This window comes from Cottoperca gobio, chromosome 17, assembly GCF_900634415.1.
Source record: "Cottoperca gobio chromosome 17, fCotGob3.1, whole genome shotgun sequence".
In the NCBI taxonomy this organism is placed as follows: Eukaryota; Metazoa; Chordata; class Actinopteri; order Perciformes; family Bovichtidae; genus Cottoperca; species Cottoperca gobio.
This window is the reverse complement of record NC_041371.1, coordinates 20,436,581-20,577,707: the sequence shown is the minus strand read 5'-3', so window position 1 is coordinate 20,577,707 and position 141,127 is coordinate 20,436,581. Positions and strand designations below refer to the sequence as shown.

General features: G+C 40.8%; 11 protein-coding genes and 1 long non-coding RNA gene across 26 annotated transcripts in view; 8 read left to right on the top strand and 4 right to left on the bottom strand.

Annotated features, from left to right (window-relative positions):
- Positions 1-13,468, bottom strand: part of LOC115022646 (uncharacterized) — a 23,641-nt gene extending 10,173 nt beyond the window's left edge. For 2 of the 3 annotated variants that reach the window (XR_003833936.1, XR_003833935.1), the window contains exons 1-3: positions 13,420-13,468; positions 12,835-12,938; positions 11,055-11,142 (exon numbers count right to left, since the gene is read on the bottom strand). This is a non-coding gene — a long non-coding RNA (uncharacterized LOC115022646). Of the gene's footprint in view, positions 1-144; positions 264-11,054; positions 11,143-12,834; positions 12,939-13,419 lie in introns of those variants that run through there. The other variant, XR_003833937.1, reaches the window with a different exon arrangement.
- LOC115022645 (phosphatidylinositol 3-kinase regulatory subunit gamma-like) lies at positions 3,798-10,920 on the top strand. Of its 2 annotated transcripts, none has more exons than XM_029453698.1 (10): positions 3,798-4,119; positions 6,097-6,208; positions 6,310-6,408; positions 6,520-6,700; positions 6,856-6,972; positions 7,090-7,232; positions 7,622-7,798; positions 7,924-7,998; positions 8,104-8,274; positions 8,385-10,920. In XM_029453698.1, exons 1-10 carry the CDS (start codon positions 4,068-4,070, stop codon positions 8,656-8,658), a joined length of 1,401 nt encoding a protein of 466 aa, XP_029309558.1. In that variant the 5' UTR covers positions 3,798-4,067; the 3' UTR covers positions 8,659-10,920. The 2 variants fall into 2 exon arrangements, with proteins under 2 accessions (XP_029309558.1, XP_029309559.1); XM_029453699.1 differs by lacking the exon at positions 3,798-4,119 and adding an exon at positions 4,946-4,992.
- Positions 13,469-17,845: 4,377 nt separating the features above from the next.
- ipp (intracisternal A particle-promoted polypeptide) lies at positions 17,846-23,427 on the top strand. 3 transcript variants are annotated; one of them, XM_029453004.1, is made up of 10 exons: positions 17,846-17,946; positions 18,317-18,738; positions 18,832-19,043; positions 19,307-19,526; positions 19,663-19,818; positions 19,923-20,090; positions 20,194-20,331; positions 21,695-21,817; positions 22,042-22,262; positions 22,781-23,427. In XM_029453004.1, the coding sequence occupies exons 2-10, from the start codon at positions 18,399-18,401 to the stop codon at positions 23,003-23,005; spliced, it is 1,803 nt and encodes a 600-aa protein (XP_029308864.1). In that variant the 5' UTR covers positions 17,846-17,946; positions 18,317-18,398; the 3' UTR covers positions 23,006-23,427. The 3 variants fall into 3 exon arrangements, with proteins under 3 accessions (XP_029308864.1, XP_029308865.1, XP_029308866.1); XM_029453005.1 differs by having other exon boundaries at positions 17,911-17,946; positions 18,301-18,738; XM_029453006.1 differs by having other exon boundaries at positions 17,911-18,034.
- Positions 23,428-24,734: 1,307 nt separating this feature from the next.
- LOC115022129 (transmembrane protein 69-like) lies at positions 24,735-26,088 on the bottom strand. Of its 2 annotated transcripts, none has more exons than XM_029453012.1 (3): positions 25,843-26,088; positions 25,608-25,653; positions 24,735-25,517 (listed from the first exon to the last, which is right to left on the bottom strand). In XM_029453012.1, exons 2-3 carry the CDS (start codon positions 25,644-25,646, stop codon positions 24,810-24,812), a joined length of 747 nt encoding a protein of 248 aa, XP_029308872.1. In that variant the 5' UTR covers positions 25,647-25,653; positions 25,843-26,088; the 3' UTR covers positions 24,735-24,809. The 2 variants fall into 2 exon arrangements, with proteins under 2 accessions (XP_029308872.1, XP_029308871.1); XM_029453011.1 differs by having other exon boundaries at positions 25,832-26,083.
- A 93-nt stretch (positions 26,089-26,181) lies between these two features.
- Positions 26,182-41,767, top strand: gpbp1l1 (GC-rich promoter binding protein 1-like 1). Of its 4 annotated transcripts, none has more exons than XM_029453007.1 (12): positions 26,182-26,335; positions 28,168-29,498; positions 29,979-30,093; positions 34,603-34,732; positions 36,942-37,270; positions 38,068-38,143; positions 38,274-38,470; positions 38,686-38,829; positions 39,392-39,547; positions 40,431-40,555; positions 40,954-41,056; positions 41,147-41,767. In XM_029453007.1, the coding sequence occupies exons 3-12, from the start codon at positions 30,034-30,036 to the stop codon at positions 41,315-41,317; spliced, it is 1,491 nt and encodes a 496-aa protein (XP_029308867.1). In that variant the 5' UTR covers positions 26,182-26,335; positions 28,168-29,498; positions 29,979-30,033; the 3' UTR covers positions 41,318-41,767. The 4 variants fall into 4 exon arrangements, with proteins under 4 accessions (XP_029308867.1, XP_029308869.1, XP_029308868.1 ...); XM_029453009.1 differs by lacking the exon at positions 26,182-26,335 and adding an exon at positions 26,417-26,555; XM_029453008.1 differs by lacking the exon at positions 26,182-26,335 and adding an exon at positions 26,447-26,593.
- Positions 41,768-44,105: 2,338 nt separating this feature from the next.
- LOC115022715 (nuclear autoantigenic sperm protein-like) lies at positions 44,106-52,846 on the bottom strand. Of its 3 annotated transcripts, none has more exons than XM_029453791.1 (14): positions 52,721-52,846; positions 52,516-52,626; positions 51,713-51,793; positions 51,433-51,575; positions 51,072-51,314; positions 50,884-50,975; positions 50,721-50,797; positions 50,540-50,613; positions 49,700-49,888; positions 49,424-49,590; positions 48,552-48,623; positions 48,282-48,374; positions 44,389-44,573; positions 44,106-44,300 (listed from the first exon to the last, which is right to left on the bottom strand). In XM_029453791.1, the coding sequence occupies exons 2-14, from the start codon at positions 52,614-52,616 to the stop codon at positions 44,294-44,296; spliced, it is 1,524 nt and encodes a 507-aa protein (XP_029309651.1). In that variant the 5' UTR covers positions 52,617-52,626; positions 52,721-52,846; the 3' UTR covers positions 44,106-44,293. The 3 variants fall into 3 exon arrangements, with proteins under 3 accessions (XP_029309651.1, XP_029309653.1, XP_029309652.1); XM_029453793.1 differs by having other exon boundaries at positions 44,389-44,510; XM_029453792.1 differs by having other exon boundaries at positions 50,884-50,972.
- An 8,836-nt stretch (positions 52,847-61,682) lies between these two features.
- prdx1 (peroxiredoxin 1) lies at positions 61,683-65,517 on the top strand. Its single transcript, XM_029453992.1, has 6 exons — positions 61,683-61,767; positions 62,871-62,987; positions 63,191-63,344; positions 63,436-63,558; positions 64,104-64,234; positions 65,032-65,517. Exons 2-6 carry the CDS (start codon positions 62,882-62,884, stop codon positions 65,112-65,114), a joined length of 597 nt encoding a protein of 198 aa, XP_029309852.1. The 5' UTR covers positions 61,683-61,767; positions 62,871-62,881; the 3' UTR covers positions 65,115-65,517.
- A 461-nt stretch (positions 65,518-65,978) lies between these two features.
- zte38 (zebrafish testis-expressed 38) lies at positions 65,979-69,747 on the top strand. 2 transcript variants are annotated; one of them, XM_029453374.1, is made up of 12 exons: positions 65,979-66,066; positions 66,744-66,891; positions 67,118-67,181; positions 67,322-67,358; positions 67,463-67,483; positions 67,587-67,613; positions 67,747-67,814; positions 67,903-68,051; positions 68,155-68,369; positions 69,087-69,135; positions 69,212-69,255; positions 69,350-69,747. In XM_029453374.1, the coding sequence occupies exons 1-12, from the start codon at positions 66,049-66,051 to the stop codon at positions 69,395-69,397; spliced, it is 888 nt and encodes a 295-aa protein (XP_029309234.1). In that variant the 5' UTR covers positions 65,979-66,048; the 3' UTR covers positions 69,398-69,747. The 2 variants fall into 2 exon arrangements, with proteins under 2 accessions (XP_029309234.1, XP_029309233.1); XM_029453373.1 differs by lacking the exon at positions 65,979-66,066 and adding an exon at positions 66,171-66,519.
- A 1,391-nt stretch (positions 69,748-71,138) lies between these two features.
- aldh9a1b (aldehyde dehydrogenase 9 family, member A1b) lies at positions 71,139-77,286 on the bottom strand. Of its 3 annotated transcripts, none has more exons than XM_029453371.1 (12): positions 77,159-77,286; positions 76,738-76,953; positions 75,734-75,879; positions 75,325-75,454; positions 74,360-74,494; positions 72,989-73,185; positions 72,752-72,892; positions 72,462-72,650; positions 72,289-72,376; positions 71,980-72,121; positions 71,688-71,800; positions 71,139-71,513 (listed from the first exon to the last, which is right to left on the bottom strand). In XM_029453371.1, exons 2-12 carry the CDS (start codon positions 76,913-76,915, stop codon positions 71,419-71,421), a joined length of 1,554 nt encoding a protein of 517 aa, XP_029309231.1. In that variant the 5' UTR covers positions 76,916-76,953; positions 77,159-77,286; the 3' UTR covers positions 71,139-71,418. The 3 variants fall into 3 exon arrangements, with proteins under 3 accessions (XP_029309231.1, XP_029309230.1, XP_029309232.1); XM_029453370.1 differs by having other exon boundaries at positions 77,155-77,277; XM_029453372.1 differs by lacking the exon at positions 77,159-77,286 and adding an exon at positions 77,055-77,125.
- A 223-nt stretch (positions 77,287-77,509) lies between these two features.
- On the top strand, positions 77,510-83,421 carry uck2b (uridine-cytidine kinase 2b). The gene is made up of 7 exons (XM_029453375.1): positions 77,510-77,660; positions 79,655-79,814; positions 81,234-81,330; positions 81,527-81,669; positions 81,774-81,871; positions 82,161-82,209; positions 82,593-83,421. The coding sequence occupies exons 1-7, from the start codon at positions 77,556-77,558 to the stop codon at positions 82,727-82,729; spliced, it is 789 nt and encodes a 262-aa protein (XP_029309235.1). The 5' UTR covers positions 77,510-77,555; the 3' UTR covers positions 82,730-83,421.
- A 1,210-nt stretch (positions 83,422-84,631) lies between these two features.
- czib (CXXC motif containing zinc binding protein) lies at positions 84,632-87,547 on the top strand. Its single transcript, XM_029452695.1, has 8 exons — positions 84,632-84,708; positions 84,799-84,882; positions 85,162-85,218; positions 85,325-85,406; positions 85,494-85,525; positions 85,821-85,898; positions 86,915-86,980; positions 87,245-87,547. The coding sequence occupies exons 1-8, from the start codon at positions 84,703-84,705 to the stop codon at positions 87,320-87,322; spliced, it is 483 nt and encodes a 160-aa protein (XP_029308555.1). The 5' UTR covers positions 84,632-84,702; the 3' UTR covers positions 87,323-87,547.
- Positions 87,548-94,638: 7,091 nt separating this feature from the next.
- On the top strand, positions 94,639-123,832 carry scp2a (sterol carrier protein 2a). The gene is made up of 16 exons (XM_029453984.1): positions 94,639-94,795; positions 98,882-98,939; positions 99,067-99,138; positions 99,343-99,474; positions 100,086-100,150; positions 100,748-100,874; positions 101,014-101,077; positions 101,175-101,261; positions 101,424-101,574; positions 102,233-102,380; positions 103,669-103,776; positions 107,942-108,095; positions 109,958-110,054; positions 113,843-113,972; positions 116,053-116,132; positions 123,258-123,832. Exons 1-16 carry the CDS (start codon positions 94,742-94,744, stop codon positions 123,351-123,353), a joined length of 1,623 nt encoding a protein of 540 aa, XP_029309844.1. The 5' UTR covers positions 94,639-94,741; the 3' UTR covers positions 123,354-123,832.
- Positions 123,833-141,127: the final 17,295 nt, after the last annotated feature.

Sequence of the window (141,127 nt, the reverse complement as noted above, 5' to 3'; positions counted from 1 at the left end):
GAACAAGCTATGTTTCCCAGGGCCCAGCTATTTGAAGCTCATAGTTTTGGTCGTCCAAAGTTTTCTGTTCCAACTCAAGCCGTTCAGACACTGTCCCCACTTACATTTCCACAATGGCAGGGTCCTGGGGGCCAGACCATAGCCGCCCTACACTCTGCCCACAGTTGAGTTGCCTCTGGCAGGACCACTGCGTGCTTTGTGTGCTGGTTCTGGCCGCCGATCAGGGAAACCCCACAGTCTCTCCATGGTGAATGTCGAATGCCCTGCCAAGACCATTATGCATCCCTTCAATGGCTGTGAATAGCAGCACACTACAGTACAGAAGATTTGAGAGATGTGCAATTCACCCAGGGCTACAATGCGAGACCATGACACAGATACCGACATTGGTGAACTGAACTAATTCCTGACATGGTTTCTCCGTGTTGTGTCTTTGAGTCTTTTTCTTTTTACGACAACAAACAAAACAAATCCTGATAAAATGCGTCCTACGATGCACTGCACAGGAAATATGAAAACAGTTGATTAATAATATTCCTTGACACAGTTAGTGAACAAAGTCTAAACAAGCATAAATCTAAAATACCAGGAGATTATTCCACTGATTCTACAAATGGTTGTTGTTACTTAGCGTGGCTGGCTCGCTGACAGCGGGAGGCCTATCATGTACACATTAACACTCTTAAATATGGGGATTAAAGCTCTCTCCATAATTTCACCACAGAGTTCACGTACAACACACTGAACCACTGACCTAATAACCTCAAGGACACAAAAAACAATCCTGTTTGCCATTCTCCTGGACTCTTAAATTATACACCGACACGGCTTTCCTGATCAGAGAAATTATCAAACTACAACGTCTCTAGCACCTACTCTCCTCAATATTTGCTGCCCATAATAGTCCCTTTAAGTTGCTTGTCAGATCAGTGTCAAAAATGTAAATCTAACAGAATTACAGTTAAACTGTTATCTACATTTAGCACAGAAGAACATCTGTCTATTAATTTAAAACTCATGCAGCGTTTCCCAGCACTCCCACAGTCCAGTGGCATATTGCAGTAGTGGATATCAAGATGAGTCACATCAGCTAGCAGGCAGCTGGCAGGCTTGCACTATCAGCCTATCCCGTTAATCTTACGATTAGCCTTCACTGATCCCATCAGGACTGCCTGGATCTGGGGTGCAAAGCCTAAAGGTTTAGCCTGCAAGTCAGCCCTCCCTCACCCTGGTCACTACACGTACACAACACCAATAGGGCGCACATACAAACACACAGCACACCTTAAATATTTCAGCGTAAGGATGCACAAGGATATCGGAAACTTCAACGGTATCAGCAGATAATGACTTTTAAATGAAATATTTAACATTTCCTACAATATGACAGGCCAAGATTTTAAATTAAAATAATTATTGCATATATCATTTGTAACCTAAGTTGAAGTAGTTTTGTTATTTTGCCGAGTGAATGTGTACATTTTGAAAATGTATTTCAGGTCTTCTTTTGCCAGCGAGACATGACGATAACAGTATGAATATTAATATGTTCCTCCCATTACAGGAGAGTTGATGTTGTTTGCAATATATATAGATATTTGTATTTAATGATTTACTCATGTGCCATGATAATGTAATGTATTTTAGTTGAAACATCTTTATTTGGGGGCTTTTTTCAAACAAATATTGATATATGCGATTATTCTATTAATTAATCAGTATATCATGTAATTCATTTGATAAAAAAACGTAATCGATGGAAAGGCATAATAGGAGATGTTGGTAGTGAAGTGTGTCACAGAGGTCAGACCCAGAAATTAAAGGTGGAAAGTCTGTGCACTTCTGACACCAGAGCAGGGGGGGGGGGGGGACGACGACAGCAGCCAAGTGAAAAGCAGTGACAGGCCTCAGGGCTTCTTAAAGGAGGAAACACACGGAGAGCACACAAGCAAACACTCATACTCAACCCAGCAAAATGTTTTGTAGGTTGTGATTTATCTGCTATTTTACAGATCTTGAATCCTAAGTGTTTTTGGTTAATGTTTCCTCTGTCAATTCCTAGTATACAAAATAATAGCAGTGCAGCTGTGCTCATGTTCTTCACAGATCCCTCAAAAAGGAAGCCAAGTCACGAGTTTGCTTGTGTATCCGTTCTCTCCCTTTGAAGTCATTGAAGTTGTGTATTGTGGCTCCATCAGGTGACACCAACACCAGCGTGTCCATCATCTCTATGACCTCCAATCTTTGTTGATTCTTCTTAAACAGCTGACTCCCCTCACACATCCAACACAACAAATGCAAAACAATAAAAAAAATGTATTTATTTTGTTGTGCATGTTTTGTGTTAGCTGTCCCTACTTTTTATGTGTTAAAAAGGTTGTTGCCACTGATTGCAACCAAAGGCCAAGAATTGGTTGCCATTTTCTCAAAATGGTTGCCAATGGCAACCTGGAAACTATTGCTGTAGAGCTCTGACATCCCACAATTATCATTTGGCAAGTTAAACAGCATTGGCATACAACGTGGAAATGATGCACTTAAAAAAAAAGAAAACCTCTGTATTTGTCTGAAATACCTGTGAGTGCAACATGTGTGCCTGCTCTCTTGCCATAACATGCTCCATCATGGCAGTTAGTTTAGGACGTGTCATGGGCACTGACTGGACACAAGAAAGAATCGTCTTACTGATGGGAAAAAGGAATGCTGGAGGCAATTACCTCCCTGAATCTCTGTCCTAGGGTCAAAAGGGGACCGGCCATAAACGGCTGGACACCAACAGAGACAGACCTCTGACCATGCCGGCCTTGTTTCACTCTCCCTGCAGCCACTAATGTCAGCTGGTGTTAGAGGCCTTGGTTGTTTAAATTTATGACACAGTGTCATCCTGTGTCATGACAAACAATGCATGTATTCATCCCACACGAACACATAAGGAGATAATAATCCTGATACTTTTTTAAACATATGAAGATAAAAAAAATGCAGAATGTCTCATCATAAAATAATAAGTTATTCCACCCTTACACTGATTTTAAAGTCCCGAATGTGCACAGGGGTTAACACCTATCGTGTCTTCAACAGGACGATGTCAGAGCAGCAATAATTACCTTCCATTTTTGCTGCGGAACGTGTTTGACAAGCTCAACAAGAATATAATAACCAGTTGCTAAATAGGCAGGCTACTCTGTCACCTCGCAGACAAAGGGGGTTGAAGCATGGTGCTCTCTGGATGCCAAACAGCTGAAGACACTTCAATTATCCTAAAACCTATTGTATGATGTCATTCTATTGCAATCCTATTCACTCGCCAGTAAATGAGGGCAACACTAAAGTGGCAGATAATGCTTTAATTCCAAGTCGTTTTAAGTACATATAATAATAATACATATAAGGTATAAATTAGATTATGTTTTCATTAAATGACTCAAGCTAATAGACTAGGTTTTTCTTTTCCATTCATGCCCTGCAAGGAATTCTTCAGCTGTTACAGTGCAGTTTGAGTAGAACTGAATGAAACGTTCTGGAATGTACCATTATAATTTAGGGGCTTACTGATGTGGCCTACACTATGTATCTGTGAATGCAATTCACCTAATAAAATGCTCTTTTGTAGATTATACTAATACCCTGTTGTTCTTGTTTCTCTTTGAAATATAACCTTGACTGGGTGTGTTTTACGTGAAAAAGAATCCCGCAATAAAAAAGAAATCCCCTCCTGTAGCAGCAGGCTGGACCGCCCCAAGATGATGTTACGAACATCCCTTTAAAGTCGCTCCACTTCCGAGATGAAGTAAAGTAGAGCTCCGCAGCAACGCAAGAAGGACTGACAATCGGTGTGTCTGAAATAACCCCATTAGACAGGATATGTTCAGAATACACAGCTGGACTTTGGGATGTTTTATGGACTCGGAATCGAAAGAGATTTCTTTTTGTCCACATCTATGTAGGACGTGGCGTTTGCGACTGCATTGAAGTAGTCTAGATTTGCGGCAAAAGAAATGTGCATTCTTTTTTAAATTACGCGCAAAGACAACAATAGCAACCTGGACTACTCTTTTGAAACAGGAATGGTTTATCCTCTTGAAGGTTTATTCTACATCGAAATGGATCAAGCACCAGGTAAGTTAGCTTTAAAGGCAGCCATTGTCTGATCTGCGGGGGGTCAGAAAAACGCTTTATTCGTTGTCTACTTTCTCCTTTTGCTGCAGTCATCTTGTGTAATGTCTAATAAAGCTGACATCTGACGAATGCTGTGCAGGTGTTAGTAAAAACGTTATAATGGCCAGGTCCTGAGAGCTGAGCTCCCCCAGTGGCATTGCCCAGGCATGCATAGCGCAATTCACTTGCCAATTACGTAATACCTTTCTGTGGACCAGGCGCAGTGGCTTTTCTTTTGTCCCAGCGCTTATGACAAACTTGGACACAAATGCATGGCGGTTGTGCATTTCTCGAGGACCAAAGCGATTTGCTAAAGGCGTATGGAAGTGTAAAGAGTGCATTTTAAAGGGAATGTAGTTGAGGGTGCGTTAATGAGCGCCGCATGAAACGACCGCTTTGTTCTCCTCTGCAGCCAGCCGTGGTTAATTTGTGTGCGAGCTCTCAAAGTAGGCTAGAGGCAAGCAGACTAGACAGCTCGTCTCATGACTTAACTCCGGCAACTCACGAACACTTCATTTTTTATTTGTCATTTGTCGCGTTATTACAACAGTGAATAACACTTGTACTGCGTTGCTGTTATGTCTTCTTGAAATCTGACTTTAGCTCATTAAAATTGCACTATATTGTTAGCCCCCGTATTATAAGGATTAGTATGAATAACTACAGTTGATCAAATACAATAGAGTATGAACTCTAAAGTGAATACTACTCAGAACAATATAGATGCAATGCATTGTTCCTAAAAGCTCTGTGCTGTCGGCATGTTTCAGTGACAATCCCTGTTACATCTGATGAGTTTTCTGGATCGGACACAGTGCAGAAACCAGGCTACAGGTCGATTTCTTTTTATTATTATTCCACACTTAAATTACGTGGCTCTTGTCTGTACTGGTATGCGCGCGCGCGCGTGTGTGTGTGTGTGTGTGTGTGTGTGTGTGTGTGTGTGTGTGTGTGTGTGTGTGTGTTTTGGAAGCCAGTAGAGTTTCTTGGCAGTATACAGAAAGGGGGAAGGTGTGCAGATTTAATTTTGCTGAGTTCAGGAGCCGAAGCTTTGCGTTTCGTGCCTGCCACTGTGCTGCTGCACCTGCCTTTTGTTTATTTTAAGGTCAGAAAAAATAGGAGAGCGGATGGTGGGAGAAACCCACATCTTCTCCTCTCTGAGGGTGCTCTTGTATTCTCCCTAACTGCTTCATGAAAGGCACTTTTGTCCTGCAGTGAAATATATCGCCCTTCACCTCCTCTTGATGCGGTTTGCCCTCCTTTTTCATTTTTAGGAAAACGCTTAGTCTTTCAGCCAGACTCACAGATTTTTATTCCTTTAAGGTTGACGGAAAACTTGAGAGGGTCTGTAAGCGTGCAATCATTATAAAATGGGAGGGGTGGTCCAAGAAGCTCAAAGTATAATTGATGGTTTATTTAATGCCTTTCATGCACCTCAGGACAGTGCCAGGCTGCTGCAAACTCCAGAAGTTAGACTTTGATCTACTTTGCAAGAGTTGCAGGCAACTCAATGCTTAAATAAGAGTTTCTGGAATAATAAAAGAAAACGTGTTCCACATTTGTTGACTTTTAGTGCTCTGAAATGAGGACTAACTGCCACATTTCATTTTTTTTGCGCTGACCACACTTGGTAATGATTTGGAGAGTGATATCTCATGGAAACATGCCTGGGCTTGTCCTCAGATCTTGACAGGCTCCATCAAGCAAGGGGTGTTACAGTGTGTGTGTGTGTGTGTGTGTGTGTGTGTGTGTGTGTGTGTGTGTGTGTGTGTGTGTGTGTGTGTGTGTGGGCTTACATTCAGAACACTGCATTTCCTAAACACACATTTACACATGCACAACAGGTTTACAGAACTTCAGATAGATCTCTTTCTAAGAAACTGTTATCCCGATCCTTTGCATCTCATTTCCTTATCTGTCTTTCTCTGTTGCTTGTAGCTCTCCCTCCCAGGTCAACAAAGCCAGTGTCCTCCACCATGAACAACAACTGCCTTTCGCCACCTACTTATACGCTACAGGACGCTGAGTGGTATTGGGGAGATGTAACCAGGTAAGGTATCTTCACTTTAAACATGCCATCTCTGATATATGTGTTAATGTTTAACGTATTGGTACGTTACATTTGTTAACTGTTAACTGATTTTCCCTCAGGGATGAGGTGAACGAGAAGCTCCGTGACACACCTGATGGCTCCTTTCTGGTGCGTGACGCATCCACAAAACTGCAAGGAGACTTTACGCTGACGTTACGGTAAGCAGAAGAAAAAGATGATCTAATCATGATAACACTTCCACAAATATACTCAACGGGGTTTACATTTTTACTTACTTAACATGTTTTTTTGTTGTTTATCTTTCTCAGGAAAGACGGGCACAACAAGCTGATCAAGATCTACCACCGTGATGGGAAGTACGGCTTCTCAGACCCCCTCACGTTCACTTCAGTAGTGGAGCTCATTTGGCACTATCAGCACCATCCGTTGGTGGAGTACAACGCCACACTGGACCTAATGCTCACCAACCCTGTGTCCCGCTTCCAGCAGGTTCGTGAGCATCATTGCTTTAAGTGTTTGGATAAAAATGTCAGGCAACAGTCTGACACTGCAGAAATGTTTGATTAGTGATGTCAGAGTTTATAGTTAAATACTGAGGATTAGAAAGTGGACATATTTAAGTGTCTTTTTTTTTTTCACTTCAGGTGAAAGAGGACAATGTCGATGTTGCTGGAAGAAAGCTAAAGGAGGTTCACTGTCAGTATCAAGAGAAGTCCAAGGAGTTTGATCGCCTTTATGAAACTTTCACAAAGACCTCACAGGTAAAAACAAACGTATAAAATGAACTGACAGACTCGAATGTCTGTGCCAAGACCAGTAACTCAATGCTTTTATATAAATGAGAGTTTTCCTTAGTGGATATATTCTTTGTGATGCAGGAGATCCAGATGAAGCGGACGGCAATTGAGGCCTTTAATGAGACGATGCTGATCTTCGAGGAGCAGTGTCGCGAACAGGAGCGTTACGGAGAGGAGTTTGAGATGAACAATCAGACCGAGGGAGCCGACAAAGATCTGGAGAGGTACTAATCTGTTGTTTATTTCCACACTAATCGATTAGTTGTTTGGTCTATAAAATGTCAGAAAATGGTTAAATTAGTGTTTACCAAAGCCCAAGAGGACTTGTTTTGTCCACAACTCAAAGATATTCAGTTTACTGACATGGAGGAGTAAAGAAAGTAAAAATGTTCTCAATGAAGGAGCCAGATTAATATCATTTAGACTTCATTTATCTAAAATTACTTAATACCACTTAATAGATTATCAAAATAGATGGCAATTAATTTAAGCAGCTCAATACTTCATTTCATCATGGTCCAAAAAGTGTCCCTAAATGTGTTTTACATTAGTTGCGTGTAGAGCCATGTTTACTGAACTGCATTCAGACCTGTGACCTTTACTTCCCCGTTAGCTTTCTGATAAATTATGAGAAGCTGAAGTGTCGTCTTGGGGAGATCTATGACAGCAAAATCCATCTGGAGGAAGACTTGAGAACTCAGGTGGAGGACTACAGAGAGACGGACAGGAAGATGAACACCTTGCGGCCCGACATCATAGAGCTACGCAACATCAGAGACCTGTACCTCAAGTAAGTACATTGTCAGAATATTGTTTGTGGTATCTGTGGGAAAACACTTCTGTAGCTGCTCTGTGAAGCAGGCCTATAACTATTCTGAATTAAAACAAAACCTTTCTTTACTCCTCTCCTTGCAGCTGGCTTAATCACAAAGGCGTAAGGCAGAAACGCATAAATGACTGGCTGGGGCTTCTGAGCGACAGCCTCGATGAGTAAGTTTCAACACATTTTCGGGAGACAATGATCAAGCATGCAACTTATACATGAGAGAGAATTGTAACAGAAGTGTTACAATACAACTGCTTTTTTCTTTCCAGCACGTATGTGTTGAAGGGAGACGAGAAGAATTTGCCGCATCAGGATGAGACAAATTGGTTTGTTGGTGAAATGAGCCGGACGCAGGCCGAGGAGATGCTTCAAGGTAAAGCTCCTGGAACATTCCTGATCCGTGAGAGCAGCAAACAGGGATGCTACGCCTGCTCTGTCGTGTGAGTATAACCTTTTGGAATGAAGTAACTGGAGATTTTGAGATGAATACTACGCATGGTGTAATTGTGTGACCCTCATTGATGTGACTTTATTTCTTCATTTATTACAGGGTGAATGAAGAAGTGAAGCATTGTATGGTCTACAGCACACCGCACGGATACGGCTTTGCTGAGCCCTACGACGCCCACTGCTCACTGAAAGACCTTGTCCTGCACTATCGCCTGCACTCTTTAGCGCAACACAATGACGCCCTGGATGTTCGGCTGACACATCCAGTACACGCCAAAGCTGCAGCCACGCCTTCCCAACACGCAGAGGAACACAAACTCTTACAGACTCCAAAACACACTGCGGGACTTCCACCTGCCGCTCCAGAAATGTAATCCAATGGAAAGAGACAAAAGGACATGTTTACTGTATTCTGCGAGAATGACTGCATCGAGGTGCATTGTGTAAAGTTTTGCACTACAGTGATTCCATCAGTTTTTGTGAATGGGATTTCACAGATTGAAGTGGGACTGGAACTTGAATGTCAGCTTGAACTTTTTTTTTTTCAAAGAGACTGTTTAAGCTTTTTAATTATTATTTTTGTACTTCATTTATTGCCGTTTGTTTAATGGACACATTTTTGGAAGTTGACAACCAGAAAAATCAGGTGCACCTTTGTTTGACTTCAACTTTTACAACCAGAGTTGATGTTGCTAGAGATGTCCATTTCTCTAGTTAAAAATATATTCAGTTCTGAAAATCTGACCAATAGTTTAGAAATATATTTGGTTACTATGGAGTTATATTTGTGCCTCATTTCTGAGCGCATGATGGCACATTTTGAACACAACAAAATATTTTGTTGAAGCACATAAATTACATTTAGTAGAGAAATTATCTATAATGCAAAGAAATGTCTAATTTGATTGAGAAAAAACAATGCTAATATCCACATAAACACACAATGATAACCTCTTGTGCACATTGCGTAAATGTGTGCATTAAAAAAAAAAATCGAACACAGTTTAGTTGGGCAGAGGGTAGTGCATCTCATTTTATAAGAATGCCATCAGGTTGTTTATAGTGATTAGTCAATGTAAGAATTGGAGTCAATTCAGGGCTCCAGACTTGCAATGCCTTAGCCGTGTAACTGGCAATCAGCAAGCAAGCCAGCTAGATGTGTTAGCTACTGCACATACGGCAGGCTTTAGCCCGCAACCTAACCAAGATAGCTCAGCTGCAAGCTAATAAAGTATAGACAACTAATAAAAGTTCATAAAACTAGGCATCCACCCAAAACTGTATAAACTACTTGTGTGGGGCTGCGGAGCTGCGGAGCTGCTTCACATTCTTCCCTACTCCCCTAGTAACCGATAACAGTAACAATCAGACTGGAGACACAACAGCCAATCAGGAATTTCCTACTCCAGTTTTCTGATTGGCTGCCGTTGTGGCAAGTTGAGTGCACGGAAAAACCTGAGCAGAGAGGTCGAGAGTAAGAGAAACACTGAACTAGTGTCCAATCACACAGAGCATTGAGAGGGGACATTAGTCAAACTTATGTGGATAATAAGAAACACTAGCAAGTGTATAGAGCGCAAAATTCTTTGTGCGACAATAATTTCTCTACAAAATATAATTTCTGTGATTGTAGAAAAAAAGATTTCTGTGCGCAAAATGTCCCATTGCGTCTTCGGGGATGAGAAATACGTTACTACTACTTAGTGCATTTGTGAGGGGGATAATGGTGCTGTAAACAGGCTGTTTCCGTCAAACTGGTTTGGTGGACCAAACCATTTTTGGGTAAATGCCACGTGTGAATATGTGAAAAGTCGTGGTGCATCTTGACAATTTGCCCCTTTCTTTCATATACAGTGGATACATATGTAGCATTAACATCCTGTAGAATACCATTGTAAGAGCATACTCAATGTTATAACCATTGACCAAAGCACTTAATAGTGAGCAAAACTACGTCCCTGTTATGTCCAGTAATTGCATTTGGGCAAGTGGAGGGCAATTTATGTACACCTGCTGATGTGCTGATCAAAACATAATCTGAAGTACTGTATGTTATATTCTGTTACTCAAAGAAGTATAAGCTTTTTGTATTCTATATATATTTTTTCTATAAACATGCCACAAGATGAAAGCTTGAAGAAAGTGCAATCCAACAGTGTTTCTATTGTTGCAATGTATGACGATGATGATGGTGGTGAAGGTAATGCTGTTATGAGAGGTTGACATTTGCCACAAAAATGCACTCTCTTTGGTGGTGTCGGTATGATGTGGCCTCCGATGTTTGTGTGAACTGCCAGAGGTCCGGAAGTATCCTGCCTCCATTACTTGAACTGTGGCATTGCTCGAGCTATGAATGTTTTTCATGACATGCAGCCTACATAGCTTAAGAGGAAAGGAATCCATGTTGAACTTGGCACATTTTTCAAGTTTGAGGACAATAGATACTCTGTACAGAGAAACTGTAAAATGTATTTCTGAGGTTGGTTTATGGAAGGAGGATGATTAAGCCTCTTATAAAAATATAACTCCACTGGGGGATTGAGGAAACTCCTCGGGTAAAGCTGAGCAATGTGAGATCCTGACCTTTTTCTTGCTGAAAGACAATAAACTGATGAGGGTTTTGTCAATTTACGTAATCCGTTGCTTTTTTTCACACTATTGCTGATATGTCACATTTTAAACATTTAAGTTACAATTTTTACGACATGGGTAAAAAAATGATGAAATAGAGTAGAAAAACTTTAAGTGAGATAACTTGTTTGAAATTCACCGTCTGTCTCTAGTGGAGCCATTGTCGTGCGACAAGCTTATCATTGGGTCAGCAGAGATGGGAGGCAGTGAGGGCACTGGAGGACGCACTGTAGACAGATGGAAGAGAAAGGAAGCAATAAGACAATAGCAGGATATGTGCAGGCCCTTTCCCTACTCAGCCGGGCCAATGTTGAGTCACTAGAAAACAATCCATCAAACCTACTTCACTAAGAACGTGCTGTATTGTTAAACACAACTTTTCTGAAGCTCCCGTGAAAGGAATGCAGCTCAACTGTAAACATTTAGTACCAGCCAGTTTGAGTTTTGTCTCTAGACAGGGTGTGTAATGTCCTCACCTGCCACAGTGGCAGGTCACTTTAGAAGGCTTTAGAATTGTAAGCACTCAGAGTCAGTGGTACCACAGTAGAAATATGGAATATATCATGTATCTTCAATCCCTGCCTATTTCTAATTCAGGAATTGCTTTTTTAAAATAATTTTTCTTAATATAATCTGCCATTAGGGCTGTGTTTTGGCCAGAATCTTGGTATACGATACGTCTCATGATACAGGGGTTACTATTCATTACAAAACGGACATGTCAAATCAAGCAATCTGATTGGTTCTTAGCCGTGGTATAATGAGCGTATATCACGGGTAGAATTGTAGTTACTTTTCACAGCAAGTCAGTATCCCTCCACGTTTGAGAAAAAGCTACAACCGTTACAGCTGTTAAATTACGTCCGTTAAGAAACAAACTTACAAAGCTTTACTATGGAGGATTGATCAGTGCCTATCTCCAGAGAAAAAAGCATCCGCTTCGCGTCGGGCCGAACCACGCCTCTTAACTGTGATATAATGACCATATACCACGGCCTGTCGTGAGCTATTGCTTAAATATATTGCTTAAATATATTGCGATACTGTAAGCAAGGCAATATAATGCGTTTTCCTTAATCTAATTAGGAAATCTGTCATAGTATGAAGAACACACCACCATATGCATAAAATCTGAGTAAAAAATGTTTATGCAATCAGAACAGTAGCATCTGCATTTATCACAGTCACTGTAACATCCAGCATCAACACTACTTTTTGTGCAATCTGAATCTTTGATTGTAATATATTAATTCAAAATCAATACAGTGTTTTTGAGAATAAATACAGTATCACAAAACATAATATTGCGATACTCAAGTGTATCGATTTTTTCACACAACTCTAACTGTCATGGTGGCAGGTGACCTGGAATTTGTGCCTGCCTCAGTCAACATTTACCCTGAATTTGGTGGTAATTTCATTCTGTCTCTGGAGGGTGGTGATGGCCTAGTGGTACGCCTTCCAAACAAAACACTAGAAGGTCAGGAGTTCAATACCAGGCTGCCACCATTGTACCACTGAGCAAGGTACTTAACCCTGAGTTGCTCCAGGGAGACTGTCCCTGTACTTAGTTCAATGTAAGTCGCTCTGGATAAGAGTGTCTGCTAAATGCCCTGTAATAATGTAATCGAACCACACAGACTACACCACTATTATCTATGACTACACAAATATGTTTGTACTAGCTTTAGCCCCATCTACAAAGAAAGATGTGTGTAAAACTTAGGATATAGCCACTGATTATGATGATGATGACGACCATGGGTGACACCACCATCGGCCCTCCGTGACCAGAGCAACAGGTGGCCTCTTTCAACCATCACATAAGGTCTGTGTTAGGTAGGGATTAATGAGGTACAGAGGGCAGGGATCTACTGGGGTAGACCGTCAGTTCCAGGCCACGGATTACTCCGTCTTACCTGTGTCAGCACATAGAGCTGGTGCACAGGCATGCATCTGCTAGGATGGACCAGATGCAGGGAAGATAGATAAGACAGACTGTACCAGCGCTGAGTCAGTCAGGCTGCGTGAGTGTCCCAGAGACAGGGAGAGAGTGGGAAGAGAAAGTGTGTGGGGTAGACAGACAGGAAAAGAGGAGGGACAGGAAAGAGTGCATTTTTCTAACTCATGTACAGGATGGTATAAAAAAAATGAAGGCTGGAAAGGTTAAGTTAGGCCTTTGCTACATTTCCTTTGACCTGAAACACACTCCCACCTGGCTATATCCCAAAGCTATTTGCTTTCACAGCAATTTAGTTTACACTGCCTTCCCAGTCCTATTTTCCTTAGCTCCATGAATCTTAGTTTAATCTATGTAAAAGCCCAGCCCCCACGTTTTTTTCTCGCTCATACTAAATACACAATACGTCTCTACTTTCCTCCCTTTCTCTTTCCTTGTCAGTACACCTCCGTCGCATAACTCGCTCGTTTAAATTCATAGTCATTTTGCTTTATAGTTCTCAATTTAAATAAGTCCTGGCTGGGGGGGCAGCAGGACGAATTACCTTTGGAGTCACGCCTAAAATACACACACCATCAACTGTCTCGCAGGCTCTCAGAAAAGGAGGTTTTCGCTTTCAGTTTTGGCCTCAGCCAATCGCGTCTCTCCTCCCCTCTGTCTCCGTCCGATACACCGTTTTCACGCTACCCGATGAGCCAATGGAAAGCCGAGAACGTGCCGGGCGTCAGCCAATCAGCGACCAGTTGCTATGTTGGAGGCAGAATCGATAAAAGGGATTTTTTTTCCTCTCTTTTTTTACTAGCTCACATTATAGCTGGCTTATAGGCTGAAGGCAAGCGATCCTGTTGCCTGCCAAGCAGCATGTAGGCTACGGACTGAACCATTAAACATACCAGCTCCACACTTTCTTTGAAGCCTCTCTAAAAGCAGTTTGTGTGTATTTTGTGTATATGTATCTGAGTGTATGATTGTATCTATTTATTTCAGAATGTAGGTTCACAGGTTGATCACCCTTGTTGGATTGTTGAGGTCATGGAAAAACTAGAAAGTTAAGATGGAAAATAGTTTCCAACCCTTGAGGAATTATGATAAACGATGCACATTAAACAAGTCTAGAATTATGTTTTGAACGTTTGTACATACGCTTCTATTTATCTTCACTCAACCAATATCTTGGCTATAATGTTAAGAAATAGGCCAAACAACAACATGTTTAATTACTTACAGTAAACTCCAATGTACAGTAGTGGCTCAAATGAATGCAGACTATTGTAAATATTCAACAACATATTTAGGATAATAACACTTAAGTGCATAGTAAGCCATATATACTCCTGGTGACCCAATTCAATCCTACTTGAGGACTCATGCTTTATTAATCTGTGCACTCAAATAAAAAAAAAAATATTTCACTGAATCCTGAATGGAACCAGTAACACATGCCTAAACTTTCCCCTTGGAGGACCACAACAGAAACTTAATGGTCAGCCACAGGCAAAAAGAAAATGTCCAATTTTTAAAATTGTATTGTTAAGATGCAAAATGGTACTAACATACATATTTTAATAAGGAACAATCATTATATGAATTGCATCTTTAACTTGTATTTCAGGTTGACTACAATAAGAGTGAAATTGCATTGAACAATTTTACCAAACAAATGTTGTGCACCGATGCTTCATCTATTGGCCATCTTGGTGACCACTGTTAACAGTGACAGTAAAGGGCTCAGACCACACTGAGATACGAGGTGACACTGAGCCAGCTCTTATAAGGGGATAACATGATACTGCTTGCTGAAGAACCATTCAGGAGAAATGCCATTTCAGATCCACAACCAAATCAAATTTGCAGATGCCAGTTTAGGCAGGGATGGAAGATGATCCCACCACCTTGAAAACATGTAGAGCAGGACACTGACTCAACTCTAAAGAAATGTCAACAGTTTGCATGACTTGGATATTACATTGAACTTCCATTTCTCAAGAAAAGATCCTCACTAATTATTTCAGCTGTAATAAATGAAGGACCTCAGCATTCCTCAAGCTCTCAGGACAATCTCATTGAGGGAGTTCAGCTTTCAAATAGATTAAAAAAGCAGGCACACAGCCAGCAAACCAATGTCGCACAGGACTGACAGACTGCAGGTGACAGAGAAGCTTCAAAGTTCAAATCAGAAACCAGGTTGGTCTGAAAGCATAATACTGTATGTACATTGTAGGTGGTGAACTCAGCCAAGATAAAGAAGGGTTACACAGTCACAAGTCCTGTCTGGTGAGGAAAGAAGCCTTGTCTGGCAATGTCAGAACAAACATGTAAAGATAACATTTACAATACAATGTAGGCTTATTTGTAATAAGAAGGAAATTGTATTATGAACATGAAATAAAATACCCTCATCATACAACAGGGATTCTGACAGTATACGTTATGGGCAATATTATAACAATAAAAACTCCTACCACAGAGCACTGTAATTACCTGTTTTGCATTATCTGGTTCGATTTAAAGCCAAGTAGTCAGTAAACGCTGAACTCTACCTACTCCCATAAGAACCCTTAAGCTCATATCCTGATGTTTTTCTTTCCTGGTTAAAGCAACGTCTAGCCAGAAGACAGAGCCCTGATGAAAAAGTCAGACATACCCTGCACTTAAAACAGAATGGTAATTATGGTAACCGCTTTCCATAGGATGACCCTCACATTATTTACTTTTTCTCCCACTCCAAGGGAGCTTCTGGGAGCAAGTCAAAAAACTCTGCTTCCCATCACCACAATAGAGAGACATGATGATTGGAGCAAATAATCCTCATGTTCGTGACAAGCAAAGACATTGCCTAAAGGAAAAAAAAAAAAAAAAGAGACTACTAGAGCCATGTCTAACAAAACAAAAAAAGCATAATCACACTGTAACAGAACCACTTTCACCAAAATAAGTCTGTGTCACTACATTCAAATGAATTTTAGCACCTCACCTACTTATTAAAACCTGTTTTACAAGAGGCACCTGCCCAGGCAGCAGCACAAAGAACAAAAGGCAAAGAAAAAGAAAAAGAAAAAGGTTCATATTACAAATGAAACACATAAAGCCATGGAAATTCTGTCAATAAGGTTAATTTAAAGGATTAAGCAGAGGCCTGTTTTCTGTCTCTAGTAATGAAGCCAGGAGCTACAAACAACCAAAAACAGATGTCTCAGTTATTCTGATGGGCATATTATCATGCTCTAGAGAGAACATGTATGTCCCTCACTAGCATGTTTCATCCATTGACTGAATGGAGGCTGTTGTCAAACTTCAATGAGAAACCGATGAGGCTCTTGAATTGCAAAACAGCACTGATCACTTCACGACTGCTAAAAATACATAATGTGATTAACACAACTCAGGCTTGGGTGGAAAGTGGCAGTCAGGCTTGTGCGACCATTGAGAAAAAACTAATCTTATTAAAGGATAAAGAAAATATCCTCCATACAAATTTTCATATTTTTGGGTTCTCTGCTAAACATGTGGCCAAGTTAAAAAGATATCACATTACAGGTTAATACATTGTTGACAAGGTTCAGGCTTACTCATGGAAAGATCAATTGTGAAAAAGGAAAAAGCTGAATATGACAGAACGTAGTATATTGCCATGAATATATTTTTATCTTATACTAGATGACTAAAAACAATTTATTAATTTGCTCAAAGTTAGACTGTCATCACTGATTCTCTGACTATGAAATTATGATTTTTTTTTTGTTCACCATCTCACTTCTTTCAGGGTAGCAAAATAACATTTTAGGTCTAGATTTTCAAATTCCTCCCAATATATTTGACTGCAAAGAGGGGGGGACATTAAAGTGATGGGTTTTTTTCAATTGCCCAGTCAGGCAAGTGAGTCACACATCTACCCAAAGTAAGTTTTCACTTACCCCCATACAAATTGTTTTATTTATTAGCAGTTGGTTTTCACCAGTTGCCCAATCAGGCAAATGAGTTGCTACATTTACTAGCCTGGTGTGGCCTTTTACTTGCCCCGGGCAAATGGAAAATCCTTATTGTTGAACCCTGTGTCAGTTCAGAGGGCGAGCTTTACCTTATATTGGCTTAGAGTCCATTTAAGCTGTATCAAATGAGATAATTGTTCAGCTGAGATAATGGCAATGGTGGATCCCCTCTAGCAAAACAGTATGTGCTGGAAATGTAACAATACAGGGCAACAGGAGAGAAACCAAACCAACCAAGCATGTACTACAAAGAGTTGCCAGGTTGGCACATATCTACCTTTGAGTTCTAGTTTGCCAACATTGGGGCTACCACTATTCTCTAGGAGGCCTACAGCACTGGCTGTTAGATTATTGGTGATACATTGAAATAGCAGGAAATACAAGTCAAGCGACAGTTACAGGACTTTTTCTTGTAACTGTCACCGGTGTTTTTCACCTCAACTCAGACAGGTCTAATGGGCCAAGAAATGCTTGAGTTCTGTATGTAATAACAAGTTTCCAACATAATATTTAAACCAATTTGATGTCAAGCTACTGATTAAAACAAACTGGACTATCCATTGCTAAGAGTAGGTTAGCTAGCTCGTAGGCTTGGTCAAGTCTCTAGTGGTTACAGCCAACACAGTGGAGGATGGCTACATCTAAAAATCACCATTCTGCTGGAGGCTGGCATGCTAAGAAAACTATGATAATGTACATGTACAGGTTTCTTTGGCTTGCTGTCAAGGACTTCCATTTGTTTAGCTGCTTGTTCAAAGGCGACACTGCCACCTGGTGTAGTGTGTTATAACAAACCTGCCAAGAATTATTAAGTAACCCATAAGAATTAAAAAAATAAAAATAAAAACCAAACTTAATAAACCATACCTTAGTGTACTTTAAAGTTGTGTCTCCCAAGGTGGACAACAAGGGTCAGTGGCGATAATTAAATGATACAGACATAGAAAAATGCAACATTATCTGGGATTGGTTGGTCATGACTGAGGATTCAACTGCCAGACCAGAGCAGTCGATCCAGAAAGATGTGTTGACAGTCTGCAGGGCGACGGAAGTTGTCTGCATCCTTATCAGTAAACATATGGGTAAGTCGCGGCTAAAAACAAGTTGAATTTGATCAATTTCCCCCCCAATACAAGAGAGTAGACCCTCTCTGAGCAGGAATTGGTCAAGGTAAAGTTGTCTCTTTTCAGTTGAGTTTTTAACCGATGAATATGACGGTTGAATCCACTGTCGAGCTGTCTGTGTTGGCTAGCATGTCTGGCTAACGGCGGGGATTGGCGTTTTTTACTTTATAATATCCATTAATAGCAACAGGGTGGCGGACAGTTACTAGTATATGACTGCACCAGTGAGCTTTACGATGAGACATTGCTACAGTGTTGTGTTGTTACACAACTGTCAAGTAACTCTGCGTGTTTGGGTGTTGATGCAATCAGCTCGTGTTTCTTTCAGGTCTATTTCATGCTGAGACTCACTAGAGAGGAGGGTTTGGGAATACTGGCCTCCATGTTAACACAGACCTGCCCCAGCTGCTATGTCCTCCACCTCCATGTCAGCATCCACTGGTTGTGGTGGTGATGCTGCAGCTGCCATGGCAACCCAGGCATCCGAGCAGGCTCTGCTGGTCTCAGACCGCTACGCCAGACTCATCCTGGCCCAGATGAACAAGATGCGGCTCTGCACAGATTTCTGTGATGTGGGGCTGAAGGTTGGCTGCCGGGTCTTCAGAGTGCACCGACTGGTGCTCGCTGCTAGCAGCCCTTACTTCTCCGCTCTGTTCTCTGGAGGGATGAGGGAGGCGGATAAAGAGGAGGTGCAGATCCTTGGAGTGGAGACTGAAGTCTTTGAGGTTTTGCTGGACTTCATTTACACAGGTCTGCATCCATCCCGATATTCCTCACATCATGTTCCATAAGATCTGTGTCATTTCAACCATTGAGTGTAAAATATGTAATCTTTCCTATCAGGCGTGATTAGTGTGACGGTGGAGAATGTCCAGGAGCTGATGGTGGCAGCAGACATGCTGCAGCTGAACGAGGTGGTGTCTATCTGTGGAGAGTTCCTCAAGGGCCACATGGACCCGTCCAACTGTGTGGGCATCTTTCAGTTCCTGGAGCAGATTGCCTGCATGGACATGCTGGAGTTCACCGAGAACTACATCCATGTTCACTTTCTGGAGGTATGACTTTGGTGCAAGTTTCAGTTGCGTGACACAGAGTTTGACTTCAGACATCAGACATCCCTTGCCTCTGGTATTGCTGTCAAACTCTGTTCTGTGTTTTTCTGGTAAATTAATCCTGGATGGACTTGCAATCTGTTCTTACTCTGTCCTTATTCAAAAAAAGCGCAGTCAAACACCTTCAGCATTTAATCAGAATTGTTTTACAATTCATTTAGCTGAAAGCGCTGTAACTCTGCCTCTATCAACTGCTTCCCTTTAAGGTGTGTGTCACTGATGAGTTCAGGGGCCTGTCAAAGGATCAGCTGGTGAGACTGCTAAGGAGTGAAGAGCTGAGAATTGAGGATGAGTACCAGGTATTCACTGCAGCCATGGACTGGGTTCTTCAAGATGTGGCAAAGAGGAAAAAACACGTAGTAGAGGTGTTGGAGCCGGTCCGCTTCCCTCTGCTCTCCCCCCAGAGACTGTTCAAGTACATAGAGGGTGAGGGGAAAACAACATTTTGTACATCCCCCCCTTTTATATTAGACATAAGTTTGTATTATTTATCACAATATTGCTGTAAAATTGATTAGGTGACGCATTGCAAACAACTTTATATGTTTGACGTTCATTAAAGGTATTACAGACTTCAGCCTGCGGGTGGCACTGCAGACTCTGCTGAAGGAATACACTGAAGTCACAAAGTCTCCCAAAGAGAATAAGATGTACAGTCAGCTACAACCAGCCAAGATGAGACCCAGAAGGAAAGCCAGGAAATACCTCTATGCCTTAGGTTCGGTTTCAAATCACTTTTTTCGACATAGAAAAGCAACCAGATGGACTTGTTCCAAAAAATAAATGTCAGTAATGCCATCTAATCTTGTTTCTTCATGTTAGGAGGCTACACTCGGCTGCAGGGCGGCCGCTGGAGTGACAGTCGGGCGTTGAGTTGTGTCGAGCGCTTCGACACCTTCAACCAGTACTGGACCACCGTGTCATCCCTGCACCAGGCCCGCAGCGGACTGGGGGTTGCAGTGCTGGAGGGCATGATCTATGTGGTGGGAGGTGAGAGAGACCTGAGGTCGTCTTTTGTGTTTGTGCTCAAGCCCAAAAATAAAAGCACCTCAACAGTCTTCAGTCTGACAAGAACTTGTTTGTTTTTCACCAGGGGAGAAAGACTCAATGATTTTTGACTGCACTGAGAGATACGACCCAGTGACCAAGCAGTGGGCCGCTGTGGCGTCTTTGAACTTTCCACGCTGTGGAGTTGGCGTCTGTCCCTGCCACGGAGCTCTGTATGCACTTGGTAAATGGCACAGTAGCACCATGTTTGTCAAACCATCAATTTCACACACAATGATCAGTTTACTACTGAGGGTTAGTGCTACTCAACCTGCGAAAACAACCTGCATAAAGTCTTCTGGGGCTCTTAAGGAGTTTTGTTGAGTCTGAGAAAATTACGACATGGATGGATATCGATAGGATTTTATTGATACTACTGCTTTTATCAACTATATATATATATATATATATATTGTTTTTTTAAGAATAAATACAGCACAGGATTAGAATGTATTTATAGTTTAAATAATAATAAACAAATAAATAAAGCAAAATCACTATTTAATAATAATAATAATAATAATAATAATAATAATATCTCAGCGGAAACAATGTAAAATGTCAATAAAATCAATAATCTTCCTGACATCACAATGATGAGTGAAGTTTAGAAAGAAACATCCCTCTGCTGAAGTGAATCACTGCCTGCAGGTACACCTGGTTTGTCTCAGCCAGCAGCTTAGTTTACAAGAATTTGACAAATTTTAACACACGTGGCAAACTAGGATAAACAATTAAACTACAAACTGATGGTTTTTTGTAGCTTGTTTGTAACAATTCACTATTAGCCAAATTAAAGCATTGTTAAAACATAGCGGTGGTGGATGAGAGCCTGCGCTCAGCAGATTGAAATACCACTTTTCTACATGTTTTCATGTTTATGCTTGTGTACTGATAAAGTATTGGCTTTTTACTCGAGAAGGTTTTATTGCACTTACAGTAACAAGTGTAGTTGGAGGAGCTCAGCACCGACACACAGCAGACGAGATGCAGCAGCGTGATTACAACTAAACGTTAAAAAGTACCGTCAGAGCTTATCAATACTCTGGTCTTTAATTATTTATACCAGGGGCACGTTTAATACCTGGTTTCAGTACCTATCCCTACATGCATACAGTATATTGGTTTAATGAAAGATACTATTTGGTTGCATTATGGGAAATGTAGGATCCAGTGTTTGACCCATACTATCAACTAAAAGTCAACATACCTCGGCCTCTGCTGCTTTAATATTGACCATTCTTTTTCTTGTCTATCTTTATCTTGCAAGTCCTTCAACTTATAAAAGTGCAATACTAAATTACTGGAGTACCTCTTCACGCACAGTGAGAGAACATGGAAGCCATGTTATTAAAAATGTTGTATACACAAAAATCCAAAACAAAAAAATTGACTTTTTGGGACATGACGCTTAAATTATTAAAGCTGTTATTGTAAAAACTATTACAAGCAATGACACAGGCGGATTAGGTGATGGAATCTCATCAATATCAGAAGAAAACAAAATAGTAAATAGGATAACAAAAAGCTCCAAAAATATTCTGTAGGTGGCTGGATTGGCTCTGAGATTGGGAAGACCATGGAGCGATATGACCCAGAGGAGAACAAGTGGGAGGTCATCGGCAGCATGGCGGTTCCTCGATACTACTTTGGCTGCTGTGAGCTACAAGGTGTGTTCCTCCCCTTTTGTTGAAAAATAAATGTGTACAATCCAGTTCAACTTGTCTTGAAAGGGCAGTTTAAGTGCTTTTATCAGTGTTGACAAACAGTTTCACACACACTTACAAATGCCACTGAACCTCCCTTCTCGTTGTTACTGCAGTTAATTTCTTTACTTAGTCTCTGATGACTTGGAGAGACTCAGTGAAGCAGCTCTGCTGGTGTCTCTTTCCAGGGTTTATTTATGTGATTGGAGGAATCAGTGATGAAGGAATGGAGCTGCGTTCAGCCGAGGTATATGACCCTATCTCCCGCCGATGGAGCGCCCTGCCCGTCATGGTCACACGTCGGGCCTATGTGGGCGTCGCCTGCCTCAATAACTGCATTTACGCGGTGGGCGGCTGGAATGAGGCACTGGGTGCACTGGAGACCGTGGAGAAGTACTGTCCAGAAGAGGTACATTGGGACAAAACTCATTTTCACTTGCTTTTCCGCCATCAGGGTTAAAGTCTTAATTAAATTGCCTGAATTTTTGTCGTAAAATGATCTTGAATTTCATTTTGTAGGTCTTTTATACAAAACGAATGCTCTGCTGCTGTGTTAATAATCAAGAGTGGATGTTTATTTATTTTTTGCTCGGCGGGAGAACAGAACCATAATCGAAATAAAAGGTTTTCCACCCCGGTCAAAATGTACTATAGCATCCATGAAGCTCCATGGTAACGGTCATGCTACCCTACTAGTTTCTTAAGATTTTGATTTAAGATTTAGCTACAGCAGATCGGGACCTGGATTAAATTCTGCTTCACTTTTATTTTCATTCATACTCATTTTCCTTTATACTTTGACTGCACAATGCAAATGGGTATTACATTTCATTCTATGTAGTCTTATATGTAACTTGTGGAAGCATGCAGAAACCCTGGTGTCTGAGTGCTCATGTTCTCCTCCCCTCTGTACTTGTCTGTCTCCAGGAGAAATGGGTTGAGGTGGCTTCAATGTCCACTGCTCGTGCCGGCGTGTCAGTGTCAGCGGTTAACGGGCTGCTGTACGCCATCGGTGGCAGGGCCGCCAGCAGAGACTTCTCCGCCCCGGTGACGGTGGACTCTGTGGAAATCTATGACCCTCACCTGGATACCTGGACTGAAGTTGGCAACATGATCACCAGCCGCTGTGACGGCGGGCTGGCTGTGCTCTGATGGCCAGAAATATTCAAATTGTGAACAACTGTCAGCTTCTGTATCCTTCTAAAAATGGCAAAAACTGAAGAAAAGCTGCACCTTAAGAAACACAAAAGTGTGTTTCTGTCCCAAGTAGGCGTTCACGTGATCATATACGTTATTTATATGGATTAGACATGTTTTTACTTTTTGTTTTATTGTCCAGAACATTTGACATTCATTGAACAGATGTTGGCGGATCTAAAACTGGAAAACTGGCAACATTGTTCATACTGCTCCACGACTGGCCTGTGTCCCCATTTTCATTTCACTAAATGCTTTTACAAGAATATCAGTGGAAACACTCTCTTGTGTATTTGAAGACAAAGCAATCCTTGTGATAAGGATTTTTTTTCACAGCAGAATTCTATTTTTGGATGGAGCAGTTTTTCTTCCTCTGGGAAAAACAGGATTTATACCTTTTTTTGTTGTCTCTTTATTTTTCCTTAAAGATGTTTAAGTGCATTGCTACTTGGAAGATTGATCAAACCACTTGAGCCTATTTAATAATGGAACCAAAGTTCCATGATAAGGGATCCCTGTAAAACATTACAACACTTGAACAGTACACCACTGTTGTCACACAAGTGCAGTTATCATTTAGTAATTTTCACTGGATTATTTTTGTATATATATCATATGATACTGTAAATAATAGTGCCTCTTAGTCACCATTTACACTCAACAGTGAATAGGGTTTTATCATTTCACTCATCAGTGGCACCTGACATTACTATAATTTACAATTCAACTTTCTGATGTCGAGATACGCAACATAATAATTATAAGACGTAGAAATGTTTTTACTTTCTTTATGTTAAGTTATCTTATCATGTTCCACATTTTCAAGCTGAGTGGAGCCATTGCACAGAAACGGAATGTCCTTTCTTGTACTGTTCTCCCTTTGCAGCACAATATTAATGTTACACAACATCTGTCATTGGTTGCTTTTCAGACTGAATAAACTTCATAATAGAGTTATGTGCGTGCTAGGTTTAAAATGAACCTCCATTACCTCTTTCTTCATTTCAATGTAATAACTTAAGAGAACTCCACTGTAGCCACCACACTGACTGTGCACATACATGACAAACACATCCTGAATTGTTGTTCTGCACTGTGCAAACAAGAAAACATGGGATCACGTTCCTCCTGCTCTGCCACTAAACTCATCACTCATGGATTTATACTGAACATTTATGTTGAATGTCAATCCCCAGTAAAACTCATTGTGATGTGTGACAACGCATCATCTTTAAATAACTGATGCAATGTTTAGGCCTCTGTATCATGTAATGTAGGCTCCTGTAGTCATTAAAGAGGGGAACATTAACATTAATAACAGAAATATACTGTACTGACCTGTATCCATCTGGAATTACACACCAATGGAAAGGAAAGTTATGTAAATAGTCCAAATGTTTATCCTATCTCCAATTTGCACATCTAAAATTGCCATATTCAAACATTTCAATAAGGGTACTTTTTGTCTGTACTTTTCACAGCAAAGAATGTGATTCTACAAATGTTTCATTTCAAAGTCTCGTCTTGTTTTGGATCTTCTAATTCCCATTTTGCAACTTCTTATTACTTTTCTGAATAATATGCCACATTTATACATGTCACATTTGTCCCAAAAGATAAAAGATATTCAAACTTATGTAGGTAATTACTGTTGTGCGTTGGTGTACAGTATGAACAAACCAGATTGTCGGCACAGCTGTGCCTAATTAAACATTTTTATTGAGTCCATATGGCTCAAAGTACAAACTGTCCTCTTGAATCAGTTCTGAAAGTCTTTAATCTTCTTCTCAGTGCAGAATTTTTTAATTGTCAGGGTAGCCACCAGTGAGAAGGTGGCTACCAGAGTGAGTAGAGTACGCATGGCTTTGAACCAGGAGGGGTAGCCTGGCAGCAGGGTCAGGTCATAATGCAGAGACAGACCCAGTCCCATAATTACTACCAGGGCTCCCTCTGCAATATTGTCCCTGCAGAGCAGTGCCATCCAGGCCAGAAGTGAAGGCACCACACTGTTTCCCAAGTTCATCCAGTCAGGCTTAGCAGGACTACCGGCAGGAAGGGCAAACCCCCAGCGGGCACCTCCAAGGAAGGAGACTATAGAGGCTCCGTAGACCACTTGAACATATGCCAGTTCAGGGTAGAAGGACTGTGTGGCAGCCATCAGGAGAGGGGCAGACAGAAAAGGGATGAGTCCAGAAAAACCAAGGTAAAGAGCGGGTTTGGGAGCCTGGGTGAGGGCCCTCAAACTGAAACCGCCTTTGCTGTTTGCTGTTTCTGAGGTGCGTCGTGAATCCCCGTGGCAGAGACGTGAGGTAGGCCAGCTCACTGGCCTGATGCTCAACAACCTGTTGGTGGGAGTTAGTCTGGATGGCATCAACACTGAGGAGACCTGAGAGTGAAACAGCAGCTGAGCTTTTGTTGTGCAGTTTGGGGCTCTGGTTATCGGCTGAAGACAGCTCCATACTGAAACCTGCGAACATAATAATAAAAAGTGCATAAACATCTTCTGTATGCATTAGAAAGCAAGCTGCACTGATCCAATAGTACAATTATCTCTCACCCCAGACATTGTGCGTCTTCCAGATGCAAATCTAATCATTTTCAATCTGAAAAATACACGTTATTTATTAGTAACAAAACACTTCCCATAGCACATGCACATTGGAGTTGTATACATGATATAACCACCCCATGCTATTTACAGCTAGCATACATGTTCTCAACCTGATGCAATACATAGCTATCCTACTGTAACAACCAATAAAACACAGAAGTTGCAGTTACCTATACGTTACCCTTTAATTGTTTGTCACTCAATGGTTTGACGGCCACTGCAGGCAGAATTACAGGGAGTTTGTTTAGTTGTTACAATGTTAACGTTAACTAGCTAAACTAAAGGTCGTTTGCGGGCTGCCATTCTATCGGTATTCGATTAAATGCCTGTTTTCTAATATTCTCAATCTGAATGAGACGGTTCGGATATCGACTAGTTTGGCTGTCAGTGGCGGGGAAGGTATTAAGTTATATTCAAGATAGCAATATCTCACTATATGTACTACCAACACCTTGTTCTAGGAATATTTTAGAAAAATATTTTAAACAATATCATGTTATTATTATAGGTATTGGCACGTTGGTAATCTGAATAGAAAAATATTTGCAGACGCTGACTCTTAAACCCGTTCGACTTTAAAAACACTGTGGGACCTCGTTAGGTTGCATAATCGCGACAGGTCTTGAACGTAGCATCATTGAGGCTGTTCGAATCCCTCAGTGGCAGCGCCAGTGGTAAGAAAACCCAAACAAACATCAATAGCGTATTAGTAAAGAAGTGTATAGTTGCGAAAAAGTGCAATCTCGTTAATGTATCCAGACTCTATATATACTTGAATCATTCTCTATTTGAGGCTATGTTGCTTAGGAGAAGGTACACGGTATCGTCATGAAACACTGCAAGTTAGCTCGCTAGCACTTAGCAAACTGATGAATGTGTGCTGCCGCTGCTAAGGTAGCCATTTTGAAACTGTGTTGTTCCAACGAAGCCAGGTCTGTTTACCTATATTATATGTACGTGACAGCTGCCTAAATATACATTTTTAGTCGCCGTGAGCATATTGAATACGTTTTTACTTTGCTTTATCCCCATACCGTATTAATTAATGTCAACTACCTGGCAGTTTTCGTTTGCTAACGTTGGACAGGCTGGGTAACGCCAGCTATTAGCTAACACATGCTACGCTAACGTTAACCATAGTTAACTAAGCAGCGTTAGCTAAGAGCAGAGTTCGGACAGATCTGATAACGTTGTTAGTTGGTAATTAACGTTGACTGCTTAGCTAACCCCACAACCTCGTTGTGTCTGAATTCATTTCGATGCACTTTAATCCATAACATTACTCGGCTAACGTTAGTTAGCTAGGTGAAACGTGCATGTAACGTTACTGTGTGTTGCATCGGTCTGCTGCAGTGTTTGTGGACATGTGGGTTTTCCACAGCGTATAATTATGTTAAACTGTGTACTTTCCAAAAAAGAGTGTGTTGTCGTCATTTACGTGAGTATTGTTTCACAGTAAAGGGACGTTAAATGTCTGCTGCACATTGTAGCCCGTGTCCGTGGCAAACTCGTTGATGTTGAGCTGTTATGTAATAGTTCAGTGTGAATACGTTAAGAAGTCTATGGTTGCTCTGAGTCTGTGCATGCATGCAAGGATTACTTCTGTTAAGGTGTAAACTGTACTATATCGCATGGTTGAACAAGGTAGAAGAATCGCTGTTAAGATTGTAAACCTGAGTTTCATCCAGCCTTGCACTCACTGTCAGGCCTGTTTAGATGCGCAGCAGTCAGGGGAGAAATACCTAGGAAGAAAGTGTTCGAGTTATTTTTACACTGTTATAAATATTTAATTTTCCAAAGCTGACACAATTTTATAAAAGAGCCAGCTTTCAGCATAAGATCACTGAGTTTTGAGTTCTCTCATACCTTTCAAAATGTATTTCAAGTTTCAAAAACTGTTTCTTTTAAGGAATTTTAAACTATTTTGGGATTTAATAACGGTATTCCGTGAAGGAGGAGCATCATTCTGTCATACACCTTAGCTATTTGCAGTAACACAGGTGTAGATGTGTAAAGAGAGATGTGGGTTTAGGATTAATTTCTCTATAAGGCAAACTGAAAAGCACTAAAACAGCCCTGCAATAAATCTTTTACAGAGTGGTGTTGATTCCACTTTAAGGTTATTTTTGAAGCTGTAGATTGTGATGCTGGTATGTTATGTTGCATTATACTTGAGGTGTTTTCTAATATTTTGATCAATGTTTTGTCCATCTCATTTATATCAATAAGGATGAACTATATAGTAAATGTTTCACAATACAATTCAACTGCATTACTGTCGCAGCATCCAAAGCAAGCATGCATTTGAATCAACACCGCTAAAAGTAAAGTTTCAACAAAAACGTAACGTGGTCATTTTCATAAAGGTAGGATTTTTTTGCAGGGCCGGTGTATTAATTTGTATTAGTTAAGCTAGGTGTACAGAATAAACCTGCAACTGTGTATGTTTGAACCTGGCGCTTTGAGATGCTTTATCTGAATTAAGGCTGTTTTTGTTTTTATGCAGGTCCAGTGTGTTCCTATGCAGATACCAGTGAACCCTGAGCAAGACAACCGAAAACTGCACCCCAGAAACTTAATGTGTGAGAGAGAACCTCGTTAAAGAAGGGAAGGAAATGCCTACTTGACACATTTTGGACTCATGCTATTTTTCAACCTGGAAAAAGAAGTTGATTGAGCTCTCGAGGATTTCTTTTTGGACACGTTTTGATTGACGTTGAAGGACTTTTGTGCATCGTATGACACGGAGACCCCCCTTTCTTTTCCTTTTTTTTTTTTTTTACTTGTGGAAGATTTTTGTTTAGCTTTTGAGCTTGCATATCTATGAAATCAGAGCTATATCCTATATCTACTTCAATCAGAAAACCGCAGATAATTAAATGGGCATCTTACAAATGTGATATCAAAACGTATAAAAAAAAAACCGGCATTATAATGAATCATCCTGCAGCATCTCTATTTCACTAACCAAAACTGAAAATGACGGCGATGTAACATAGGGTTTTACGTCCTTCATTGTCATGTGACTTTGAACCTTTTTTTGAGCATTATTTTCTTCAAACTCGGACAGTCTTTTCATCAGTTGAATGAGGTGAGCAGTGGTTCCCAGTGACCTCCATTGCCAATAAAAGACTGTCTCTGAACTAATTTTTTTTTCTGTATGCGTTTCGGTAGACCTTTAAAATGATTCGGTAAAAGGTGAATCGGTGACAAAAACATACTGGCACGCAGTGTGGCAGGTGTCTGTCTTCCCTCATCTGGTGTCAAAGTGGAACTGCTACACAAACTGCTGTCCATGGTCCAGGGCAGACAACTTTCACAGACTGTTTCCTTATATTAATAATAAGAAAGCTGTCAAATCAATTCATTTTGCCATTCTGCATAAATTCCAATCAGGTTCTGAGTCTTACTCATGACTATAAGGGCACATGGCTTCAATATATTTGTGACCGATTGAATCTGCCTGGGGAAAAAAATACCTGAACTGGAAACTAGAGCTCAGAATTCATCAGACGGGACCTGCACAGGAGCTGTTTAGGAATCTGATTCAAGAAGGAGCTTTTACAATCTCCTTCCTGCTTGGCCAGTTCTCTGGATCGTCATTCCAGATCATTCCTGCGACCTTTTGACCCATCTCCCAGTGTTTCACCCTGGACGAAGGGATCTGCCTCTGGGGAAAGGGGCTGTGCTTTCCTGTGGGAGGTGGAGAGGGGCTTGTCGGTGTGTTGCTCCCCGTCTGTCATTGCACACACTCTGTAATCAGTGCCAACAGGCCTGAGGAACCGAGCCAAGCCGGACCGAGAGAGGAGGCAGAGGACTTCAGAGCCAGACTCTGGGGTAATCATGAAGTTTCACCTGACTGTCATGGCTGCTGCAAACATGCACGCATGTGCTCAATAGCCATGAAATGAATTGCTGTTTTGTCCTTTTTTATAAGTAATTTGTCAACATTTTGTGGGTAGCAGGTGTTCACTTTCCACAGTGTATGCATAACTGTTATAAAGTAAAATTACAAAGTCAAATATGATGAGCTATTTAGGTGAATCGCATACACGTTGTAAAATAATACTTGTATTATAGTGCGCAAGATATCTTCCATCCAAACTGTCAACCAGTTATCAGCTTCAAAGGCACAGCTGCAGCAAGTCAAGCTTTGTTGTTTTCTGCTAAGAATAGGACTGTTTTGCTCTTGAGGTAACCTTTTATGCAGTGAATTTCTAAATAACTACTAGTAGATAAAATGCTTGAAAGAAGTGTCCTGAAATCTGAATCTGAATTTTGAAAGATGTCATTCCTATTGTCCATTTCCTTTGTTAGATCCTGGCCATGAGGTTTGATGCCTCGATCCACTGACCGGAAACACTGGACCTAAATGGCGCAGCATGACTTTGTCCCTGCCTGGCTTAACTTCTCCACGCCCCAGCCTGCCAAGGTGTGTGTGTACTGGATGTATTGTGTGTGTGTGTGTGTGTGTGTGGCAGTTGATCACAGGAAAAATGTTAATTGAGATAGAAAGAGCATGAAATTATATCTCTGTGCCACTGCTCTAGTGTGAGGGACATTGAGTGCCATCATGAAAAAGACTGAAACCATTTTAATAACATCTCAATAGATAATTTAATGATTTTGTATGGCTTTTAAAGGTCATGGGGGGAAATTGCTTTTTGGACAAACTTGCAAACTTATTTTACCATTCCAGGCCGTTTCTTTGTTTGCAGAGGTTTTAAGTAATTTGAATGAGCAGCTGTACACTAAAGGCCCTGTCACACACATCCGTATGACAGAAACGTATGTCGGCGCATACGAAATATCGGCAATACGTTATAATTTAAGGGTAAGTTGTGATCGTTTGAAGGACGCAGACGTTACGTCGAACACGTCAGACATACGGCCCTGTCACACAGTTCTGTATGGCAGAAACATATATGACTTATATGAAAAGTAGCTCAAAATGTGTCAGAGTCCAAATACGTCCAACTTTTCCACAGCGGTGTTGTAGCTGACGTATACATAATGAATACATAACAAATTATTATACGTATGTCAAACATTGATAGCGTATCACTTACTTATTTAAAACGTATCAGAGTGTCTGGACAACGGAGCTGGAAAAGTGCCATCTGGTTCACGTCATGCTGATGCTGGAGAACGGCTAACATGCTAAACGCTATCTGTACTGTAGAAACACGTGTAATAAGTTACTCCGTCGTCAGGCATCATCTTAACATAGGGTAGGAATAGAGTATCCACTCGTTATCAATACATTGGCTGTAGGGTTCACCGTCAGCCGACGTAGCCTATACTAACGTTCCTCTAGCGTGGTCACGTAGGTATTCATGTAGGTAAGTATTCACGTACATATTCCGTATTCACGTATGTCTAACGTAACATCTGCATAACTTATGAAGCACACGTCGGGTACGTCCGGTAATTTTGAACATGCTCAAAACATCAGCGTTCAACAACGCACCCCAGCGTAACACAGTGAGCTCTTAACGAATACTACTTATACCTTACCTTATATCTACGTACACCAGCGTAACACAGTGAGCTCTTAATGAATACTACTTATACCTTACCTTATATCTACGTACACCAGCGTAACACAGTGAGCTCTTAATGAATACTACTTATACCTTACCTTATATCAACGTACACCAGCGTAACACAGTGAGCTCTTAATGAATACTACTTATACCTTACCTTATATCAACGTACACCAGCGTAACACAGTGAGCTCTTAATGAATACTACTTATACCTTACCTTATATCTACGTACACCAGCGTAACACAGTGAGCTCTTAACGAATACTACTTATACCTTACCTTATATCTACGTACACCAGCGTAACACAGTGAGTTCTTAATGAATACTACTTATACCTTACCTTATATCAACGTACACCAGCGTAACACAGTGAGCTCTTAATGAATACTACTTATACCTTACCTTATATCAACGTACACCAGCATAACACAGTGAGCTCTTAACGAATACTACTTATATCTTACCTTATATCTACGTACACCAGCGTAACACAGTGAGTTCTTAATGAATACTACTTATACCTTACCTTATATCAACGTACACCAGCGTAACACAGTGAGCTCTTAATGAATACTACTTATACCTTACCTTATATCAACGTACACCAGCGTAACACAGTGAGCTCTTAATGAATACTACTTATACCTTACCTTATATCTACGTACACCAGCGTAACACAGTGAGCTCTTAATGAATACTACTTATACCTTACCTTATATCAACGTACACCAGCGTAACACAGTGAGTTCTTAATGAATACTACTTATACCTTACCTTATATCTACGTACACCAGCGTAACACAGTGAGCTCTTAACGAATACTACTTATACCTTACCTTATATCAACGTACACCAGCGTAACATAGTGAGCTCTTAATGAATACTACTTATACCTTACCTTATATCAACGTACACCAGCGTAACACAGTGAGCTCTTAATGAATACTACTTATACCTTACCTTATATCAACGTACACCAGCGTAACACAGTGAGTTCTTAATGAATACTACTTATACCTTACCTTATATCTACGTACACCAGCGTAACACAGTGAGCTCTTAACGAATACTACTTATACCTTACCTTATATCAACGTACACCAGCGTAACACAGTGAGCTCTTAATGAATACTACTTATACCTTACCTTATATCAACGTACACCAGCGTAACACAGTGAGCTCTTAACAAATACTACTTATACCTTACCTTATATCAACGTACACCAGCGTAACACAGTGAGCTCTTAATGAATACTACTTATACCTTACCTTATATCAACGTACACCAGCGTAACACAGTGAGCTCTTAACAAATACTACTTATACCTTACCTTATATCAACGTACACCAGCGTAACACAGTGAGCTCTTAATGAATACTACTTATACCTTACCCTATATCAACGTACACCAGCGTAACACAGTGAGTTCTTAATGAATACTACTTATACCTTACCTTATATCAACGTACACCAGCGTAACACAGTGAGCTCTTAACGAATACTACTTATACCTTACCTTATATCAACGTACACCAGCGTAACACAGTGAGTTCTTAATGAATACTACTTATACCTTACCTTATATCAACGCACCCCAGCGTAACACAGTGAGCTCTTAATGAATACTACTTATACCTTACCTTATATCAACGTACACCAGCGTAACACAGTGAGCTCTTAATGAATACTACTTATACCTTACCTTATATCAACGTACACCAGCGTAACACAGTGAGCTCTTAACGAATACTACTTATGCCTTACCTTATATCAACATACACCAGCGTGTTGCTGATATTTTGTATACGCCATATTTTTGTATTGTGCATTCGTTGGGTATTCGTCTGATACATTTTGTATAAGTAAGTGATGCGCTATCAATAGGTTAGACATGCGTATCTGTATATGTTCACTTTTCCGATCTAATGAAAAGTTGGACGTATTTGGACTCTTGACAATTATTCGTATGCGCCGGCAGACGTTTCTGTCATACGGAGATGTGTGACAGGGCCTTAACATCACTTTTTCTAAGGTTGCATTGAAGCTGTTCAGCAGTTGTAATAAGTTAAAAACAAAATAATCCTACATTACATAATGCATGGTGAGGAAATGCAGGCAAACGGTACAAGAAGCATCATGGCTGTTTTTAACTTTGCAAAATAAATGTTTGAGCCAATTAAGAAGAATCATTTAAGACTTCTTGGTAACAGACAAGCAGGGCTGGCTTGATAACATTAGTTAGTCAGTCAAGTTATTTAATATTTTCTCATGTATTTAGTGTTTTCTCACAAGGACATTGTACTGTACTGACCTTTTTAAGTTGTCTCAGACTCTCTGACTTGGCACCAACTTTCATCTCGCCCACAACGGCTCGGATTGACTCAACAGGAGAAACGGCAATTCACAGAAGCAACACCAGTCATTTTAATTGCTGGGCATAATTTGGGATGTGGCTGCAATTCAGAGGTCTGGAACCAATTTGTATCTTGCCACATTTTAGTTCAGATTCGATACTGTACGAAAACGGTCATCCAAAAATATTGCCTCTTCAAAGTAACGTTGGTGGGGGGGGGCTGAAAATGAAGAATGTTAAGTAGGACGATTGCATTGATTTGTGTCCTTCCTTTTTTATAAAAAGAAGAAAAAAAAGAAAAGTGTTTAATCCATCTGGGATCGTGAATGTGCTTCTCCGGTCCAGGGCTCCGTGTAATCTGTGAGTCAGGAAGTTGCCCAGCTAAGTGGCTTGTCTGTCAAGCTGGAGAGACAAGTGCACAGTCACTGCTGACATGACTTCACCTCAATGTCATTTGTCTTCAGGGATTCGTCTGCTTGCACTTGGAGCTGTGGTTTATTCGTAGTTATGCTGCACATCATTGCTGTTTATCTGTGGAAGTTATAAAGACTCTTGAGATGACGCTTGCAGGAATAGACTGAAGATCTTATTTGATCTTTGAACCTCAGCTGATGACGAGGATATGATTCAGATGGATCTGAGCATCTGCAGTCGACATTATGAAACGCACAGCTGCCGGCGCCCTGACTTGCAGATCTCTTCCAGAGCAGCACATGTCTCATGATAAAGCATTCCCAGATTTCTTTCACTTCCTAATGATTTTTGATGCATTTGTTCACTTTCGCTCGCTAAGTATAGATCCCTACATTGGTTTCACTTTTAAGTTCTCAGTGGGAGTAAGAGAGGAACTCTGAGTATGGAGAGGATTTATGCTGATCTCAGTTTAGTTCACAAGGACAAAGATAACGTAGAGAAAGATAATTGCCGTTTCTGTTCTTTTGTGGAGTCAATTTTACCCGGGCATGTGATTCCTTGTCCAACATCTTGGTGTGGAGTCCCACTTTAGTTGACCATGTCCCCTTTCTGTCCTCCTCCAGTCCCCTGCTGCCAACCTTGAGAAACAAGGTGAGCCCCACCACCACAGAGACGGCAGAACCTCTGTGAGCCGCCGCCGCCACAACTCCTCTGATGGCTTCTTTAACAACGGCTCCCTGCACGCTCCAGCAGGTAACGGCTCAGAACAGTTAACACGCTGCTCTTGTTAATCCTGTTATTGTTAATGTCGGACAGAAACTATGAACAAAAAGCATGAAACCATGATAAGTTTAGTAGCTGAGTCTTTTAACACTCTGTGTAACAATCATTGCTACACAATGTAAACTTATGTAAAGGCTTTGTTGGAATTGTGTGATGTCCCCGAACTTTATGGACTAAGACTTATCACATTTGGATAAACTGACTCCATATTGGGAATCTAAAATGTTATTTTCTCCCCTGAAAACAAATTAAAACTTAATAAAGTGACATATTAACATCTTTAGCCTGGCTCAAAATCTGACATTACTGATTGCCGGTGTCAAGGCACCTAGACGCAATGCATTGTGGGGCAGTTAAGTGTAGTAAGCTCACGCCGCATAATCAGAAATTGCGTGCATGCGTGTACTTGACAGCAGCTCGGTGCGCCTTGTATTTGATCGTATGTGTATAAATCGCTGGAGCTGTTTTCTCTTGACGCTTCAATGAGCCAGAGAACAATGTCTAATGTCAGCATAACTTTAGCTGCTGCTATCACAAGGCCAGAGGAGACAGGCCGTGGCTGTATTAAGAAAATACTGATGTAGTCGCACTGTGGGGGAGGTAAAGATTACGCATGCGGCTTGTAAAGATGGCTGCATTTCCACCTTTTTTAACATCACTAGAAAGTGTCTGAAACCAGAAGCAGCTCCTGGGGTTGTTGATTATCAAGACGAATGCTAAAGTTAAACTTTGTCAAAGCTAGGCTAGAGGTCAACACTTGTGTGAAGATGAACAGGTAGAATTCAGAGACCAATTGAATGGATGGAAATCCTGCTGTGTATGTTACAAACATTAAATCACTAATGTCTAGTTTTAGTTAAATTATGCTGCTGGACTTTCATTGTGTGACGTTGAATATGATGGAAAGCAGCAAACGTCTACTGAAGGAGGACATTGAGGTCCCGGTAGTGGATGAGGACGTGAGGCCACCTGCTCAGCCACCTGACGGCGGTGTTGCAGCAGCAGACGGCTGGCGTTGGACTCCTATCACTTTTTTTTTTTACGTCATGCATCTCCTCCTGCACTCAGTTAAACATCCTCTTGACTTTATGTACATTATTTGCTTTCACCAATGTACAGATTGGTGTCTGCACACTGCACTCAGCCAGTGTGGCTCTGCTGATGTGTAGGCACGCGGTTCTTTGCGTGCACCAAGAATTGTCGTAATGTGGTAAAGTTGTATGATGCCATGATCCACGAGCTTTGTGAAATCTTACATTTCTTTCTGGTTATGTTTTGTCTCAGTTTCTGCAGCGTTGTTCTTCTGGATAAATGATTTTGTTGTACCCTCAGGATGCAAAATTCTATTGAAGCAGTAATCTTGAGTCGGTTGAGATTCCTGTTTGACAGGTTCTTCATTTGTCCTGCGGTCCCAGGGGTGTCTGTCTCACTGTTGTCCCTCACTTTGCCTTTGTGCTGGCGGCTTTGGAAAGCAGAAAGGCGGCTTTATGTGTCTCTACTTGCTTATGGTGTGCGGTGCCAGTCAGACAGGTCTTCTCGTAGTTTGGACACCAACTGCTTGTGTATTTCTGATGTAGGTCAAGTTGACGTGTGTTTGCGCCAACCTTTCTCTAAGTAGTTGTTTCTGTACACTGTAGGTGGTTATGAGGATGAATCTGGTCATTATTTCTGTAGGCAGGAAGCTTCCTCTGTGCCTGCTGTAGAACCTGTCTCTTCATGCTCATATTGCCAAATGTGCAGCAGTATGTTTTCTATAGTGTCGTAGTGGCCAAATCAAGTTAAGACTTTCTTTCTAGGAGGGAATTAATTCATTCTTTCACTGAAATAATGTAATCTAATTTTCATTAAGATGTATGGGCCAAGGAAGAACCCATTAAAGTTGGGAACGGATCCCAATCATGAGGAAGATATACAAACAGTTTTTACCTGGAGTGGTTAACATGGAGACGGGGCACATGGCCATGGAGGAGGTCTGACCTTCTAGTTTAGAAGTTGACTAATGAGGACATCCCACAATTTCCATATACAAATACTCCACATTTTTCTGCCTACCATGTTATGTATAGAATAAGTTATTTTGTGATTTGAATCCCCTCAAAGCCACATGTCCCGGGTTTTCAGCATTTACTAAAGCATAATGACATCATGCTTATATACTCTGTATACTTGTTCTCTTCAGGTGACGGATGGCAGCAGCCCTCTTTGCTTCTGAGGCATGACTCTGTGGACTCGGGGGTGGCCAAAGGAGGGCATGGTGGGCTGGCAGGAGGCTCCTGTTGGAAGGAAACACCCAGCTGGCATGGAGCGCCGCGGGGTGCCCAGGACGGCCACCACCACCAGGGACGCCACCCCAAACGGCTAGGAGTCGACAGGGACAGGCAGGGGGTGCACCGTCAGCGCAATGGCACATTTCATCCCCGCAAGGGCACCTCGTACCAGGACAAGTTCCCCAACGAGGAACGCAAAGACGGCAAGGACGACAAGCTGAAGTTCGTGGAAGAGGACTTTGTAAGTAGATTACCTTCAGTGCTCTGACCTTAACATAGTTCTTCAATTACAAAGCTCTGTGGAAAGATACAATATTTTGAGTCTGCAAACTATTTGGATCATTTAATAAAAGGGCTTCTGAATGTTGACCGTATTTCTAAGGGAAATTGTGGTTATTGCTTAGACTGCACCTGACCTTTGTTATATAATATATTCCCCTTCCATTGTCTCCCCATATTTACCTTGTGATAAGAAACAAATGTAAATGTCATTAGCATTCTGCATCACAAGAGTTTCCCGTCACTGATCCTTCAGGCTCAATCCTGTCGGTAACAACATGCTCAGATTCTCGGATGTTAAAATAACGAACGTTGTCAATGTACCAGAATTTTAAACTTTGATACTATACTAATGCAAAAAAACAGACTCAATACCTCAACACAAAGAAGAGGGACCTTCTGTCACTCTCTTAAATCTCAAGAGAAAAAGTAACTGGAAAAATAAAATCCAACTGAAAATGAATAGCAGTATATCCAACTGTATCGGACATGTTTTACTTCATCAGAAGAAAGCAGGTGCTGGTTCCAAAAGGCAGAGATCTCCATAGACCAGTTGTTGCCCATCTTTACATTTTCTTAACAGCTTTTCAGAAACCATATTTTATACAATATGGACGAATGTATAACTAATGGAGATCGTATCGTTATAAACATGTGGTATAAATAAGTATCTTAGTATTGATACTTTTTTACATCCTTAAACATAACTAGGTAATATATTTAATGCTAATGCAGGTGTTTTTTGTGTTTTTTTTTTAGCCTTCCCTCAACCCTGAAACAACTGGAAAGCCTGGGACTCAGATGCGAGCAGTAGCTCCCCATGCTGGAGTTTGGGGTAAGAGCTCGTAGTCCATATTGGATTTAAATTCCTAAATAAACAAGAGACTGTTTAAAGCTGTAAGCTCCCTCTTTAATAGCTTCTCGTTCTCAACTTGATAACATTTTAATCACTGATTGTGTTTCAGAAAACCCCCCTAGTGGAAAACAGATGGTGTCCAAAATGCTGGTTATCAAGAAGGTTTCCAAGGAGGACCCCAGCACAGCCTTCTCTGCGGGGTTTGCCACCGCTGGCACCTTGACATCCAACGGTAGCAAAGCTCCCATGGCAGGCTCCAGCATCTACAAGAACCTGATCCCCAAGCCTGCTGTGGCCCCCACCAAAGTAGGACTTGCTGTGATGTGTCAAATTATTTCCTGCTTGATTTAGTTTTAGCAGACATGCAGGAGAAACTAATAAAGCACATTTGTATTAAACTTGATGACAAGCTTTGCATACTGTATGTCAGTGTTATGTAGGTGCTCTGCTGTGATGTAAGCAGTCTCTCTTTTTGTGAGCGAGACTCATGTGTCTTTTTTTTTTTTTTTTTCATTTTATAGAGCACCCAGTGGAAATCCAGTGGGAGAGAAATCACAAAGTCTGGCCTTCACATGCCAGGCCGGGATTCAGTCTTCACCAGCCCCGTCTCTGCAGCCAAACCCAGCACCCCAGTCAGTGCACCACAGCACAACCCCCCGAAAGAGGTGAGGAGGGTAGGAAAAAGACGAATAAATAACTTCATGTCCGCAATTGCAACAGACATTTAGGGATTTTCCAACCCCAACATGATGCTCAGACTTCCTACCAACATGTAAAACTGCACAGCAAGCAAACCCGTAAAGATTCAGAGTAGCCGTCTGTGTTGAACTCTTATGGCTGCATGCGTGACTGTGAGAGTAAATCACAGGTTTTATCTCAACATGGTAATTATGTGTTAGTGTGGTTTGTGACTGAGATGTTTACTCACATGTGCACATCAAGTTGTTCCCTTTGCAGCAGAATATGTGCTGTCCAGTGTCGTGAAATGTCGTTCTCCAAGATCATAAACTGTAATAGTCAAACAATGCATCAGAAATGAACACTGAACATGCAAATGCTTTAATTTGGTCCAAATCTTTCAAAGTTACAGCAGACATTTGTCTCTGCTTCCTAATCTGCACACTTTACTGGCCAAATGATGGGGAAAAAATAACTCTTAACTCTCTCCTCTTTTCATGGCTTCTGCCGGCCCCTCTCTCCCGTCCTGCGGCGCCGTCACCCCCACAGCACCCTTCCAGCACGACTCCTCCCATAGACATTGCCCCGTCGAGGCTGAAGCTGATGCGCCGTGGCCCGGACCGCAAGAGTGAGTTCCTGCGAGCTCTGAAGGACGAGAGCACTGGAGAGCTGACGACGAGCAGCAGTCCGGGAACATCAGGAGAGGTAGGCGGAAGTTTGGCTTATTTTCTTAAGGAAGACTCTGCAGGCAAAAACATTGTTTTTTTTCATGCAACGATCAGTTTTAAGATTTTGCTCCCATAATGCGTCTTCTCTCAGACTAGTGGAAAGAAAACATCCAAAATACACATTTAGGTGATTATTTTACTAACTTTGTCTGTTTGTGGCTGAAGATTTCTTCTTAATTCACCACAAGTTTAGATGAAGCCTCATTTGCATATTTAAACGTATGTAAGTAATCAACTGGTTTCACGTGATATCTTTTTAGGGATGTCAAGATTAGAGTAGTCTATACCAGTAAAATTCCACTATTCTCAATACTGATTCGATACCACGGAACAAAACCACAAATCCCACACACTCCTTTTGTTATGTTAGATATTGAGGGGGAATTATGACAAAACAGTTACGTTTAATATTGCTTTGAAAACATCTCCTTCAAACACCTGTAAGCTTGAATAAGATTCTCGCCAAGGACTACATTTTACAAGATTACATTTTAACTTTATACTTTACCTTCTCATAATACACATTTTTACTGAATTGAGCCTGAATGCGCCTTAAACAAGTCTATAGCACCTCTGAGCAGCTAACTGTTAACATGCTATAACCTGTGTTGTTTACAAGAATTATGCTGCGTCTCCTGGACGCATCAATAGTTAGTTTACTGAATAAATAATCACAAAGGTGTGTGTGTGTGTGTGTGTGTGTGTGTGTTCCTTTTTAAGAGTGCTGTTGAGTGACAGCCTGTGAAATTGTGACTAAACTGCTAAATATCACAAAAATATTTTGTCTGTTTTGGACTGTTTGCAATTGAAGGAAGACTTTATTTTATAAGAGTTTTGTCTTGTTGTGTGAATGTTCTCAGGGTGAAAGCAGCACCCCAGAGCCCAAAGTGTACAGCGAGGAGGTCTGTCACCAGAATGGTCTGTCCTACTCCCTCAGTGACTCAGACACTGAACACCTGTCCAGCTCCCTGGAGGCAGAGCACAGGTAGGACACAGTTCACACACGCACACTTGCAGTCACTCTTTCGCTCTTTCTCTCTTGCTCTCGCTCTCTAGAACATGAAAAAGAAGAACATGATTTAAATATTGTAGTAGATCAAAGTCTATTCAACCTTTCAGCTCAGGTCTGTTACAAGCTGTTCGTTAAAGAGAACTTGTGTTGATTCCCAAATCAAAAGATTTATCCAAGAGTTGTCCAGCCATGTATTTTGCATGAGTGTATATATTTGTAGTTAAATACTTCTGACCTTAACTAAATGAAATTACTCTTAAAAACTAATACTAAACCTTTCTGCAAATGTTTAACTAAAATGAATTTGAAAAGTCAAAACTATTATGACATTGTCTCACAACAATCAATTGAGCAGAACATGTCTTTTGTAGGTTGCTGAAGGCCATGGGCTGGCAGGAGTACCCAGAAAATGATGACAACTTCCTGCCTCTGACGGAGGACGAGCTGAGAGAGTTCCAGACTAAAACGGAACAGGTGAGCAATCAGAGGACGGCTCGTGTGTCTGTTTTGGTTCTTAAAGGTATACTACACTATTCACACACTTATTGTCTGTTTCCTTTACAGCTGAAGAGGAACGGCATGCAGAGGAACGGGGCTCTCCCGAGGGCGCGGGGTGTGACCCTCCACTTCACCCCCTGGAGGAGTGTGGCGGAGGCGAACGTCGAGGAGGGCTCAGAGTCCGAAACCAGTAGCAGCAGCCAGACCTCTGATGATGACGACTGCATCAAATCCTAACGTGGCTTTATGGAACAAAAAAACAAACAACACAAACAGCCAACACAACATCCCAGCAAGCAATTCCCCTCTTCCCCTCATCTTTGTTTTTAGAGCACCATTTTGAATTTCTTTTGTTTTGATTTTTTTTGTTGTCATTCTTGCACAAGGGAAAAACCAATCATATCCCAGTGAAGGGGGAGATTCCTGCTCCGCCAGACGTCGTTTTCCCTGCGTTTCCACCTTCACTGCAGTCCCTGCCCACTCTGCCTCCCTCCTCCCCTCCCTTGTTCCTTTTTTTTCTTCCTCGCTTTGTGGAACTGACGTGTTCATCAAGAAAAGAAGGGCAATGAATGCACACTTGATTCTGCTTTAAACAGACTAACTCATTTCATTGATGATGCTGATGACACATTATTAATGATATTAATAAAAATTGGTTCCTGACAAGCTGATATGTTTCAATATGAATCTGGCTACTGTGGTGTTTGAGTCCACATGTAACTCACTTTGTGTAGATCAGTTTAAGTTCCACATTGATCATACACTGCCTTGTAGGCAAATTCTTTGTGGCAAGATAATAAACAATGTTGCACTTCGTAGAGAAGCAGCGAAGTCGTCTCCTGCCAACAAGTGACGCTGTAGTTTCCCACTGAAACATGTTCTTAGTGCTGAATGTACTGTGCCTATATTTTGAGCTTTTAAGGATCTTTTGGCTCCTGAGTTTTGGAATGAGAGCAGATGAATGATCTGTAAATATATTTTAGTGCAGGAACTAATTCTCAATAGAGCTTCACTTCTTGATACCACTGTAACAAAACCACATCTTTTGTTTCATATAAAATATTTCTGCATAGGTGATAAATTGGATTTTGTAAAAGAAAAAAAAATGCAAATTGCTTTAAAGATGAGAATTAAATTGTTTGAATTTCTTTCAGATTTAAAAGAAGAAAAGTTACTTTTAAAAATCAGGTTCTTACGCAGTATTGCAAAGGCATTTGATTTCAGTATGGTCTGGATAAATATGGAAAGATATTTGATTAAAGACTACTTCTCCTTTTTTCTAAAAAATACAAAATTCTGAATTAAAAATAAATAAATTGCTCGTACAACCTTCTGGCATACAGAGTCAGAATAACACATTTTGGATTTTAAAAACATACATTTACTAAGCTCGACCGACATGTTCTCAGATGTCAAATGATAAAAAGTTTTCTGCAAAAAAATAGGTAGCCAAGCTTAAAACATGCAGGTTTCTTTATTTTATTATTTCTGCCTTTCACAGACATTTTGACTTCACGCCATGCAGGTGTCCCGGTACACCGGCATGCACACCGCCCTGACACGGGACCAGACCATCATTAATATAATCTGCACCTGTCATGTCTGCTGTGAGGTTGTAGCTCTATTGAAAGAATATATTACGTTATTTTTCTTACTGCTGGACCATTATGTTAAAGCTACATGTAAAACACTTCTGTGGTCTTCCGTTGATACTGCAGCAAGAACACGCTTCACTTTCAACTTGAACTAACTCTGAAACTGCACCGAGCCCTCATCTGTTTATGCGTGAATTAATAACGTGTTCATCCTCAATCTAGAAAAAAGTGGAAGTGCATCTTAAAGTCCGACAAATAGACTTTAAGCGAAAGTTTGATATTTCTTCAAATCCATGTCATCGCAGGCAGAGCACAGGTGTAATCAATAACCGTGATCACAAAAGACCGCTTCCACTTACAGGTAGGTGACACTGCTGCAATTATATCTTAAATGTTTCCAACAATTTTCAAACCGAGAAAAAAAAGGTAACGTTACATTTGGTCGCAATTTTATTTTAAAGTGTTTTTACCGGTTTTGGAGGAGCCCAGTGTAAAAACCTGAACGGATGAATCCTAACCGGGAGAGAGTGACTGCAAAGGTCTCAAACTCTTCTGTCCTCGTGACGGAGACTCCTGGTGGCAGAACATGGTGTGCATTAAGTGTTAGTTTCAAGCTGCTTCACTGAGTCATGGGGAAGTCACCACTGCTTTCCTTCTGTATCAAGTCAACATTATTTCCATCCATCGTCTACCGCTTATCCGGGGTCGAGTCGCGGGGGCAGCAGCTCCAGTAAGGAACCCCAATCTTCCCTTCTCCGGGCCACATCCTCCAGCTCCGACTGGGGGATCCTGAGGCGTTCCCAGTGAGGAGATATAATCTCTCCACCGAGTCCTGGGTCTTCCCCGGGGTCTCCTCCCAGCTGGACGTGCCTGGAACACCTCCCTAGGGAGGCGCCCAGGTGGCATCCTTACTAGATGAACCACCTCAACTGGCTCCTTTCAACTCCGAGTCTCTCCCGGATGGCTGAGCTTCTCACCCTATCTCTAAGGGAGACGCCACCCATCTGAGAGAACCCATTTCGGCCGCTTGTACCCGCGATCTCGTTCTATATCAACATTATTTAACAAATCTAAAGTATGAACCTGTGACATCACAAGTAATCAGCTTTATAAATATCTAATGCAAAACACATTTCAATTAACTGATAGACAATGAGATTCTAGTCTACTTTAAACAGAAGCACTTTCATTAATATTTAAGGTGAAGCAAGCATGTTGAAAATAAAGGCATGTATGGTTGATATAGTTTGGGCATTATTTCATTTGTAACACAAAGGAACAAGTTAATAGTTTGGGCCGTTCCTTCTTCACATGACAGTGTTATTCGTGTACATCTACTCGTATCCTCAGTGTAAAAGGCCTTAATATAGAAGATGTTCTTGCGGCTACTGAGCAACTCATCCAGAAAGAAAAGACTTATCCGTTTGAAACAAGGTTTATCAAATAATATTCTTTATTGTACTTCATAGGTTACATGTGAATAAACACTGACATCACAACAGACATAGAAAAAGATGCACATATTTACAGCAGCAAACAAGTGTAGTGCCAGCAAGAGCTCGGCGTGTTGGTGAAGGTCTTCTTGGGTGGATTCAAAAAACCTGGAGGATGTCCAGCTTCACTTCCTGGAAGAAAAGACGAGTTGGAGTTAGAATCAAACAGGCCTGTACACTAAATCCTTATTAGGCCATCACAGCTAACACTGCCTCTTACCTCTTGACGTCCGTACTCTTAGTGTCACCGTTGGCTTTGTGAACGAGTTTAGTCGGACTATCATTCTGCTTCACCTTCTTAATCACGCCCTCCTCCTTCACTGGACTCTCCTCTGGTTTCCTCTGAAATAGATCGGCTCGTTCAAATGAGACAATACGGTCCATTATAGCCCTCTGAAAGAAATGCTGTCACACATATCCATATGGCGGAAACTTATACGAAAAATAGCTCACAACTTGTCAGAGTCCAAATACGTCCGACTTTAACAGATCGGAAAAGTGAACGTATACAGATACGCATGTCTAACCTATTGATAGAGTATCACTTACTTATACAAAATGTATCAGACGAATACCCAACGAATGCAACAATATGGCGAATACAAAATATTGGCAACACGCTGGTATACGTAGATATAAGAGAAGGTATAAGTAGTATTCATTAAGAGCTCACTGTGTTACGCTGGTGTACGTTGATATAAGGTAAGGTATAAGTAGTATTCATTAAGAGCTCACTGTGTTACGCTGGTGTACGTTGATATAAGGTAAGGTATAAGTAGTGTTCATTAAGAGCTCACTGTGTTACGCTGGTGTACGTTGATATAAGGTAAGGTATAAGTAGTATTCGTTAAGAACTCACTGTGTTACGCTGGTGTACGTTGATATAAGGTAAGGTATAAGTAGTATTTGTTAAGAGCTCACTGTGTTACGCTGGTGTACGTTGATATAAGGTAAGGTATAAGTAGTATTCATTAAGAACTCACTGTGTTACGCTGGTGTACGTTGATATAAGGTAAGGTATAAGTAGTATTCATTAAGAGCTCACTGTGTTACGCTGGTGTACGTAGATATAAGGTAAGGTATAAGTAGTATTCATTAAGAGCTCACTGTGTTACGCTGGTGTACGTTGATATAAGGTAAGGTATAAGTAGTATTCATTAAGAGCTCACTGTGTTACGCTGGTGTACGTAGATATAAGGTAAGGTATAAGTAGTATTCGTTAAGAGCTCACTGTGTTACGCTGGTGTACGTTGATATAAGGTAAGGTATAAGTAGTATTCATTAAGAGCTCACTGTGTTACGCTGGTGTACGTTGATATAAGGTAAGGTATAAGTAGTATTCGTTAAGAGCTCACTGTGTTATGCTGGTGTACGTTGATATAAGGTAAGGTATAAGTAGTATTCGTTAAGAGCTCACTGTGTTACGCTGGTGTACGTTGATATAAGGTAAGGTATAAGTAGTATTCATTAAGAGCTCACTGTGTTACGCTGGTGTACGTTGATATAAGGTAAGGTATAAGTAGTATTCATTAAGAGCTCACTGTGTTACGCTGGTGTATGTTGATATAAGGTAAGGTATAAGTAGTATTCATTAAGAGCTCACTGTGTTACGCTGGTGTACGTTGATATAAGGTAAGGTATAAGTAGTATTCATTAAGAGCTCACTGTGTTACGCTGGTGTACTGTTGATATAAGGTAAGGTATAAGTAGTATTCATTAAGAGCTCACTGTGTTACGCTGGTGTACGTTGATATAAGGTAAGGTATAAGTAGTATTCATTAAGAGCTCACTGTGTTACGCTGGTGTACGTTGATATAAGGTAAGGTATAAGTAGTATTCATTAAGAGCTCACTGTGTTACGCTGGTGTACGTTGATATAAGGTAAGGTATAAGTAGTATTCATTAAGAGCTCACTGTGTTACGCTGGTGTACGTTGATATAAGGTAAGGTATAAGTAGTATTCATTAAGAGCTCACTGTGTTACGCTGGTGTATGTTGATATAAGGTAAGGTATAAGTAGTATTCATTAAGAGCTCACTGTGTTACGCTGGTGTACGTTGATATAAGGTAAGGTATAAGTAGTATTCATTAAGAGCTCACTGTGTTACGCTGGTGTGCGTTGATATAAGGTAAGGTATAAGTAGTATTCATTAAGAGCTCACTGTGTTACGCTGGTGTACGTTGATATAAGGTAAGGTATAAGTAGTATTCGTTAAGAGCTCACTGTGTTACGCTGGTGTACGTTGATATAAGGTAAGGTATAAGTAGTATTCGTTAAGAACTCACTGTGTTACGCTGGTGTACGTTGATATAAGGTAAGGTATAAGTAGTATTCGTTAAGAACTCACTGTGTTACGCTGGTGTACGTAGATATAAGGTAAGGTATAAGTAGTATTCGTTAAGAACTCACTGTGTTACGCTGGTGTACGTTGATATAAGGTAAGGTATAAGTAGTATTCATTAAGAGCTCACTGTGTTACGCTGGTGTACGTTGATATAAGGTAAGGTATAAGTAGTATTCGTTAAGAGCTCACTGTGTTACGCTGGTGTACGTTGATATAAGGTAAGGTATAAGTAGTATTCATTAAGAGCTCACTGTGTTACGCTGGTGTACGTTGATATAAGGTAAGGTATAAGTAGTATTCATTAAGAACTCACTGTGTTACGCTGGTGTACGTTGATATAAGGTAAGGTATAAGTAGTATTCGTTAAGAGCTCACTGTGTTACGCTGGTGTACGTTGATATAAGGTAAGGTATAAGTAGTATTCATTAAGAACTCACTGTGTTACGCTGGTGTACGTTGATATAAGGTAAGGTATAAGTAGTATTCATTAAGAACTCACTGTGTTACGCTGGTGTACGTTGATATAAGGTAAAGGTATAAGTAGTATTCGTTAAGAGCTCACTGTGTTACGCTGGTGTACGTTGATATAAGGTAAGGTATAAGTAGTATTCGTTAAGAGCTCACTGTGTTACGCTGGTGTACGTTGATATAAGGTAAGGTATAAGTAGTATTCATTAAGAACTCACTGTGTTACGCTGGTGTACGTTGATATAAGGTAAGGTATAAGTAGTATTCGTTAAGAGCTCACTGTGTTACGCTGGTGTACGTTGATATAAGGTAAGGTATAAGTAGTATTCATTAAGAGCTCACTGTGTTACGCTGGTGTACGTTGATATAAGGTAAGGTATAAGTAGTATTCGTTAAGAGCTCACTGTGTTACGCTGGGGTGCGTTGTTGAACGCTGAGGACATGAAAAGGTTTCGAGCATGTTCCAAATTTTCGGAATGTACTCAACGTGTACTTCATAACCTATGCAGACGTTACACATAAGTTCAGGTACGTTAGACATACGTGAATACTTACTTATGTAAATACCTACGTGAATACGTTAGTATAGGCTATGTCGGCTGACGGTGAACCCTACAACCAACTTATTGATAACGAGTAGATAACCTATTCCTACCATATGTTAAGATGATGCCTGACGACGGAGTAACTTATTAAACGTGTTTCTACAGTACAGATAGCGTTCAGCATGTTAGCCGTTCTCCAGCATCAGCATGACGTGAACCAGATGGCACTTTTCCAGCTCCGTTGGCCAGACGCTCTGATACGTTTTAAATAAGTAAGTGATACGCTATCAATGTTTGACATACTTATAATAATGTGCTCATTATGTATACGTCACCTACAACACCGCTGTGGAAAAGTTTGGGGGGGGAAAAAAAAAAAAAAAGAGCGAGCGAGCGAGAGCGAGAGCGAGAGCGAGAGCGAGAGCGAGAGCGAGAGCGAGAGCGAGAGAGAGAGAGAGAGAGAGAGAGAGAGATTTTTAAATCGATAATTTCCCACGGCACACCTGACGATCTCTCACGGCGCACAGTGGTTGAAAATCACTGGGTTACTGCTTTAGTTCCCAGTCATAGCCATGGTGTCCAATGGCAAGGTAAAGCGTGAACATATTTTAAACACAATGTACACCTAAACTGCTGATTTTTCTTTCAGGTGGCTTAAATATATCTTTTGCTGCTCCCTCCGTTCACAGCAGTACACAACCCCACTTCAACACATGCAAACTATCCATTCAAAACCAAACTCCTAGCTGCCTCACCTTCTTCCTGACCAGGTGGGAGATGTCAGAGGCTGGAGCCGGGGAGGCGTGTCCGATGGTAGAGCTGGCTCCTTCGGTTGATGTGCCGTTAATCTGGGCAGATGGCAAACCACGACGCGTCAGTAACTCATCAAGAGGGAAACATTAAGCCAACCAAATCATTCCTGTGTGAGCAATGCAATAAGATACACACACACACACACACACACACACACGTTGTTTTGACTAATCATTTTAGTACTTACATAGATACTGGAACACGTAACTTACCTTTGAGCTGGAGGAGGAGTCCCCAGTCTGCACAGTGGTGCCAGGGAACGCAGAGGAAGTGGAGCCTCCGTCCTGACCGGCACATTACATTCAGTTAGAATCAAGCTCGTTTACAGTTCTTGTTGATTTACACCAGCAATAAGTTTCAAATGAGGTCAAAAGTGCATAGAGTAGAATCAATCATGTGGAAAACCCCAAGTGTCTCTCGTGAAATGTGAAGTCAATAGATTGATGCAGGAATGAGTCCTGAAACCCGGATCCCTCGTCTGGACTGAAAAAGCCTGAAAAAGCTCTGTGGTTCACACAAGCTTAAGAGATTTTTAGGTTTTGTTCTACGACATAAAATGAATCAGTAAATACTCCACTCATGGACTTAGAAGTTTTTCCGAACCTTAAATAAGGCAATTGCTAACAAGTGTGGAGGAAGGTGGTTCGATCCCCGGCCCCTGCAGACACGTCTGTGGGCAAGATACTGAACCCAAAATGCTCCTGATGGCGTAGACAACGGTGCATGAATGTTAATTGAATGCACGTGCGAGCGAATGCTGACTTGTTGTTGTAAAAGCCCTTCGAGTCACAAAGATGAGAAAAGCACTTTATAACTCCATGAAAGTCATGCAACTGTGGTGTAGTTTGTTTTATACTTCTTCTGTTTCAAAAGTCAAATGTATTGCCTCCCATATCTTTGCAGCCAAAGCATGTACGCTAATTTTAGCTAAATAATCCCACAATGCAACTTTGTACATTTGATAGGTGGGAACACTACATCCATCAGTGTCGATATGCAAACTGCAATGTCCAGAATATCAATGTACTCCTCACTGTGACATCACAAACATGCCTCCCTCTTATACATTTCACCCCCAACTCACCAGTGCCCCCTTCGCAGTCTCAGTGCTCGTCATTTTCAGACCCTCTGTGGAGTCCTCCACCTTCTCCTGGATCTCTGGCAGCAGAGCATTCAGCTCCTCAATCTCCTTCCTTTCATCCGACAGAGCCTCCGGGCCCTCGGCCTTATCCAGCAGCTGCTGGAGTTTGTCTGCCAGAGAAAGTGGGAATGTTAGCATACAGAAATAAAAAAACTTCAAAAAAAGGCTGAGGCCCTGATCGATTATCATGTTGCCACTTTGAAAACCAACCCCGCTTACCCAGCCTGCTCTTTATGACAGAGATGGAGCTCTTGAGCTCCTCGATGGCCTGGCTGTACTGCAGATCTAAGCTGTAGGTCAGACCGAGCTGGTAGTGAGTCTCAGCCAGCAGGCGGCTGTCTGAGTCCAGGTGCTTCACCTGCAGCTTCAGACACTCCTGGAAATCCTCCAACGCCTGAGTGTAATTTCCTGGAAGAGAAGCAGCAACATTCTCAACAAGGAAATAAAAGGACAGTGTCAATATTTGAGGCATGTCCCTTTTGAGTTACTGTACAATTCAAGAATTTAGGGCTCAAACTAAATTATTGATTTATCTGTCAATTATAATTTAGCCTATAAAAGTTCAGAAGGTAGCGAACGATCGTTAAAATTCTCCGTTTCCCAGACACCAGAAGATTTCTGCAAAAAGTGCAGTTCTGGAGTTTACAGTGAGTTACCAGAGAAAAAGCAGCAAACTCACACGACTTTAGGGCTTCAACTAACGATTATTTTCATAATTGATTTATATCGCGACTATATCCTCGCTTGATCATTGGTCTATAAAATGTCAAAATTGTCCCAGTTTCTCAAAGTCCAAAGTGAAGTCTTTAGAAACTAAACGGATCTCCATATCCGAGGCTGAAAATAGCATTTTATATGAATGGATAATAAAAATTACTTTACCGATTTCTCGATCAAAATAGTACACAGTAATTATTTTTCTGTCAATTGACTAATCGTAGCTCTACATGACTTTAATGATCATCACGCTGCCCTTCACCCCTCGGACATTTGAACTGTAGCCAGTCACAACAAACAAAGTGTGCATCAGTGAACTCTCATTGGGCAACTTGTTAGTACCTGATTCAGAAGAAACTTCACCCAGTTTCAAGTGAGTCTGTGCGGCCATGAGTTGGTCCTCTTTAGCCTCTTTCCTTGTTTGGAAAGAGAAAGAGAAAATCAGTGAACATGGGAGACGCAGCTCTGAGAGCATCAAACTCTTCTCAGTCGTGGCTCAGTACGCAGCAGAGGTTTGCGTTACCTTTTGTAAATGACTTTAGCTACTTCCAACATCTCCCAGGAGAGCTGCAGGTTCCCCACCTCCTCATCGTCACTGTCCTGAAACGCACACGTTTAAGATCCAATACTTAAATCACATGTTCAGCCGAGTCAGTCATGTACACTTGAGCAGATTGGTGAAGTACCTTCTCTGCAGCTGCATCTCCTTCACCCCCCTCTTCTGCATCGGCCTCCATTTCTGCATTGTCACCATCTTCCTCCTCCTCCTCCTCCTCTTCTGAAACAAATAGTGTTTAAATTTGGCAACATATTACAACCATCACAAAGCCATGTACAATCATGGTCTGTAGTTAAAGAAAGAAAAGTTAGTCACCTTCTGCGTCCTCTTTATCTGCTGATTTTTTCTCAGTTTCCATCTCGTCTTCACTTTTATCCGATTTGCTTCCTTTAACGTCGCCGTCCTTGTCCTCATCCTTCTGGTGCTTATCGCCAGCCTCAGCCTTTTCTATGTCATCCTTCTTCTCTTCGCTCTTGCCTTCAACCGTCTCGGTGTTTTCGTTTTTCTTCTCTGCCATGGCATCGTACACCTGAACCCGCAGCTCATCTCTGGTCTTCTCTGTTGAAGTTAGAGGACAGTTAGGACGAGCAGCGGAGAACAGCAACACTGGTCAAACGGCACAAAAAGCCCAAATAGAATGACGGAATTATTTTTTTACATTTCATTATCCCCTCACCATCAAGGTTTTCTGTGCAGTCAACTTTGGAGTAGTTAGGTTTTTTTTCTTCATCATCCTCATCATCCTCCTCCTCCTCCTCCTCCTCCTCCTCCTCCTCTGGTACTCCTTCCAGAGCATTACCAAGGACTGAGTTCTCCATCCTACAACAATAGTGTCAGTCAGGTCTGCATTTCCACACGTTTCTTAAATGCAAAATGACCAAATAACTATTCCTGCATATATTTAACACAGACTGATTTTCTTTTTGGAGTGGGTGCACTATTGTTTATGAGTTTACCGTGCCAAATCCAGCAGCGCTTTACCACACCAGAAGAACGCCTCTCCACACTCGTCTGCTGTGTCTCCATACTTTTTAGCTCTGAAATCAGAAGTCCTTTATTAGTCCCACAACGGGGAAATTTACCTTGTTACAGCAAAACAACAAGAGAGTAAAGTAGCGAGTAAACAATAATTAAATAGAGTAAAAGTAATACAAGTACAGAGTTGTTGATAAAAGTTGTAAAAGTGAATAATGCACATGTAGTTTATAAAGATGAATATTGCACATGGCAGTGATAATTGCACAACAGTGGTGGAAACAACGTGTAAACAAACAACCATGAAATAATGTTTCAGTTCAGAAAGTTCTGCAGTTACAGGCACTGCTGTAATAAAAACTATTGTAAGTTATAATATAAAGAAATCACATCCTTTTTAAATCCTCCACAGTGGTTGATTAGTAACATTCATATTACTTCGATATTTAGAAAATCCCCAACTGCCTACATTCGCATTATAAAAGACCTGCTAAACAGCTTCCTTGGTACTGTTTATCTGCACACCTGTGTGAACATCTTTGTGCCTCACACAGCATTATCTGGTGGCAAGCAGAATGTAATTCCATTTGACTCTTTATTGGATTAATAGTGGGGCTTGATATCATTTATGTTCCTCAGTGATCCTGTTCAGATTGATTTAAGCACATCACCGCACTTCTGACTTGTATCTGGTTTTCAGTTTAAACCTCGTTAGCTGCAGCTGTCAGACTTAAATATTGCGTTTGAAGCTGCAGCGGTTTCTTTTGTCTGATGGTTAACTCACAGCATGCCGCAGGCCTCCTGCAGGGCGCCCACTGCCTCCACCACCTTCCCCATCACCAGGTGCTTCTTGCCTGTGCCGATTAGTTTGTTGGCCTCCTCCATGTTAGCTAAACTGGAATAATAAAAAAGACGACTTATTAACTGGACTTCACAACCCAAGCGCTAACATTTATGTGTGAAAAACAGTCTTGTATTAAATTACATACCTTGTCCGAGAAATAACGACCGAAACGTTAAGAGCAGTGCCTGTTGGTTTGTGTCCCTTCTGCCGCTCATATCAGACTGCTCCGTTGTTTCAATTTAGCGCGAAATATTACTTCCCTTTCCGGTCCATTTCCGTGTCCGGAAGCCAGCGCGGGAGAATTCTTAAAGGCACAGTGAGCAAACTACACCAGGATTATTTTTTACTTTTATTAAACATATTTAATAACAAACAGTTATTATCATTGTTAAATATTTCTAACAATAATTCCAAGCAGCCTACTTAAAAAAGGAAAAGATAAATAGTAAAATGAATTAAACAAATTATTATTATTATTATTATTATTATTATTATTATTATTATTATTATTATTATTATTATTATTATTATTATTATTATTATTATTATTATTGGGGGGTTTAATCAATATACAATACAAGTAATTCACAGAGTCTTAAGCCACTCGTCTTTTTCACTTTTTCAAGAATGGAAGATTTTTCTAGTCAGCTTTAAAAGGCCACAAAACCTTTTTTTTAAATCTACATTTGTGCAGACTACATCAAATTGACTGAAAGTGCTACTGCTACTACTGCTATTACAATGGCTTCTTCCTAATCTATACTTACTGTAATCACCAATAAATCCACCTAAAACTATTTAAGAGAGACATTGTGAATTATAGTTTCTGTTACGAATGTCCAGTAACTGATGTGCATTTACAATTTACACAAACAAAAGAAGCTAGGTGGGCAGGTGAAAAAAGCCTTGTGACTTATAGGAGGAATCTAAAAAAAGCAAAAGCAAACATACATTCTAAAAGCAAACATAAAATAGATAAAAGAATGTAGTGAGAGTATATGCGTGTGCGTCTGCAAATGTGTGTGTGTGTGTGTGTGTGTGTGTGTGTGTGTGTGTGTGTGTGTGTGTGTGTGTGTGTGTGTGTGTGCATGTGCGTGTGTGCGAGGTGGACTGAAGTGCAATTTGACTATAACTGTTCCAGAGCGGTGCCCCATTATACAATTTGGCATGTCTAGTATTATAGTTATGTACACCACAGTTTGGCTGGGAAAATACTTTACAAGTAGAAGCGAAGGAGACTGCTTTTAAAAAATATATATGTTTTATGTTAAACATTGATAGAATATTGAGCTATTTGAAGAGAAGGGCTGAGTGTTCTGCCCTGCTGCTAAATGAGGCAATTCTGCAAAACCTTTTTTGTAAAATATTAAGATTACAAAGGTGAGTGGCATAAGTCGCTCCCACAAGGCTATTGCAGTATATGAGGTTAGTATAAATTAAGCTATAATAAAGAGTTGTATTCACTTTTAACAAACCATCTTTGCCAATAATGCCAATATATTTAAATATTTTATTGCCAACAAACCGAAACTAACTCTTCCAGCTTAGAGTTTCATCAATTGGGACTCCAAGGAAACTAATGGATAAGACCTGGATAATTGGGAGTTTTCCCAAGGAGAGACAAGAGTTAGATTTCCTTTTCTTTGTTTGTTTTTTGATCAAATTTGAAGGATAATTGAGAGATAAATAAAATGCATTGGAACCATTTGGATATTCACAATTAACTTTCATTTTGAATGTAAAAAGAGCCCCGAGACAATTTTTTTAAACCATATTTAAGATATTTTTATTTTTTGTGAGTTATTCGATGTTTTTATTCACTGAATGTGAGAGAAACCAGAGCACCTCAGAATAAAACCACAACACACGCCATTTCACTTACACACCAATCCTATTTTTACGTCTGCACATATTGGAGATGACTTTGCCCAAAGATGAGAAGAACCTGCAGATTTGTTTTGGTGGTGTCATCAGGTGATTTTTGACAGAGGAGGCAATAAAGTTTTCAATTGCTGATTCCTTTAAATGTATCGAGACCAGCACCATTTCTGCAGAGCCCCACTTCTGACACAGGTCCTGGAAATGGCCTTGTCAACATTTTTAAAGATTTTATGATGCCATCAAAATCTACACCCTCGACTTCAGCCCATGTTCTTTCAAACAGACGCTTAATGATGGCCCTGCGGTTTTGTTTTTTCTTCATGTCTGTGCTTTTGCATCCTGCACAGGTTCAGCATGTGTCTCCTCACAAACTGAGCCAGACACTGCAGCAGTTTGCCAAAGACACGCTCTCCTCGATGACCAATAGTAACTTGTTGGTGCCAGTGACTCAGTGTCCATTATAGCTTGGGTCACCCTTTCACTCTGGCAGCCGACCTAAGTTTTCAGCCACCAATTCAGCTCTCCCAGGAAACTCCACGCTTTGTTCCAAATGCATGCATACATATCAGCATGTGACTGAGGAACAGTGACTGTCCTGCAAGAATCCCTCCTTCTGATTGAAAACGCTTCGCACAAAAGGTCTTCATCACGTTCGCTATTCCTTTCATAGACAGTTTCTTCTTCTGTTCGTTATTGGACTGGGATCTGCAGCATCTGTCTCCTCCAAACTCTGGACTTCTTCAGAAATTAACTGAGCAATATCTTCTGCAGCACATTTAATGTCCAGAGAGCTTTGAGATTGCAGCAACTCATACTCAGAGTCTGACACTTCTCCTAGAAGAGTTTCAACGGTGTCCCTCACTTCCTTCGTAATCATTTCTATGACAGACTTCATTTTTGGAATCTCAATCATCGTGTCCTCTGATGAGATCTTCTGGGTTTCTGGTTCCACAGTGGTGATAAGTGTCTGCTGGCTCCATATCTTTACTTCTTCCTCGATTTGTTCTCTGCCTAAATATTGGACAATATGAACTCTTTGTATTGCTAATTTAAATAAAACCATATGAAAGGTTTAAATGGGAAATCATTGGTGGAACTGCTAACAACTCATTGAAACATGTGACAAGGGGCTCCGACTAGACCTTTAGCCATGGGTCACAAGATGAAAACCATGAGGTTAAATGAACAATGTCTTGTGTTTTTGTTAAGTTTGTCGTATGTTCTTTTTAAAAGCACTAATCTGAAAAGTAACTTGTAACTGTTAAAAATGTAGTAGAGTAAAAAGTAGGCCACAATATTTTCCTTCATATTTATCTTAAGTGGAAATATTACAGTATTACAAGTACTTAAAAGCTGACTTGAGTAAATGTTAGTTACTTTCTACTTCTGATCATTTGATTTATCGTTGATATAAAAATGTTTATGAAAGCAGCTAGAAGTAAAAGAAAGATTAATAAACAGCAACTGACACATTTGGGTCTTACAGGTGCTACATTCCCTATTCACATTGTTGCCCATAAAAAAAGCCCCCTAGTCTTACTTCTTATATTTCATGGCATCGAGAGCCACAGGAAGATTACCATTGAACTGTTGCACTCAAGAGCATCATATGACTCTGAATGCAACATAATCTGATGCATTTTGGAGGAGAAACTAACACAGAGGGGAGGAGTGCTGACAGAAAATTAGATTTTTAGACCACAGCCTCATTTTATTAGAAAGTACAAAATGCTTTTTTAAGTGACCACTGTACATTACATTTTTAGTAGCTCAAGTATGGTGTCCATTCTTTTCGTGCTTTTTCTCAAAAAATATCAATTTGGCATGTAAATGTAAAACAAGTTGGCCCCTCCTGGTGGTACTAAGAGGTATAACACTTCAAATACAAACGAGTAACTGCACTGCACACTCCTGTCTGCTATATTAACACATTCATTACTTTAAATCTAACTTTGATCTATATCTCCTACCAATGATTTGATTTGGCAGACCTGCATTAATCTCTGCTTTTGTGAAAATAAATAGGATGAAATAATGTGTCATATTAATGTTGTAAAAATGTTTTAGGGTCTTTCAAAATGTCATTGTCATACTATTAGTTGTTTGTTTATGTATAGAGTTATTCAATAGTATCTTAGTTAACATTTTTGGTGTGTGTGTGTGTGTGTGTGTGTGTGTGTGTGTGTGTGTGTGTGTGTGTGTGTGTGTGTGTGTGTATGTGTGTGTCTTTAGAGTGCTGCTGTCATGCCCTGCTGTGAGAAACTGGGATTGTTCTGTGTCTGTGCCTCATCAAGACAAGTCTGAACCTGGCATTCAATCAACCTCCCACTGAGAAAATCCCTCTCAGCCCTCCTCACACTGTCATTATTAAAGACGACAGCTATAATTCCCCGGTAGAATCTACCAACACAACACGTCACAGCTCGTTTAGCTCACCTTTCTTTCAATCAGAAGCAATCAGTTTGACTGGGAATTAATTTTTAGATAAAAGCCAAGATGGAAAGCATTACAAAACATTTTGCCATAGTTTACTTGATGTACTCCCCCTGCCTTGTAACACCATAGTTTACTTGATGTACTCCCCCTGCCTTGTAACGCCATAGTTTACTTGATGTACTCCCCCTGCCTTGTAACACCATAGTTTACTCGATGTGCTCCCCCTGCCTTGTAACACCATAGTTTACTCGATGTACTCCCCTGCCTTGTAACACCATAGTTTACTCAATGTACTCCCCTGCCTTGTAACACCATAGTTTACTCGATGTACTCCCCCTGCCTTGTAACACCATAGTTTACTCGATGTACTCCCCCTGCCTTGTAACACCATAGTTTACTCGATGTACTCCCCTGCCTTGTAACACCATAGTTTACTCGATGTACTCCCCCTGCCTTGTAACACTATGGTTTACTCGATGTACTCCCCCTGCCTTGTAACACCATAGTTTACTTGATGTACTCCCCCTGCCTTGTAACACCATAGTTTACGCGATGTACTCCCCCTGCCTTGTAACACTATGGTTTACTCGATGTACTCCCCCTGCCTTGTAACACCATAGTTTACTCGATGTATCAAATCAAATCAAATTTATTTGTATAGCCCAATATCACAAATTATACATTTGTCTCAGTGTGCTTTACAGACTGTACAGGTTACGACACCCTCTGTCCTTAGACCTTCCTAAAAGAAACCCCATAATTAAAGGGGGAAACATGGAAGAAACCTCAGGGAGAGCAACTGAGGAGGGATCCCTCTCCTAGGACGGACAGACGTGCAATAGATGTCGTGTGTACAGGATAAACAACATAGTACAAATACAACATTTGACAGAAATGATGTTGTGTAGAAAAAGAGAAAGTTTGGATGAAACCAGGAAAATGTCAAAAAGGCTTCCCGGTGTCCACCAGGACCAGGTCAGCAGGCGCAGCCACGATTCCTGATCCTGACGTAAACTTTATCAATGGCAACCTGTCACATGAGACACAGAAACTCCGGGGATGATACCCCGGATGATGAGTTAGTAACATACATTTACATAAATGCATACAGATAGAGAGGGAGAAGAAGAGAGGGAGGGGAGGAGAGAGGAAGAGAAGGAAGAGAGCAGGGATGTACTCCCCCTGCCTTGTAACACCATAGTTTACTCGATGTACTCCCCCTGCCTTGTAAAACTTCTCGTCTAACTCTCAGCAGCAAAGTAAAGTGGCGGTCAAATCCGGCCCGTGGGATGACTTTGCAAAGTGTAAAAATTAGTTGTTTTGATCATAAAGTAAACTACTGTTCCAGATACCTGTGACAAAATGTGTTGTGCCTTTGTAGATACACTGTGATCTGTAAGTTGTAATGCACATGTGTAAATGATAAACGGAGGCATAATATTGTTGAAATTGCACCTTCTTTTCTTAAGAAATTTCAGGTTGTTCATAATGTTTAGTAAAAAAGATAGTTCATTAAATTTGAAAATTTTCAGAATGTCCTTGTACTTTCTTGCACTAAAAAGAAGGGAAACATTTGGAGTTGTCGTTATTTATAGGTTATTGTGCTGTGATGTTACTAGTCTGGCCCACTTGAGATCAAATTTAGCTGTATGTGGCCCCTGAACTAAAATGATTTTGACACCCCTGCTTTAAACATTCAACATCAAGTGAATGCACTGGGGGAATTACTCAAAGAGAAAACAGGACTGCATTCATTTATATTGGATCAAAAGTACCAATACTTTGCAACAGCTTTTCATCTGTTTAAAGGAACGGTTTGATTATTTGCACGGTTGAACGTGACCAGGATGCTGGACGGACACACAAGTGCCCTTCAAACATCCAGTTGCTTTGGAACCAGCAGTGGAGCAGATGCACTAATTATTGGCATATTGTGAAACAGGAGATGAACACAGGGCAACGTTTGATCACAAGCCCACCGCGGTGCTTCTTACAGGAGGTTATTGTGTGTGTTCCTCTTATCTGGGCCCTTGATGCGGTACCCATGGCAACAGCATGCAAAGACATCGCTGGGTGACAGCAGAGAAAGGAGGCGCGGTGGAGGGGCAGTCTGAGCAGATAACAGCCTCAGTCAGGTTACACAGACTCAAGTGAACCAATATTATCAAATGATAGTTTGAAAATATACAGTAAAACTTAGTTTCCTTATAAATTTGTTGGCATCTCTACTTAGTTGTTATGGAGTTACGTTTAGCTATGGAATTGTACTTTTGTACTTAGGAACTTGGCATTAGGGTAACTGTTTTGACATGAAATAGACAAAACAATAATGCAATTTGACATATAACGTGACCTACAGCTAGCAGCACTGCAAACAGCCTCACTTCCATTTTATTGTGTTTTCTCTTCATGGAGTGTAGCCATTGTCACACACAAGGCTTGTTGTATTCAGTGTTGGGGAAGCTACTTTGAAAGCATAGCTTTCCACAAATGGGGCACTGCACATTGTACTGCTGGGAATGCCTGCTATTTACAACTAAATGTTTCGGAAATATTAATATAACTCTGTTGTACTTGACTATGTTAAGGTGATGCAACGCCCGGTTATACTGTGTTTCTGTCTAAATGTATAGTTTATAGAGCCATGGCGTCATAATGATGGTATTAAGAGGTGGAATAATTCAGGTAGGACTGTGTAGGACATCACTGAAGGCCTAGGTGTGAAATGCACGGCCCACCACTGCTGTGAATACTTCCCTGTAATTCACGTCACTGCTCAGTAAAGCTACTTACAAAAAGTAGTTCAGACAACTTTGTAAACAAATGTTCAAATTGACAGAGTAGATGCAAAATTATAACAAAATATAGCTAAACAAAGTCACATACTAGAAAAACAAAGGTGCACACTTCACAGGTCACACAAAAACAAAAACAAAAAGAGGCCTGACCTACTAAAGAAAATATTCCCCTATATTTAAAGATGAAGAGGGTGGGACTGGTCAAAGGGTGTTCAATTACAGTAGAGAAGCAATGGTAAAAGAAACTGGTATGTTACAGTGATTTTACAACAGCTAAGGGGGGTGTAAGGTAAGTGTGTAAGGGTGTAAGTGAAGATTTGGGAATAATACACATCATTAATGGGGAAAATGTAGGTCATTTTTTTATAAACTTTAGAATTCAGTGTGTCCTGATTCATCACGTTACCATAGGGAAGCAGTACAAATGATAAAAAGGTTCTCACCCTCCCCTATCCTACTATCCTGTGGAGACAACATCAATAACAGTGTGACATCAGGACTGTACAACAGCAGGACAGGCTTATATGACATGACCAGCACAACATATTTTGAAAGATTGACAGCCATACACACAAAAAACAACTAGAAAAGTCAGTTTCTGCACCTTACAAATATTCTGTACAAATTGTATATACCAGTATTTCAAAAAAATCTAAAATGCCAAAAACTGCTTCCAGTGTGAACATGCAGACAAAGGTTGCTGTTCCTCAACCATTTAGCAGTGGAGCAAGGAGGAAATGAAAAGGAAAAATGCCTTCGGCAGCCCACAGGATAGGCACAAGACCTCAACAGTGTACAATGGGCAGTACCTCCTACTGTAAATACAAAGTAGCGTGGTAGTAAATGACATCCAGGAAACATGGAGGTAGCTAGCACGGGCAATAGTTTTACCGAGCTTAATAGAATAAAGAATAGTCAAATGTACTGTGGTCTATGAGTTTATAATTAATATAAAAAAGTGTATTGATTTTTTATTTATGTGTCTAAAAATATATATATGTGCTATTGTTTTGATCTGTTTTGGGGAACTGCTGTTTCTATTTTTAGCATGGGAAATTAGTTCCTCACAATTCACTATCACAATATAAAAAACACTTTAATGTAGAATGTGAACTCATTTTTCCTTTTTCATGGCTAGGTCAGAGGGTCTCAGCCCTGGGCAGTATAGCCTACACATATACTGAAGTGTTGAAAAATGTGAGCAGTCTGTTGGAAACACAGTCATTACACCAAGCAAAAGAACTAAACAAATAAAAGATGTGTGATGAAGGGCGGTTTACTTCCTGAGCGGAAAAGTTAATCAGTATATCATTGATAAGGCACTAAGATGCTGCAACAGAGAGCCAAGGTTGCAGCAGCAATGTGAATGTGTGGTTTCATGTCTGTTCATGATGACAATGTATATTCCTGAAAGAGTTTGATATGATGAAACCTAACGGCTCTGTGACCCCTGCACGGTTGTTGGCTTGGATTAGGGAACCGCAAGACATTAAAAACTCTGCTTTTGGAGTTTCAAATGAATACATTCAGTGTTATGCATCACAACTGGCAGTAGAACTAATGCAGGTTGTCCAATACACATTGATGGATTCCTGAATGAGCCTAACGGAGAGACAAAACAACCACAAAAAGACACAAAATTATTACAAAAAGACACAAAGCAACTACAAAGAGACACAAAGCAACTATGAAGAGACTCAAAACATTTGGATGTCTGTGCCCAGGGGCCCATTGTCTCATAATCCACCCATGCCTATACATGTGACTAGTGAAGCTAGATTAACTAAAAAGGTTTTATTAAAAAAGTGTGAGACTTTGAAAATGAAATGCGATAATTATTTCCTGAAAGCCTCTTGTGTTTCACAAGAGAAAAATTTCCCAAATAATTGCAAAGTCATGCTGTGTAACTGTGGAGGTTGAGGTTGATCCTGGAGGGCTGGACTGAAGTGGGTTGTGGTCACGTTCTGAACTATTTTATCGCGAGAAGTGAGATGGTGGTATAAATTCGAGCCTCTCGCCGCCTGCAGCGCGCTCTCCTCTCGTCTGTGTTTGTTGGGGTAGTGAGATCAAAGCTGAGGTATGTATTATACAATTCATTCAATTATGTTTTCCTCCTGCTGTTTTACTGTTGAAGTTTGTTTTTCAAAATATTCATCTGTTAGGTTTAGTTACGCTCTTTTGTTTTTAGTTGTGTAGCTTTGGCTGAATTCACAGTTCAACAAGTGGTTTTTCACGAAAGATTAACGTTATCTTGTTCATTATTTTTTTTTACAAGTAACGAGAGAACGTAGCGAGAGTTAAAGAAAGGGTTAATTATTTGATGTTTTGTTCTAATTTACTAATTTACCGGTTATTGTCAACTCAAATCTCGACATCGACATTTTTCGGTCTTTAAGTATGTTAACGTTAGTTTAATTAGTGAAATGCCTAAAACTCACTCTGTCGTAATAGTTATTTTACTTTAACCATTGAACCCAGGTGGCAGAATTGATGAAAAGGTACCAGGAATATGTATCCATATGCGTAAACACCTGTGATATTTAAACCGAAGAAGTGAAAATGGTTCATGGGTTTCGGTTGTTCAAGCACCCAGTTTATGTGCCGGGTGCTTAAATACTGTAATAGCGGTGTGAGCTGAAGTCTGGGTGCAGAATGAGCCTGAATTAAGAATGTACTGTAATATAACCTACTTCAGATATCAATATTTAAACAAACTCTTCTATTATATTACAGGCACTGATGATCTGCAAATTACTATAAGAATTGCTTCACTCTGGTGAAGAAATGCTTCATCAACACTTTTATTTGCTTCACCATCAGGGCTGGAACTGCCAATGGATTATTCATTTTTACAATTAATTGTTTTGTATAGGTCAGCAGATTGTGAAACATTTTTTCACTGTTCAGCCAAATTATATACAAAATAATTCCTTGAGATAATAATCAGAATATCAAGTAAAATAATCATTAGTTGCAGCCCTAAAATGCATAGTGCTTTCATAAGAGACAGAACAGTTGAATGGGGATGATATTCTATATGAAAGGTGTCATTTGTCTTCATTTAAATGAGGAAGGATTCTGGTTAATCCGTCATTACACGCACACAAAAGAAACAATGCACAGCTGTGATTGAAAAGAGATTGTGTAATACTTAAACGGTTTCCTTGTTCTGTTATCCAGTTAGACTGAAGATGGCTGCAGGCAAGGCTCAAATTGGAAAGCTGGCCCCAGACTTCACAGCCAAGGCGGTGATGCCAGACGGACAGTTCAACGACCTGAAGCTGTCTGACTACAGAGGTACGCCTCAGCCTGTGTCCCATCCACCCCTGGAGTGGAGGACATGCTTTGATGACGCTCTCTTCTGGACTATGATTCACTGCTTTGTGATCTCATAATCTATTGAATAGTCATTTACATTACTAAAGACCAGAATTAACTAGCCTGTAATTACCTTATTGCCACATGACAAAAGCCTTATTTGTTTTTCCCCTTTGGTGCAGGGAAATATCTTGTCTTTTTCTTCTATCCACTGGACTTCACCTTTGTGTGTCCAACTGAGATCATCGCTTTCAGTGATGCTGCCGACGGCTTCCGAAATATCGGCTGTGAGGTCATCGCCGCTTCTGTCGACTCACACTTCTCCCATTTCGCATGGTAGTTACGAGCTTTATATTTTACACAGCAGATTGTGTGGACTCGCTCTTGCAAACGTCTCACTCTTTCTTTTTGGTTTATTTTCTCAAAGGACCAACACGCCACGGAAGCAGGGCGGTCTGGGTGCCATGAAGATTCCCCTGGTATCTGACATACGGCGCACCATCTCCACCGATTATGGTGTCCTGAAGGAGGATGAGGGCATTGCTTACAGGTGGGTTTAACAATGTGGAGTTTTAACAATGTGGAGTTTTGACATCATTTCTGTCAAATGTTGTATTTATATTATGTTGTTTATCCTGTACACACAACATCTATTGCACGTCTGTCCGTCCTGGGAGAGGGATCCCTCCTCAGTCTCTCCCTGAGGTTTCTTCCATGTTTCCCCCTTTAATTATGAGGTTTCTTTGAGGAAGTTTTTCCTTGTGCGATGCGAGGGTCTAAGGACAGAGGGTGTCGTAACCTGTACAGTCTGTAAAGCACACTGAGACAAATGTGTAATTTGTGATATTGGGCTATACAAATAAATTTGATTTGAGTTTCAGTATGCTTCAATTAAGATTAGAAACAATAAAGCCAGTGTTAGTTGTTGTTTGCTTCCTGCGGGAGAGGGCACACTTATCATGTCATGAAATGATCCACCCGTGAGATGTTTCAGGCAGCGAGTGGGAAAACATGGACTTTCCTGCCTTCACTTACTGCTCTTTAATGGGTCTTAGGTCCTTCGGAGACTCATGAACTGCACTTTCTCTATTTCAGGGGTCTGTTCATCATTGACGACAAGGGCATCCTGAGACAGATCACCATCAACGACCTCCCAGTTGGACGCTCAGTTGAGGAGACCATGCGTTTGGTCCAAGCCTTTCAGTTCACTGACAAGCATGGAGAAGGTAAATTCTCGCTGTAATATTCTGCAGATGTTTGGCACCTTAATGTATGTGATGCATTTTACTGAGTTCATTAAACTCTTCTGTCACGAAAAGATTTCAAGATTGCTTGAAATATTCTATTCTGTGAGTGATGTAATTACTCACCTCATGATATATCCAAGGTATAATATGTAACATTTCCAGATTAAAAGTAAAAAAAAAACAGTTTAGACCTATGGTATATATTTTGTTGAGTAGTGTACTTACATTATCCCAAATGTTATCCCAAACTTAGAGAAATTTGTAATTTTAATCGAGGTAACAGTGCGTTTAATTTAGTCTCCTGTAATGGCAACTTATCCCCTTTGAGCATGCGCCAGCGTTGTGGTTGTCTGCCAGAAGCTGTCATAAAATGACTTTTTATCCACTTTTAGCCAGATTTTTACGATACATTTTAAAGATTTCAGGCATCAGACGTCTGGATCTTAAGTTGTCAGAGAAACAAGCTGAGCAATGGGATGTCAAACTGGGCAAAGACCATAAAGGCTTTTTTAAATGCAACGGTTAGTATTTGTATTAGTTCTGAGGTTCACATGAACTTTGAGTTAAGAAGTGATTGTAGATGTAAAGGAGGGCATCAAACTGAGCATGGTCTAGCACAATGAAATTAAATTAAATTAAATTACGCAAGCAAACATTTGATGCATTTCTCTGCTTTAAACCTGAAGGCAATACATGTTATATTCTGTAAATATGAGTCATATGGGCTCAGGTCTTTACTGTTCCATCTAGGACTCATTACAGGTTTATCTTTTCAGTGTGTCCAGCCGGCTGGAAGCCAGGAAGTGACACCATCAAACCTGACGTCCAGAAGAGCAAAGACTTCTTCGCCAAGCAGTAATAAAGCCAAGCCCAGAGTCTGCAGCTTGCTGTAGGAGATTTAATTTAGAGATTACATTTCCAGAGAACATTATTTAAGTCCGCCGCCATGCCTGTGGAGGACCCGTTAGAAGACAGTTTTTGTGGGTGTTCTGTTGTGTGTAGAGTGAACAGTGCACTTATGACCAAATAATATCATTGTGTAATTATGTAGTGGTAAAGTATGCTGTTTTCACTGTCAGACTGAGCTAAATGTCTGCTTGTTCGTTCCTGTCATTCCTTACTAATGTTAGATGTTAACAGTTTTATTGGAATGAGGCCACAAGCGCCTCTAAATTATATTGTACCTTTTTTTTATTTTTTTTTACAGTGAACAACATGTGTTCTTTCATCTAAATAAAATGTATAACACTCTCCTAAAGGAACATATTTACTTCAATCATTACAGGGGAAATGTTAGGGGTGTTAGGGTCGTTAAAAGTATTATTATTATTTTGAAGGCGTTAGTAGTATCAAGTCAGGTTTTTTTTTTTGTGTGTGTATTCCTGGAGGTACTGTGATCCTGTTGTTTTTTATCACATCTATTACCTCAGAAAAACCTACAAATAAGATTAAAGACAAAATATATATGCATGCAGTTCAGTGACCTCAGCATACCTCCACCAAACATTTAAACAAGAGGAAGTCTAACCCAAAGTGAAAATACACCTGTGAGTAGGGCCTGTAATTCACAGCAGAAATGTTTACTTGTCATAGGATAAAAAGTAATAATCATATAAATCATGATTGTGTTCCATATATGGCCCTGTATTGTGCATTGCAACAGGGCCATCATTAATATTATTAATTACAGCTGTGTTGTTGGTGCTATAACAGTCTGCTGCTAACTGATTCCAGTCAGTTCCCTTTTTCTTAATGTATTTGACCTGAATTAATTACCTGTGTATGGAAAAAGGATGTTTTCTGATGAAAAGGTAATATTTAAGAATTATTCATTCAGTTCCTATGCTTACTTAATTTACAGGCCTATTAGCTAAGATAATTGTCATTAATATCGATCAATTCGATTTACAAATGCACTTCCGGTAATGTACGTAAGTAAATGAAACGACTACTGTCACTGTATACTTTTGGCGGGAAAGACAAATCGATATCCTGGCTATTGGAGTAATTTTAGCCTAACCTATTTAAACTATAGGCGTTTAAAGACAACAGAGAGCAACATATTACAAATTAGTCCTTGAGGAAAGGTACCATTTCTATAATTTGAGCGTCTGCTGTAAGAGTTGAGGTTAAATGTTAGTGTATATTCATCTCGTTAGCTTGGTTAATTAATAGTTAGCATTAGTGATACCTCAGCAACAGAAAAGGAGAAAATGGCAGCTGGGAAGATGTGTATAAGGAACAGCAAGGAGGAAACTGCTGAGGTTTGACCACACCACAAACTAGGACACAATATTATGTTTACCATTTGATATAATCAGTTTGTTAATTTATAAATTCATGTTTAACGTAATTTTCTTAAGTCTGCTCGGGAACACTTGAGTAGACAATTGCGCCATCGTGTGGGTCTTCAAGTTACAAGTCAAATTTAGCTCAGATTTTTTCTCCTTTTACTCAACGTCATTGCTTTTCTGTTTTAATGTTTTAGAAGTGGACAGGGTTATTCTTGAATGACTTGAAAACAGAACAGGAGTCCGTCGTCTTCGTCAAGAGGATGATTGCGGTGGCAATCTCCTCCATCACCTACCTCAGAGGGATTTTTCCAGAGGACGCCTACAGGTCCAGATATCTGGAAGGTGAGCATAAATTACCTTAAATAAACCAGAAGTTTAGAAAATCGGGAATGCACTTCATAGGCTTTCTTTTCTAAACTGTTTTCTACATAGTAATTCCAGTTGTATTGTACACCCATGATAAACAGAGAAAAATAACATTTGAGACCTTTAGCTAACGTGGAAAGTGAAAACTTAATGAAAAGGCACAACACTTTACAAGCTTTTGTTTGTTTTGCCTTTTCACCAGATTTGTGCATCAAAGTTTTGCGTGACGACAGCAACACCCCTGGTAGCAGCAAAGTTGTAAAATGGTAATTATAAAATGCCTGCCTTAAAGCTCCCATAATATACATTAGCACTGGCCACAACAGCTAGCTAAACACCAGAAGTAGGAAGTGTGCAGTGATAATCAGCACTTCTGAAGGTAACTGTTCAATCTTCTATGTTCCAGGATGATGGGTTGCTTTGATGCATTAGAGAAGCAGTATGTAAGTTATATTTTGGATTTGTAATGTGTCATCAGGTCTGCCATTTTGAACAATACTGGCACTATTTTTTTTTTTACTATTGTTCAATGTCGTCCTCTTAACAGCTTCAGATTGTATTCATTGGGGTAAGTAAATTAAGTCCATACAGTAACATTTATAGTTGACACATTGCTTGAATAGAGAAAAGATAAACAGGACAATAACTCTGTACATATTATTTCAATCTAGGTGTATACCAATCAAGATGAACCTAATGTAAGTTCTCTCTTAAAATACTGAAAGATTACATGTTAAGATTATGAACAGAAACACACTGTTGTCATATTTTATCAAATTCCAGGGTGAAGTCTGATCAACTTTAGAAAACACTTTTTTTCTATTTTTGCAGTGCCTTATTGAGTCGTACCAGTTCAAATTTAAATACACTGAGAAGGGGCCAGAGATGGACATATGCAGGTTTGGATGGGCATTCTATGTTTGCATCAATGTATTGGATAAAGGCTCCACGTGTGATTGAGCTGATATTACCTCCATGACACCACAGGAACAACGATGTGGAGATGCAGGTGACATTAGAGGACACCAAGAGAGCCTCAGTGCTTCTCATTAGGAAGCTCTTCGTGCTCATGCAGACCCTGGATGCCCTCCCCAACAACGTCTACCTCACCATGAAGCTCTACTATTATGATGACAGTAAGATGTATTCATGTCTCTGCCGAAGCAAAATGAAGTAAGAAGCTAGTGTAATTTCTTGGCTTGCTTAGTGAAATCATCACTTCCTGCTCTCCTTTCTTAGTCACCCCGGCCGACTACCAACCACCAGGCTTCAAGGAGGGCGAATGTGACAGCCTCTGGTTTGAAGGCATGGCTGTGCACTTCCAAGTGGGCGAGGTGCAGACGGCTTTCCACACCTTGACAGTGCGCGTGTGTTTGGAAAAAAACCGGCTGGAGAAGCTTCAAGAAGGGACCCAATTGAGAGAGACAAATCCTACAGAGAAGGAAACCAGCAAGGTAGCTCCAGAAAGAGGATTATTTAAAGTTCTTGTTTTCACTTGTATAGTTGTCTTACTGTAAGCAAGCACAATATTCCCTCTTTCTTTGCTGTTGTCATTTTCTTGAAAAAGTATTAAATCTATCTCATTCCTGTTAAAGGAATACTTCACACACAACATTTGTATATCTATTACTCTCCCCGTGTTACTGTGAATTCTTGAAGAAAATTTCTCGCAGGCCTCCATGCTGAACGAAGAATCAAAAAACTGAGAAAAGTCTTGATGAATGAAGTGAATTGGTGGCAAAATGATGTCAAAACATCCGTTTACAAACTCGTGCAGTATAATCCAAGTCTCATTTATCCGGTCGTATGCACATGCATTTTCACTAAAACCTTACTATTTAAAACGCGTCACAGACCTACGAGTAGTAGCACTTGCGTGAGAATGTTTATGCAATAAGGATTTAGAAAATGCATGTTTGAGGAGTAGGGAGTTTACGACTGGATAAATGACACTTGGATTATTCTGCACGAGTTGTGTTTGAGTTTGTAAACTGATGTTTTGACATAATTTTGCTGTCGTTAAACACGGCCACATTTACTTTATTTCATCAAGACGTTTTTTGATTCTTCATTCACCGTGATTATTGATATACAAACGATGGTTTTGTGGGTGAAGTATTCCTTTAGCTCTTGTCAGTTCATTATAACTGTCTGTAAACACCTGGTTACAGGAGCCTCGTAAGAACACATACGACGAAGACGATCTACCTTCTGAAAATGGTATGTCTGTGCTGCTACGGTTACAAAACTGTAAAATGTATCAAAAGGTTTACACTGTTGACTTTCCTTTAAACAGAGTCTGCTGCACAGTTCAAGAAACCCAAAAGACCCATGGCAAAGGTAAAGTGGTACGAGAGGGGCATGATTATATTATAGAATAACATGTGACACAATGCAAACTGGACAGGTGATTATCTTTTTTTGACTATCTTAGAGAAATGCAGCTGCCAGAAATCTGTCAAGGAAGAAAAGAAGAACTTAATCACGACATTAAACACAAACATGAACCATTTCTTAATTTCATTGCAACGTTAAAGACCGTTTAATGTTATGTTACAATATATTAGATATGACAATGTTCGACAGGTTCCTAACAATTATCTCGACCCATAAGGCAGGATGTTACGGTCACAGTTCTAATTTAAACACTGTACAAAAAGTGTATATTACATGTACAATCTACATTAATTAAATCAATACAATGTTTACAGTGCCTAATTAGTTTTGTATTCTATGTGTATAAAAATATATTGATGTGTATTGTTGAAGAAATAAAGCTTGACTTGTAAACATTTTTGTTCTTCGGTACAACTTTGTAAAATGATTATTCTGCACATGGATGAAAACATATAACGCAAATCATATATCACAGTATGCAACTTATTTATACAGTATATCTCAAAAGTGAGTACACCCTTTAGATTTTTGCAAATATTCTGTTATATCCTTTCAGGGGATAACATTATCCTACTGAAACTTTGATATAACTTAAAGTAGTCAGTGTGCTGCTTGAATAACAGTATAGATTTATTGTCCTTTGAAAATTACTCAGTACACAGCTGTTAATGTCTAAACAGCTGGCAACAAAAGTGAGTACACCCCATAGTGAACATGTCCTAATTGTGCCCAATGATGTTGTTTTCCCGCCCTGGTGTCATGTGACTCGTTAGTGTTACAAGGATTCAGGTGTAAATGATAAGCAGGGCTGTTAAATTTGGTGTTTTGGGCACAATTCTCTCTGAATGCTGGACAACATGGCACCTCATGGCAAGGAACTCTCTGAGCGGCTGAAAAAAAGGATTATTGCGCTTCACAAAGATGGCCTTGGCTATAAGAAGATTGCCAACACCATGAAAATGAGTTGCAGCACAGTGGCTAAGATCATACAGCGGTTTTCCAGGACAGGTTCCACTCGGAACAGGCCTCGCCAGGGTCGACCAAAGAAGTTGAGTCCACGTGCTCAGCGTCATATCCAGAGGTTGGTTTCCAAAAATAGACGTGCGAGTGCTTCCAGCATTGCTGCAGAGGTTGCAGAAGTGGGATGTCAGCCTGTCAGTGCCCAGACCATACGCCGCACACTGCATCAAATCGGTTTGTATGGCGGTCGCCCCAGACAGAAGCCCCTTCTGAAACCGATGCATAAGAAAGCCCGCAAACAGTTTGCTGAAGACAATGAATCCAAGAACATGAGTTACTGGAACCATGTCCTGTGGTCTGATGAGACCAAAATAAACCTGTTTGGGTCAGATGGTGTCCGGCGTGTGTGGCGGCACCCTGGTGAGGAGTACCAAGACAAATGTGTTTTGCCTACAGTCAAGCATGGTGGTGGCAGCATCATGGTCTGGGGCTGCATGAGTGCTGCCGGCACTGGGGAGCTGCATTTCATTGAGGGACACATGAATTCCAATATATACTGTGACATCCTGCAGCAGAGCATGATCCCCTCTCTTCGGAAACTGGGCCGTAGGGCAGTTTTCCAACATGATAATGACCCTAAACACACCTCCAAGATGACAACGGCCTTGCTGAAGAAGCTGAAGGTTAAGGTGATGGACTGGCCAAGTATGTCTCCAGACCTAAACCCAATTGAGCACATGTGGGGCATCCTCAAGAGGAAGGTGGAGGAGTGCAAGGTGTCCAACATCCGTGCGCTCCGTGATGTCGTCGTGGAGGAGTGGAAGAAGATTCCAGAAGCAACCTGTGCAGCTCTGGTGAATTGCTTAAGAAGCTGAAATCAACCAAGGTTCAGTAAATACTGAGAACAATCTTTCATTTGATCCATTTGGCACAGATGACCATGTTAATTCAAATGTGCTTCCAAATCAAATGTCTTCCATATTTCCAGAGCTATTTATCTCAGATTGCCTCCTCGGGTCCTGGCTCGTTTCTCATCGGTGTCGAACAAACACTGATGTTCGATGGCTTTTCCCTGAAGTATTGTGCTGGTCCACACTTTGTTTCAGTCTCTGGGTCACTGTTACACCTTCCTCTCCTTGGTGTGTCCTAGAAGAGGCTGTCCACATCTCCCATCTCCACATACACGCTCTTCAGCTGAGAGTAGTGTTCAACTGTCACCTGGCCGTTCTCCCGCCCTATGCCTGGTAAACGTAAAGATTAGAAGTTTACTTCCACTAATGTGACTGAGGAGTATCTGGGGTATACGTTTTAAAAGGAAGATTCTCCACAATGATCAGATTAGTTACGGATTGCTGTTTTGTGATGTTATAGTAGACTATGCAAGAATCATTATTATCTAGACTCCTGGTCCTTACCTGACATTTTGAAGCCTCCGAAGGGCACCTCCACAGGAGTGATATTGTAGTTGTTGATGAAACAAGAACCAGCCTTGAGGTGTTCCACCACACGATGGGCTCGCTTCACATCTCTACAGAATATTATATTTTAGGATTTATAGGATCACCCTATTTTGTTTTGTGTTTATTTACAAAAAAAACGTAAAAAAAAAAAAAAAAAGAGCAGACTTATACTATATCCAGCAACACACTAGTTCAAAAATCACATTTACTAGCTGGGAGAGTGCCCTCTATCTCCCCACAAACCCACCTGGTGAAAACTCCTGCAGCAAGACCCATGGTGGTGTCGTTGGCTCTCAGCAGAACTTCCTCTTCGGTTTCAAAAGACAACACAGACATGACGGGACCGAAGATCTCCTCCTTCACACTGGTCATCTCATCTGTGCAGTCACCTGTACGTGAGGAAAAAAAGAAAGGATGTCACCTAACTGAACTCAGGAGGAGATGAATGCCCTTTGATTCCTAACAAGTAGAATTGGAAGAGGTGTAAAAATAGTCTGCAAAGGTTGTGCATCTTCTAAACCCACTGTATTCATGAAAAAATGTATAGAAGTCTTACCCAACACACATGGAGTCATGTAGTATCCACCTCTGAGTTTAGGATCTGATGGGACAAAAGGTTCGCCTCCGCACAGCACTGCAGCTCCCTAGAAACAGTATAATTTATTAACTCACGGTCCAAATTCAACTTGCTGCACACAAAGCAAAAGTTGTTAAAATGACACGTCTTACTTCTTTCTTTGCCTGATCAACAAAGGACAAGACTTTCTCCAGGTGTGACTGGCTGACCAGTGCTCCCATTCGTGTGCTCTCCAATAGTGGATCTCCTATCTCGATCGCACACGTCCTCTTCACCACCTCCTCCACAAACGTGGGCAGAATATCCTTCTGGACAAACACCCTTGTACCGTTGCTGCAGACCTGCGATACATTTATTCAAATCAAGTAGGCTTCCATGTGTGGATTGGACACATGTATCAGCATATGAAAATATAATATTCAAAGTAGAACACAGTATCTACCTGGCCTTGAGACAGGAAGTTGGCCATGAGAGCTCCCCTTACAGCGTTCTCCAGATCGCTGTCCTGAAAGATGAGCAGAGGAGATTTCCCCCCGAGCTCAAGAGTCACGGGCTTCACCCCCTTGGATGCCATCTCCATAATCTGTGTTATTGTATTACAATACATACAAATCGATAAACAATTCCCAATTATGAGAGGTATGTACCAAGGTGTCTTAATTGAATATCTCAAGCTGACCTTCTTGCCTGTGGACACACTCCCAGTGAAGGACACCTTAGCGACGTCGGGGTGGTGGCAGAGTAAGCTGCCCGTCTCCTGGCCGCCCTGCACCACGTTGAGCAGCCCCTCTGGAGCTCCAGCCTTGGCGTAGATCTCTGCCAGCATGACCGCTGTCACAGGCGTCACCGGTGATGGCTTGAACACCATGGAGTTGCCTATTTTAGATGACAGACAGGAGAGTAAGTAAGACTCATTGTTTGACAACCTGTGATTTTAAAAACTAAATAAAAACAATATACTTTAAGAAAAACTTCAAGCAGGAGGCAAATAATATAACTGCTCAAAATCTAACTATGTAATTGACCATTTGTATTAATTACAAGGTTTAGTGACGCATTAGCAGGCTTAGTATATTAAATGAAAATAAAGCAGTGAAACATTGGTAAAAAACTGAAATTAAACAAAAATGACATCCTTTAACTAAACTAAAATGATATTGCCTGGTTAAAAATATAATAAAATGTAAATTCATTTCAGGTTTAGTTTTTTTTAGCTGTAATATATCACTAGAGTAAAAAAGGAGACAGCAGGAATTCCCGTTGACTTTTGTGACATTGAACCACAGAAACTACAGACTTGACATTCCAAGAGTGTTGACATTTCTTTGTTGTTTTTCACATGCAGTCTCGTCTTGAAGAATAAAATAACAAGAACATGATTTAAATATTGTAGTAGATCAAATGTCATTTAACCTTTCACCCCAGGTCTAATGTAAACAGACTTGGGTGGTAGTGAATGAGAACACAAGTTGATTCCAAAATCAAAAGATGTAAACGTGTTATGTTGCTATAGTGCCATCTATAGGTGAGCCTTTACATTCTTCAGTATTGCTCAGGGACAATGTGCACAACTAACCTGACATGTACATTTGGCTGAAATGGCACAGTGTGTTTGAGTGAGTGAGAGCAGTTTATGTCCAATAAGCAAAATCTGAAAGAATTTGACAACCAATTACAAAAAAAATGGTAAAACGTAGGACGAGAAATAACCTTTTTTCAGATTCATCCAATGGGGAAATGTGGGAAAGATTGGACACAAGTTGTAGGAGATGTTTGGGTGGACAGTCTTGGGTTATTAAGGCTGAAATGGGCAAAGCATTCACAGCCTTTTACTTTTGAGGAGTTATGAAGCAATCTAAATTCTCACACGGTGGTGTCATTTTCTAACTTCTTATCTAATGTCACTGAATCCTTTAAAAAAAGGTACTTTGAGATATTCTGTTAAAAAACAAATAAACAAACAAAAACCTTCCTGACTGAGGAAATCTTATACAGTAGGAGGACTAAAGGTCATCCTTTATGTCTTGACAACTTTAGAAGTTTTCCATACCACAGGCCAGGGCTGGAGCTGATTTCCATGCAGCTATCTGGAAAGGATAATTCCAGGCACCGATGCCGACGCAGACTCCCAGAGGCTCCCTGCGTGTGTAGGCAAAGGATCCTCCAGGCAACTGAACATGTTGGCCTTGACGAGGGAAAGCAGAAGCATTTTGTAAAACAGGTGTAAAAAGATGACATTTTTAACCCTCACCGTTTCGGTATGTTGCATAAAGTCTTTTCTTCTACCAACACTTCTGAAAGCGACACTTTAGTGTTTAAGTTGAATGATTCTTGATCATTCTTTTTCTGTTTTACTTTTTAATTTCATTTTAGTTTTAGCTGGTTTTCAGAGTGTTTGGAAGTTTTAGTTTCGTATTAGTTTTTATATATTCAGTTTTACTTTTAGTTTTTAGGGCCATGTACAATGTGACAGAAGTATGTAACCACATATACATACAGAATACACGGTTGGAGAACTGTGTAAGAATGGCCATAATGTTTAAATGTTCTGAATTGATTTGGCCTTTGAATGACAATACAATATTTTAATCATGTTCTTGTTATGTAATGGTACAAAACTAGACTGCATGTGCAAACATTTTTAAGATTAATTGTGAAGCAATAACAACATAGTGCTATCTTCTGGAATGTCAAGCCTGTTCAATTTCTGTGGTTCAAAGTCAACAGTCGGTGGAAATTCATGCAGTCTCCTTTTTTGGGTAGTGATATACTACAACTGAAAAACTCAAACAAATTAACAAATAAATAACAATATTTGTTACTGCTTTTTGTTTTAGTTTACTATTTTAACAATGCTCATGAATCATCATATTGTTGGCATCATACTGTAATTAATACAAATTGTTGATTACATACAGTAGATAGATTTTGGGTGAAAGTTCTGTCTGTCTATCAGTTATGTTATTGGCGTCCTGCCTCCAGACCCTTAGAAAGGGAGAGTTGTATTGTACCAACCTGCCAGAGTGCTGGCCAGCCCTGCAAAGTACTCTATACACAGTCGGGCAGAGTCCACATCCAGACGGGCCTCTGTGATGGACTTCCCATTGTTGACCACCTCAATTTCAGCTATCTCCTCTCTCCTGCTCTGTGTATGAAAAGCAGGGTACATGTAATACATTCTGTTAGTGTTACACAACATCTCAGATCCAACACGTGATGTATAAAACAGGACACTCTTCATCAAGAACAATGGGTTTAAGTACAACAAATTACAGGCACACTGAATGGTTGTTAACCAATTTTGATCCATGATGAAAATACTCTGCAACCATTCTTATGTCTTAGAGCAAATGTACATATTCTCAGGAGAAGCATACAAATGAATAATATATTTTGTTTTAAACTAAAGAAAACTCCAAAACACCTCAATGATATGGGCAGCTTCTATCATGATCCTCGCCCTCTCCATCCCAGACATTTTGCTCCAATGGCCAAAGGCCGACTTGGCAGCCTTCACCGCCTGATTGACTTCACTAGCACCACACGGCTCCAAATGGCACAGGACTCGCCCTGCAAAGTGAAACATGTGATGGTGAAAACAATTAAGTACACAGGTTAAATATACAAAAAGGACAATAATTATTTGGCTCTGCCAGTTTGTACTGGTTCAAAGTCATGCTTCAATAAAGAAATAAATTAAGTCTAGGCCTGGAGGCTACAGGCTGCAAATCACAGAATATAGCGTGGCATTTACACTCGGTCTTTTCCAATGACGGGATTAGTGATCAAATAAGAAGCATCTTCTGCCTGAAGAGTGGGCTGCACACAAACAAGCTGTGTGCAAGCTCAAATGGAGTTACAGCATCTGAATTAAAACCAAGCCACAAAGAGCCTAAAAATCATCATCAATGAACTGAAGCGGCTCAGGGCCAATAAAACTGGTTGCACAAGGAAGTGACCATGTGTGACTAGATACCATATGGATAGAAATGATAGAAATATAGATAGATATAAATATAGATAGATAGAAATATAGAAATATAGATAGATAGATAGATAGATAGATAGATAGATAGATAGATAGATAGATAGATATAGATAGATATAAATATAGATAGATAGATAGATAGATAGATAGATAGATAGATAGATAGATAGATAGATAGATAGATAGATAGATAGAAAGGAGTGTGTTACTAAAAGAACAGCATTAACTTGAAAAATCAAATGTCAAATGTGGAAAATGTATCACTGTAGAAAGACAACAACAAAGTATTTAGAAAGTCAGATATTGATTTACAAGGCCGGACGTCACCAGACAGACATTTTACACAGCAGTGATTAAAGTCCAGTTTGGAAACAGTGTCAATAATGTCAAAAGAGAGACTTTATTTAAAATGTAAAATATCAAATACTTGTCTAGCTCACCTGTTGCAGGTTCGTAAACTTTTTCTATGTTGCATTTCTCTTGACTCGACCATCGTTTCCCAGCCCAGAAGTTCAGCGGGACCGAGATGTTCACTGAGCCCGAGGAGATGCATCGTACCGTGGCTGCGAAGGGAGCAGCAGCGGGCCGCCGCAGGGACGCAGCGAGCCTGTGAAGCATACTCAAAACGGCTCTGTTGCTCGAGGTTTAGCCGTTAACTGCAAAACATACATTCTGCGTGTTAACGCCGTGCAAACGGTCCCTTCAGTCAAACAAACCCGACAACTTTAAAAACACGTCAAAATGAGTTGTACTCAACTAGTTAAACATTAGCCACAGCAAGTGTACAAAACTGCAAGCTACTTTTTCCTCGCTTTGTTATTTCACTACTGTCTGTAAGGCTTATCAAACTAACTTACTTACTGGCTTCTTCCCACGCGTATTTTAAGGTTATGACTAAATAACGGTTCACATAAAGTTAGTTACATGATTTTGCCGTCGAGCAACAAGGAGGCGGGACAAGTACTGTACGAGTGTTTCTGGCAGTGCCATTGGTTGATAAGCGTCATAGCGTGACAAACGATTGGTTATTTTTACTGTCAATCACAAAAAAGAAAAAATGAAGATAATATTTACAAATTGATATTTATAATCGAATATCAACATAATGTATGTTACAATTAACCTATACAGAAAATACACGTAAATAAATGTATTTAAACACAATAATTGCGGATGCAAAAACTGAACAGTGATGTTGTGGGAGGAGCTCTGCCTCAATGATCTTCCAGCACAGCAGCTCTGACTGTACACTGCAAGCATGGCCGGGGACAGTGAAACACATCTAAGGGACCGTGGCGAGAACACCGACATTATCCGACAACCTTTTCTCATCGGTGTGTCTGGAGGCACCGCCAGTGGCAAGGTTGGCACCCTAGCAAGCTATTTTGACAGTTTTTGAGAATTGTCAGGGTTCTATTTTGAGCTAAATCACGGCAGAGGTTAGTCGGCAGCCGGGTGGTAGTTGGCCGCGTGGCTTCAGCGACGCGACGTTGAGAGATTTGATTGACAGCTCTATCCTCTAATTACCCATCCAGCGCTTCGCTAGCACTTCATTCACTTGGTACGCCGGTATACCGGCTGTTGTAAGGGTTTTCGTGTTTGTTCAATAACATTTTTTATTTAGTACGGAGTGGCGGCCGTTAGCAGGACTAACTACTTTTAGACTACGTGGAGAACACTGATGTTAGCTGAATTCCATCACATTCTAGCATTACAGCATTAGCTGTGCTAACTAGACAATAGCTACTGCTCAACGTCCTCTTCATGCTGTATGACTGCTGGAACACATTTGTACATGTCAAGGATATCTTTATGATAAGTGGTGTTATATTTAGACAAATACCCACTGTGTAACGGTAAATGGCGGGTGACCTGGGATAACCGCTAACTCATAATAATTATAATAATAACCGTAATAACTCAGAACAGATACAGGCACCAGCGGGAAATGCCAGCTCGAAAGATTTCTCGCCATCGCGCCCACGTCCTTTGTTCTGTTCGTTTGAACATAAAATAAATAGGATTTGTAATTGTCTAATTACAGTACTTATGTTATTAGTCAATATTAACTTCAACATAAAATCATGTACTTTATTTTAACCTGCTAGTAAAATTGACATCCTCTTTGATTTCTCTCTGAACTAACGGAAGCCTTGACGTCCTTATTCCAGCCAGCACACTGACGTGGATATTTTCGAAGACGTCATTGGAAGTCTTTGTTATGAACCGGGTGTATTTTGCGACCTGCCAGTGGTGCTAAAGCGAGACCACACCTCGTGTTATCATCAGACACGAGTTTAACTGATACGCGTGCCAGTGAAGGCCACAGCCAAACGTCTTTCCGAAGTGTCGAATATCTTGGCTTTTAATGGCTGTAACTGGTCTCACTTGAGTAGTAGATACATCACAGAATTAGATATGAGGGGCTAACACTAGCTTATCTTCTGTCCAAGTTAGCCCCTCCTCCCAACTTTGTCCCAGATATCAGCACGCTGGCACTGAGCCTGTGTTGTGCTTCCTGAAAGCCCCTCACAAGGGACTGGATGACGAGATGATAGTGTTTTGACGCCAGACTAGACCAGTCTTACTTAGTAAGGTGACTGCTCATGGATTGGATGAGGCAAATTTAGCTTCCTACTCTGAAAGCAGCCCCCTCGGCACCACTGCTGATGCTTAATTTTAAGGATAGATTGGCCTTACTTGGTAAACACCGAAAACATTTATTTGTTCTATATCAGTAATGAAAACAAATTTTAGGGGGTTCAGTTGCTAAATTTCAGCATCAATTAATTAACCCATCAATCATAACTCAGTAATATTGCATATAAATATATGACAAACTCAAATCGAGTGGCCAGAACACCAAGCAAATGTCTTAATCAAAGTAACTATTTTACGGTAATATGATATCAGAACCAATTGATGCTGTAGATTGCCTCATTAAATGTCAGTGGCGATTGGCTCTTCGATGTGTACAATGTCAGGTCATCTGAACTTGTGGCATTGGAGTGTGTTGACTCAACCTCGCAGCTCTCGAGTGGGGGGGCGTCCAAATTCATTGTAGCACAATTTAATGGACACAAAGGCAACCGCCTCGGGCAGCTGCCCAGTCAGCACTACGTATGAGATTCATTTAGTTGGGAAGGTCAGTGGGTGCAAACATGGTGGGCCACTGCCGGGCATGTCACCTATAATTGTGTTAGTTGACCTTCATAAAAATTGACCTAGCTACTTAATTTATTTTTATTTTTTAAATACTGGTGTTGCCCCCAGCCCCTCCACATATGTAGACTAATGTTCAATCACCCTATATACCCATCTAGTGGCCTACCCTTTTTTATTTGTCTGTTTGTGCAGTCATCGGTATGTGAAAAGATCATGGAGCTGCTGGGCCAGAACAAGATCGACCACCACCAGCGGCAGGTGGCGATCCTCAGCCAGGACAGCTTCTACAAGGTGCTAACCCCGGAGCAGAAGGCAAAAGCACTTAAGGGCCAGTTCAACTTTGATCACCCAGGTATGCACACACTGAATATGGTGGCACAGCTAATGTGCCGTATCGCAGTGGTCCTCAACCACCGGTCCGTGGGTCATTTGGTACCGGGCCGCACAGAAAGAACGAATAAAAGAATATTTCGTTTTGAAAGAGGTTTTATTTTTGTCAAGACGCTCGTCTCAGTCACGTGATACTTTACTTCAAAAAATTAAGCCCACAAGCAAAAAACGAGTGGAAAATAAACGTCTTTAAAGAGCTTTTTTGGAAAAGGGAAAAGACCCAACGAGGAGACAGAAGAAGAAGAAGAGCCTACAACTTCCAAGTAAAAGAAAGCTGCATTTAAAAGACAATATCAGGAGTCCTACTTAAAATACGTGTTTATCGCTACAGCTGAATCTCATGCGCCGCTCTGCATAATATACAGGCTCGCAAATGAGACAACGAAGCCTTCAAAACTGCTTCGGCACCCGGCATTAAAAGACAAGCCGTTGGAGTTTTTTGAAAGAAAAAAACAATTACTGAAGGCCACCACATCATCAACACATGCGAGTGCACTGAGAGCGTCATACTTAGTGATTAACTGTATTGCTAAGAGAAAAAACCTTTTACTATTTGTGAAGAATTTATAATCCTATATTGGACACAAACTCAGTGCTCCCACTAATTCAGCGTAATGGTGAGTTTTTTATGCACTTTATATTTGTTTTTATGCTGGTCGTATCATTTTATTTCGTCATTTTTATCCCCCCACATTTTGAAGGCCGGTCCGTGAAAATATTGTCTTACATGATACCGGTCCGTGGCGCAAAAAAGGTTGGAGACCGCTGCCATATAGGGTAGATAGCCTCCACTGGTACATTGCAGCAGGCACATGTTTGCTATTCATATCACAGATTTCAGTACAAGTATTTTTTAAAAACGTTTTTAAACCAGATTCTGCAAGTGGAGATTCACTGTGGGGGTGGTTTTGAAAGTCTCTGACTTGTACCACATTTATGTTGCATGTGAATGCAATAATTTGAGGAATTCAGAACAGCTGAAGCGGCCCTATCGCTACACATTAAAAAAAAAATGTTTGCAAGATGATATCCAATGGGCTTGTGTTCAGCAGCATACATTGCTGCCACGTTGATGATTTTTTCCAATGTGTTTTTGGCAGAAGCTTGGGCTCAATTTTTGGTGCCTGACTTTGCCCTCTCATTCTCCTGCTTCCTTTCTCAGCTGATTTTTAAATCCCCACAGTCAGCAGGCCTTTCTCTGAGGCAGCTGCTTTAAGGCTCAGCGACTGAACCCAACACCTGTTGCACGAAAGGGATTCCTTGGTTACCAAACGTGCAGTGAGGGGGTCCCACGTGTCCATGGGTGCACAGAAGGCTGATGTAACTGTAATATGACATCTCACGAACTTCCTAACTGATGTTTGCCTTTTCTTTTCCTTAGATGCCTTTGACAATGAGCTGATAATGCAAACACTCAGGCAGATCCTGCAGGGGGAGACGGTCCAGATCCCAGTTTATGACTTTTTTACTCATTCCAGGTGAGCACCTCTGTTTAACTTCAGTTGCCATTTGGCCAGCACCCATACTGCACAATACACACTTAATATATAATTAAAGGTCATGTTCAACCGGTTCCTGAGTTACCTTGATTGTGTAATCAGTTTAAATTTGCATAGTGCCATGTCTGAATGTAGTCGCTGACGGAGCGGGGGAAATCTCTTCCGTGTGTTCCAGGAAAGAGGAGTTTATTACGGTGTATCCGGCTGATGTGGTGCTGTTTGAGGGCATCCTCATGTTCTACTCACAGGAGATCAGAGATCTGTTCCAGATGAAGCTGTTTGTCGATACTGATCCAGACACGCGGCTCTCTCGCAGAGGTGTGTAGTGTTGGGTTAATACTCACAACGGTTTAGAGCAGTGCACCCTTAACCTTTTAAAAATTATTTTCAAGTATTTATATTGTGTGATGTCTCTGTTTCAGTTCTTAGAGACATCAGTGAGCGTGGTAGAGAGCTGGAGCAGGTGCTGGCTCAGTACATCACTTTTGTGAAACCAGCCTTTGAGGAGTTCTGTTTACCAGTAAGTTACCTTCCTACTTAACATTCATCTGTAGTTTTTAGCTGTAGAGCCAAAACTGATACACTGGGATGCCCAACATTATCAGCCAGTTTTAGCTCAAACCGATGTCTTGGTAACAATTCTTAAACAACAAAACAATTTTAATCAAGATGTATGTTTATATTTTGTACCCATAATGACAAACTATTCTGTTTTTTGTAAAGATAAATAAGACTCCCAAGTATCTGTCTGGCTCTATTGTGCTGTTGATGAGAACATTTTCCACCACCTTTTCCTTTATTTCTTCTAGACCAAGAAGTATGCAGATGTGATTATTCCACGAGGAGCTGATAACCTTGGTATGGACAATTATACTACAGTACGCAGACATTATGTTTGTGTTGATCAGGCTTGCGTAGTCTGGTAAAGGGGAATTCCACAGACAACGGTCTGAAATATAATAACTGTCAAATAAATACCAGCTGTGTTTAAAGACAAGTTTAAAAAAAGAAATAATAATCAGGATTTGATTTAGCATAAATCACCTAAATCTTCGACTTAACTGTTGGCTAGCACGTTGCATTGTGGGTAATGCAGTCACCAGGTTTTGACATGGAAGAAGTGTGTGGAATTTAAAAAAGACGATCTGCATTAATGTTTGGATTTATTTATTTGTATTCCTACATTTGTGGAGTACACTTTCAAGTCTTCTAACCATCTCTATCTTCCTCATTTCCTGCAGTTGCCATCAACTTGATAGTACAGCACATCCAAGACATTATGAACGGCGGACTAAGCAAGCGCCACAACGGCTGCACAAACGGCCACAGTACTCCGCGTCAGCAGCGGACATCCGAGTCAAGCAGCCGACCTCATTGACCTCATCGCACCTCTCTTCCCAGGGCGGAGAGGGGTGTGGGAGCTGCGCTTTAAATAATGCCTGTTGGCATTACTGTATTTAAGAGAGAGGAGGGGAAAAAAGAGATGCAAAAAGAATTGAAATGCCTTTATTATTATTATTATTATTATTATTATTATTATTATGACTACTCTTGTTATTGGTTACTTTCATTATAAGTGTTGAACTTGAAATTTAAATCTTTCTTTTTTCAGGAGGGTTAAAGAAAGTGTTGTGAGGAGAACATGGTTTAAAATGACCCCATGCATTTTCCTCCCAGATTGCATTTTGTTTTTTATGTATCCCCTGCTGCTCCATGGAGTCTCATGCCGCTAATGAATAAAAGAGGGGAACCCCTTTTTTTTTTCTTTTTTTGTAATGTCTGATAAAACTTGAACCCCTAATGACAGGGGAGTCTGATAAGTGTTTGGGAGTGTTCCAAACGAGAAGGGTGTGGCTTAGAAGACGAGTTGAAGAAACCAGGATTGCACATTTTTACTGACAATCTTGGGAGTGTTTCAACCCCTTTTTTTTTTTTTTTGGTGTTTAAATTCCCTCATTGTATTGTTTCGTGTAGTGTGTTACACTAGAGATCTGTTTACTACAAAGTGTCCATCACACTGACTATACACAACAATATATTTCAGTACAGATTGTCCCATGCAGAGTAATATGACTACCAGACCAATGAAGCCTAAGGCTGGAAGGGTCAGCTGACTACTGTATTAACCCAGTCTGGTGTTGTGGTAATGTTACACTTTTGGGGTGCATTTACCTTTAATAATACTGATGTTATGACTCCCAATCAAAAGTAATTTAAACAAACACTCGCTTTATGAATGAGATTTAATTAATTTACCAGTGAGGTGGTTATTTAAATTTGGATATATGATTTGCTTATAATCCTCATTTTCAGATGGTTTTGCTAGCGTTCACATGACGGAATCAGCCCTGTTAAATCGATTATGATATGACATGTTTACTCAGGTTGGTAATACCATTATGATGTGAAATGGCAGAAAAAGGTGATGTAGGTGTTCAGTGCCACAGCAATATTAGTTTTCGCAGGTGTGTGGCCATCAACCGCCAAGACCCACCACAATGCCTCTGCAAAGTTGCCTCAGGTTAACATGTACAGCAAGTACCCACGCTAGAAGCCAGTTTCCATTCTTTAAGTTAAAGATACAATACAATACTTGTTGAATCAATTTTGTATTCTACGTGCTGTATTTGTTATGTATGGTGCAATTGGATGAGTGATTTGTACCATGAAATGTGTACTGTATGGCTGTTGAATTGTCTCGGGCTGAATGGCAACAATTGCTTAGTGCTCAATAAACTAATGCAGCCGAGTCCCGGTCTGAAAAGTGATTATTTGTTAGTTAATGATATGCTTTCATGATATTTACATACATGTGTGAACGTATCGTTAGTGTATATACGAACAAAGGCGGCTTCACACTGAAATAATGTTGCATCAGGCACCAATAAGTAGGCCATTCATTTAGCTTGTGTTGTGTCCACCAGAGGGTGCTGTTGGCTGCTGGTGTTATGCTCCCTTAAAGTGCTGACGGATATGTGTACATCTTTGTTATTGTCCCAAATACTAAATAACTAATAGAAAAAAATACACTACGTTTAGTTGTCAACAGCATAGGAAGACGTGTCATATGCGGTATTAAATGACAAATGTATTAATATTCGCAATGTAAGCACGATGCACGTGTTCCCAAATTCATGCTCAGCTACATTATTAATAAAGCAAAGTTATGCTGCTCGGTTTCTAAAACAAAAACGCCGTCAAAACTTTACTATTTCCACACTACCTTTTTCATGAAGCAAACTTGAACCCACTCCATCAAAAACAAAAACCAGTCCTTTATCATTCAGCGACCAGAATTTGCGAGAAGTACCTGAAGGCAGCAGGATATGTTGTCAGTGGGAAAGCTTCAAGATGGTGGTATGTGTTGCCGCAGCATGTTTGTGATGTAAACAGTGAAGAAATGTAGCTAATTTGGGCACATTTTAAACTCTCTTTTTGTCATGACAGAAGTTTGGGCTCCAGTTCAAAGCCACATTGGAAAATGTCACCAATGTGAAACCATTGGGCGACGACTTCCGCTGGTTTCTGAAGGTAGGATGGCTGTCGAGCTAGCATGCTAGTTCACTTTATATGTGTATCATCTTATATCCTCTGTTCGATAATGGTCATCATTTTATCATGCTCGTTGCTCGGAACGTACTGAAATGACCTCCTGCGTGACAACAAATAAGGGACACCATGTACACTGCAAACGTTAGCTATGTTGACAAACCGTTCACTATTCACCACTGCAGGTGAATGAGTTACAGTCTCAACTCGTTCATGTCTCACTCACACAAGCAATGTCTGTTGCTTTTCTCCTTAATGTAGCTGAAGTGTGGAAACTGTGGAGAGATCCCAGATAAATGGCAGTATGTAACTCTAGAGGTAAGGACAAGTACATTTTGGTTGTCCATGCAGTTTGGCAAATGTTGCACACATTATCACACACAGTATCCAAGTCCAATCTGTTTTTTCTTGTATGATTCCATAGGAGAGTGTGCCACTAAAAGGAGGAAGAAGCAGTGCCAGTATGGTGCAGAAGTGTAAACTTTGTTCCAGGGAAAATTCAATTGGTATGAACAACTTACATGCCATTTGATTGTCTTTTTCTGAGGTAAAAACTCTGTTGGAAGTGTAACATATAAACTGTTTCTTTACAGATATCCTGGGAGACACAATCAAACCTTACAATGTAAGCAAACCTCTTGTGCTTCTACTTTGAAACAGTGTGTGTGTGTGTGTGTGTGTGTGTGTGTGTGTGTGTGTGTGTGTGTTATCGTATATTGAATATTTTTCCTTATCGTGCAGGCCTAATTTAAATGCTTCAAAGCAACAGCAGAATTACGGTTGTTATAGTTTGTTTTAAGGAGGAAATCTGTCACATGCACCAACATAATGGCAGCTTGTTGAGTGTTGCTTCTTTTTTCAAGCTATTAACAATGAGAATCTGTGTGTGTGTATGGTGCTGTCTGTTTGCTGGGTTGAAGGCAGAGGACAGCGAAAGATTCAAGACGATGGTGCAGTTTGAGTGTCGAGGTCTGGAGCCCATTGACTTCCAACCTCAAGTGAGAAACTTTTAAACAGATCCGAGTTTTACAATTCAGCGTTCCAGTATTGGCCTTTTTCACAGCACAAGAAAGCACTGGTGTTACTCATAACATTAAAGGGATGTTTTGTAGTGGGGTCGTATGAGATACTTATTTATTGTCATTGTATTACCTACACTAGATGACGGTCGGCACGCCCCCAGTCAGGAAGTTAACAATGTCCTGCTGTGGACAGAGGCAGCAGCTGAACTTATTGTATCCACATAAAAGAAAGGACCCTCAAAACAATCTAAATCAGTTTAAGTGTACGCTACATTTAGAATATTTTCACTGCTTTAACTTGCTGTCAGACAGCCCTCTCTGATGGGGAAATGAAGCCGTTATCTATGTTCTCTTCAAAACCACCAGACTACTTTCTAACTAATAACAAACCTGTAATTTAACCTTGCAGAACAGAGAAGTTGCTGGTCCACCGCTGCCTCCATCGGTTAGTTAGTTTGCGTTGTTGTTGTGAATCTAAACTAACCAAAGTCACACAATAACACAAACAAACACTAACCAATCAAGGCAGCGGTACCAGTGCTCTGCGAGGTAAAATGTATGTTTTTGTCAATGGAGTCTGGTGGTTTTGTCGAGAGCATAGATAACACATATAACTGCTTCAGTTGCTTGTCGGAAAAGACGGCTGACAGCAATACCAGGACCCTGAAACTGAAGCGACTAAATACAATTCAACCATCATTCATTTGATTATTTGTCATAATGTGTTCTGTGAAAGCAGCCTATTAAAAGTGTAAGTTTTAAACTTTTACTGTTGACATTTGTCCTGCCAAACACATTTCTTGGATTGGAAGTGGATTGATGTTATGAGATACCCCTGTGCTCACTGCTTAGTCAAGATATTTGCTGTGGAAAAAAAGTATACAGTATTGCTCTGGAGTCAAGACAGTTTGTTTAAGGTAACTACATTCATGAACTGGACGATATTATTATGTCATGTGACTCTTTCTAATTTTTAATGAAACCCACTCCAGGCTGGCTTTGCCGCACAAGGAGAAGAGTCTGGAACACAGTTTCCTGAAGTCAACCTGCTAGAAAAAGTAAGTGCAGTGGGAACAACTTGTCCATCAGAGAGTGTCGGTTTTGGATTAGATTTTGTTCATTGCACAAACGCTAACTCCTGGGCGCCCCAGTAGCTCACCTGCTAGAGCGGGCAACCCATACATAAAGGCTGAGTCCTTGCTGCAGTGAGTCATCTCCTAGGTTTTCTGAAAAGGACTCTCGATAATCCCAACCGTGTTTACGCAATGTGACCGCCTCTTTTATCCGTACAACTTGACCAACCTTCCTTGTTTGAATTTCAGGACTGGACAGACTACGACGAGAAGGTCAGGGAGTCAGTGGGAATATATGAGGTCACACACAAGTTCATCAAGTGCTGATGTCATCATGAGAGGAGCCTCAGAGCTGGGAGAATGAACACTGCAGCCAAACATATTCGAGCCTCTTTGCTGGCATCAAAGATGCTTCAGATGCTGCGGGGCGAGGTTTGGTTGATGAATATTAACTGGTGTGGATTAATGCCACGTCTATACACGTCTTGGATTAATCAACATGTTCAAAGCTTTTTTCACTCCCTCAATAAAATTGAAAGGTGACAATTTTGAGTTGTGCTTTTTCTTTACACGTTTCAGTGCCATTATAAATGTTTTCCCCTGCTTATGTTTTTATGAACTGAGATCATGTTATAACATTTGTTTTGTACAGTGAAGCTTCAAGTGGAAAAATGCTGTAATTATCAAACTGTTTATTAGTGTCATTGTACAAACCTGATGCCCCTGCCTGAAGTGTAAACAAACAATATTTCTTATTTTTCATATTTTAATAGTGCTATCCCTTCCAGTCCTACACATGTGCTGTCCATGCCTACTGCATAGCACTGATCTGTGCTTTTCCATCTTGTCTTCCCCGTGTTTTTTATTTTATCTGATCATTTAATGAGTGTTGATTGTAATATTTTTGAGGTTGCAAAACAAAAGTGTTTTATTGAGGATGTTGCCAAAAAGTCAGGATTTATTTTCTTAGTTCCCTAAAATTAAGAATAGAATATAATTAAAAATGTAAAATGCATTTATTTGTCTTTGTGACCAAGTTTGTATTGGTTTACCTTTACCCCCTTTTACGTTCATCACGAAGGAGATGCCACATATAAAAAATCGGGCGACTGAAATTTTGTGTTGATATTACACAGCACGTCCACATCCACTCACCACAGCAATCACATACAGGACATCTCAATAAATTAGAATAGAATATCATGGAAAAGTTAGTTTCACTAATTCAATTCAAAAAGTGAAACTTGTATATTATATGGATTCATTACACAAAGTGAAATATTTCAAACCTTTATTTGTTTTAATCTTGATGACTACGGTTTACAGCTAATGAAAACCCAAAAATCAGTATCTCAGAAAATTTTGATATTGAAATTTGAATATTGTGTAAAAGTTCAATATTGTTGACTCACATTCTGATCAACTAATGAACTCAAGACACTGCAAAGGTTTCCTGAGCCTTTAAATTGTCTCAATCTGGTTCAGCAGGCTTCACAATCATGGGGAAGACTGCTGACTTGACATTTGTCCAGAAGACAGTCATTGACACTCTCCACAAGGAGGGGAAGCCTCAAAAGCTCATTGCTAAAGAAGCTGGCTGTTCCCAGAGTGCTGTATGCAAACATATTCAGAGAAAGTTCAGGGAAAAGTGTGGTCGGAAAAGGTGCACAAGCAACAGGGATAACCGCAGCCTTGAGAGGATCGTCAAGCAAAGGCCATTCAAACATTTGGGGGAGCTTCACAAGGACTGAGGCTGGAGTCAGTGAAGAGCCTCCACACACAGACGTATCCAGGACATGGGCTACAACTGTCGCATTCCTCGTGTCAAGCCACTCCTGAACCAGAGACAATGTAAGAAGCATCTTACCTGGGCTAAGGAGAAGAAGAACAGTGGTCCAAAGTCCTCTTTTCATTTAATTTGAAAATCAAGGTCCCCGAGTCTGGAGGAAGAGTGGAGAGGCACAGAATCCAAGTTGCTTGAAGTCCAGTGTGAAGTTTCCACAGACAGTAATGATTTGAGAGCCATGTCCTCTGCTGGTGTTGGTCCACTGTGTTATCTCAAGTTCAAAGTGAACGCAGTCGTCTACCAGGAAGCTTTAGAGCTGCGTCCTTCTTCTGACGAGCTTTTTGGAGACGCTGATTTCATTTTCCAGCAGAACTTGGCACCTGCCCACTGCCAAAAGTACTACGGCCTGGTCAATGACCATGGAATCAATGTGCTTGATTGGCCTGCAAACCCGGCTGACCTGAACCCTATAGAGAATCTCTGGGGTAATGTCAAGAGTAAGACGAGAGACATGAGACCCAACAATGCAGACGAGCTGAAGGCCGCTATCCAAGCAACTTGGGCTTCCATAACCTCTCAGCAGTGCCACAGGCTGATCGCCTCCATGCCACGCCGCAGTGATACAAAAGGAGGCCCAACCAAGTACTGAGTGCAGACACATGAACATACTTTTCAGAAGGCCAACATTTCTGTATTAAAAATCCTTTTTTTATTGGTCTTATGTAATATTAAAATTTTCTGAGATACTGATTTTTGGGTTTTCATTAGCTGTAAGCCGTAATCATGAAGATTAAAACAAATAAAGGCTTGAAATATTTCACTTCCTGTGTAATGAATGCATATACTTATACAAGTTTCACTTTTTAAATTGAATTAGTGAAATAAACTAACTTTTCCACGATATTCTGATTTATTGAGATGTACCTGTATATTACAAATGTACATAAATCTACAGCTGCATAGTGACATGGAATGAAATACAGACACAATTGGTGTGAATATAAACATAAATATAAAATATTATAACCCAAAGAAAACATGCCTCTTTGATGCACTTTATTTTGATTGCCTTTGTTTACATATTGACTGGCTCTGAACACCCATTTAACACAACATTTAGAACCAGGTGTGTGTGTGAATTAGGTGGAGGAGTTAGCTTTCTCACGCTTGTCCTTGTCAGTGTTGTAATGTCATCTCTCTGAGACACACAATAAAAAATGAGCTCCAAAAGATTTACAACTGAAGAAGCTTTATCACAGATTCTGGACTGTGATAATGATGTAGAGGAAGAGGTTTCAGAGACAGAGGATCCTTCAGAGACCGAGGACAATACTATTGGCGATCCGGATTATGAATATTCCTACGATGAAGATGATTCAGAGGACGATCCTGCCGTAGTCTCTCCATCAGATGAAAACCAAAGAATGCAGTAATCCTCGACAGAAGTGACATGTGCATCTAAAGATGGTAACATAAAATAGTCAACATCACCACACCAAAGCTGAGGCAGACTGTCATCTTCCAATGTCATCAAAATGACTCCAGGCCCTACAAGATTTGCTGCCATACGAGTTGATGATATTCAATCAGCATTTCTGCTCTTCATATCCCACCAATAGAGAGGATCGTACTGGACATGACCAACTCAGAGGGCAGGCGTGTATTTCAAGAGACATGGAAGCCACTGGATCAGATTGACTTGCATGCATACATTGTAATCCTGGTATTAGCCGGAGTGTGCAATTCAAGGGGAGAAGCAACTGCCAGTCTATGAAATAAAGAGAATGGAAGGCCAATCTTTCGAGCAACAATATCTCTGGTGTCATTTCACATGATGTCTCGGGTGATCAGATTTGAACCGTGACACCAGAACTGGTCGACGTGAAAGAGACAAACTAGCTGTGATCAGAGATGTATGGGATAAATGGGTCGAAGTTCTTCCTTTGTTGTACAATCCTGGTCCCCATGTTACTGTAGACGAGCGCCTTGTTCCATTCAGTAAAACGAGAACTGCATGAATTGCGTGAAATGCAAGAATTACATCTGCAGAAAGCACACAGTCACATTCTGCCCAACACGTGGAGAGCATTGAGAATGTGAGGAGAATAGTTTGAGAAAAGTTAAATTAGTTTAAAAAAGTGTGATGAGGGAAAAATGTTCCCCTGCACCTCCCCCTCGGCTTATGCCAAAAGCCTGCTCATGGACACTCAAGGACATCATCCCCCCAAACTGGTCATGCCGTTCCTGTCTTGACTACTACCAGACTAAATAATCAACGCTCAGCACGCACTGCGTCTGGTTATCTTAGACATATCAGTGCACAGCCAGGACCGGCTTTGACTCCTGTCACAGACTCCCTGCAGCTAAAAGTGGCTCTTCTGAATGTCAGATCACTGGCTACCTAATCTTTTTTGATTAATGATATGATAGTTCAAAATAACTTGCACTGTATGTTTCTAGTTGAGACCTGGTTAAACAACATTACTAGTGTGGCAACACTGACTGAGACGTGTCCTCCAAACTATAAATACTATCAGGCAGTCAGGCAAAATAGGAAAGGTGGAGGGATTGCCGTTATCTTATCAGCGTCGCTTGTATGTAATGACATTGACCTGGGTGAATTTACATCATTTGAATATCTTGGTATTGAGCTTAAAGCAGAATTATCTTTGCTCATCATCACATTGTACAGGCCACCAAAATATTCAGCACTATTTCTAGAGGAATTCTCAGAGCTGATTTCACTCAGCATCACTAGATGTGAAAGAATAATCCTGCATGGAGACCTAAATATTCACGTAAATAAGAAGAATGATCCGAAGACTATTGAACTTGAAAAGTTACTAGACAGCTATGATCTAAAACAAGATATCAGTGAACCCACTCATCAGCATGGTAACACACTAGACTTAGTGATAACGACAAGGCTGGACATCGATAAGGTCTCAGTAATCGAATTACCAATATCTGACCATCACTGTGTGTTTTTTGATGCTAACCTACTCTTAACAAAGACCAAAAGAGAGACAGTGGTCAAAAAAAGAATACTAGATGATACAGCGGAGGAAACATTCTCTAACATCATGAGATCATTTGAGCCATGCTCAGACTGCTCCTTAAATCTCATGGTTGAAAATCTAAACAACACCTTGTCATCTACCCTGGATATTGTTGCTCCATTAAAAGTCAAAAAGAAATCCACTGACAGAATCTCCCCATGGTTAAACAACAGCAATGTTACTCAGACTAAGAGGACTTGTAGAGCAGTTGAACGAAGATGGAGGAAAACTAAGCTCACAGTTAACTATATCTGCACATGGCTGCCTATGGTAAAGCAATGCAGCTGGCAAGAAAGGATTACTTTTCTAAGATTATCACAGAGAATGTTGGAAATTCTAGAATACTATTCTGGACTATTAACCAACTACTGAACACTGCCCCCACCCCTCCGCAGTCCTCTGCATCAAAGTGTGAAGAACTCGCCTAACCTTCCATTCATCAGCAAAATACTAGAAAAATAGTCTTGGTCCAAATAAACTCCTTTCTTAAAGAAAACAACATCCTGGAGGAATTTCAATCAGGCTTCAGGGCATGCCACAGCACCGAAACTTCTCTGACTAAAATAATTAGTGACCTCAGACTAAACTCTGACACAAACAAGGTCTCAATTCTTATCCTGCTAGACCTGAGCGCAGCATTTGACACGATCGACCATGACATCCTAATTAATCGTCTAGAAAAACTGGTTGGTCTTTCTGCCTGTGTATTAAACTGGTTCAGAACATATATCAAAGGGAGAAAGTATTTTGTCAGGCTTGGAGATCATGTGTCAGAGAAGCATGATGCCCACTTTGGAGTTCCACAAGGGAGCTGCCTCGGTCCATTACTGTTCTCCCTATACATGCTACCACTGGGGGACATCATTAGAGAACACAATGTGTGCTTCCATAGCTACACAGATGACACACAACTGTACATCTCTGCTGAACCAAATGATACTACAGCTATTAACTCCATCACCACCTGTCTGTCAGCAATAAATAAATGGATGAGCAATAATTTCTTAAAATTAAATGAGAACAAAACTGAAATCCTACTAGTAGGTCCTGTAGCAAAAAGAGAGATGATGCTGAATAACATGGGGAAACTTACTCCTTTGATTAAACCTGAAGTTACAAGTCTTGGTGTTATCATAGACTCAGATCTAAGCTTTAAATCCCACATAAACAAGGTGACAAAAACATCATTCTTCCACCTTAGAAATATAGCTAAAATCAGACAATTTATAAATTAAAAGGATGCTGAAAAACTAATCCATGCTTTTATCTCAAGCCGACTCGATTACTGTAATGCACTCTTTACTGGCCTTCCAAAAAAACAACGGAGAGACTTCAGCTCATCCAAAACGCTGCAGCGAGGCTGCTGACTAGAACCAAGAGGAGAGACCACATCAGTCCAGTGTTAGCCGCTCTACACTGACTTCCAGTAACTTTTAGAATTGGTTTTAAGGTCCTCCTTCTTGTATACAAAGCCCTAAACGGAACCGCACCAAGTTACACTGCCAACTCTCTAATCAACTAGGTGCCCCCAAGAACATTACGATCATCCACTACTGATTTATTAAATGTTCCCAGAAAGATTCAAAAGAAAATCGGGGATGCAGCCTTTTGCAATTATGCACCAAAGCTATGGAACACTTTACCTGCAGACATTAGGGAGGCAAGCTCGCTCAATATCTTCAAAAGTAAGCTAAAAACATATCTTTTTACTTTAGCCTTTTAATGGTGATATTTTATATATTTTTATCTTAGCCACTTTAAACTAATTTAAATGATTTCATACATTTTTAAGCTTGGTTTTCCTGAAGGAGGATCATTTAGTGTTGAGGAAGTAAGAAAGTTAAAAGTAAGGTTGAGAGAGCAAGAGGAAAAAGTAATTCCAAAGAGAAAGATTAAATCTGAAGCATTGAAAACAATGGAAGAACATAAAAGACAGTTTATGTTATGGGAGAAGGAAGCAGAGAATAGGGATAGGAAGAAAGTATGTGGATTATTTGCAAAGACAAATATAGATGAAAGTACAGACAAAGGGATTATGAAAATGTCAAAGAATGTGTAAAGGCTGCTATTTTAGCTGCTATTTTAATTCAGCTATTTTTATACAATTTTAATTCTGCTATATTATATTATTTTAATTCTCCTATTTATCTGCTATTTTATACTATTTTAATTCGGCTATTTTTATAATGGTACTTCAGACTCATTTACATCTATACTGTGATTATTGTACTGTAAATGCTCTTATTCTGTCCTTGTACTAATTGCTATGTTTTTTGCTGTGAAGCACTTTGGGCTGCAATTCTTGTATGAAAGGTGCTACCAAGAGGTTAAACATCGTATGATCCAAATTATAATGTAACCCCCTCTTCACCCCCACCCATCTATTTGGGAAGAAACGACAGACTTCTCACTCTGTCAGAATTTCAAAGTACTGTAAACTGTCCAGAAATGGCTGACAACACAAACACACAGTGGCCGGGAATGGATTGTGTCACAAAACAGAAATCGCTCTCATTTATGTGATGTGACAAAATAAAAATAGTTAAGACAATGAAAGTCAAACTGCATGTCACGAAACATTTGGTCCAGAGGCAAGCAGAATCAGAATCAGAAATCCTTTATTAAACCCACAAAGGATTTCTGATTCTGATCACATTAAAGCACTGTTAAATGATTGAACACTATAAACAGAATGAGTGCATAAAGTATTAGCCAACTACGTATTTTACATTTACTCAGCGCTCCAGCAAAAAGAGGTGTTGCCTTTCCCTACGGAGGGAAGCATCAGCTTGGATACAGACGATCTTTGCTGTGAGTTAGGCGTCTCCTGTCAGTGCTGCTGTCTGCTGCACACAACCTTTCTGTCTCTCTGTGTGGACCAGCAGCTGAAGACAAGAGATCATGGCACCTGGAAACAAGAGCAGGGTGTTTGTCATCGGTGTGGGCATGACCAAGGTAATACTATTTAATATTTGTATTGTCTTAGTCAGCAAGACGACATGGACGGCAAGACTTGAGATTAGTATAGTTGGCCAACTCCAGATTCCTGTACATTCAACATATCCTCTTAAACACGTATATTTTGTTACAGTTGCCCAGCAGGACATAGTGTAGTGAACTGTTAATTGTGCTCTTAAATCTGTATCACAATTGACACTACGCATAGTAAACACTATCTAGCTAAGTTAGCCCAGACACGGTAACATTGTGTCAGTTTATGTTTGTAATTTAAGTTTTAAAACTGTTGTTTGTCTTGATTGAGGTATATAGGTCTGAGGTGACTGATCGATGTACTTGTCTCTGTATCTCATGTCTGATGAGTCCATAGTTCCATGTCCAGCACACACTGTGCTCAGGGTCATCACTGCTGCTGTGACGCCGAGGTCGAGAAGTGTCTGATGGTTAGCCGCTGGTGTAACACCGGTTTATACCGTGTACTAACGACAGGTGCCGCTTGAAAGTGCTGTACTACTGTCAGACTGTCACACCACTAACGTCCCCTCATATATATTTCCCAAACATGTATTCATTTCTGTTTTAATTGACAATGTTGCGCAACATAGCGCAGTTTCTCTAACATGGATGTTGTTAGCCGAGCCACCGCAGCCAGTCTGACTAATCAATAACAGAAATATAGAGCTGAATTAATAATAATTACTTTTAGCATGTTTAATAGTGAAATGCGATTACACATTATATACAACTCCGAGTATTGCAACATTAACCAGGCATATGCATATTAAATATCCACCATAAATACTTTGAATGAGTACTTGTTGCTATTCATCAGCTGTTTTCTACCGGCGCAGATTTGATAGACGGGAATTCTCTCACTATGATCCATCATCTGTCTGATATGACAACGTGTGTATGTAGTGAACACACCTGATAACTGGTATAAAAACACAACACGGTGTGCGCCGCTGGATCTGTAGAGATATGCTGGTGTTCAAAACGGCTCACGCCACAATGACAGCAAAAGGTATTTATTCAAAGTGTGGTGAATAATAAATAATATGTCCCATGTAGCCTGATAATGTTCTCCGACGTGTATATGTGTGATCACATTATACCATTAAACATGCGAACATAACACAAGTACTGTTTAGTTATTTGGCTCTAAATGTCTGTTATTGATTAGTCAGACTGGTGTTAGAGAAACTTCACTTTTTACAATCCTTTATTTACGACGCTATGTTGAGCAATATTGTCTATAAATACATAGACAATATTAATTTATGAGAAATATGCACAAGGGGGGTTACTGGTGACAGTCTGACAGTGGTATAACACTTTCAAGCTGCACATAACCCTTTTTATAGTGGATTAAACACGTTTATGAACGGATTTCATGTCAGTTTAGTGCGTTTTAATGAGGATTCATAAGAATGTTGACAGTTCGTCAACTGAGGGTTAACGAGGTCTATCTGCACTTCGACGAGTTTTCAGAAAAACGCATTTGAAAGTTCAACAGTTCATAACGTGGACACTATAAAACCAATTTTGACATATCACATGCTACACACTAGGTAGTGAAATTAAGACTATTTGGGCCATCCAATTCAGTGCGTATTATGGGTAGAAACGAAACTAATTTTGCAGATAGACCTTTGTGGTTCCCGAAATATTTTGGGAAACCAGAGTCCCAAGTCTATCTGACATTTCCCCACCCGAAAATTGAAAATGTAACCCTCAACTGTATTTTATGCAATTTAGCTTCATTTTAAGCTCTAAAAATGTTTACACAAGTTCCACGTGGCAGGAAACTTAAAAGTGAAAATTATATTTGCTAATAAATCTGAATTTTTAAGACTTTTTATTAAACTACTAATGATCTTAACTTGAACTACTATCTACTAGATTACAGCAAAACGTTTTGAATAAGTTATTCCTGCGCTTAAAATGATCACGTGATTCATTTCCCGCCCTGCTATTGGTTGTCAGCAGATAGACCTTTGTGATACTAACATTACAGGACTGTCTCAGAAAATTAGAATATTGTGATAAAGTTCTTTATTTTCTGTAATGCAATTTAAAAACAAAACAAAAATGTCATGCATTCTGGATTCATTACAAATCAACTGAAATATTGCAAGCCTTTTATTATTTTAATATTGCTGATTATGGCTTACAGCTTAAGAAAACTCAAAAATCCTATCTCAAAAAATTAGAATAGTTCCTCAGACCAAGTAAAAAAAAAGATTTATAACAGCAAAACAAAATCAAACATTTGAAAATGTCCATTAATGCACTCAGTACTTGGTTGGGAATCCTTTTGCACGGATTACTGCATCAATGCGGCGTGGCATGGAGGCAATCAGCCTGTGGCATTGCTGAGGTGTTATGGATGCCCAGGATGCTTCAATAGCGGCCTTTAGCTCATTAGCATTGTTGGGTCTGGTGTCTTTCAGCTTCTTCTTCACAATACCCCACATATTCTCTATGGGGTTCAGGTCAGGGGAATTGGCAGGCCAATCGAGGACAGTAATGCCATGGTCAGTACACCAGTTACTGGTGGTTTTGGCACTGTGGGCAGGTGCCAGATCATGCTGGAAAATGAATTCCTCATCTCCATAGAGCTTTTCAGCAGACGGAAGCATGTAGTGCTCTAAAGTCTCTTGGTACACAGCTGCATTTACTCTGGGCTTGATGAAACACAGTGGACCAACACCAGCAGCTGACATGGCTCCCCAAACCATCGCTGACTGTGGGAACTTCACACTGGATTTCAAGCAACTTGGATTTTGCTCCTCTCCAGCCTTTCTCCAGACTCTGGCGCCTTGACTTCCAAATGAAATACAAAACTTGCTTTCGTCTGAAAAGAGGACTTTGGACCACTCTGCAACTGTCCAGTGCTTCTTTTCCATAGCCCAAGTCAGACGCTTCTTCCGTTGTCTTGAGTTCAGAAGTGGCTTGACCATGGGAATACGGCTATTGTAGCCCATTTCCCGGACACGTCTGTGAACAGTGGCTTTTGATACCTGGACTCCAGCTTCAGTCCACTGTCTTTGAAGCTCCCCCAAATTCTGGAAGCGACTCTTCTTCACAATGCTGTTAAGGCTGCGGTCATCTCTCTTGGTTGTGCAGCGTTTCCTGCCACATTTCCCCCTTCCAACAGACTTTTTGTGGATGTGCTTTGAAACTGCACTCTGTGAACAGCTTGCTCTTTGAGACATTTCTTTTTGTGTCTTACCCTCCTGATGGAGGGTGTCAATGATGGTCCTCTGGACAGCAGTCAGATCAGCAGTCTTCCCCATACTTGTGATTTAGTTTACTGAACCAAGCTGAGTGTTTTTCAAGGCTCAGGAAACCCTTGCAGGTGTTTCGAGTTAATTAGACGATTCAAGTGATTCGTTGAACACCCTACTAGTATACCTTTTCATGATATTCTAATATTTAGAGATAGGATATTTGAGTTTTCTTAAGCTGTAAGCCATAATCAGCAATATTAAAATAATAAAAGGCTTGCAATATTTCAGTTGATTTGTAATGAATCCAGAATGTATGACATTTTTGTTTTTTTAATTGCATTACAGAAAATAAAGAACTTTATCACAATATTCTAATTTTCTGAGACAGTCCTGTATGCTTGAACATGTGGAGATAGACCTTTGTAGATCTCACTGACTCAGCAAATATCTACAAAATCTGCATACATTAGTGATGCAGATAGACCCTGTTTTAACCCTCAGTTGACGAGTTGTGCTTCAAGTGGAATATTGCTGAAATTATAATTTGTTTATTGTACAAGCCTGATCTCACTGAAATGTATACAAACAATATTTGTCTGAATTCGTACCAGCTGAATGAGGTTCATATTTTAGTAGTGCTTTCACTTCCAGACGTGCTGTCAAGTCCATCAACACCAGCTTGATTAGAGTGACTCTGTCTAAAGTTTAATCTAATGTAATGCTTTCGGTGACAATAAAGTTGAATGTTTACTAATGCAAAATAATGTTATCGTGTACTTGAGAACAGGAAAAGATGTGAATGCTTATGTTGAATGACACTCACCTTCAGTCAACCTTTATTTTGCTGCAGTTTGACAAGCCTGGATCCCGAAGTAACTATGATTACCCTGACATGGCCAAGGAAGCAGGTGCTTATTTGACAGAATATGGACGTTGTTCAGTCTCTCATAAGATACCTGGATATCTGTGAAATGGATTTTGTTGCCTAACATGTAACAAAGTGTTTTATTACTGTATGTCTACATCCTGTTCTAGGTCAAAAGGCTCTAGCAGATGCAGGAGTCTCATATTCTGCCATTGAACAAGCCTGCGTAGGATACGTCTATGGTAAAATGTGACTTTTTAAAATAATGTTTACATTTAGCATTTTGTCTGAAAGTAGTGAATAGTACCAACTTTGATATTCTTATGTGCATACACTATATGCTCTAACGACGCAAACTAACACTATGTCTCTCATTTTGTATTCACCTGAGTAAAAAGGTCAAATAAAAAAGGAATAACATCTTCTCCCCTCCCTTATTCCCTCAGGGGACTCCACATGTGGGCAGAGGGCCATTTACCACAGCCTGGGCCTCACCGGGATCCCCATCATCAACGTCAACAACAACTGCTCCACAGGCTCCACTGCTCTCTTCATGGCTCGCCAGCTCATTCAGGGATGTGAGTCGAGCAGTTTGCCTTGAAAGTGATAAACCTCCTAAAATCTATACTTTATATATGTGGCTGTAAAGAGCTCACATGGATTCCAATAATAACACATTTTCACAACAGAAGAAAATAATCTTAATTAGAGCCGGTGATATCGACCTATCACAGACAAGCAGCGCAGACTGAGAGACAATAAGCAGCTCCAGTCTTTCTCTACATCGTTCAACACATCGGTGGGAACTAAGAACTGACTTTAGCAAAAATACAGCTGGAGTCAAGACGCGTTACAGCACTAATGGTTAAAACTATAAATCAGCATAACAATATCAATCACCAACATAAACCACTATGTTCTGAACAGACACATTACACACGGTGGGGATGAGTGGAGCAGTGCCTGAACGGTAAATGATATATAAATATATATATAAAGAATATCGGCCGATATATTGATTGGTTTTCACTCCTTAATGTCGTATCGGCATCAGCCCCAAAAATCTAGTACAGGTCGGACTCCAATCAAAGTCCATAGAAACGTCTTTAACTGCTTCTGCAGATTAAATCCATTTATCTATCATTTAAGGACACCTGTGAAATCTCCGAGCTCTTCTCTCTTGCTGCAGGTCTCGCTGACTGTGTGCTGGCCCTCGGGTTTGAGAAGATGGAGAGAGGCTCTTTGTCCTCAAAGGTATGAAACTAAATGCTGTGTGTCGATGTACTGGATGTAGAGGAGGTGGACAAAATAACACTTGACAATATCTTGCAGTCTATCTTCCCCTGTAGGTTTTAAAAGCAGTATGGTCGTTCTTGCTGAAATAAAATCCCCTCATTAATAAACATTTAAAAACAGATCGCAGCAGACACAACAGCTTAGTGTGGCTCCACCCCACGAATGAAGAAATAATTAACTTTATTATACTACTTAAAGAAATACTTGACCCACATAATGATAATTTGTACATCAATCATTCCCTTGTGTCACCTTGAATCCTTGAAGAAAACTTCTGACAGGCCTCCGCGATGAACCACGAATAATAAAAGCAGAGCAAAGTCCTGATGAATAGAAGTAAATGCGGTCTGCGTTTAACAACGGCAAAACTATTGATTGACTTCTTTTAAAACTAATAATTAAAACACCTGGTTTTAGTGAAATGCACGTGTGTTTTCTTCAAGAATTCAAGGTCACACAGGGTGAGTCATTGATATGCTAATGATCAGTTTTATTTCTTTTTATGTATTTTTTGTTTACAAGGTGTAAAACCAAGTTAAACGTACCTGTTTGTAGTTTATGGACAGGACCAATCCCATGGACAAGCACATGGAGGTTATGATCAACCGCTACGGGATGGTGGCAGCTCCAGCAGCACCGCAGATGTTCGGCAACGCTGGCCGGGAGCACATGGAGAAATACGGTACACGCTACATGTGTGTTAGATACAGAGGGAGCTTACAAGGTCTCCACATGTGAACGTGATTGTTGTATCTTGCATAAAGGTCCTGATCTTCCGATATCATATGCAGTAAATGTGTCTATGTTTGAATCTCCTCCAGGCACAAAACCGGAACACTTTGCCAAAATTGCCTGGAAAAACCACAAGCACTCCACCAACAACCCGTAAGACTGGCTTTAAAACAACCATTATTGTTTCAACAATATCCTTTTCTTTGTTTTTCAAGTTTGTGTGTGAGCGTGCGAGTCTACTTTCATGCAGGTATTCCCAGTTCCAGGAGGAGTACAGCTTGGAGCAGGTGATTAACTCCAGGAAGGTGTTCGACTTCCTCACTCTGCTGCAGTGTTGGTAAGAGCCTGATGTACAGTTAGTTCCATCTTTTGAATATACATGAAGTGTGTAACCTTGTCAGTACAGGAGCAGTTATTTCAGTTTGAAGTGCAGAGTTATGGACGACAACTGCTTCAGTTCCTAACACTGCCGTGTCTGCATGTCCTGCTCTTCTGTCAGCCCTACATCAGATGGTGCCGGAGCAGCAGTTTTGGCCAGCGAGGCTTTCGTCAGGAAACACCATCTGGAGAACCAGGCAGTGGAGATCGTGGCCCAAGAGATGGTGACTGACCTCGCCACCACGTTTGAAGAAAACAGCTGCATTAAGATGGTAAGAGATCATTCTTTAACAAAGTGTATCTCATCATGACACAGACAAGAATCACAAGACTCAAAAAGACATGAGACAATACAGAGAAACATACTTCCCTCTCCTCTGTCACGCACGCACATGCACACACATGCACGCACATGTACGCATATGCACACACACATAAGAGGAGCTGGGCCTTGTGTGAGGACCATGCACACACACAAATGCACGCAAATACACACACATGCACGCACACATGAAAGTAGCTGGGCCTTGTGTGAGGACCATGCACACACATGCATGCACATGCACGCACACACACACACACATGCATTCACGCACATACACACACATGCACGTACATACACACACACACACACACACACACACACATAAGAGTAGCTGGGCCTTGTGTGAGGCACATGCACGCACATGCACACACATGCACGCACATGCACACACACATATAAGAGTAGCTGGGCCTCGTGTGAGGCACATGCACGCACATGCACACACACATAAGAGTAGCTGGGCCTCGTGTGAGGACCATGCACACAGTGGAGCTGTATAGTTGATGCACTGGCAGGATAGTTTTACACCTCCTGAAATATGATACATTTGTTTCCTTAAATGAGTTCCTAAACATATGTTCTTTCTGGGGTTTCTTTCTGTTCAGGTGGGATATGACATGTCTCGGTCTGCTGCCAATAAGTGTTATGAAGCTGCGGGTCTGAAGCCCAGTGACGTGGATGTGATCGAGCTGCACGACTGCTTCTCAGCCAATGAGCTCATCACGTATGAGGCTCTGGGGCTGTGTTCAGAGGGTAAGACTGCAGATACCTGACTTCCCCCCCTGCTATTTTAAAACTTGGCTGTTAGATCAGGAATGGATACAATTTCCACTGTCCTACTATACATTAAAATGTCTGCTGATGTGCAAATTAAGTTTAGAGCTGAGTCTGAGTGAATGGTGTGTGACAATAGTGTGTAGAGCAGCCTCCAATGTCAGCCGGTCTCCCTGCTGGTTTGAAATCACCAAATAAACTACAAATTGGCTAATTTCAGAAACTTTTCCTGTTCCTGCCTCTTTGTTTCTGTATTTCGAGGGCATTTGGCTGTGAGACTAAATACAGAACACACTGCTTCCTCAACATCCACATCTTCCACTAATAACAGAAACTGAAAAGAAAAACATGTTTCCTGGATTACCGTAGTGTCACACCACAAATGCCACAGGTATTACTGAACCAAACAGGCATGACAGGACTCTTGTGCATGAAGGAACGAAGAGCCTTCTCCCCAAAGATGAAGGGTTTTAGTCACCGGACGTCTGGATCTTAAGTTATCAGAGGAACAAGCTGAGCAAACGATTGCGGTAGCCGAACAACGTGAAACTCTTTTATTCAGTGTTTTTACCAGTTTTAATCACCGGGTGGTTTTGTCTTGTATATTGTTTGATCAGCTTCATTTACAAATCAAATGAGTGGTCACATAGAGAATTGGAGCGAACAGAAAGTTGGCGTCTGAATGTTGCTGCGGCAAAGAAGCACCCAACATATCTGTGAGGACTGAGCGCTCACTGACGCTACATGTAAGAGTGACTTCTACAAATATATCCCCTCTGGAGATCATTTTGGAAAATGCTGATTTTGTGTATGAAACTATAACACTTTCACACACCGTCAGGCCTTTGACTGCAGATATGTGTTGGCCTGTCCAGTGCGATGTTAAATTAGAGATGAAACTGTCAAGCATGAAGTAAATGTTTTCTAATTTCTTCATATTAGTATAATATGTTGAGGCGCCTTCCTGGGGTCTAGAGACCGACATACTCTCTTCATAGTATTTGTAGTATTCCTTATACGTTTGTAGGAACTTATTATTTGGTTCCCTTTCTTACATCTCCCCTGTCAGGAAGACGTATGACAATGAAATATTCTGAAATAGTTCGCTTTAATCTTTTATATTTTCTCCTGTGATTGTTTTAATTTATCCTTTTCCAAATTATAAATTCTCTTTTTCCAAATATAAAATGCTATTTTATATGTTTGTTGATTATACCGTGCATGTCTTCCCTCTGTACTATGTTTTTGCGTTTCACAACCTCTGCAGGTAAAGCAGGAGAGCTGATTGACAGAGGGGACAACACGTATGGAGGCAAGTTTGTGGTCAACCCCAGCGGCGGTCTCATCTCTAAAGGACATCCTCTGGGCGCCACAGGTACGCTGAGCCTCTGACTCTTGATGAAAGCCTCTTGTCATAAACTGGAGGACAAAGCACACAATACATACTCCAGTCTGGGAAGGAGTGAAAATACTAAATCAGTTTCTAAAAGCATCTGCAGCTAATGTTTATTTTCAACATGTTTGGAGCATCAGATGACTTTTTCAGAAGATGTAAACAACTGTGTTTTATTTGTGACTTGCATGCTGGAGTTTATCTTCACACTTTGCCAAACAACCTCCACAGTGGCCACTAGGTGGCATGTGTCACATAGTTATGGTGATGGCTACCTGGATCATAACAGCCTGCATGTGAGAGAGAGAGAGAGAGAGAGAGATATATATATATATATATATATATATATATATATATATATATATATATATATATATATATATATATATATATATATATATATTTATATTTATATATTTATATATATATATTTATATATATATATTTATATTTATATATATATATTTATATATATATATTTATATTTATATATATATATATATATATTTATATTTATATATATATATATATATATATATATATATATATAGTATATCTCAAAAGTGAGTACACCCTTTAGATTTTTGCAAATATTCTGTTATATCCTTTCAGGGGATAACATTATCCTACTGAAACTTTGATATAACTTAAAGTAGTCAGTGTGGTGCTTGAATAACAGTATAGATTTATTGTCCTTTGAAAATTACTCAGTACACAGCTGTTAATGTCTAAACAGCTGGCAACAAAAGTGAGTACACCCCATAGTGAACATGTCCTAATTGTGCCCAATGATGTTGTTTTCCCGCCCTGGTGTCATGTGACTCGTTAGTGTTACAAGGATTCAGGTGTAAATGATAAGCAGGGCTGTTAAATTTGGTGTTTTGGGCACAATTCTCTCTGAATGCTGGACAACATGGCACCTCATGGCAAGGAACTCTCTGAGCGGCTGAAAAAAAGGATTATTGCGCTTCACAAAGATGGCCTTGGCTATAAGAAGATTGCCAACACCATGAAAATGAGTTGCAGCACAGTGGCTAAGATCATACAGCGGTTTTCCAGGACAGGTTCCACTCGGAACAGGCCTCGCCAGGGTCGACCAAAGAAGTTGAGTCCACGTGCTCAGCGTCATATCCAGAGGTTGGTTTCCAAAAATAGACGTGCGAGTGCTTCCAGCATTGCTGCAGAGGTTGCAGAAGTGGGATGTCAGCCTGTCAGTGCCCAGACCATACGCCGCACACTGCATCAAATCGGTTTGTATGGCCGTCGCCCCAGACAGAAGCCCCTTCTGAAACCGATGCATAAGAAAGCCCGCAAACAGTTTGCTGAAGACAATGAATCCAAGAACATGAGTTACTGGAACCATGTCCTGTGGTCTGATGAGACCAAAATAAACCTGTTTGGGTCAGATGGTGTCCGGCGTGTGTGGCGGCACCCTGGTGAGGAGTACCAAGACAAATGTGTTTTGCCTACAGTCAAGCATGGTGGTGGCAGCATCATGGTCTGGGGCTGCATGAGTGCTGCCGGCACTGGGGAGCTGCATTTCATTGAGGGACACATGAATTCCAATATATACTGTGACATCCTGCAGCAGAGCATGATCCCCTCTCTTCGGAAACTGGGCCGTAGGGCAGTTTTCCAACATGATAATGACCCTAAACACACCTCCAAGATGACAACGGCCTTGCTGAAGAAGCTGAAGGTTAAGGTGATGGACTGGCCAAGTATGTCTCCAGACCTAAACCCAATTGAGCACATGTGGGGCATCCTCAAGAGGAAGGTGGAGGAGTGCAAGGTGTCCAACATCCGTGCGCTCCGTGATGTCGTCGTGGAGGAGTGGAAGAAGATTCCAGAAGCAACCTGTGCAGCTCTGGTGAATTCCATGCCCAGGAGGGTTAAAGCAGTGCTAGATAACAATGGTGGTCACACAAAATATTGACACTTTGGGCACAATTTAGACATGTTCACTATGGGGTGTACTCACTTTTGTTGCCAGCTGTTTAGACATTAACAGCTGTGTACTGAGTAATTTTCAAAGGACAATAAATCTATACTGTTATTCAAGCAGCACACTGACTACTTAAGTTATATCAAAGTTTCAGTAGGATAATGTTATCCCCTGAAAGGATATAACAGAATATTTGCAAAAATCTAAAGGGTGTACTCACTTTGAGATATACTGTAGTATATATATATATATATACATATATATATATATAATATATATATATATATATATATATTTATTTGATGGTATAATATATATATATATTATATAGTTAATGTATATATTTATTTAATATATATATATATAAGCTATATAATATATATATATATGATATATATATATATATATATTTAATTTATATATATATATATAATATATATATATATTATATATATATATATATATCTAATATATATAATATATATATATATATATTAATATATCTATATTATATAAACCAACACTACATTTTCAATTGGTCATTTTGAGAAAATACATGTACAAGTCCTCACGGAGAAGATAAGGAGAGTGTTGCTTGTATGTGAAGACGCAGCATGATGAGGTCTTAAGTCCTTTAGCTTATTAGGATAATAGAGAAATGCAAAAGCTCATTAACCAGATGGGATAAAATACTTAGCCATAACGCTAGCGCTGGAGCTGTCCCTGCCGGATTAGGGAGTTGTCAGATTAGGAGTCAGTTTGTCACCTCTCTCAGTCAAACTGTTGTGTTTGCAGAATGCTTCTTCACCTGGACACAGAGACAGACGAGGGGATCGTAGCCACGCTCCGTCGTTCTTTTTTAAGGATCATCCCCAAGAAAAATATATTTTAATTTACATTTTCCCTTCTCAGCCTCTTTGTCGGGGCTCGACGGTAACCATGTGAGACATCTGGATCAATTGTTTGACTTTTTTGACATATAAAAAGTAGGTTCAGCAAACAACAAAACGTGCACCCCAAAATATATAAATGTTTCATATTGGTTGCATTAGTGATATTCAAACAAGCTGAGGTTGGTGTCACTTGAGAGACCCACAGTCCAAGACTGCTGAAGGGACAACGGGTCTGAATCTGGGAATCCGCACAAAGGGAGCGAACTGGAGCTGCTGGAATCATTTTTGAGGGAAAGACGCTAATAGCTTTAAGCAGCAGAATGCAAACTTAAGTTCTTTGTTCCCTCTCAGTCTCTTAGTTCACAGGGCGTCCGTCTAAAGTTCAGATCACACGGCGCACAGCACTGCGTCACTCACAACCAGTTAGGACATTACAAAAACAATAACATTAAAGTGATTTTCTCGCGTCACATTCTGTTAGGACGCGGTAACAACGAAAGACCCGCAGTCACATTCCCAAGACTGATCCCATGGTTAATGTCTAAAGCTGGAATCTGTGAAGAACATAACAGCAGCTGCACTACTGCTATCTTATATACCAGGAATTGAGAGTGCAGCTGTACAGAGCGTCTTTCAGCTCTTCAGCAAATGTACAGTTTTGATTACTCTCACTGCTCTCATCAACATTGTTTCCAGCTGCAAAAAGCAGCTGTTTTTAGCAAAACATCTCTGATGTTACCTGTCCAGCATAAATCAGAGACGGACAAAGTTAGCACCTGGCCGGTGAACATAGTGGAGCATTTAGCAGCTCATGAAACAGATTGTTCTTTCTCAGGAGTTGGTGGAGACCAAAAACAGAGCTGAAAGGAGACTTGTTCTCACATTTATTAGGTGACTAATGAAACCATTCCAAATGAATGCTAATGTCTGTCTGTGTCCGCCTGATGTGTAAATAATAAACTTTTTTCCATATCCGCTTTATATGGGGAGAATGTCAGTGTTGCGTTTACAGCTGGCTTCTGCTGCCCCCAAGTGGACAAGACAATCAGCTAATACAGATTTAAATAGTGTTAACAGAATTATGTGTTTTATTTTGTTCTGTGCAGCAAATGTACCTTAAAACAAATTGAAATACTTCCACTAATGCATTTTACAACTTGTATGTATTTATTGGACTTCTCTTAAGTTTGTGTTGGATGATATACATGTTCAGCCATTCACAGCTTCCTGAGGCTTTAATGACATGATCTAATACCCCACATCCCCCTCTGAGAGTCACGTCACCCTCTCCCTCCTCGTGTTCTCTCAGGTCTGGCCCAGTGTGCAGAGCTGTGCTGGCAGCTCCGAGGGCTGGCTGACAAGAGGCAGGTCCCAGGGGCCAAAGTGGCCTTGCAACACAACATTGGCTTGGGAGGAGCTGTGGTTGTCGCTCTCTACAGGTTGGGATTCCCTCAGGAGGCCAGGTGAGGAAGTAGTTACCAACCATTGTTATTAGTTCAGTTGAAAACTTTATGGAGCATACATGTAAGGGGTTTCCCAGACTAAGAATTTACATAGTCGAATATGGTTGATAACATTTTTATCCTATCGTCGACTGATTGTTGAATGTTTTTTTGCTCATTGATTGATGCTGTAATCGACCTTGAGCCGTGTCTCAAACTGTTGTATTGGGTCCTTTAATTTTAGGGAATTTAGCCTGTAAAGTCCTTTTTTAAAATGAACCCTAGACCATAGTTTTTAGCCTGCTTGCTTTTCATAGTTGTGAATAGTACTTTTGGCCCTAAGTCCCCACCCACCTCAGTGCAGCAATCCACAGACATAAGGGACGACAGGGGACAGTCTGAGAGAGAGAGCGCCTCCTCCTGCGTCACAGAAAATATGTTTAGCGCTCTGATAGTGCTACTGTTTAATGTGAGTGCTCTGATAAATAGATCTCTTTTTAAAACTGTGTGTGTGTGTGTGTGTGTGTGTGTGTGTGTGTGTGTGTGTGTTTAAAGTGCTTTGAGTGGTCAGAAGAGTAGGCTATACAAATGCAAGTCCATTTCCCAGCCATTAATGGGCCTTGTGCTGTAGATAAAGTACACAGCTTTATCCTCTGTTGCTATTCTTCGTATGCAAACACGTGACGTATGCGTGCGACGCCATGTTGGTTGGTATACAAATCAACAATGGCGTCTAAAGCGAACAACAACAACTCCGACTTCTTCAAAGTATTGTGACTCTCTGGAGTCCTCTGCAAAGGCAAGATTCAGAGAAAAAGTCCAACTTTGCGGCCGTGACCCGTACACGCTAAAGCTGTCTGATTATATTGAGGATTTAGAGTCATTACCGCCTATTGAATATCCGGATATTGTGAACTACCTTGTGCTACAAACGTCGTGGGCAACCAACGCACAAATGAAGGCATACAAGAGCTTAGATGCTTATAATTTCTTTGTTTCTGGCTGGGTTGGTAGTCTTCTTACCAAACCCCTGAAAGATGACAGGGTGCTCGTCCATGCCCGTGTAAATCACTCTCAAAGAGCTCGAGATACACCGCTCAAGCCGTGCTTTGTGAGTGAGAAGAGCGGCGATGTTATCCTCGCACACTGTGATTGTATGGCTGGATTAAGCAAAGCATGTTCACACATTGGTGCTTTGCTTTTCGCAAGTGAAGAAGGCTCAAGAATAAGCCAAACAAAAACATGCACAGAAGAAAAGAGCAAATGGCTGCTATCATAAAGCTTTGCCGCTTCTCCTGTTGACGAGAAGTAAGGTCTTACAGTGTTCGGGTATATCATAAGCACAAATGTTTAACGTAAACATTGAAGACATAGCTTTAGCATGAGCTCTTACCAGATATAAAGTGGACGCCACACACACGGGTGAATTGTGCTTTTTCTTCTGTTAAATCCTCACGAGTTATGTTGCTAAACCAGTTTACGGCGTTCGGTAGACAGTAATTCATCCCTCTTTTGTGGATCGTTGTTTTTGATGATTTTAGGAAATCTAAAGAACCGTTTCTCTGGGTCACGAGTAGCGTTATGACCACAATTATACACTGCGCACACGATTGGCATTTTCTTTCAATCTTAGACTTTTAAATACAAAGAAAATTACGAAGCGTTGCAGCAAATCCCACGCGAACGGGCACCGTCTTGGTTGTGTATACCAACCAACATGGTTGACTTCCGGGTTGGGAAATAAGCGTGACGTCACATGCACACGATCTATTGTGCAACAGAACATTTAGAAGTAAATCTGAGTCAAGGTGAAACTTCAGATGGCTGAAGTCCTTTTTTTCACAGTGTTTGCTTTGTGTCTCGCTGCTTTATTCTGCTTGCAGTTCCCGCATAGCTGCAGTTCCCAGAAGCTCAGTCGGCGGTGTTGAAGGGTTCAAAGCTTACTCTGTCTTCAAAGAGTTGGAAAAGAATCTGCGGGAGGTATAACAGCACACCATCACTAACAAAAGTCTTAATCTAGATATCCCGTGTTTGATCATATGGAATCATTATCTTTGCATTTAATTTGAAATGTGTCGATGTGTTACATTGTCTTTGTTCCTTTTAGCCTACTGATCATTCCATGTTAAGCAAATGTTACGGTATTTCAATGCTTTTATGCACTAAAGCAACATGCAGTATTGCACCTACTTACTGTACATGTTCAGTTTTAGGGCCATGTAGCATACACACCTTTTACCTTAGCATTCACCACGCACGCACGCACGCAAACACACTCTACGAGAAGCACTCCACGAGTTTGGCCGTGGTAAGTGAATCCGTTTAGAAGTTATACGCCTTTTTGTTACAGGCCACTTTCACTGCCACGCACCCTTTTTGCCAATATAGACGGAGAGCAATGCGTCATACTCTGAAAGACAAGCCCACTGGAGGGGAAAACAATCAACGCCACAATATGCAACCAAGAGCTGAAACTAGCAAAATGCATTTATGCCTCTTTAATAATAAACAAATGCATATGAAGGAAATGTGTACGAAGAGGGTTTTGATTAAAATAAACCAATAACAAAATGAAGCCTGCAGGAGTTAGGTTATTGTTGGGCATCATGAACTCTTGCATGAGTATCACTAAAATCTTCCCCGAAGCAGGAAACCTTGTGGAAAGGTGTTCACTGTGCGATCCCCCACCTCTCTTAAGCCCTAAAGCAGGGGTCTCAAACTCAATTTACCTGGGGGCCACTGGAAGTAGAGTCTGGGTGAGGCTGGGCCGCATCAAATATTCCACAAAATAAGTAATAACAGTTCAGAACATGAATGGTTCTTCAGAACATATGCTTCTCTGACCTACTCCTTGCTGCCAGAGACCTGGCAGCGCTTCCTCTTACACAGCTGAGCCACATTTGGCTTGAGGGAGGAAGCAATTGAGACCCCCAGTATGGCTTGAAGATGCTCATCAGTAAGTTTGGACCTGTACTTTGACTTATTAAAGTTCATGGTGGAGAAGAGCTTTTCACACAGATATGTGCTCCCAAAAAGACACATGGTCCGCTTGAACATCCTCTCAAAAATTGTCCAAGCTTGTCTGCTTTTCCACTCACCTCCTTGAACTTGGCTTTGAGTTCAGAATTGCACTGCAGGTCAATGAGCTCCATTTGAAGCACAGGAGGGGCATCTTGCAAATCGAAGGAGAAGTGGTCAGAAAAAATTGGCTTGAAGTCTGCAAACCTGTGATCAAATTCCTCCTGTAGCTTTACAATGGCATCAGCATACTTCTCACCACTGAATGGTGTGCCCACATCCATGAGTGCCTTGCATGCTGGGAAATGGCAGAGGTTTGTCTGAGAGAGCTGGGCTTTCCATAGCACAAGTGTTGTGGAGAATGTTCTGACGTTGTCATATGCAGCACTGACCAGCTGCCCCTGGCCTTGTAATGTCTTGTTCAGTACATTCAGCTCCTGTGTGATGTCAACAAGAAAAGCTAAGTCCATGAGCCATTTGGGATCACTTAGCACAGGAACAGCCATCCTATCCTTCTCCATGAAGGCTTTCACTTCTGCTCTCAACTCAAAAAACCTCTTTAAGACGTTTCCCCTGCTGAGCCAACGTATCTCGATGAAGTAGAACACATCCTCATATGCTGACTCCATTTCCTCCAAAAAGGCGCGGAACTGGCGGTGCTTTAAGCCCCTGGATCTGATATGGTTGATGCATTTCACAACGACAGACATCACATTGTCAAACTTCAGGTAATTGCTGCAAGGGGCCTGCTGATGGATAATGCCGTGCAGAGCAATGGCCTCCTCCACACCCTCATTTCCCACCAGTCCATTTCTCCTCCCTGTCATTGATGGCGCTCCGTCGGATGTTATTCCAACAAACCTCTTCCATGGTAAACCGGCATCCACAATGGCATCACACAGCTGGTGGAATATTTCCTGAGCGGTGGTCTGGCCATGCATTGGAATCACTGTGAGCAACTCCTCCATCACTTCAAAATTGTCGTCAACACCGCGGACATACATTGCGAGCTGCGCAGTGTCGGTGATGTCTGTGCTCTCATCAAGAGCGACTGAGTATGCATGGAAATGTTTGTCTTTCTCACGCAGTTGATCACGCAGTTGATGTTACCCGACAGGTCAGAAATGCACTCTGCCACTGTGTTGGCTGAAAGGCTGATGTTGCTTAACTGACCCTTCTTTTCCAGACAGACTATACTTGCAGCCTGTAACATGCACTTTCTGATGAACTCGCTGTCTTTGAATGGCTTTCCCGCCTTAGCAATCATCTCACTCACCACGTAGCTAGCTTCGACTGCCGCATCACTCTCTTGGCTTGCTTTCTTGAAAAAATCTTGTTGCGACATGTTTTAAGATTGGCGACCTTTGTCCTCTTTCTCCCTGGTATTGTGCATACTCCTCAGCATGTCTAGTTGAGTAATGGTGTCTGATGTTGTATTCCTTGTGCACCGCAACTTTCTCTGTGCATATAAGACACGTCGGGGTGCCCCAGTGCTCAACAAAAACATATTCCGTCTCCCACTTTTCCGACTCGTGCAACGACTCGGCAAAAAGGTGCGTGTGAGAAAAACGTGCGGGCCGCACTAACACTAAACTTTGATGTCAAGTAGGGGGCTGCAAAATATCGTCCAGCGGGCCTCAATTGGCCCGTGGGGCGCGAGTTTGAGACCCATGCCCTAAAGAGAGAGCGTCCTCACACCTGATTGGCCAAGAGGGAAAATGCGCCAAGCTGCTCTCAATTCTTAATCAGGAGCCAACAGGTGATCTGAATAACCTGCAATCAACTCAGGGTGATTGTGACAGTCAGCTCAAATGAATTAGGAAAAGGGAAATGACAACAAGTACCAATAGTATGTACTGTTACAATAAACAACAACAATGTCGTTCTTTGGAAGTGCAATGATCGACAACTCCCAATCAAAAACATAAAGCCTGTTTGTTCAACACTCACAACGCACGATGTTTGTATCTTGTTGTTGTTTTATGTTACATTACATTACAGTAATGTCCAAAGCGATTTACCATAAGTAAAGACTAATGTCGGTGATAAGCGCTAAATTAATGCAATTTAATGACTTTACTCATTAACTTACTTTATGTGCATTAGGCTGATGCTTTGGGCCTTTATAAATAGACAAACAGTTCTTTAAATGGAGGCACACAAACAATACCCAGGCAACTGTGTTAGAAAACCACTTCGGCCCGTCAGTGACTGTCACTTCTCACCTACACGTGACGTGGCTGGGGCTCTGGGTTGTTGGTGCAGCGGAGAGCTGCTTTGCATTCATGATGTGTAGAAGTGGTCAGGTTAGTGTACATTGAAGAACAATTACACTAATGGATAGTGAAGAAGCAATCAGATGAACTGATAAAGAGGGAGACATTGTTAGAACGGAAAGAAACGGAAATAATTGAAGAGGCGCTGGACTATTTACACAATATTATCATATCTGTATTATAACCAAGATATCAATATAATCTTTTTTAATTAAAGACCGGTATATTGTGACTTGAATTCACTCCAGCTTTTTAGTACTAGGCCAGAAAATATAGGCCTTGTATAACTACACGGTTAACATTAAACTGCTTTGCATTACAAATGAAGAATCCATTACATACAATGAAATGACAGTTTTAACCTGATAGATTCCGACCTTAATTACAAAACCCAAACAACTGAGATTTTAATTATTCATGTCTTTGTTTACAAACAATATCTGTCAACTCAAATTCCCTGTGGACCCCCCGCAGGACGGAGAGCAGCTTGTCAAGAAGATTGGTGGAGTGTTTGCCTTTAAAGTGAAGGATGGACCAGAGGGGAAAGAGACCACCTGGGTCGTCGATGTGAAAAATGGGAAAGGTTCTGTCAGCACAGATCCAGGTGTGTATCTCAACAGAGGATGAAATTCATAAAGAAATGTATTTCCATCCGCGGCCTTATTCTCCCATGGATGTTGTATTCTGCTCAGGAGGATGTGGCTCAGGGATACTCAGAAATGTTGCTTTTAATACACAACACAACTTCTCTGGCAGTCAGACGAAAATTGCTGTAAAAAACATGTATTTTCACGCAGCAGGACTTCTTTCTTCTCTCCCTCAGCCCATTTCCACTTACCTACTGTAACTCTCAGCGGCTGTACGTATGATTTATTACTGATATCATTTTATGTGGCTTTCTGTTTCTTACATACACACACGCATCTATTACTTATTATACTAATACTTACACACAAAACATGTTCCACACAGGCTGGAGAAACCAATTTCTGAACTCGCCTCTTTTTCCTTGAAGCTCAAAAGAGAAATGGGTTCAAAATTGATAAAAACGCCATTTAAACTTTGAATTGAGAAATTCTTCAGCTTTTCTTCGGGTGTGGTAATTTGAACAGTATTAGGTAATCTTGATGATACAATTGAAAGCTTGAGATTTTTCAATTTTGGGTGCAGATGTGTTGTATGTTCTGTGTATTGTATAGTGAACATATAACAAAAATAAATATTTAATGTCTTCTTTGGATTTAAAGACCGATGAAGCTGCTGATATGAACATTAAAACATGAAACTAATTAAAAGCTCACAACTCAGAAGGGGAACAGCAACACACAGACAAACACAGAGTCTCTGAAAGCACAATCTTTTCTATTTGATGCCTTAATCATTTTGATAGAGGCTGAAGGAGTTGTATTCTGCCTTTTTAGAACATGATTGTGGCAGCTGCGCACACTCGTATGTAACATGCACACACACATCAAAGTTCTCTTAGGCTATTATTTCTGAGGTCACCGTAGCCTTTCCATCTGACTCATTGTGCAGGAAATGGAAAGAATTCTTCATGAAGTCCTGAAATGCTCTGTGAAAATACCATTTCCACACAGGAAACAGAAACTGAGTGAAGCAGGACATCTTTAAAAGATTGAGGGAGTCAGACACAGGAGACAAGGAGGAAGACAGCCAGCAGCAGAGCAGTTTATACAATCTGTTTTTAGATTTGTTTCCAATATTAAATTAAAAACTATTCAAATTTATAATTTTATTACTACCAATATGTGACTTGTAATGTACTTTTTGTGGAAAAGATTGACCCGATTATCACTACAAGGGACATGTTATACACATAAAGAAAGAAATAACATTATTCTTACATACTAAAAATACTTTTTTCATCCCCAGAAGGATATGACTCTTCTGTACTTATGTTAATGATACTCAGCATCTCAGTACGTCACAGATAAAAATGTGTTAAATCACAAAACCGGAAGTAAAAACACTTCAATGATGTTGTCTCTAAAGAAACAGCCTAATGAGAATCTCAAAAAAAGATGTGCCATTATCCTGTAATTGCCATTTGTGGCTGCTGTTTATGATAATGACATAGTCTCACTTTAATGTGGTTATTGTCATTAATTTTATAATAGTAGTGTATTAACTGACAGTGTGACAATGTGAAGGAGGTCGCTCGTAGTGATGAACCTACAGAGAATCATCCCCTGATGTGCAGCTCCTGCAGAGCCCTATAGAGCTTCAGCTCATTGTTAACTCCATATAATATATAATATATAATATACTGTGTTGCTTCAGTCTCATGGGGTCGTCTCTGTCACAGCAGGCAGCTCGTTCCTGTGAAAAAGCTCTAAAAAGCCACAGCGCACCATAACGCTGCGGTTCATGCTGACTTTTAAAGCTTGTAATGTTGACTGTTCAGAAACTATGTTTTTACACCAGTGGAACGTTTCATCCAAATGTCAAGTGTACGCTTGAGTGCTTTCTATTTAGAGCATTGCAGTAATGGTGACTCACGTATGCCTCTTTTGTACAATGTACGTTTTTTTACCTTTTTTTTTTTACCTTTTGAGCGCATGGCGTGTGTCTGTGTGTCTGTGTGCATGAGTTAGTTCTGATGCATCTGATTTATTGTGGTACTTAGCCATATTAAATAAGCCTCTTCATTTTTATTCTTTAAGGTAAAAAGGCAGACTGCACCTTAACCATGAGTGACGGGGATCTTCTGGATCTGATGACAGGAAAGTTGAACCCACAAACGGTATGTAATTATGAATTAACCATCTCTATATGTGAAAGCACCCTGAATTTATGGCTAAACACACAAATATCAAAAAAGTCAAAAACGGCTCTTTGTCCTGGTGCAGGTTCTTTGGGCAGCGAAACCAATCTTGTGAAATTGTCATAATTAGCGTTTAATTCTTGTCTTATGGCCAAAAACGTGAACTTTATCTTTGTCCACCAAATTCTATGCAGTTCATACTTTCATACAAATGGAAGTTTGTGCCAAATTTAAAGAAATCCCCTTAATATGTTTCTGAGATATCGTGTTCACAAGAATGGGACGGACGGATGGACAACCTGAAAACATAATGAAACATAATGATAAAAAAACGAAAATATTACTTTTTACAATATGGCAACTTTAAAGCAACAGGAAACCCATAACTGTGAATTTTCATTACCACTACAAAGGTGTTGACTCTTCTGGCCTTCATTGTCATGAGCCCTCTCCCTGCCTGGTAACACCACTAATTGTTTTCAATTATGTGCCACTCTGCTCCCTGCTCTCTCTACTCTGTCTGATTACCTCCACCTGTCTCTGCTCTGCTCCACCCTCGTTAACCTACCAGCTGCACTGCATTTACCACTCATCATGCCCTGTATAGAAAGCCCTGTTTATCAGTCCACACTTGTCAGATCGTCTGTAAGCCTGCATCGGAACCCTGCCTGCCTGGCTGTCTGCTTTCAACTCTGACTCCTGATCTGTGATCCCGGACCTGTTACTACTACTCTGATCTTCAGCCCCGGTAAATCCGACTTGCCTTCCGCCTTACGACTACGAGTTTTGAATATCCCTGAACTGTACTACTGCCGTGCCTCATTCGGTCCTGTTGTGTGTGTGTTTCAATAAATCCTTGATCTCGAAATTGCGCTCCTGGGTCCTCGTCTGTCTGTCCTGACAGAACGATCTGACCATCATGGACCCAGCGCACGCCCAGACCAGCATGCTGGTAGAGACTGAGATGTCTGCCCTACAGCGACTGGAACGCACTGAGGGAGACATCAATCGGATGACCGGCGATATCGCTTCCCTGCTCCAACTCAGCCACCAACAACAATTTAACCAGCAGCAACAACACATTCAACAACAGCTCCAACAGCAGCAACAACAACTAAGCCAACTCAATCAACCTGAGCCCATGGAGATTGGTCGTGTCTCCCTCACCCCCGAGGAGCGACGGCGCCGTCTAGCCTCAAACCTTTGTCTCTACTGCGGTGGCGAGGGTCATCGTGTCACCACCTGCCCGTCAAAAGCCGCAGCTCACCAGGTGTAGGGGAGATCCGGGTGAGCTCAACACATCTTCAGTCTCCCCCCATCCGAAAACCCCTGCTTCAGCTCCGCCTTCAACTTTCCGACACAACTCACACCCTGGCCGCCCTAGTGGATTCCGGAGCCGAAACAAACATAATGGACACAGAGCTCGCGCGGCAACTGGCCGTGAACCGTCAACAACTCACTCCACCCGTTCCTGCACGAGCCCTGGATGGACACCGTCTCGGCACCGTCACTCACATCACGGCCCCTGTGACAATTCTGCTGTCAGGAAACCACCACGAGTCCATCCAGTTCCACCTCCTACCCTCACCCGGCCAACCACTCATCCTTGGATTTCCGTGGCTCCGTCTTCATAACCCCCAACTTGACTGGGAAACAGGCACAATACGCGAGTGGGGGAGGGGCTGCCATCGGACCTGCTTAAAGGGAGCCATCTTGCCAATCGACCGGGGAGCTTCCAGCACCGCCCCTGACATATCCAATGTTCCTGCCTGTTATCACAACTTGAGAGAGGTGTTCAACAAGTCCAAGGCCACGTCTCTGCCACCACACAGACCATATGACTGCGCCATCGACCTTCTGCCTGGCACCACACCCCCGAAGGGCCGTCTCTACTCGCTGTCAGCCCCAGAAAGAAAAGCCATGGAGGACTACATAAACGACTCACTGGCCACCGGCATAATCCGTCCATCATCTTCCCCCGCGTGAGTGGGATTCTTCTTTGTCGGAAAAAAGGATGGCTCTCTCCGTCCGTGCATTGATTACCGGGGCTTGAACGACATTACAGTCAAGAATTGTTATCCTCTACCCCTACTCTCCTCTGCCTTTGAACTGCTGCAAGGGGCCACAGTGTTCACCAAGCTAGACCTGCGGAATGCCTACCATCTGGTGCGGATGAGAGAGGGTGACGAGTGGAAGACTGCGTTCAACACTCCAACAGGACACTACGAATATCTCGTCATACCTGTTCGGTCTCACCAATGCCCCAGGAGTGTTCCAGGCGCTGGTAAACGACATCCTCAGAGACATGCTCAATAAGTTTGTTTTCGTTTACCTTAACGACATTTCGATCTTTTCAAAGACTCAGACAGAACACACTCACCATGTCCAGTTGGTTCTACGCCGGTTGCTGGAGAACTCTCTCTTCGTGAAGTAAGTTCCACGCCAAGTCTGTCTCATTCCTGGGTTATGTGGTGACCGAAGGCAGCGTTCAAATGGATCCTGCAAAGGTGTCTGCTGTGATGTCGTGGCCGGTTCCAGAGACCCGTAAAAAAACTGCAGCAGTTCCTGGGGTTCGCCAACTTTTATAGGAGATTCATCCGGGGTTACAGCACAGTGGCAGCACCACTCACTGCGCTGGCCAGCGTGAAACAGCCGTTTCAGTGGACAGCAGCCGCTGACAAAGCCTTCAAGACCCTCAAAGCTCGTTTCACCTCAGGCCCTATTCTCCAAATGCCTGACGCTGGACGGCAGTTTGTGGTGGAGGTGGATGCTTCGGATGTAGGAGTTGGAGCGGTGCTTTCCCAACGAGCAGCAGAGGATGGCAAGATGCACCCCTGTGCCTTTTACTCCCGTAGTCTGACTCCAGCAGAATGCAACTACGACATCGGCAACCGCGAGCTACTGGCCGTCAAGCTCGCCCTCGAGGAGTGGCGCCACTGGTTGGAGGGGTCTAAAGTTCCGTTTGTGGTCTGGACAGACCATAAAAACCTGGAGTATATCCAGACAGCCAGGAGGCTGAACTCCCGCCAGCGTCGGTGGTCATTATTCTTCACCCGTTTTAACTTCACGCTCTCCTACCGTCCTGGCTCCCGCAATATCAAGCCCGACGCACTCTCCAGGATGTTTCAGAAGGATGAGGCATCCAATGAGGAGCCGACAACCATCCTCCCAAGCCCCTGTGTTGTTGCTGCCTTGACCTGGGACATTGAGGAGCAGGTCAGAGAAGCCATCTGGAACCAGCCGAGCCCCAGTGCATGCCCCTCTAACCGTCTCTTTGTCCCAGCAGATCTGAGGTCTCAGGTGATTCAGTGGGGGCACGACTCTCGCCTGGCCTGTCACCCCGGAATCACACGCACCCTCCATCTGCTCTCCCAAAGTTTCTGGTGGCCGTTGATGAGGAAAGATATCCAGGAGTTTGTTAGAGCTTGCCCCACTTGCAACCAGCACAAGACCCCCAGTCAGCCCCCAGCTGGGTTACTCCAGCCTCTGCCAGTGCCCATGCGACCCTGGTCCCATATCTCCCTGGACTTCGTTACGGGCCTTCCGCAATCTGAAGGAAACACTGTCATCCTCACCATCGTTGACCGCTTCAGTAAAATGACCCACTTCGTGCCCCTCCCAAAGCTGCCAACTGCAAAGGAGACCGCCCGGGTGGTCTTGGAACATGTGTTTCGAGTCCATGGTCTGCCCAGGGATATTGTGTCAGACCGAGGCCCTCAATTCTCTGCGGCCTTCTGGAAGGAATTCTGCAACCTTCTTGGGGCCACCGCCAGTCTGTCATCAGGATTCCACCCACAGTCGAATGGTCAAACGGAGCGCATGAACCAGGAGCTGGAGAAGGCACTGAGGTGTGTGAGCTCACGCAACCCCCGTGCTTGGGCCCAACATTTTCTCTGGGTAGAATATACCCACAACTCACTCACCAGTTCTGCCACCGGACTCTCCCCCTTTCAATGTGTTTATAGATATCAACCTGTCCCTCTGCGCTCGCCTATGCCCGCCGCTGCCGCCACACATGGGCCCAGGCTCGCGCCACACTCCTGAAGTCCAGTGCAAGCTATGCTATCGGAGCCAACCGGAGGAGGACCCCAGCACCAGTTTACCATGTCGGACAGAAGGTCTGGTTGTCGGCTCGAGATATACCACTGCGGGTGGAGTCGCAGAAACTGGCGCCTCGCTTCATTGGACCCTTTCCCATACAGAGGGTCATCAGCCCTACGGCGGTCCGACTACTGCTACCCAAGACCATGAAGGTACATCCCACCTTCCACGTCTCCAAGCTCAGACCTGTACATGAGAGCCCACTGGTCCCAGCAGCACCACCACCGCCTCCTCCTCCGCGCTTCCTCGACGGTGGCCCCGTCTACACGGTCCGGCGACTGCTCCGCTCTCGACGAAGGGGTAAGGGCATCCAATATCTGGTGGACTGGGAGGGTTATGGTCCTGAAGAGAGGGCTTGGGTTCCTGCTGGAAGAATTGTCGATCCGGCCCTCATCACTGAATTCCATCGCCAACACCCTGACCAGCCATCTCTCCGACGGGGTCGGCGCAGGGCTTCTTGCCATGTAGATCCACTTCCAGGCCCTGCTGCCCCTGCTCCGGTGTCTAATCCTGACCCTGAACCTGGTTCTGAGCTGGGGCCCTCGGATGTCGAGTCTTCTGATGGAGACGGTGCCGCTGAGGATATGGACTCTGACCGCTCAGAGGAATTCTGAATTCTGAATTCTGAATTCTGCTCTGCTCTGCTCTGCTCCACCCTCGTTAACCTACCAGCTGCACTGCATTTACCACTCATCATGCCCTGTATAGAAAGCCCTGTTTATCAGTCAAAATGACACCGTATAATTGTTTATTACTTGTTAAGTTAAAAAATGTCAGCTCAAAATTGTCTGCGAGCCATATCGCGTTATTGAAAGAGCCATATATGGCTCGCGAGCCATAGGTTCCCGACCCCTGGCCTATGGTGTCCCTTCCAATTTACTCCGGGCAAACGTATCAGAGCGTCTGGCCAACAGAGCTGGAAAAGTGCAATCTGGTTCACGTCATGCTGATGCTGGAGAACAGAATGTACTCTTGTCGCAGCCTCTCAGCTTCCTCCATGCTCTTTGCTGATGGGTTGATGTATTCATCAAGATGTGCTGTGAAGAAGTGAGGATGAGCTACTCACAGGGACCCTATATACTATATTCAAACCCCAATAAGCTCCCAAAACGCTAGCTGAACGCTAGCTGTACTGTAGCAACACGTTAATAATTAATTAATAATTAATTAATTAATAATAAGTTACTCTGTCGTACTGTATTCACATACTGTATTCCGTATTCACGTATGTGTAACGTAACTTATGTGTAATGTCTACATAACTTATGAAGTACACGTTGGGTACGTCGGAAAATTTTGAACACGCTCAAAACGTTATCACAGACTCAGCGTTCAACATCGTAACACAGCGAGCTCTTAACGAATACTACTTATACCTTTCCTTATATCTACGTACACCAGCGCGTTGCCGATATTTTGTATACGTTATGCATTTGTTGGGTATTCGTCTGATACATTTTGTATAAGTAAGTGATACTCTATCAATAGGTTAGACATGCTTATCTGTATACGTTCACTTTTCCGATCCGATGAAAAGTTGGACGTACTCTGACAAAGTGTGAGCTATTTTTCGTATACGTTTCCGCCATACGTGTGACAGGGCCTTGAGAACTGAAATTGAACAAGTAAGATGTTCTGTAATGTTTTATCCATGTTTTATTTTTCCCTATCAAATGTAGCCTCTTATTCTTTTAATGATGTAACATGACCCAAAGCACATGGCTTTGATGGTCCAGTAGTGTTGTGCTCAGGTACTTGATAAGTCCATGTGAGCTTGTAAGCTTCTGGCTGTGTAGCTGTCAGTATGTTGTTCTCCAACTCTCTCTCCACCTTCTGCTCTGCCAAGAGCACCAAAGCCAGGGGCCTCTTTAGTTTAAGGGCCAGAATAAAGCTGGAGCTAACAAAATAAAAAGGTGGAGCCTATTAAACACTAATGAGTTAAGTTTCAACGTGTGAGCGAGAGGCTTTATTTGATCACAGATCGGACAAACATCTTCTTTTAGTGAACATACTTTTCTTTAGTGAAAAAGAAAGAATGTAAGGTAATCATAAATCATAAGCTCCCTCTGCATAAATAAAGGATACATATATTTACATTTTAAATAGCAGCATTGTGTGTGTCTGTTATATTTTACTATTTTAAATACGGCTCTGTTTTCCACTTCACTTTATCACGATCCGTGATAAAATCCTCCATCCTCCCATCCCTACTGTACAGGTGGGTGTAACCTGTAACCTGCTAAACATCTTTCTCGTGTCTCTTGTGTTCTCCAGCAGCAACAGGGGACAAAAAAAACCTAGCCGAATTTGAGATGTGCATTTAAAAGATGACTCTCAGCTACGTGAATGACTCCCTGATGATGCTACAGACACACAGCAGAAGTGACTGTTAAATGGGTTTTAGTGCAGCTGGTCGTTATTGGCTAAATCAATTTCAACACGAGGAAATAAAAGTGTTCGGTCCAGAACACCCAAAAGGTCTTTGCTTTGTGTGATCTTTTCTGCCTCTCAGCACAGAGACATGGCGGAGGGATATGAGCTCTGAGAACACAACGAGTCACTTAGCAGTTAAAGTCACTTAAGAGGGACTTCTTGATTTTCTTTGTCTGTCAGAGATAAGGCTGGGACTAATGTATTCTTATGTGCATGGCGATTCTCTCTTGAAAGGTTATGTCTCGGTGCACAAAAGTCAATAATCTGAAACTTGAAACCCAATTCTTGACATTATAATCGCCTGTAGCAATTTTGTATGACCGGGCTGTACGTTCCTTACAGCTTAACCAATTGTGTGGTGAAACATAACGGATGTACACATGTGCGTCATTCCACCCAAAGTTGGAGGATACTAATATTGTATTATTGAAAGATAATGGAAGTATTTTAATTATGCATTATTACACATGCACTATGTTGTACAAGGTGCTGGGATATGAAATCTGTTGGAGGTAAAAGTTTAAGTAAAATTTAACCTTTAATCTTTTTACTTTTAACTGCTGTCTGCAGGCTTTCTTCAAAGGGAAACTGAAGATTACTGGGAACATGGGCATGGCGATGAAGCTGCAGAACCTGCAGATTGCACCAGGCAAGGCCAAGCTGTGATGCCCTGACTTAGCTTTTTATCCTCTGAGCATCACTTCAAAGGACACATTTGTTGGAAAAATGTATTCCTCCAAGTGCATTTTGCTAATCAACAAGCTCATGGGATACTTTGATGAAGTGTTTGATCTTGAGATCCATAATGTTTCAATGACAGCTGCTACTTTGATATCAGAGCACACTCACTGCATAGTACATACAGCATGTTTTAATATCCTGTAATGTTGTTGTTTAATCTTCTCGACCCATCATCTATAGGTCTTTAGGAGCTGCTTGCTCATACGCAGCATCAGTGCAGATTAAATAAATATGTTGTGCTACTCTGTTTGATTAATCATGCAGCACTCAGTGTGCCTCTAATTTCTATCTATGAAATGAAGCTTGTGATTTAAAGCTATTTTTGTCATTTTGTATAGATTTACGTCTGTAAATTATAGCAAATATCTAATTTTTCTAAAAAATAAATTCTTTTCTAACAATAACAACGTCTCAAGTTTCTTTCCCCTTTTTAAAGACGGGTATATCAATATTTACTATACGTCCATTTCATCATATTTTATTATCAACATACAATATTGTGGTTCAGGTTTGATTTGACAGAAATCTGTTACAGTGTGATATATTAAATATTAAATAGTGTTTTGTCTTAGTGAATTACTAAGAAAATATTTGAGGAAAAATTGTGCTGCTTCTGCTTTTTCCTATTATATTTGTTTTGGTAAATATCAACATAAATCTATGTGGAGAAAGTAGCCTAACACTAATCAGAAGTTGTGTTGACCAGGTGAAGCTCCCTGATGTAACGATGCTCACTTTCACAGTTTGTAATAAAGCCATCATATTATTGTTTGCATTATTCACACACACATTAGATTATAAAGTATAATATGTTCCACTTGCATTATGCCAAATGTTTCCAACAAATCAAACCTAGAGAAATCTGTTATTTTTCTTTAAAGTTAAAGGTCTGTAGTGGCGACGTGTCGAGCATGAGCCGGTGTTGTGGTTGTCTGCCAGGGGACGTCTGGATCTTAAGTTATTAGAGAAACAAGCTGAGCACAGGTTAGTGGCAACTCTGCTCGCAGTCCCTTCCGGAACAACAGCTTTTCTGCTGAGCTGTGTTGGAGAAACATTGATTTTGAACGTGAACGTGCTTTATACAGTGTTTTTACCGGGTTAGATCACCTTGTCTATTTGTTTGGAGAGGAGGAGACCTCTGTGGGTAATTCGGCTCCTCCTGAACAATGAACAATGAAGTAATCCTTACCAGGAGAAGCTGACGGCAATGGACGCCACACAACTTTGTCTTTTGTTATTGTTTTGATTTAGAGACCCTTAGTGGCAGAACATTACATATTGTGCGTTTAAAAGAAAATACTGGAGCACATAACGGCATCAGTGCTGTTTAAAAGTGGCATTGAGTTCTCATACACTACCAGGTTTGTAACTACAGCACAGCTCTCTATTTGTTCTCACTGTATAGAATTCAAACAAAGGGATTTCAGTTGTTTTGTTACTGTTTTTTCAACATGTGTGCCCTCACTCCCTCTTTTTCCATTTCCTCTCTATTTGTCTATTTATTTTCAAGTTGATCCCGACCTCCCGATCCATGTTTCCCCCCACTGCGTACCTTCTGCCAGATCCAGCCTGCGTCCCTAATTGCTCCTATCCGGCAAATTCGCTTCATCCCACCCTGGCCCTTTGCCAGGTGATGTTCAGATGCTGCACAAGCTGCATGGCTGGCCTGCCTCACTCACCATTAGCAGTGGGCTAATGGGTGTTTAGGAGATGTATGTAATGAGCACAGTGTGAAGGGGTGGGAGGAGGTGAAGCGGCGTGATGTCAGCTGAGGATTTTCAGGCTTGGTTTGCCTTAAATCAACTTTAGAAGCTCAGCCTGTGCTCGAATAAATAAGATCGGCTCAAAGTTTTACTTGAAAGTAAACGTTTGTATTGGACTGTGTTTGAATGAGACCCACACACTTTGCAAAGGCCTGGTCTTTGACATTTGATCAGTGGCTTGAATTTAAAGTGCATATCCTATAGTGTGAAACGCAACCACTAAAGCTCACCATCGGTCAATAACGTCTTCTGAAAAAATATATATCCTGATGTGAACTTTGGCATCCTTCTTGCACACATAGGCAGTCCAGCTCTGTGCGCTGACTTGCACTAACAGCCCGCTGAACGGACATGAAGTTAGAATTATACAACAGTGAAACAAGCAATTACATTTGCAACCTTTAGAACTATTTAATTCCCTTCTGAAAGGCTTTCCAAACCTTTTCATCTTCTCCAGCACTGGTGACACATCAAGTGGCAGAGCCCTTCTGAGACATCTTTAAAAAAAGAAGAAGAAATTAACCCTTTCATGCAGGAATTATGACCACCTCAGTCAGGATTTGCTTACCAAGTGTTTTTATTGCTCTTTAGGCATAAAAAACAAGATTTGAATTTTAGTTTTTTTCAATATAGTTTTTTCAAAGAGATATTTATATCTCCATTCAGGTGGACAGTGTGCGTTTATGTGTTCAACTGAAGAAATATGAACTGAGGGGAGTGTAACACTAATAACAAGATCCTTCATTGCAAAGCACCGAGGGCACAAAGCCACAAGACACTGCATGCAATATATAAAGAAATGCAAAAACTTCAAATTGCATTCTAATAACATAAATAAATGGAATTACAGCCAAAACAGTTCCTGCAGATGAAGTTTTTTCAACAACAACAGTGGCAATATTGTAGTGATGCAGCCAGTGATGCATGACGTCCACTTTAGTGGACAGATGAATAATTGTAATTTCCTCCCAAATATAAAATCAATACTTTGACAATTTATGAATTATATGATTCCTTAGTTGTTACTTGATGTCACCAAATTTTTTAGAACTGCAAATCATCAATACCTTGCCAATCCTTCTAGGGAAAGAGACCTTACAGGGTCTAAAGGTATGGGATGATACAATAGAGTTCACTTTAGTGGCTTATGTGCAACTATACCATCAAAACCCTGCACATACAAGAAAACAGCTTTTGAATAGCTGTCCACTGTAGTGACCTCTATGCATGAAAGGGTTAATAACAAAGAAAAACCTTTTGAATTTAAGGGGTGTTGTGGATTATAGAGACTGCACTGGAGTGAAGGTGGCATCTTCTTAAGGGGAAAATTTGAAATAATAAAAAAACAATATGTAATGTCCACGACGTGGGGAGATTTAATTAATATTTGTGAACATGAGCGTCTCAAAGCCAGAAACAGAGAAGTAAGTCTCAGACTGGTGATGTCATCAAGTATTACATTACATTACAGTTCATTTAGCTGACGCTTTTGTCCAAAGCGACGTACAAAAAGTGCAAACAATCATGAGGATACAACTCTGAACAGCAAGAATCTTGTAAGTATAATAGCTTCAAATAGGTACAATCGTATAAGTCAGGGGTCGGCAACCTTTACTATCTAAAGGCCCTGTCACACACATCCGTATGACAGAAACGTATGCCGACGCATACGAAATATCGGCAATAGGTTGATATAAATTGAGGGTAAGTTGTGATCGTTTGAAGGAAGCAGACGTTACGGCAAACACGCCAGACACACGGCCCTGTCACACAGTTCTGTATGGCAGAAACATATATGTACATATATGACGTATATGAAAAGTAGCTCAAAATGTGTCAGAGTCCAAATACGTCCAACTTTTCCACAGCGGTGTTGTAGCTGATGTATATATAATGAATACATAACAAATTATTATACGTATGTCAAACATTGATAGCGTATCACTTACTTATTTAAAACGTATCAGAGCGTCTGGCCAACGGAGCTGGAAAAGTGCCATTTGGTTCAAGTCATGCTGATGCTGGAGAACGGCTAACATGCTGAACGCTAACTGTCCCCCACCTGAGAGAGAACCAAAACGGTTTCCGAGAGAAGAGGACCACTGTGACCCAGATCTTGGCCTTGAGGAGAATCATCGAGGAGGTTAAGAAGAACAACCTGACAGCGGTACTGTGCTTCATCGATTTCAAAAAGGCATTTGACTCAATACACAGAGGCGTGATGATGAAGATACTCAAGGCCTATGGTGTCCCTTCCAATTTACTCCGGGCCATATGGACCATGTACAAGTGTACAAGAGGAAAGGTGGTAACCCCAGATGGCAATAGTGAAGAGTTTGACATCCTGGCTGGAGTGTTGCAAGGGGACACTCTTGCCCCCTTCCTCTTCATCATAGTCCTAGACTATGCGCTCAGGAAGGCCATCAATGGACGGGAGCTAGAACTCGGCCTCACAATAACACCTAGGAGGTCGAGGCGACACCCCGCTCTAGTCCTAACGGACCTGGAATATGCGGATGACATCAGTCTGCTCTCTGACCGCGTAGAGCAAGAGAGAGGGTTTCTTTAAGTATAAAGTGTGGAGCGGCTCCACACACAATGAATGGGAGACTGATTTTGTGAAGAGATTGAATGTACGTGTATTCTCTGTCATCTATAACATCTTTCACAATTCATTGTCTTTGGAGTAGTTTATTAATATTTTTGGACTGTCTTAGACCATAGAAACAAGATGTTTGCATTTAAAAAATGGATGTAATTACCTTTTTAACACTAAAACATACAACCACTGTACAGAAGATGTCCATCGTAATGTTTGCTGTGGCAATTGTAGAATAACAGCACAGCGAATTTCTCTCATCTCCTCAAGCTTCTCTGTTTCCTGAAAGACACTGTCATTGACCTGAAGCAGAGTGAGAATAACAGACAAACTAACATATTTGTGGCGTGAGTTCTGTGTATCTTGACACGGAAATGGATTGTGAGCACATTGAGGACTACTTTAAATGTGGATTTACAACAGATGAAATACTTCACTTGCTTGCTGAGTCACATCCTTGAAAGGATTCTAAGCAGGAAGCAGCTGTGGCGTCCAAAGAATAAAACCGATGTGGCAGGGTTTCAGGGTTACAGATGGATGCACCAACAATGTTGGTTACATGGAATTGTGACTAACAGTGAATACGGCTGCAGGTATTGGATGGTGAAGGTGCTGATCTAAGGTCATGAAACAGACTGCGAAGGCAGCTGTGGTCCTAACTATGTGTGGCACTTTGATGGCGACGACAAGCTGAAGCCATTTGGAATCACAATCAGTGGATGCATTGAGGAGTTTTCCAGAAAGATGATTGAAGCTTACAAAACAAACAATGAAAGATGGTGGCTGAGCTTGTGAAGTGAGTTTGTCCAGTTTTGGATTACTGAGAGCAGATGGCTTGATCCCTGATCCAGTTCTGCTTTCTTCAAACAAGACAGGTAGATGACACATTATGAAATAAAGAACTGTTGAATGTGTTGAATATTTTTAAAGAGCGACAAATTAAATGAATGTGTAAAAAAGTAATTGCCTGTGTTCCCGTGCAGAGAATGAACAATAGGTTAATGAGTGTGGCAAAACAATAATGTGGGTACTTAGTGTAGCGCTGTCTGTCTGACCTTTTAATTTACTGGGTTTATCCACCACATTGTTATAGCTGTGAAGATACAACATTCGGCTTATGTAATGTTTAAAATGCCAAGCTGTCATTTGGTAAATAACAATAACAGCACCTGAATAGACTAAGATAGTGCTTACAATGTTACAATATGTAAATTGTAACAGCATTTGACTATTATGTCTCTGAAGTTAGCTTAAGTAAGAAAATTACTGAAGTTGAATTTATAGTTTTATCTGCTTTTTTAAGATTTAGTTAACTAGTAAAACTAATATAGTGAATATTATAGTGAACTATATAATATAGAAGTTCCCCTGTTATCACAAATAAAAGTAAGCAGTCTTATTTTCAACAGTGAAATGCACTTTCTCTTGGCACCCTGCTGCAGCTCACTCATTTCCCAACAAGTTTTTGGGTGAAGTGATGTCAGCTGGTTGTTTGGTGTTCAGGAGGTTCAATGAAAAGCAAATGTTTGTTCATTTTCAATAAACACAAGTTGTAACACAGGTTGCTCCAATTTTATTTCATATCCCAAATGACCCCTAGACCCTACCACATGTGAACCATTTAATAACCATAGTAGTATGTTGTTGGAAATTACTCATTTAGACTCAGCTTATTGGTGAAGTCTAAAACATAAACTACTCCCTCACCTGAGGTATTCACAGAAAGTTCTCTGCATTGAAACTTAAAATAACATGTTCTTAAACAATGTTTGAAAAAACCAAAGGGGCTAAATGTTGAAGGTGTGGCACTCAGTACAGTTAACTGTAGCTGGAGCACGTCTGATCGCAGTCAGGGTCATGTGAGCTGAAATCTTTGTATCTTAGACAGTGTCCATTACCTACACGCTGCTTTCTAAGAACTTGTTCATTTCATGTCAAAAATTTGAGTAGTTGTCGTAACTGACTGGCAACTCTGAGTAACAGCCACGTGTATGAGCAACAGGTCTGAAGCTGTGATGCTCTTTCCTGTGAACAAATCTGATCCTGTGCAAAATCTGAAGAAAAAGGAGAGGTGTGTCCGACTGGGTGTCTGACTCTCTAAGATGGTCGTTATATAAAGGGTGGTGACGGCCTAGTGGTCTAGTGGTTCGGTGTCCAAATACACCAGATAATTTGTGAGTTCAACACCAGGGCTGCAACCATTGTACCCCTGAGCAAGGCACTTAACCCGTGAGCTGCTCCAGGAGGACTGTCCCTGTAGTTAGTTCTCTGTGAGTCACTCTGGATAAGAGCGTCTGATAAATGACCTGTAATTATAATTAATACTTGACAATTTGTTTCTCCTGGACGTACGGGGGTAAGTTAATGATCTTGGTGTTGCTTGTAGCTCTTTCAGCTCTGATCTAACCGGTGCAGTGTGTTGTTCCACTGTTAAATCACAGAAGCAGGCTTTTGGTGAGCAAGCTCTCCCAAGATTTGCTCAAAGTTATTTGCTGTTGGATGCCGCCTGCAGTTCATGATTTCCAGCAATTCTTCTTAGTCCACACCGTCAAAGTTCACTCGCTCAGACTGTGACACACACTTGAGAAAGCTCTCCACAAGAATACTCTCAACAGAGCCCAAAGCAGCTTGCTCCAGAAGTACAGGGGCAAGCTTTACAGGGAGGTACTTCTCTTTTTGCCAGTGAAATGTGATTATTCGGCCTACACTTTCCCATTCTTCTTTACCCAAATCATGACGTAGGTATGGCACTTTGAAGTCATTTCCCACAGTGCACTGTTCATGACAGTATATCCCTCACAACACCTCCACCACCCATAGGAACATAGGAACAATAACTCATTCTCCATGATCATTTCCCCAGAAAAGGTTATCTGAGAATCAATCTACTCTTTCTCTCTGACACATCTTGTTCCTGACACATATTCATGTTTGATTCCATGGACTTGATAGCTTGTGGCATAGTGTGGTACGAGCTCCCCATTGATGTCAGGTCAGCGGAAAGTCTTCACACCTTCTTTTCTGTACGTAGCACTTACATTGGTTTGGCTTATTTGAAGCTAGTGTTCTGCACTTAAATGACATATTTGAAGCTAATGTACTTAAGATTCTTGGTGTTCGGAGTTGTATCCTCATGATTGTTTGCACTTATTGTAAGTCGCTTTGGACAAAAGCGTCAGCTAAATGAACTGTAATGTAATGTAAAAGCACTCAAAGCACCGACATGAAACAATGTTTCATGTTCTGGCAAACTCGACACATCAGTGGAGTTGACTGTGGTGGAAATGGAAACACTGTCCCTGCTTGCATTTGCAAAAATGACATCTGAAGTTTCTTGTATCTTTATCTGCACAGTGTGTGTTGCAGATGTGTCTGCAGAGAAGTGATACATATCAGGTTTGTGTCTTTTCACCTTCTTGAGCAGTTGCATCACTGTAGTCTTCCACTAGATTTATGTCACAGGCAATGTCTCTCTTCTTGGTTGTTAATTAGCAATCATACAGCTCGCTGACGGTGATATTCTGCTCTAATGAATGCTGCTGACAGTCAGGTAACTCAATGTCAAAGTCATTAAGGTTCCCCTCTGCATTTCTTCCATCTGGAAAAAACAACTGCACATCCTTTTCAATTATGTTCTGTTTTTTACTGTCCTTCATTACGCTCTCTTTTCTTTCCCCCAGGCCTTTTTGGTGCGTACCTGCACAAATGACAGTACACTGCAGTATCAAATCAAATCAAATCAAATCAAATTTATTTGTATAGCCCAATATCACAAATTATACATTTGTCTCAGTGTGCTTTACAGACTGTACAGGTTACGACATCCTCTGTCCTTAGACCCTCACATCGCACAAGGAAAAACTTCCTAAAAGAAACCCCAAAATTAAAGGGGAAAAAATGGAAGAAACCTCAGGGAGAGCAACTGAGGAGGGATCCCTCTCCCAGGACGGACAGACGTGCAATAGATGTCGTGTGTACAGGATAAACAACATAGTACAAATACAACATTTGACAGAAATTATGTTGTGTTGGAAAAAAAAGAAATAGAAAGTTTGGATGAATCCAGGAAAATGTCAATAAGGCTTCCCGGTGTCCAGCAGGACCAGGTCAGCAGGCGCTGTCACGATTCATGATCCTGACGTAAACTTTATCAGTGGCAACCTGCCACATGAGAGACAGACACTCCGGGGATGATACCCCGGATGGTGAGTTAGTAACATACATTTACATAAATGCATACAGATAGAGAGGGAGGAGAAGAGAGAGGGAGAGAAGGAAGAGAGCAGGGAGGTGTCCCCCGGCAGTCTAAGCCTATAGCAGCATAACTAGGGGCTGATCCAGGGCAAACCTGAGCCAGCCCTAACTATAAGCTTTATCTAAAAGGAAAGTCTTTAGCCTACTCTTAAATGTGGAGAGTGTGTCTGCCTCCCGAACACAAACTGGAAGCTGGTTCCACTGGAGAGGAGCTTGATAGCTGAAGGCTCTGGCTCCCATTGTACTCTTAGAGACTCTAGGAACCACAAGTAACCCTGCAGTCTGGGAGCGTAATGCTCTAGTTGGTTTATAAGGTACTATGAGATCTTTAAGATATGCTGGAGCCTGACCTTTAATTGATTTGTAAGTCAGGAGAAGGATTTTGAATTCTATTCTGTATTTTACCGGGAGCCAGTGCAGTGCAGCTAATACAGGAGTAATATGATCCTGTTTCCTTGTTCTAGTCAATACACGTGCCGCTGCATTTTGGATCAACTGAAGAGTCTTAAGCGACTTTTTGGGACAACCTGATAACAATGAGTTGCAGTAATCCAGCTTTGAAGTAACAAATGCATGGACTAGTTTTTCTGCATCATTTTGAGACAGGATGTGTCTTATTTTTGCAATGTTACGTAGATGAAAGAAGGCAGTCCTTGAGATTTGTTTTATGTGGGAGTTAAACGACAGATCTTGATCAAAGATGACGCCAAGATTCCTTACAGTGGTGCTGGAGGCCAAGTTAATGCCATCCAGAGCTTCTATGTCATTAGAAAATGCGTTTCGGAGGCGTTTAGGGCCAAGTATAATAACTTCAGTTTTGTCTGTGTTTAACATCAAAAAGTTGCTAGACATCCAAGTTTTTATGTCCTTAAGGCATGCTTGAAGTTTAGCCAATTGATTGGTTTCATCTGGTTTAATTGATAGATATAATTGGGTATCATCCGCATAACAATGAAAGTTTATAGAGTGGTTCCTTATAATATTGCCCAAAGGAAGCATATATAAGGTGAATAGAATCGGTCCAAGTACAGAACCCTGCGAAACTCCAAGACTGACTTTGGTTGTCATGGAGGATTTATCGTTAACAAGTACAAATTGAGATCGCTCAGATAAATAGGACTTGAACCAGCTTAGTGCGGTTCCTTTTATGCCAACACAATGTTCCAGTCTCTGTAGTAGAATGTCATGATCAACAGTGTCGAAAGCAGCACTGAGGTCTAACAAGACAAGAACAGAGACAAGTCCTTTGTCTGATGCCAATAGAAGGTCATTGGTAACTTTCTCAGTGCCGTCTCTGTGCTATGATGAACTCTAAATCCAGATTGAAAAACCTCAAATAAACTATTATTATGTAAAAAGTCACACAACTGTTTTGCGACTGCTTTCTCAAGGATTTTAGCGAGAAAGGGTAGGTTAGATATCGGCCTATAGTTGGCTAAAACCTCTGGATCAAGACCAGGCTTTTTAAGAAGTGGTTTTATTACAGCTACTTTAAAGGATTGTGGTACGTAGCCAGATAATAGAGACAGGTTGATCATATTTAATAACGAAGTGTTAATTAAGGGTAAAACTTCTTTAAACAGTTTAGTTGGAATCGGGTCCAAAAGACAGGTTGATGGTTTAGACGATGAGATTGTTGAAGTTAGTTGGTTAAGGTTGATTGGAGTAAAACAGTCTAGATATATTTCAGGAGTTACAGATGTTTTTAAAATTCCAACAGTTGAAGTTAAGTCATTACCAATTGAGGTCAGGAGGAGATTAATTTTGTCTCTAATAATTATAATTTTATCGTTAAAGAAACTCATAAAGTCGTCACTACTGAGAGATATAGGAACAGAAGGCTCTGTAGAGCTGTGGCTCTCTGTCAGCCTGGCTACAGTGCTGAAAAGAAACCTGGGGTTGTTCTTATTTTCTTCTATTAAGGAAGAGTAATAAGCTGCTCTGGCATTACGGAGAGCCTTCTTATACATTTTAAGATGATCTAACCAGACTAAACGAGATTCTTCCAATTTAGTGGAACGCCATTTACTTTCAAGATTTCTCGACTTTTGTTTTAGTTTGCGGATTTGTAAATTAAGCCATGGAGCTTTCTTTTTCTGTTTTATGATCTTCTTCTTTAGAGGAGCGACAGAGTCGAGTGTTATTCGCAGTGAGGCTGCAGCGCTATCAACAAGATGATTAATTTGGGAGGGACTAAAGTTAGCATTGGAGTCCTCTGTTATATTGATATTGAGTCCTGGTATTGAATTAAGTGCTGATGGAATCATTTCCTTAAATTTAGTCACAGCACTTTCAGATAAACATCGAGCGTAGGATATTTTGCCTACTGGCTTGTAGTCCAGTAACAGGACTTCAAAAGTTATTAAAAAATGGTCTGATAAAAGAGGATTATGTGGACACACTGATAAACTTTCAATTTCAACACCATATCCCAGAACAAGGTCCAGAGTGTGGTTTAAACAGTGAGTTGGTTCATGTACATTTTGACTGAACCCAATTGAATCTAATATTGAGATAAATGCATTATTAAGGCTATCACTATCAACATCCACATGAATATTAAAGTCACCTACAATAATTACTTTATCTGTTTTAAGTACTAAATTTGCTAAAAATTCTGAGAATTCAGATAGAAATTCAGAATACGGACCAGGAGGGCGGTACACAGTAACAAATAAAACTGGCTTTATTGTTTTCCATGTTGGGTTTGAGAGCGTAAGAACAAGGCTTTCAAAAGAGTTATATTTTAGTTTAGGCTTAGGATTGATCAAGAGGTTTGAGTCAAATATGGCCGCAACTCCACCTCCTCGGCCAGTACCTCGAGGAATGTGAGTATTAATATGACCAGGTGGAGTAGATTCATTTAGACTGACATATTCTTCATGTCTCAGCCAGGTTTCAGTGAGACAAAATAAATCAATCTTATTATCTGATATCCAAAACGGCCAATCTTTAAGCTCGGATGGCAGATTCTCTCTCAGCTGGTCTTCTGTCATGAGATGTATTGACAATGGAATTAATCTAAAATTAAGAAATATTTAAAGAATTTTTATGTCAAGTGAAAACAATTCCAACAATGAAAAACCTGCATATCCAGCACCGGATATTATTTACAAAGCTGTTCTAAAGTTTTTTTGTTTTTTTTGTTATGTTTAGCCGTGAATTGTCAAAATAAAGCATTTCCTGTATAAACTACCTTCTCCTGCTCCATTCGATGTATGTGTTCCTCAGGCTCATGTCCTGACCTTAATAGTCACATAGCTCCAGTTCAAAAAACCTCTGCACCTCTGTTGAATACTAATAAAAGCTTAAATTTAACCTTAAATAATTAAAAATGTTTTTATTGTGAGGCAGTTTATGACTTCACTGAATGAAAACACGCCTGCAGTGACTGTAGTTTATTACAACGTGTTTGGCTGGATGTTGAGTCAATCGTCAATAAGCTTCATGTTCAATATTCATGCTTTGAATATGATATTTGTATTAGAAAAGAAAAGTAGTTAAATATGCCATGAGCATGTTTATTTACTTAATACTCAAAAACAGATTAGTACAAAAGGGTTGACCCAGCGCGTATTAATATATATGGTACTGACTTCCAGACACAAGCTTTCATTGCACGTTGATACATCTCAACAGCAAACATCTTGTTGCATACAAACAACTAAATGTTGACTATTTTCAGACTTGTTCTAACATTCCCATCAGGCGTTTCCTCTTTCATGAACATAAGTTACCTATTAGCTTTACTTAAGATGTGATTAAACACTGAACCTGGTAAGTGAGACGAGCACTCACTGATGAAAACAAATCACTTAAGACTATATTTAGTATGATAAGGAAACATACAACATTTGTTCTAATTGGTCTCTCCTCTCCTCCTCTGCCTCCTCCTCTCTTCTTTCTTTCTTACTCCTCTTCCTCTCTACCTCCTCCTCCCCTCTCTTGTTTACTCCCCTCCTCTTCCACACTTCCTCACTCTCTCCTCTCAACAATTCTAAAGGAATTTCACAGTTTTAGTCGCGGGCCCTGATGGCTTAATATAAATTGCTTTTTGCACACTCCCGCCTGACTAAGTTCTAGATTTGCCAATTTCTTGAGACATCCATGCTAACTGTACCATCTCGAGGCTTGAGAGGTGATGTTACTGAGAATAACATCTCTGGCGTTAGCATTTTCCCTAGAATAGCAAACTGAAAAGCGACAAAGAACAACAGGTGTATTGTAGGAGAGACAACACTTACTGGCTCTTAATTTAAGAGCTATGTGGAGGCTGATACAGCCGCTTCTGAGAAACATGAAGCAACTCACCGCAGCAGTCGGCCTGCTCACACTGCTTTCATTAGTGCTGTGAACGTTACTGCAAAACTACAGGCATATTATAGTTCATACCAATTATACTGAAAGCTACATGAACTGCAGTGTTGCAGTTTATATGTAACATCTAACATTTACAAACGTCACCTGTAATAGTTTCCTGCATGTGGTTTACATGGTGGAGAGCAGCAAGGGGATGAAGGACCTTTGAGGACAGCGCCACTGTAACGCATGCGCACTTCTAATCTCATAATTTTGACTTTATTTTTAACTTTTTCTCAATTTGATAAAAAAGTCTTAATTATGACTTTTATTGGCTTCCATACACACATCAACACATGCATACTACAATACGAAGAGCAAAGCCAAATATTATGCCTATTCCTTCTTATTATTTTCTTGTTGTTGCTGCCAATGTTGCTTGATCTTTTGTGTCAGTTTGTTTGTGACTAGTTCTCCAGCTTGTCTTGTGCTGTGTCATATTTTTAATTGTGTTTTCATGCTGGTAACTTGTATTGTGAAACAACAACAACAACAACAACAACAACAAGCAAGTAAAGTGTTCTTAAAGGGCCTACGAAATGATAAACATGAATTTCTACTGATGATAGTAAATGCTATTTGTGTTGTAAAATTATATGTTATTTATGACATAATGATCGCAGTATTTAATAAATCATGATTTAGTATGTCGACCACCGAGGTTTACATTGCATTGGAAACACCGGACGCCGTGTTCTGACGTCACAAGTATAAAATAGTCCACCAGTTGAATACACAGACAGCACGGCAGCACGGCAGACGTGGCGATGTCGGACTCTGGCTCGGATATTTCGACAGAATCGAGTGACAGTGAGTCGTCAATAGACTCGTTGCACCTTCAAGAAGAGGAGTTTATTGAAGAGGATGCCCGTGTCGTGGATTTAGATCATGCGGGCAAGTTTAACGTGGTGGAAACAGAGCAGCGCGAGACACAGTATTCAAGATGGAGACACAGACGGGAGCGAACATGCGGATGATGGTGATGGTGATCCTGAATTTGGCGGAGATCCTGTGCGACAACAGAACTCAGACAGGTATATACATTTGACTATAGTTCATAGAACTTCTCAATAAATAGTAAATACATCATAATAAAAATGAACTTTATCCTTGATCGTAAATAGATCACAAGCTATCTATAGCCTACTATCGAGTCGATAGTTGTCCGCAAATTGCTTGATCCCTAAATATTCAATTATTTCTCTACTTGGACACATCAACGTCTGTAAAGCTTGATAACTTGATTCTTTCTCGAAGTTTCTGCGGTTGAGGTTCTATCGTTGTGTCTGATGTCAAACGTCATATATTACGAGGCTGTATATAAAGCATTAGCTATTAGCTAACAAACAGACCAGAGGACAGCGCTGGTTTATAAAGTATAGTCTGTATACTGACCGTCTCACTGTCTATATATATATATATATATATATATATATATATATATATATATATATAGACGTCATGGCTGCCTATAGTAGCCGGAAAACTTACAAGATGTTCATGGAAGTTACGATGTCGTAACTTTACGAGACTTACGTGAAACAGGTAACAAGTTGCTACTAGATAGATCCGACCTCCGTACGACCATAACAGGCTTATGAGCTGCTTACGAGCCTGTCGTGAAACACAGGCATATACATAGTATGACATTAAGATGACGTTAATATTGGCCTTTTTTCTTTTTTTTTCTGGATATTGCATATTGTGTACATGTCCTTACCACTCATTTAGGTGTACATCTGCAAACTGTACAATTATGGAAGCAATTGAAGAGCTGCTGCCAAGAAAAGGATGTCATGGAGGAACTCAATGAATATGAGGGACATGGTGCAAACATAACCTGCACAACAGATCACCCAGGATTCAAATCAAAGTGTCTGGATGTTTGGGTGTTGCAGACAGCCTACCAAAGGTATTCGAAGAGGGACAGACAACAAGCAGGTGATCAGCCACGTAATGAGTAAGTTACTTGTGTGCACAAATGTGTAGAGCTCAGAAAGTTTGATGTAATTTTGGAAAGTCGAATGGTCACTCTGGCAAAGTTACAGAATACATAGATAAATAAGCTAATAAGGTTGAAGCGATTACCATTGACATAACCATAACATACAATTCTTGTATGAAAGGTGCTATACAAATAAAGCTTATTATTATTATTAGTATAATACTTACATACTTACTCATACTTACCGGGGAATACTTGGTAAGAACCACAGAATGCCATCATGTGCCATTCAAAAGATCCGTGCTATGTTTCCATCTGACAACTACACGTTCTTCAAGTATCAGCACTTTATTAGAGTCAATAACAAAACACAATGTCAGTTCAGTGATTGAATCTGCTTCTATACAGCACAACAGCATCCCTCTTGTTTGGTTCTTCCACCGACTGCTGAGTGGATGTATATATGTGTATATATATATATGTATGTGTGTATATATATATATATATATATATATGTGTGTATATATATATATATATATATATATGTATATATATATATATGTGTGTGTATATATATATATATATATATATATATGCATATATATGCATGACTTACCTTTGCTCTTTCCCTTTTGGCGAATGCATTTCGTCGTCTCTTTGGTGGAGGACTCTGCACCGGCGGACGTGTTTGAGTCGGCGTGCTGGCTTGTGCTGGCTTGTGCTGGCTTGTGCTGGCTTGTGCTGGCTTGTGCTGGCTTGTGCTGGCTTGTGCTGGCTTGTGCTGGCTTGTGCTGGCTTGTGCTGGCTTGTGCTGGCTTGTGCTGGCTTGTGCTGGCTTGTGCTGGCTTGTGCTGGCTGGGGTCTCGGCAGTATTGTAGGCACAGCATCTGCGTTCAGTTTTAAATTCTTTTTGAATCTCATTTCCTTGGCGAGCATAGTTTGTTCGAAACACGATCTCTCTAAGTGCTACCCACAAATCGTCGGTTTCATAGACGCACTTCATAAACGCAACATTTTATCCTCTTTTGGCCACAGAAAGCTAGATTTGGAGACGGCCCTACATCCCCATACAACCCATCGCTTCACAATTATCCTTGGCGATCGATTGTTGTCCGTTCTTTCTCGTAATAATTGACAGCAGTCTTTGCTGGACGCTTCAACGCAGACGAACACTTGCGGCGGCTGTAACGCAGACGAACACTGGCGGCGGCTGTATTCTACTTGTGACGTCATCGCCCGAACATTGCCGAAGTGGATGCTCTCGGCGCAGCGACCGGTTGTTGTTAGCGGAAGTCTTTTTATGCTGTTATGATCGTGATTTATTACGAATACATCAATATTAAAAATATATATATGGCACATTTCACAATAGATATGCAACCTCTATCATATACCAAGCCCAATAACATATACCTTTAAATATACTCCTACATTCTGGACACTCAATCCAATCCGTCTCTTCTGATTGTTTGGTAAGTGGGTCGATTCCTCAAGAGTTGCCATGCTAATGGTGTTTTTTCTAACACATGTTACCCAGCCTTGATCAAAGGCTGCTCCCGCTCAGAGCTTTTGCTTTAAATCAGCAAAGCGATCAGTGAAAGGACCTTGATGCTCTTTCCAAGGGCCTTCAGTAACCCTCTATATGGGTGCAGTGTGCAGAATATATCCTAGAGATATAGTATGTACTAAAGTCCTTGAAATAATCTTCACCTTCAGAGTTTACCTTGTGCCATAGTGCACATCAATATGGACATTTTACCCGGTTCCTGCTCCCAGGTGCACTTGACATTTGCTCATAAGTTGCTGCTTGTATGTATGCCCTTTAAGAGACGAGATGCAGCTTCTCATGAAATCTAAATAAAGCGTTAAAGCACTTTTGCATTTTTCAGTCCTTGAAATATCATATTGAACCTTTATTGCACCTGTAGTTCTTGTAAATCCAACCCTCATAATTTAAAACATTTAAAAATAACTCCAATGGTATACTATTTGTACATATTTATATATTTTTCATTTCTTAACGTTTCCTTTTTTTTTTTTTACAGAGTTGATACATTTTTATAAATTTTGGACTACAGTGAAATGTTTCTTTTTACAAATACAGAATGGCAGCTCTTGAAACATACTGACATGTTAGTAAAATCTACATCTTTTTAAACTTTTGAAATACATACATGTACAGCAGATATCACATACATATGGACAGAGTTCCGAGTATGACCTGTTATTGTTGTGTTGCTTTGTGTCAGCTGTTTGGGCGTGTACGTCAATCTGGTCTCGCATGCTTCTCCTTTGGTCGTTTAAGGCAAAGAGGAAATACAATGGGGTGCATAGACATATACACATGACTCAAGGGCAAACTCATCTTCATTTTTTATCGTTACCTTCATTCTTTTTGTCTGGATTCTGACACTAACCGTACAGTACTGCAGGTATGAGGCAGAGCACCCACTTAGACTCAGACAACAAGGCAGAGAAGAGAAGTGTAGGGAAAGGTGTGGCTGAGAAAATCATAAATAATCTTTTTTTGGCCCAAAATCAGAGACTTTCTTTTTCTGGAATGTGAACTGAACTGTTGCATACAAAGTGAAGGTTTCTCGATTATCTCGTATTGTCCTACTTTGTCTCTTTGTTGTGCGCGTCAGTGAATGTATTGCAAGAATGTTCCAGGCAACAGTTTCATAAGAGAGAACCCAATGACAAAAAATATATAATAATACTAATATGCAAAAGACATACCAGATCAGATCATAATGAATTAAAAATGCTATGAGTGGAT

Coding starts and splice junctions, on each gene's coding strand:
- LOC115022715 (XM_029453791.1), bottom strand. CDS start 52,616: ATGGAGGAGGCCAACAAACTAATCGGCACAGGCAAGAAGCACCTGGTG. Junction 51,794..52,515: donor CAGGAGGCCTGCGGCATGCT/GTGAGTTAACCA, acceptor TTCTGATTTCAG/AGCTAAAAAGTATGGAGACA. Junction 50,614..50,720: donor GCTAAAGTCATTTACAAAAG/GTAACGCAAACC, acceptor TTTCCAAACAAG/GAAAGAGGCTAAAGAGGACC.
- scp2a (XM_029453984.1), top strand. CDS start 94,742: ATGGCACCTGGAAACAAGAGCAGGGTGTTTGTCATCGGTGTGGGCATG. Junction 94,796..98,881: donor TCGGTGTGGGCATGACCAAG/GTAATACTATTT, acceptor ATTTTGCTGCAG/TTTGACAAGCCTGGATCCCG. Junction 101,262..101,423: donor CTCACTCTGCTGCAGTGTTG/GTAAGAGCCTGA, acceptor CTCTTCTGTCAG/CCCTACATCAGATGGTGCCG.
- czib (XM_029452695.1), top strand. Junction 85,219..85,324: donor GGCAGTATGTAACTCTAGAG/GTAAGGACAAGT, acceptor ATGATTCCATAG/GAGAGTGTGCCACTAAAAGG. Junction 85,407..85,493: donor TTCCAGGGAAAATTCAATTG/GTATGAACAACT, acceptor GTTTCTTTACAG/ATATCCTGGGAGACACAATC.
- ipp (XM_029453004.1), top strand. CDS start 18,399: ATGTCCTCCACCTCCATGTCAGCATCCACTGGTTGTGGTGGTGATGCT. Junction 18,739..18,831: donor GCTGGACTTCATTTACACAG/GTCTGCATCCAT, acceptor CTTTCCTATCAG/GCGTGATTAGTGTGACGGTG. Junction 20,091..20,193: donor CATGATCTATGTGGTGGGAG/GTGAGAGAGACC, acceptor GTTTTTCACCAG/GGGAGAAAGACTCAATGATT.
- zte38 (XM_029453373.1), top strand. CDS start 66,469: ATGGCAGCTGGGAAGATGTGTATAAGGAACAGCAAGGAGGAAACTGCT. Junction 67,359..67,462: donor ATGCATTAGAGAAGCAGTAT/GTAAGTTATATT, acceptor TCCTCTTAACAG/CTTCAGATTGTATTCATTGG. Junction 67,815..67,902: donor CCAGAGATGGACATATGCAG/GTTTGGATGGGC, acceptor ATGACACCACAG/GAACAACGATGTGGAGATGC.
- LOC115022129 (XM_029453012.1), bottom strand. CDS start 25,646: ATGATTAGATTTGCATCTGGAAGACGCACAATGTCTGGG. Junction 25,518..25,607: donor GAAGACGCACAATGTCTGGG/GTGAGAGATAAT, acceptor TTATGTTCGCAG/GTTTCAGTATGGAGCTGTCT.
- aldh9a1b (XM_029453371.1), bottom strand. CDS start 76,915: ATGCTTCACAGGCTCGCTGCGTCCCTGCGGCGGCCCGCTGCTGCTCCC. Junction 75,880..76,737: donor AGTTTACGAACCTGCAACAG/GTGAGCTAGACA, acceptor TTCACTTTGCAG/GGCGAGTCCTGTGCCATTTG. Junction 74,495..75,324: donor GCTGGCCAGCACTCTGGCAG/GTTGGTACAATA, acceptor TCCCTCGTCAAG/GCCAACATGTTCAGTTGCCT.
- prdx1 (XM_029453992.1), top strand. CDS start 62,882: ATGGCTGCAGGCAAGGCTCAAATTGGAAAGCTGGCCCCAGACTTCACA. Junction 63,559..64,103: donor GATGAGGGCATTGCTTACAG/GTGGGTTTAACA, acceptor TCTCTATTTCAG/GGGTCTGTTCATCATTGACG. Junction 64,235..65,031: donor CACTGACAAGCATGGAGAAG/GTAAATTCTCGC, acceptor TTATCTTTTCAG/TGTGTCCAGCCGGCTGGAAG.
- LOC115022645 (XM_029453698.1), top strand. CDS start 4,068: ATGGTTTATCCTCTTGAAGGTTTATTCTACATCGAAATGGATCAAGCA. Junction 4,120..6,096: donor CGAAATGGATCAAGCACCAG/GTAAGTTAGCTT, acceptor TGTTGCTTGTAG/CTCTCCCTCCCAGGTCAACA. Junction 6,701..6,855: donor CTGTGTCCCGCTTCCAGCAG/GTTCGTGAGCAT, acceptor TTTTCACTTCAG/GTGAAAGAGGACAATGTCGA.
- gpbp1l1 (XM_029453007.1), top strand. CDS start 30,034: ATGGCGCAGCATGACTTTGTCCCTGCCTGGCTTAACTTCTCCACGCCC. Junction 38,471..38,685: donor CTGCTGTGGCCCCCACCAAA/GTAGGACTTGCT, acceptor TTCATTTTATAG/AGCACCCAGTGGAAATCCAG. Junction 38,830..39,391: donor AGCACAACCCCCCGAAAGAG/GTGAGGAGGGTA, acceptor TCACCCCCACAG/CACCCTTCCAGCACGACTCC.
- uck2b (XM_029453375.1), top strand. CDS start 77,556: ATGGCCGGGGACAGTGAAACACATCTAAGGGACCGTGGCGAGAACACC. Junction 81,670..81,773: donor CACGCGGCTCTCTCGCAGAG/GTGTGTAGTGTT, acceptor TCTCTGTTTCAG/TTCTTAGAGACATCAGTGAG. Junction 82,210..82,592: donor ACGAGGAGCTGATAACCTTG/GTATGGACAATT, acceptor CATTTCCTGCAG/TTGCCATCAACTTGATAGTA.